Genomic DNA, 143,838 nt, shown 5'->3' with positions numbered 1-143,838 from the left:
TAAAGGGAAGGGAGGGGACATGATGTATCTCTCTTCAGGGTTTTCGTTAATCATAGAAGTCTAAAAAGTCAGCCCAAATTGCTTGGAATTTTGGGAGCATTCCCTTCCTGCTCAATGCCAGTCATTCGTTAGCTGCGAGGTCAGCTACTGAGCCAGGCACCAACATAGTGATCGACTTTTCCATTTTTGCAGGATGCATTTTTTAGTGACCCATGTGCACATGGGAACCATGCTGCCTTGTTACCAGGTAATCTTCAGCTATCAGGAATATATCTGTAGGGCACTGCGGAAGACTGTGTAACGGCCTAGCTAGGGTATTTCCGCTTTCTCGGCGGCCGGTCACTGAAGGACACAGCACACCAGTTATAACCTGCTCTTAACTGGTTAGGACCAGTTTGCATGGCCCTTAGCCAAAGGGCATACACCGTCTGTGGAAAGTTCCTGGCCCTTGGCCAAGGGGCAGACACAGCCTGTGGAAAGTCCCTATTTGCTTATGTATGAGCTGTGTTTGTGTCCTGTATATATAGCTGCATGCTTTTGGTCCCGCCTTTGGACTCCATACCAGGCCGAGCTTCAGTGCGCTGGGTTCCTCGCCTCCGTGACAGCAACGCCAGGAGTCCCCGTTGCAGATGTGTCACTTTACCTTCATTAAAGCCAATAACTCACAGTGTGTGTGGGCCTCGTTCTTGCAGAGCACTCTGGGTAGCCTCCCAAGAACCTTACAATATCCAAGAATGAAGCTTAAGAGAGAGGGTCCAAGTTGGCAACCATTATTAAATTGGTTCTTTGATCCACCTTGTAATAGTGGTGTGGTCATCCCTCCCCCTCCGAGACGGAGGGAGGCCTCACTATGTCACCGGGATCACAGCCTAGTGTCAGGGAAACCAGCAGAGTAGGCGTTATTTTCCTGGCCTTTATAACAGGGTGGAACCCCAAACTGTCAATAGGCCCTCAGGCAGGGTTGAGCTAATGAGCAGTTTGTAGGCTCAGGCCTGTAATCAGGCAGTGCAGTAAAGCAGTCTACAGGCTCCAGCCCTGAGGCAAGGGAGAGCTAACAAGCAGGCTGTCATCCTGGCTCTGGTGGGCAACAGACAAATGCAGGCTTTGTGGCCTATGATGGGAAGGCTGCCACCCCAGGTGTGGAGTGCCAGTGGTAAGGGGACACAAGTCCACCCAACTCCACTACATCCCAGCCCAGGGCCCTAACAGTGGTGGGGTGTCCCACCACTTGGTCAGTGGGGATCCTCCAACAACACACTGACTGGCTGTAAAACCACAACACAACCAAACTGAAGCCTGGTTTCCCTGGGCTACTTCCTACGAGAGTTTCAGATTGGGCTCCGTGGTCACAGGATCCTCTGCTTCATAGGGGTTCTCAGCAGTCCCCCCCGTTCCTCCCCAGCCTCAGTTCTCTCCAAGTCCAGGGCACCACCTGGCTTGTCAGCAGGCTATAGCAAGCAAGATACATCTGTCTCCTTCCCTGGCTCTGCTCCAACTGAGCTAGGGGCTCCACCTTTTGTACTTCCTGCCCTGGCTTTCAACTTCCAGTAGGAGGGCTGAGCCTGGCCTGACCCCACCCACCCGGGCAGAGAGAGTGGTTCCTCCCCCTCTGGCTCAGAAGGAGGCCACACCACCTCGCTAAACACCTCATACCAGAAATTCTTTATACATAGACAATCCAAAAACATATGAGCTAATGAAGCATAAAGGGAGTTACATTTCCAACAGCAGTCAGCATTTATAAAGTCCATGACCATTAGCCTATGTGGGAACCAGTATACTCAAAAATATGTCTTTTGGTGAATAAGCCATAGTCGGGTCTATAGCTGCTTTTTTAACATTAGATACAATTGTATTCCACTGGGTCAGAGATAGTTGTGTATCCAAATCACCATTCCAAGCAACTCTCAAATTACACTGTGTGATGCAGTAGGGACTGTCTGTGTGGGGAGTGGGAGAGCAGGGGAGGACTTTAGGGGATGGACGATGCCAGGGCCTGTAACCTGAGCTAGGTAAGGGAGGGGAAAGGTCAAACACCTTTGCCCGGGAAGGGGAACAAAGGAAGGGAGTGGCAGGAGGGAAGCAGTTTGAGTTTGGGCTTGGGGCTGTGTGGGCGGAATTCAGGGTATCCTAGCTAGGATCCAAGCACCCTGAAAGCCCAGAAGGACTCGGTGGAGGGGTCCTGACTGTGCCTGCAAGCTCTGCTGTAACCTGTGTTCCTGTTGTCCAATAAACCTTCTGTTTTACTGGCTGGCTAAGAGTCACTGTGGGTCCCAGGAAGAGGGGTGCAGGGCCGGACTCCCCCACACTCCGTGACACACTGCTCTACAGCCAAAATGCTTCTGAAATAAATGTAGTTCAACTTTACTAATTCTGGGTCACTGAGAATGAAAATGATGCTTAAAATTGTTGATTGGCTCTAGTGTTCAAGATATGCTATTGGGTCAGTATATACGACCCTTGACTTGGGAATGGCGGAGGATAAGTGAGTTATAAAGGGAAGGGATCTCAATTTAAACCAGAAATGACTAAAATACATCTTTGACTGGATCTATGAATAAATTTATGACTGGGTTTGGACAGTACTTGCTTTTTAGGCAAAACAATGAATGATGCAATCTGAAGCTGGTATTGCATCATACATGATATGAATTGCATCATGTTATTCCTAGAAGTCATGGATGATGCAATCATAACGAAGCTTACATCACTCTGCTGAGCAAATTGCCCTATATCAGCTCTAGAAATCATAAAGTGTCGTGCTCTCTTATTTGTCAGTGTTTGATTTTGCAAAGGGACACATTTCTGTTTAGCCAAAGTGAGCAGAGATGCCTCGTACTTGTGTGAACAGTGCAGATAACTTCTGCTATGTTTGTGGTGAAGTGACTTTTGCATCACAAAAGCGCAGTATAACCACTATGGTTAAGAAAGCCTATCACCTTTATTTTGGCTGCAAAATTGGAGATCAGGACAAGAGGTGGGCCCCACACATAAGCTGCAACACTTGTGCAACAAATCTTGGCCAGTGGTTGAACAGGAAAAGGAAATCTATGCCTTTTGCAGTGCCAATGATTTGGAGAGAGCCAACAGATCATACCAGCAATTGTTACTTCTGCATGGTGCCTCCAGTTGGGAAAGGTGTGTCAAAGAAGAAAAAGTGGACTGTGCGTTATCCAAACATTCCATCAGCTATACGCCCAGTACCCCACGGAGAAGGACTGCCAGTTCCTGATGCACCAGAATCATTCTCACTTGAGTCAGATGAGGAAGAGGAAGAGGATGAAACTTCTGGTCCTGAACCATCAATGTCACAGGACCCACATTTTCTCCCATCCTCCTCCTCTTAACCACACCTCATAACACAAGGTGAACTGAATGACCTTGTCAGGGATTTGGAACTACCCAAGAGTAAGGCAGAGCTGTTGGGCTCCAGACTACAGCAGTGGAATCTCCTGGCAGGCTATCAGGGCAAATGGAGCCCATGAATGCTTGCAGACTATTGCTGGACAGTGACAAGAGATGCTCCATTGAATGAATACAAGAGACAAGCCAAGAAGCGCCGAGTAGACACTGAATAGGACTAAACTATGTACAGAATAGTTTTTTGCCTTTTGTTTCATAATACATTTTATTTATAGAACCCTTTTGCTGATTTTTAAAGTGTTACATAAACAGGACAGGTGAAATATTATCATGTAAAGCAACCATAAACACATGAAAAGACCTAGGTTTACAATTTATGATTAAAACTCTACTATCTACACAATATACACAGACATAAAATGTAAAAACTTAAATATCTTAGAAACAGTAGCCAATCAGTTGTTTTAATTGTCATATTTGAATTCAGCACATCAAAATACATAATAAATATCACATTTTATCTCTGAAGCAGACGACTTCTCAAAAATTGTAGACCAGTGTTATCAATCTTTGGCAGAGTTTTTTGAGCCAGAAAATCACAAAAGGATACTGCTCGCTTGAGTAAATCCAGGCAGTTTCCTCCAAAATAATTAAAGTTCTGGAGATTCTGGAGTTACCAGTGCATGCAGTACTAATACATTTGTAAGTAAATGCTTTAACTTTCTGGAGATACTTCCATGCTCCAGAGAACAGCAAGCCAATTTTTTCCTGAAGAGCTACAAATGGTTTAAATGTATCGTTTCAAACACCTGCAACACAGTTATAATTCACCTGTCCATCCAATCCCTCCACATCAAGGTTTTGCCACCACTTTTAAGGATAAGCTTGCTCTGTAGCTCTGCCTCTACATGGAAGAATGGATGGAAGCAGAACTTTCTAGCCACGTTTGACCAAGCTTGCTTCACAGCCATTATTGTAGGAGCTCTGAAGCCATCAAATCTATGATTTGATCTTACAATGCCTGAAAGGGGGAGCTGGTCTAGGTTTCTTACCAGTACCAAGAAGGAATGTTCTGAAAATATTATTAAATAATCTTAAACTAAGTGTGAGGAACAGATATAGGGAGACCTCCTCAGGATATACAAAATTCTGGGAAGGACATTAATTTTCAGTATATTAATTTACCCCACAAACTGGGGGTTAACAAACTCCATCTCCCCAAATCATTAGCCACTTTGGCAATAATTGGTTCTATATTTATCTTAGGGATAAATATAGAACCAATATATTGGTTCTATACTTTTGGGAATCAGTATTCCTAAATATTTCTTATCAGAGGATTGCCATTGAAGGTTCCAATTTGTACTCCTGAAGGCATTCTGTGCCAAAAAATAAAAAATTCTTTGCATTATACTTTAAAATTCTGCAGGTTTCTTTTGTCAATAAATAAATGCAGAGGCTCCAGCATGGCAGTGGGAGCACAGGTTGCACGAAGATGGGAGATCACTCTGCAACCCCTCCACCCCAGGGACATGGACTCAGCAGTGAGGCTGCATGTTACCCTGACACAGCATAAGGCCTGGGCCTCTCCCAGAAACACCTGGGAGCAGGCCCCTCTGTGCCAGGTGCACTAGGTGTGGGGCAGGTAGGCTCAACCAGGCAGGATCCAAGTGTGAAGGGGCTCAGTGGGGGTGGGGGGTATCCAGGTGTGGGGTGAGAGGATTCTGTGTGGGACAATCTGTGTGCAGGAAGTTCAGCAGGGGGTCTAGTTGTGGGGGGATCTGGATGCAGAGAGACTCATTGGGGGGGTTCCAGGTGCAGGGGCAATGGGACTCTGCAGGGGTTTCCAAGTGAAAGTGGTTGGGGCTCAGCGGAGGGGTCTGGGTGTGGGGGGTCTCAGTGGGGGTGTCTGGATGCTGGAGGAGTGGGGCTTGGTGGGGTGGGGGTTTGGGTGCAGCTAGTTGGGTGTCAGTGGTGTGAGGATCTGGATGTGAGGGCTTGGTGGTACAGGGGATGGGGCATCAGGGTGCGCGTTTGAGTGCAAGGAGCTCAGTGGGGGATGGTCTGGGTGCAAGGAGCTCAGTGGGGGTCTGGAGACAAAGGGTCTGGATGCAGGGGGGCTCCAGATGCAGGGGTTGAGGTTCAGTGGCGTGGGGTTCAGGTATGAAGGGCTACGGGGCTTCTGGATGTACCGAGTGAGGCTTGGCAAGGGTGTCTGGGTATGGGAGGTCTGGATGCATGAGTATTGGGTGGATGGGGAAGCAGGCCCCGTACAGTGACCCCTCCCCCACAGCTGAGGAGTGGTGGAGGTAGGAAGCTGGGGAGGATGCTGAACTTCCTGCAGCTGGGAGAGGTTTCTGGAGGTGGGTCTGACACAAACCCAGCCACTCCTTGCAGGGGAAGAGGAAATCCCATCCTCTCCTGCCTCCAGCCCAGCTGGGACTAGCAACTGATCCTGGTTCAGGATAGGAGCCACTGGCTGAGGCGTCCCCAGCCCCTCAGGGATTTACCTCTCCACAGGCTGCACTGGGTGCCTGAAACAATGTATCTGTGCTGCTGGGGAGTGGTGTGTGACTGCTCTTACAGCTTCCCTGTCAGAAAGTTATTTTTCTGCAGGGAAGCGAAGAAATCTGTGGGGGGCATGAATTCTGTGCATGCACAGTGGTGCAGAATTCCCACAGGAGTAAATTTGAGAAAAGTTCTTTGTGAGCATTGTGACACTCTGTACCTCAAAGCAGCACCGCATATTCACCACTATCATATAACTATGATCTGTTTTGTACAAAGTATGCATTGTTGAGGTATCATTTTAAAAGTCTTGATCTGTTGAACATTAATATTCTGTTGGATTTTATGTGCTATAATTTTTATATGTGAGGTTATGAAGTATTGCAATATGTGTTACTGAAATATGTTGTGAGGTTGGGAACACCCATAACCAACATTTCAGGTACAACAATGGAATAGCCAGATGTGCTGATGGCCCATTAAATGAACCCACTCACCCAAGGGACATCCCAGACAGCATGTAAACAATGGAGATTGCTTGACCAATGGGGGTGGACCCCCACGTCACAGCATAGATCTTTCCAGCAACCTTGAAGAAACTATAAAAGAACAGAAGTGACAACATCACTTGGCCTGACCCCCCCAGAACTCAACACCTGTAAACACATCTAGAGGACAAAGACTTTGTATTGGGGGAGAGTGGTCCCAGGCTGGAAAAGAGTCTCAGATTGTCTATTGAGGATCTATAATCTATTTCTACCATCTGTCAGGGTAAACCACTGCTTGATTCAAATCCTGTTTAGTTTGTAGAACTTATTTTTATTTCTTAGGTAACCAACTTTGATCTCTATTCTTTCCTCTTATAAACACTTAAAATCTTGCTTTCTGTAGTTTATAAACCTGTTTTATATTTTAACTAAAACAGTGTGTTTTGGGTGAAGTACTTGGGAAATCTCAGCTCAGTTTGCAAAGGCTAGTGTGTGTCTTCTTCAAATTGAGGAAGGGGCAGACTGGGTAATGAACTTAACATTGACCAGGCTTCTGATCAGTGCAAGATGATATAGTTCTGGGGTGCAAGACTGGGGAGCTGAGGCATAGACATCAACTTCCCCTCTTTCCTGTGCATTCTCGACCCCTTCTCTGCCCCGCAGCCCTGCCCCCCCTTCACCCCTTCCATGAGGCCCCACTCCTGCCCCCACCCTTTCCCTGCCCCCATTCCAACCCTTTCCCCAAAATCCCAACCCCAACTCCGCCCCCTCCCTGCCCCTATTCCAACCCCTAACCCAAATCCCCGCCCCAGCCCCGACTCCTCCCCTGAGCACACCACATTACTGCTAGTCCCCCCACCTCCCAGAGAGTGCTAATACTGCCAAATAGCTGTTTGGTAATGGCAGGTTGGGAAGTGCTGGGAGGTAGGTGGAGGAGCAGGGAGGCAGAGCACTCAGGAGAGGAGGAGGAGGAGATGGGGTAGGGGTGAGGGGTGCGTGGGGCCAGTGGGTGCAGAACACCCACTAATTTTTCCCTGTGGGTTCTCCAACCCTTTTATGAAGGAAGCTTGCTTGATTTATATGTATAATGTGTGACACAGCCCAGTCACATAGCAAGAGTTTTAGCTAAAATCTTAGCATCACTATTAAGTAAAGAAATTGGCCTGTAATTACTGCAGATTCCAAGATCTTTTCCAGGTTTAGAAATAATTGAAATTTCTGCTTCTCTTACAGTAGGGGGAGAGTTTCTTCATTCTTGACCTCATTGAACATATTCAGTAATCTAGGTGTTAAAGTTTCAGAGAACTTTTTGTAAAATTCGCCTGGGAATCTGTCTGCACCAGGAGTCTTTCCAACCTTCATTTCTTTTATAGCCTGCATCAGTTTCGCAATATCTAGAGGGGCATCTAAAAGTTCCTTCTGAGAGTCATAGATCTGTGGCAGAGACAATCCTCTAAAACAGTTACCTAGGGCATTTTTACTGATTCCCTCTTCAGCTAAATATAGTTTTGAATAAAACTGTTCAAACTGTTTATTAATATCTGACTGGGTTGTGTATATTTTATTGCTACTATTGCAAATAGCAGCAATATAATTTTGTTAGTCTTTTGTTTAAGTCTGTATGCCAACAGCTTGCCGGCTCTTTTTCCAGATTCCCTGTAGTTTTGCTCCAACCAGAATAAAGCAAACTCAGCTTTATGGAACAGAAGTTTGTTGATTTCATATCTAAGACTGATGAGGGTTCTGAATTTCTCTGGAGAAGCGGTAGAAGTACTGTATAGTCTACATCCAAAGCCTTAATTTCCTTCACAAGGGTATCAATTATTTGTTGTCTCCATTTCTTTTTGAAGATACCAAAAGAAATTATACGGCCTCTGATGAAGGCTTTTAAGACTTCCCAAAGTGTGGGATGAAGTGTGCTGATGAAGCAGTGGGCGCATTTGTTTTAAAAAATAAAGTTCTAACTCCTGCTGGATAGAGTTAACAAATGATCTATCAACCAGCAGAGAGACCTAAAAGACATAGGTATAGGATCATGGTCACATATAACAATAGAGCCAATGCCACAGTCAGTGACAGAATTGATCAAGTCTTGTAACACTAAGAAATAGTCCAATCTTGAATATGTTGAATGTGCTGCAGAAAAAAAATATAGCCTCTGGCTGTAGGATTACGCAATGTCTACACATCGTAAGCCTATATCAGCCATGTATATATGACGTACCTGGTAAGTATTTGTGTTTTTACAGGGAGAGGGAGAAGATTTTTCAAAGACTGGGTCTAGAGTTTAGTGAAAGTCTCCAGCTATAATAGGATGGTGGCCCAAGTCATTTATACTCATCAAAAAATTATGATCATCTTGATTTGGCCCATAGAGTAGGGTGACCAGACAGCAAGTGTGAAAAATCGGGACAGGGTGTGGGGGGTAATAGGAGCCTATATAAGAAAAAGCTCCAAATATTGGGACTGTCCCTATAAAATCAGGACATCTGGTCACCCTACCATAGAGATTGGTAAAAATGATTATAGAATTGCCACTTTCAGGCCTGAGGACAGTAAACCTGCCCTCACTGTCAGACCTTATGCTCAGAATATTAACATTCAACTTTTGTGTGTATTAGTATAGCAACACCCCTTGCTTTAGAATTAAAGCACCTAGAAATTGAGAGGACTAACCAGTCTCTATTCTCTAACTTCAAGTTGTGCCAGATGTGTCTCCTTGAGCATGGCAATGAAATGTCAACGTTCTCTTTTTTAAGCACTGAGTATATTTTTTTCTTTTAATAGGGTTATTAAAACCCTTTATATTCTAGGAGACACATTTAATTATCAGAGTCATCATTGTTAAAATATACCAGATAAAATATAAAGTCGCTTTGTGAATAAATGAGAAATTGCAAATTTTCCCGAGCAACATACAGTTCTTGCATATCTAAGCAGCATGAGTTATATAAAACAGGAGCAGGGTGTCACTTCCCAGGTTGGGCAGGTAACAGGAGGGGGCAGAAAGAGGAATTATATTAGTGGAAAAACAAAAGAGAAGAGATAGTGGAGAGAGAAATACACATTAATACCATACAATCAAAAAGACGAATATGTTTAAATAGTTCAAAAATACACACTTGACATCCAGATAGTTTGACCGAATCAGATGAAACTTGGAGATCTTCATAGCCCCTGGAACCTCAAACATTATAAGTATAGTAATTACCTATTACCAGGAGATAATTAGGCCATAAGGAAGCACCATCTAATAAAGATATATATTTGATTATATATATATAATTACTAATCAAATGATACATTTTACATTGATGCTCCTTTCCTGTGAGTTAAGACAATAGGAAGTAAATTGATAATAAACCTTTAACCCTTCAACCCCAATGAGAGAGGGGGTAAAAAGAAAAGGAACTAAAATATCAGTATCGACTAGCATCCATCAGCTGGTTTAGAGCAGCCATACCAGATCTCAGAGAGCAATACATAAATTCCATGCAGCTGAATTATTCCATAGATGTCTCCCATTGCGAGGGAGGAGTTTGCAGATTTTTTAGGTATTTTTCTGCTTCCTGAGGAGAATTGAATCATACTATCTTCTTGCCATTCTTAATATGGAGAGTTGCCAGGTATTTAATAAAATTCCTCAAGTCCATTATTCTGGCCAATTGTTTTTCTTGGTTAAAAGCTCCCCTCATTGCAACCATATCAACGGCATAATCTTGAAAGAGCAATCTTTTAATTGCTGGTTCTCCCATAACAGCTCCTTTTTATTCTGGATTCCTGCAGCATAAGCTCCTTGGTGGTAAAGTTCAGGAATTTCACAATCAATGCTCTAGGTCAACCTTCTGGAGCTGGCTTCACCCATCTGTCCGGACAGCACTTGTAGCACCCTCTCAATCTCGGACATGGTGGTCTGCAGGGTGCAGACCCTAGGTTTAATTTCAACAGTCTCTGCAGCTACCTGTTGTAGTATAGCCATCAGATCTCCTCTGTGTTTTTGGTGCTTTCAGATTTGGAAAGGAACATGAAGACCTAGAGGGTACCTTGGGAGTTTCAGTAGTTAGGCACAATATTTAGATTTCAAGATCAGAAGGGACCATGGTGATCATGTAACCTGATCCCCTGCACAGGCCACAGAACCTCACCCAGCCACTCCTGTAATAGACCCCTAACCTCTGGCTGAGTTACTGAAGTCCTCACATCATGGTTTAGAGACTTCAAGTTACAAAGAATCCACCATTGACTCTAGTTCAGACCTGCAAGTGACCCATGCCCATACTGCAGAGGAAGCTGAAATCCAACCTGGGTGTCTGCCAGTCTAACCTGGGGAAAAATTCCTTACCAACCATATGCGCTGACTCCATGGGTGCTCTGGGGCCGGGAACCCACGGAAAACAATAGTGAGTGCTGAGCACTCACCGGCAGGTCCCCCAAGCATCGATCAGCTCATCCCCATCCCCCGCAGTGCCTCCTGCCGGCTGCCATCAGCTGTTTGGTGACATGCTTGGGAAGAAAGGAGGAGCTGGCCTAGGAGACGCATGGCCCAGATGTGGGAGTGGAAGGGGTAGGACCCACCCCTTCCAGCCACTAAGATGCTGCTCTGCAGCCCTGCGTGGCGCTTGCCTGAGAGAGTCTGGCTGGGGAGGTGACTCCTACTGTCTTCCCGGGCTCAGGTCCTGGGGTCCCCAGTAGCTGAGCCAGGTGGGGAGCAGAAGCCACCTTCTTCCCAGCCAGGCTCTCACAGGCAGCTGCCAGGCAGGGCTGCACAGCAGTGACTGGGAGGGGCCAGCATTAAAAGTGGCTCCCTCTTGCTCCCCACCTGGGCTCCTGGGAGCAGGGAAAGCAGCAGAATGTGCCAGGAGGGCAGGCGCAGTGGGAAGACAAAGTGCCCTCCTCTGCAGGTAACATGGGGTGGGGAGAGTACGGTGGCCCTGGGGCTGGGCACAGGGAGACACACACGTGACCTGCTCTTTTGTTTGTGCCCCCCCACTATGGGGAGACACCAGTTGAATATGGGGCACCCTTGGGGGAGGCGCAGGGGCAGGAAGAGGTGGGGTGGGGCATTGGGGAAGGGGTAGAGTGGGGGCAGCTCTAGGATGGAGCAGGAGGTCGAGCACCCTCAGGAAATCTAGAAGTTGGCGCCTATGTTACCAACCCCAAATATGGCAATCGGTTAGACTTGAGCATGAGGGCAAGACTCACCAGTCAGATTCCTGGCAAAGAATTCTCTGTAGTAACTCAGAGCCCTCCTCATCTAGTGTCCAATCACCAGTTGTTGGAGATATTTGCTGCTAGCAATCGCAGATTGGCTACATGCCACTGTAGGCAGTCTCATCATACCATCCCCTCCATAAACTTATCAAGTTCAGTCTTGAAGCCAGTTATGCTTTTTACCCCCACTGCTCCCCGTGGAAGGCTGTTCCAGAATTTCTCTCCTCTGATGGTTAGAAACCTTTGTCTAATTTCGAGCCTAAACTTGTTGATGGACAGTTTATATCCATTTGTTTTTGTGTCCACACTGGCATTTAACTTAAATAACTCCTCTCCATTCCTGGTATTTATCCCTTTGATGTATTTATAGAGAGCAATCATATCTCTCCTCATCCTTCATTTGCCAAGCTCTTTGAGTCGCCTCTTGTAAGGTTGGTTTTTCATTCCTCCGATCATCCTAGTAGCCCTTCTTTGCACCTGTTCCAGCTTTAATTTATCTTTCTTAAACATGGGAGACCAGAATTGCACACATTATTCCAGATAAGGTCTCACCAGTCCCTTTTATAATGGTGCTAACACTTCCGTGTCTGTACTGGAAATACCTTGCCTAATGCATCCTAGGACTTCATTAACCTTTTCACGGCCACATCACATTGGCAGCTCATAATCATCCTGTGATCAGCTAATACACTCAGGGCTTTCTCCTCCTCTGTCAAGCAAAAATTCTTGTTGTTATCCCTAAATGCATGACCTTGCACTTTGCATTATTAAATTTCATCCCATGTCTATTCCTCCAGTTTACAAGGTCATGCAGATCTTCTTGTATGATATTACAGTTCTCCTCCGTATTGGCAATACCACTCTACTTTGTGTAATCTGCAAATATTATTAGCACACTTCCACTTTTTGTGCCAAGGTCACTAATAAAAATGTTAAATAAGATTGGTCACAAGTCCAATCCTTGAGGAACTCCACTAGTAATTTCCCTCCAGCCTGACAGTTAACCTTTCAGCATGACCTGTTGCAGTCTCCCTTTTAACCAGTTTCCTTATCCACCTTTCAGTCCTCATATTAATCCACATCTTCTCCAATTTAATTAACAATTTCCCATGAGGAACTGTATCAAATGCCTTCCTGAAATCCAGGTAGATTATATCTACTCCATTTCCTTTGTTTAAAAAATCAGTTATCTTCTCAAAGAAGATCGGATTGGTCTAGTACAATCTACCTTTTGTTAAAACTATGTTGTATTTTATCCCAATTACCATTCATCTCTATGTCCTTAACTACTTTCTCTCTCAAAATTTGTTCCAAGACCTTGCATACAATTCAAGTCAAACTAACACACCTGTAGTTTCACAGATCACTTTTTTCCCTTTCTTAAAAATAAGAACTATATTAGCAATTCTCAGATCATAGGTTACAACCCCTGAGTTTCTAGATTCATTAAAAATCCTTGCTATTGTATTCGCAATTTCATGTGCCAGTTCCATTAATATCCTTGGATGGAGATTATCCAGGCCCCAGTTTAGGCCCACTAAACTGGTTGAGTTTGACTTGCACCTCGGATGTGGTAATTTCTACCTCCATATCCTTGTTGCCATTAGCCAAAGTGATTTTGGCCCAACCAGACTCTGTCTTATCCATTCCATCACTTCTAATTTCTTTACAGTCTACTTCATCATTAATATACAATGATAACCCCACCACCTTTGCCTTTAATTCTGTCTTACTTGAACAGCACATACTCTTCAATCCCTGTACTCCAGTCATTACCACTATTGCACCATCTTTCTGTTATGCCTATAATCAGGTGCGGCTCTAGACATTTCGCCTCCCCAAGCACGGCGGCATGCCATGGGGGGCGCTCTGCCGGTCGCCGGTCCCGCAGCTCCGGTGGACCTCCCACAGGCGTCCACTAAAGCCGCGGGACCAGTGGACCCTCCGCAGGCGTGCCTGTGGGAGGTCCACCGGAGAACTGCCTGCCGCCCTCCTGGTGACCGGCAGAGCGACCCCCACGGCATGCTACCCCAAGCACGCGTTTGGCGTACTGGGGCCTGGAGCCGCCCTTGCCTATAATATCTGATTTCACTTCCTGTATCAGTAGTTCTAGCTCCTCCATTTTGTTACCCAGGCTCCTTGGATTGCTGTACAAACATCTTAGTTGTTGCTGCTTGTCTTGGCCCACATCTCTCACCCCAGTGGGTACAGTCATTCTACTGCCACTATCACCTACCTGAATGATATCAACACTGTTCTTCCTCTTAATGTCCATTCTCCTACCCACTGCTGTTCCTTTCTCCATTGCTGTACCCTTCCTTACTTGATTTTCTTCCCTCTCAATGTTAGAATCAGGCGTGGAGATTACATGAGCATCTCCCAATTGTCTCCCCCGAGTTCCTAGTTTAAGGCTCTTTTAATGAGTTGTGCCAACCTCCAACCCAGAGTTCTATTTCTCTCCCCGCTCAGGTGGAGTCCATCCCATGAGAACAATCCTCTGTCCGTGAATGATGGAAAGGGGCGTAACTAGGAGTAATGGGATGAAGTCAAGAAGCGGCATGTTAACCTCAGTATCAGGAAAACTACCTAATCGTGACGTACATCAGGCTGTGGAACAGTCTCCTCTGGGAAGAAATGGAAGCCCCATGGCCTGGGACACTTAGCCCTTTAGAACTCCCACAACAGCTCAGTGATACCCTTTTCACATCTTTAACCCTTCTCAGGTTCCACCCCACCACATCGTTCGACAGCTCCCCTGTGGCTTTAAGTGAGTGGGGAGCCTCCTGCGCTGGTTATACATAACCTCAGCTCCTGGCTTCCCCTTCAGCACTCTGGGCTCTGTAACACAAAGTCCCCACCAAAGCTTATTGTTGCCAGGCAAAGAGAGACATACTCTTCTGGGCCCTGGCATGAGGCACAGGGCAGGCCTGACCTATCTAGGAGTTCTGACATAATTGCTCTTCCCTGAGGCATGGACAAAACCAAACTAAGAGTGGGGGTGGGAGAGGTATGATGAAGTCCTCTGATGCCACAGTGACCCCCCCCCACACCCAGAATACAAAGGAGCAGGAGAGAGAGGGCTGCCACAGCACAAATCCAAAAGGGTGTATGGAGGATACAGTGTATGGTTAAACTCCACAATGTCTTTTCAAAGCTTCTGTGATAGGGTGTCCACCCCACACAAGACCTGAAAGGGATAAGCTGGCCAGGTAGGCCAATTAACTCCCCAGGCTGCACCTGGAGGAGGAGCCAGTGAGCAGGAACTGATTAAATGAGGCTCAGCTGGGTAGGAACAGTAGGGGCTTGTATAAAGCCCAGGAGCTGAGAGCAGGAGGGGCACCAGCAGGGCAAGTAGTCTGCAGTCACTTCCTGGGAGAAGTGAGGTGTGTTTGGAGTAAGAGAGAATCATAGCAGTGTAGGGCTGGAAGAGACCTTGAGAGGTCATCTAGTTCAATCCCCTGGACTCAAGGCAGGGTTAAGTATTATCTAGACCATCCCTGACAGGTGTTTGTCCAACCTGCTCTTAAAAATCTCCAATGATGGAGATTCCACAACCTCCTAGGCAATTTATTCCAGTGCTTAACAACCCTGGGAGTTAAGAAGTTTTTCCTAATGTCCAACCTAAACCTCCCTTGCTGCAATTTAAACCTATTGCTTCTTGTCCTAGCCTCAGAGGTTAAGGAGAATAATTTAGCTTCTTCCTCCTTGTAACAACCCCTTATGGAATTGAAAACTGTTATGTTCCCCCTCAGTCTTCTCTTCTCCAGACTAAACAAACCCAAGTTTTTCCTTCATAAGTAATATTTTCTAGACCTTTAATCATTTTTGTTGCTCTTCTCTGGACCTTCTCCAATTTGTCCAAATCTTTCCTGAAATGTGGCACCCAGAACTGGACACAATACTCCAGTTGAGGCCTAATCAGCACGGAGTAGAGCGGAAGAATTACTTCTTGTGTTTTGCTTACAACATTCCTGCTAATACATCCCTAAATGATGTTCCCTTTTTTTGCAACAGTGTCACACTGTTGACTCATATTTAGCTTGTTATCCACTATGACCCCCAGATCCCTTTCTGCAGTACTCTTTCCTAGGCAGTCATTTCCCATTTTGTATGTGTGCAGCTGATGGTTCCTTCCTAAGTGGCGTACTTTGTTTACTTTTTGGAGTACTTATTGAATTTCATCCTATTTACTTCAGAGCATTTCTCCAGTTTGTCCAGATCATATTGAATTTTAATTCTATCCTTCAAAGCACTTGCAACTCCTCCCAGCTTGGTATCATCCGCAAACTTTATAGGTGTACTCTCTATGCTATTATATAAATTATTGATGAAGCTATTGAACAGAACCAGACCCAGAACTGATCCCTGTGGGATCCCACTCAATGCGCCTTTCCAGCTTGACTGTGAATCACTGATAAATACTTTCTGGGAATGGTTTTCCAACCAATTGCGCACCCACCTTATAGTAGCTCCATCTAGGTTGTATTTCCCTAGTTTGTTTATGAGAAGTCATGCAAACCATTATCAAAAGCCTTACTAAAGTCAAGATATACCACATCTCCTGCTTTCCCCCATCCACAAAGCTTGCTACTCTGTCAAAGAAAGTTATTAGGTTGGTTTGACATGATTTGTTCTTGACAAATGCATGCTGACTATTGCTTATCACCTTATTATCTTTTAGGTGTTTGCAAATTGATTGCTTATTTGCTCCATCATCTTTTCCAATATTGAAGTTGAGATGACTAGTCTGTAATTCCCCAGGTTGTCCTTATTCCCCTTTTTATAGATGGGCACAATGTGACAGGTTGGACCCCTTGGGATGCCACCTGGTATGCTGAGATACCACTGAGTCTACGTGGTCTGCCAGCATGGGCTCCCTTTAACCTGTCTGACTGAGCCAGGCTATTAAAGCCTCCCCTAACACACACACTGGCAGAGCCATACCCAGCTGCAGTTCAGCTATAGGAAGGCTCAGCTTAAGGGACTTGCTTCAGCTGTCAGGTGTCCACCTCCCTTGGAGTGCAGACCCAAAGGTATATTATGAAATCTGCCTCCTCCCTCAATGTGGAGGAAAGTATGCACACCTCCTCACCCCACCCCACCCCAACCGACCCCACCCCAGTTAGAAATTACAGAAACTGGGTTATATTATAAACAAAACAAATTTTGTTAACTACAAAAGGCAGATTTTAAGTTGTTCAGGGGGCAGCAAACAGAACAAAGCAGATTACCTTCGTAAATAAACAAAAGCCGCAGACTGACCTTACCACACTAGATAGGTAAGATACAAATTAGCAAAATCTCACCCTGAGTCATAAACCGGCTGGCAGATTCTTAAGGCACAAGTTGCCTTGGCTTTACCAAGTTTTCATACACAGGCTAAAGATCTTAGCCTGGGACCATCACTTCTCACAGTTCAGCCTTCGTTCCTCCAGTGTTTTCAGGTGAGATGCTATGGGGAGAGTGAGGACCACTCATAGACTTTAAGGTCAGAAGGGACCATTATGATCATCTAGTATGACCTCCTGCACAATGCAGACCACAGAATCTCACCCATCCACTTCTATAACAACCCCCTAACCTATGTCTGAGTTATTGAAGTCCTCAGATCGTAGTTTAAAGACCCGCCAAGGTGCAGAGAATCCTCCAGGAAGTGACCCATGCCCCATGCTGCAGAGGAAGACGAAAAACCTCCAGGGCATCTGCCAATCTGCCCTGGAGGAAAATTCCTTCCCGACCCCAAATATCGCGATCAGTTAAACCCTGAGCATGTGGGCAAGACTCACCAGCCAGCACCCAGGAAAGAATTCTCTATAGTAACTCAGATTCCACTCCATCTAACATCCTTTCACAGACCACTGGGCATATTTACTTGCTAATAATCAAAGATCAATTAATTGCCAAAATTAGGCTATCCCATCATACCATCCCCTCATATCAAGCTTAGTCTTGTTGTCATGTCCCTCTTTTATATCTTCCCCCCCCACCTTGCTGGAAAGCTTTTTTTGCTGTGATCTGAGTCAAACAGTTCCCATTGTGTAATGCTATCTCTGAGAGTTTTCTGTTGCACACAGTTCCTGGGGTAATCCTTGTCCTTGTGTGCATTTCTTCATCAAGCCACTGACATTGTTTGGCCTCATCCCACATAGCACATTTGAAACACAGAGACATGATCAATATTCCCAGCTTCAGATACAAAAATGATACATGCATGCAAACTAGATAAACACATTCCATAAATTATAACCTTTCCAATGATATCTTACAAGACCCATCTTGCATGAAGTATATCTTAGTTATACCATATTCATAACATAACCATATTTCCATAAAGAATATGGGGTGTAACATCACACACAATATTTGCACTTTTCCAGTCCTCTGGAATCTCTCCCGTCTTCCATGACTTTTCAAAGATAATCGCTAATGGCTCAGAAATCTCCTCAGTCAGTTCCTTGACTATTCTAGGATGTATTTCATCAGGCCCTGGTGACTAGAAGACATCTAACTTCTCTAAGTAATTTTTAACTTGTTCTTTCCTTTTTTTAGCCTCTGATCCAACCTCATTTGCACTGGCATTCATTAAGCTAGATGTTCAATTGCGACTAAACTTTTTGATGAAAACTGAAACAAAAATGTCATTTAGCACTTCTGTCATTGCCACATTTTCTGTCATTTTCTTTCTCCACTCATTGAGTAACGGGCCACCCTGTCCTTGGTCTTCCTCTTGCTTCTAATGTATTTGTAGAATGTTTTCTTGTTACCCTCTATATCTCTAGCTAGTTTGATCTAGTCTTGTGCCTTGGCCTTTCTATTTTTAACTCTGCATACATGTGTTATTTGTTTACATTCATCCTTTGTAATTTGACCTAGTTTGCACTTTTTGTAGGACTCTCTTTTTTGAGTTTCAAATCATTGAAGAGCTCCTGGTTAAGCCAAGGTGGTCTCTTGCCATACTTCCTATCTTTCCTACACAGTGAAAAGTAGATAGGTAGCCTAAAGTCACCCACTGGGACGAGGGAGTTTGGGCCAGCAAATCCAGAGAAGGGGGAGGACCAAAAAGGGGAAAAGAGGAAAAGCAACAAGGTATGGAGTAGGGCAGACCAGCCTTGGCTACTGATGGGATTGCCCCAGCACTGGAATCCAGAATAAAGGAAAGGCCCAGGTACCCCTACCAGTCACTGGGGAAGTGGCACAGACTATACAGAGACTGCAGACTGCCTGGGACAATTCACCTTGAAATACTTTAATACCCCAGAAAGGGAGGACCATAGTGACCTGGCTGGAGGGCCAAGTCACAAACAGGAAGCTGCAGCTCCTTGGGTGAGAGGGTGAGAGAAGAAGATGGATGTAGAGAAACTTCCAGAAAAGGGGCAGCACCTGGAAAGAGCTAAACCCCAGAGCAACCAGTAGGAGGCACCATTATCAGTGAGTAGGCCCGGTGGCAGCATCTCTTGAGGTTTGGGGGAATGTTCCCTGAAGTTGTGGCCCATTGTAGCGGGGTGGTTACCCGCTCCTGTCCTTCGGGGCAGAAAAGAGCCCAGGAGAGGGCTGGAGCTGGGGCAAGAAGTCTGGGCTGATGAGGGAAGGTATAAGAGGCAGTGAGCCAGGAGCCCAGTCAGTCTCTTTCTGCCTGTAGAGGGAGAAGGGCCTGGCTGCAAGGTGCTAAGTAAGAAACCTAGATTGGAGTGGGGTGGGGAAGGGCCAGAGGAGCTGGGATCTCCGGCCTAGGAAAGCCCCAGGCTGCAGGCCTGGTAAGGCCTATTAGGTACTGGGTTGCAGGGGTAGGCAGAGGCAGCAGGTCCAAAACCCCACTTGCCTATGATGAGTGGCATACACTGCAGTCTGCCACAGTGAGCGGGGGCTAGATGGGACTGGCAGTAGCCTAAGACTGAGGTGAAGTGGGGATAGTAGGTGGGGGTTCCCCTGGGAGGGGGAGACCCCGGGACTGAGGTAGTTCTGCAAGGGGGGCCGAAACCCAGTGAAGGTCCTGGGAGGGACACGGGGGCCAGAGTGAGGTAAGGCAGATCACCAGCCTGCAGAGGATGCTCCAGAGCTGAGACGAGATAATTCCTGAGGACGACCAGCAGGAGGCACCGCAGGAGTGAGTCCACACCCTTACACTCATCTTTCTCTTCCAAAGGACTACTTTATTTTTCCAACTGTGTTGTTTCCCATCTAATTCCTCCCCGTCACCAGACCTTTCACCACTTTCTGATGCGCCTGCCTGGGACTGAGAGAAGGTGCCATCTTTTTTAATGAGGGTGACTCATTTGCAAGGTACTTGAAATCCAACCCAGCAGTGTAGATTGCAAATAGTGCCCATCTCTATGACTGAACAGGGCCGTCCTTAGCCATAGGCAGAACAGGCAGCTGCCTAGGGCACCACTCTGCCGGGAGCCCGGACAGAAGGGAAGCAGTGGAGCATGTTACAGCAGGGCTGCTGGGTCCTAGAGAGAGCTGAATGCAGCACAGTCTGAGGGAGGGGATTGGCAGCTGGGGTCTCTGGGAAGGAACTCACCTGTGAGTGTGACTCTTTCCCCTGGCATGAGGTGAGGCAGGCACGCCGGCTCTGGCAGTATCCTTTGTTGTTCCCCATAACATCCATTCTTCTCCCCCCTGCCCTGCAGAGTACCCCATTTTCTCCCTTCCCCTCATGGAGTACCCCACTCTTCCCCCTCCCCTCTGTCAGGGCTGGGTTGGGTGAGGTGCTGCGGGGGGAGAGGAGTCTAGCTGCCTGCTGAGGAATGAAAGTGAAAGTAACTCACTTCCTCGCAGCTAGCCAGAATTGGAAGGGTCGCACAGGACTGGGCTGGGGATAGCCAGATAGCATGTGTGAAAAATCAGGACAGGGGGTTGGGGTAGGGTGAGCAGATATCCCACTTTTATAGGGACAGTCCCAATTTTTGGATCTTTTTCTTATTTAGGCTCCTATTCCCCCCACCTCCCGTCCTGATTTTTCATACTTGCTGTCTGGTCACCCTAGGTGAGGGTAATTGGTGCTTATATAAGACAAAGCCCCAAATATCAGGACTGGCCCTATAAAATCAGGACATCTGGATCTGATCACCCTAGCAGGGGAGCGCATCTCTCCTCTGGGCTGGCAGTGATCCATCTCATCCAGGGGGAGCTGCACAAGGCAGGATGAGCTGCTGTGGCTCCATGGGTGCCCCAGCCCTGAAATCAGATGCTGTGCTAACTTCACCATGATCCATTGGGCTGGCAGTGGTGCCAACTGGGGTGTGATAGGACCTGAGGGTTTGCTGCTGCTGTTGTCACTCTGCACCCAAAGAGGTGGATTTTGGGGTCCTGCAGTTTTCCACCTATCTCCTCCTCTACTGCAGCTCTTGGACCAGCAGGCTGGGGGGTGAGCCAAGAGTGAAAGCAGTACTGTGTTGCCATTTAGATTGTCATTTAACAAATTAATTCGCCAAAAATGCTTGCTAACAATCCTGAATTCAATTTCAATATTTTTTTTTAAAAATCAATATCTTCGCCAAAAACAGAAAATTAAGTTGTTGACAATTATTTGTGACAAGTTTGGTATGGGGAAGGGAGTGGGCCACTTTTCATCAGAGAAACAGAAAATGTTGACTGACTTTCCTATAGCTCTGTTACTGCTAAATAGAGCCCTCCAACAACTGTAATATGCTCATCTCCTTATTAGTGTATAGAGCAGGGGTCGGCAAACTACTGTACATGTGCCAAAGGTGGAAAGTGCGCTGATTTTTGATGGTACGCAGTGGCAGCCTGAACGGCTCAGCCCACCGCTGCTCTGCGGTTCCGGCTGCTACCCCATTGCCACCCGGGGTCCCGGTGGCCAGCCCCACTCAGCACCCACTGCTGGTCTGGGGATCCCCAAGGAACCCTAGGCTGGCAGCGGGCTGAGCAGGCCGGCGGCTGATACCCTGACTGAGCCACTCAACCCGCTGTCGGCCTGGGGTTCCAGTCACTCAGCTGGTAGCGGGCTGAGCAGGACTAAATTCAATGAAATAGGAAAACAAGAGCAACTAATGACAAAGTGCAAGAACCTAGAGCAGTAGTCCCCCAGGTGCCAGAAAAAGGACCATGGCAGCAGAGGAGCATCTGCCGAAATGCTGCTGAAATTCAGCAGTGACACCTCTGGATGACACTGCTTGTCGGCGGCAAGCAGCGTCATCCAGAGGCGTCACTGCCAAAATGCCGCCGAATTTCAGTGGCATTTTGGCGGATGCTCATCCGCTGGCCAGTACGCAGGCGTACTGAGAGGCCCCTGCAGGCGCCATGGCATCCACGGGCACTGCATTGGGGACCCCTGACCTAGAGAGCCTCCTGAAGCACGGCAATTGTTTTGATTTAAATGGACTTGAACTGTATGAAGAATTGAGTACACTGTCATCAATGTTGCCACATGCAAAATCAGTGATGGACTTTGTACAGTTTATTCATATCAGCAAACTTGTTGACATATATCCTAATGTGTACATTGCTGCTCATATTCTACTGACAATTCCTGTAACAGTAGCATCAGGAGAACGGAGTTTCTCAAAATTAAGGCTCATTAAAAACTCCGCTCTACAAGGAGTCAGGAACACTTGACTGGTCTTGCTATTCTTGCAGTCAAACAAGATATCACTTTGTCTTTGTCATACGATGACATTATTACTGATTTTGCAGCCAAAAGAGCAAGAAAGACTGTTTTTAATTAAAAAGAAATCCTTGTTTCAATACCTCTTCATATAAATTTCCAATAAAATGTTGAGAAATTAAAAACATTATATTATTTGCATCATTCTGTCAAATCAGAATTTTTTCTATAGTGCTACTTCTTTAGTGCTAGTCCATCAGTATTACAGTGTGCTTAATTAAGTTAAATTGGTTTTAATAACATGCACGTGGCAAGTTTTCCAATAGTGTAAGCGTATGTTTGTGTTGCTAAGAGCAAGACAGGCACAGGGGCACCAGTTTAATAATCCCGCCTAGGGCACCATAAATCCTAAGGACGGCCCTGTGACTGAACCAAATGGATCCAACTCCCTCAAATTTGGATGGGCCTTTGAAAATGTGACTAGAATCCAGCAGGATGAAGGTGCAGTAGAGATGCAAAATAGGGGAGAAAGAGGCGTATTGGAGCTTTTGTTTCTTTCCTGCAGAAGGAATCTAGTTTATCATGAGTTTGGGCGAAAGTTTGTGGGTCCTGAACACTAAGCCTGAACCAAAACCTTGGATCTGAACATCTGGAACTTTGTGAGGAGTCAGAATCCAGATCAGGATCCAAACTTGGTGGCTCAGGATGCTCTCTGGGTCTTAGTTTAAGAGAACTGGCTTGCTCAGCCCTAGTTAAAATGGCAGCACATAGGCACTGCTGCTAATATCTACAACAGGCTGGCTTCCCCCAGGCAATGTCAGTTGATCCATTCAATTCATTTAAGTGAAGCCCCATCCAGCCAGATGAATGAGGGGACATGAAAATTATTTTGGTAAAGGAGGCTTCAGACACATGTATTTTTAATGTATATGGGGTAAATCCTATCCCTCCACCTTTACAGTCCATGGGACTCAATCACCAGTGGAACTGGTGCAGTTCTACCATGTGTCACGCTGTCTGAGTGGCTCACAACCGTGAATGCCAACCTTAAGGCAGACTGTCAAGAAGCAAGGCAGAGATCCTAAACTAACTGCAAATTCTATAATTAGGTTTCACCAACCCAATAACAAATGTGAATTCCTAAAGCACTATAACAGTCCTACCATGGAGTCACAGACAGTCCCCTGGGTCATTCCAGTTTATCATTTCACCCAGGTAAAATGGACTACATAATAGGTGGTTGCTATACTCCAAAGATCACAAAATATTCAGGTTGCTCCCAGTCCTAATGGACCAGTCGCTTACCTCAGGTCACTTGCACTTTAGATCCTACACCAAAGACAACATTTGTAGCCAATCCTGTAATAAATTAACTAAGGATTTATTGGTTAAGAAAATAAATGAGTTATTTACAAGGTTAAGACAGGTAATATATATAAACACAAATGAGTTACAGCCTATAGTTCCCAAAAGATGACAGAGTTGTAGTAATCTGTCAGGTCTGAATATCTTTTAGGGCCAAGTCAGGGATCTCTGCTTCTGTTTCATAGCTCCAGCCCTGTGAGAGTCCAAACAAAAGAGGGATGAAGAATTTTCTTGTCAACTGTTTTTATTTCCCTCTTCCAGAATTAAGGCGGATCATGGGATGAGCGCTTTTGCACGTAGCCTCTTCGTGCGTGTGAAGGCGCAATTAACAAAGTATTTTTATTGTGATGTTCCACAATGGCTTGTTTAGTTTTGATAGACTTCTTGCTGACCAGGTGAGATCTCTCCTGCTAGGTTTACAGTTTCAGAGCAAACGTTTTTACAGATGTAAAGCAAAGCTTAAATATAACCTCATAGTGCGTGATACAGATATTACCAGTGAGATTACAGCATGCGGCAACTTCACAAGCGTCTCATAAAGTCTAAACACAGTGTTATAAATCCAGTACTCATCTTAACCACACTAACATGCAGGTGAAAGAGACTGGTTTCCTGCAATGAATTTGTCAGTGCTTGGCTGAGGCCTAAAGCCTTGGCAAGAGCGGACACTTGATTTGTCCGCGTCACAGGGGGCATAATGAGAAGGGGCAGCACAGAAGTGCCTAGGCCCTGTAAGTGTGGAGTTCACCCATAGGGGGCTCACACACAAAACAGCAGGGGCAGAACTAGGGAAAAACAAGGTACAGTTGGGGGTGAGGCTGGATGATACACTGGTATATAGATGCTACCATCTTTCTCCATGCCTCTTGGAGGGAAGATTAGCCCATCACCCACGCATCTCCAAAGCACCCAGCTCAATACTCAAGTGGGACACTGAGACTGAGGAATAGGCTCTCAGGCCCAGATTCTCACATGTATTTAGGTACCCAACTCTCACTAAAATCAGTCAGGTGCCTAAATACCTTTGACAGTCTGGGCCTTAATACACCCCCTTCATTCTAGACAAGTGAATTTTGTGGCTAATTGCCGCGTGGGTAATTGAAGTTCCACTGGCTTTAGTTAAGGCAGACCAAGGGATCCCTCATCACCCACAGCCAGATCACTGCCTGAGTGTTCTAGTTGTACAGGGCAACGGCACAGAATACTGGCACTGTGTTCTACTGGTGCTGATTTTAGTTGCTATCTCACTCCTGAGGGAACAGAGGAAGAGAGTGTGATGGGTTAGATCACAGAAACCCCCTGGGAGCTGCCACCTGATGTGCCAAGACTACTTCTACCCCTGCCTTCCGTGCCAGCTCAGGACTCCAGCACCCTATCTTGCTCAGCCAGACACACCTGTCTGCTCCAACAAAGACCTAGAGTTTGAATTACTTGCCCCAAAGCTGCAGGCTTCACTGAAAGCAGCTAACAGAAGTGTTCTTGTCTTTAACACTCAGATGTCCAACTCCCAATGGGGTCTAAACCCATATAAATCTGTTTTACCCTGTAGACAGCTTATGCAGGGTAAACTCATAAATTGTTCGCCCTCTATAACACTGATAGAGAGATATGCACAGTTGTTTGCTCCCCCAGGTATTAACACATACTCTGAGTTAATTCATACATAAAAAGTGATTTTATTAAATACAGAAAGTAGGATTTTAGTGGTTCCAAGTAGTAGAAGATGGAACAAAGTAAGTCACTACGCAAAATGAAATAAAATGCGCAAATCTATGTCTAATCAAACTGAATACAGATAATCTCACCCTCAGAGATGCTTCAGTAAGTTTTTTCCTCAGACTGGACACCTTCCAGGCCTGGGCACAATTCTTTCCCCTGGTACAGCTCTTGTTCCAGCTCAGTGGTAGCTAGGGGATTCTTCATGATGGCTCCTCTCCTCACTTTGTTCTGTTCCACTCCTTTTATATATCTTTTGCATAAGGCGGGAATCCTTTGTCCCTCTCTGGGTTCCCACCCCTCCTTCTCAATGGAAAGACACCAGGTTAAAGATGGATTCCAGTTCAGGTGACATGATCACATGTCACTGCAAGACTTCATTGCCCACTTGCCAGCACACACCTATACAGGAAGACTTACAGGTAAAACATACCCATCTACAGACAATTGTCCTGGTTAATGGGAGTCATCAAGATTCCAAACCACCATTAATGGCCCACACTTTGCATTATTACAATAGACCCTCAGAGTTATATTTCACGTTTCTAGTTTCAGATACAAAGTGTTACCTTTATACAAATAGGATGATCACACTCAGTAGATTATAAGCTTTGTACCTTACAAGAGACCTTTTGCATGAAGCATATTCCAGTTACATTATATTCACTCATTAGCATATTTTTATAAAATTATATAGACTGTAACATCACAGAGAGCACAGCTGCTGCTGGTCTCCCAATGCCGTCCTGGTGTGTACTACAAAGGTGCCTGTGGGAGTGATCACTGAGCAGCATGGGAAAGTGTCCTACCGTGGTGGAAGAAATAAGGCAGCCCTCCACAGAAGGCCTCTGCAGAGGATTGCAGAGTACCTCCATGAAAGTTGCATGGAGATCTCTGCGGAGGATTTACGGGACATCCCCGTGGACATAAATAAACTGCTCTGTGTTGCCTCCTCTGCCTAACTCTACAGAGGAATGAGAAGCAGATAGCAATTCTATTTCTATTCATTGTTCTACTACCTCTTCTAGCACAAGTAAAAAAATAGGCAAATCAAAAGATCTGTCCCGCTACTTTGGGATGCCATTCCTGTAATTTCAAAGGACACAGCACACTGTGCATTGATGCAGGCGCTCCTGGTGAGGATGCGCACTGCCAACACAAGGAGCCAAGTGTGAACACACACAAGTGATTTAATAACTGTGGTGGCTGTATGTTGACATAAATTAGATTGACATCATTTTGTAGTGTAGACATGGCCTAATTGTCACGATTAATCTGACATCCCACTGGCACATTAATGAGTGTGAAAGGTGCATCCATGTAATTTTCTAAAGGGGTTTGGCTGGCTGGAATTCAGCCTAGGGGTCAGGCTGGGGAAAGGGACAGTTCTTGGTGCTGACAGAGCAAAGCGCATAATCATTACCAAGTGTTCAGTAGCTGTCAAAAGGGAGTGAAGGATATTCCCCTCCAGGAGACTCAGCACTCAGGCAGTGATCCGGCTGTGGGTGATGAGGGATCCCTTGCTCTGCCTTAACTAAAGCCAGTGGAACTTCAATTACCCACGCGGCAATTAGCCACAAAATTCACTTGTCTAGAATGAGGGGGGTGTATTAAGGCCCAGACTGTCAAAGGTATTTAGGCACCTGACTGATTTTAGTGAGAGTTGGGTACCTAAATACATGTGAGGATCTGGACCTGAGAGCCTATTCCTCGGCCTCAATGTCCCACTTGAGTATTGAGCTGGGTGCTTTGGAGATGCGTGGGTGATGGGCTAATCTTCCCTGCAAGGGGCATGGAGAAAGATGGTAGCATCTATATACCAGTGTATCATCCAGCCTCACCCCCAACTGTACCTTGTTTTTCCCTAGTTCTGCCCCTGCTGTTTTGTGTGTGAGCCCCCTATGGGTGAACTCCACACTTACAGGGCCTAGGCACTTCTGTGCTGCCCCTTCTCATTATGCCCCCTGTGACGCAGACTAATCAGGTGTTAGCTCTTGCCAAGGCTTTAGGCCTCAGCCAAGCACTGACAAATTCATTGCAGGAAACCAGTCTCTTTCACCTGCATGTTAGTGTGGTTAAGATGAGTACTGGATTTATAACACTGTGTTTAGACTTTATAAAACTCTTGTAAAGTTGCCGCATGCTGTAATCTCACTGGTAATATCTGTATCACGCGCTATGAGGTTATATTTAAGCTTTGCTTTACATCTGTAAAAATGTTTGCTCTGAAACTGTAAACCTAGCAGGAGAGATCTCACCTGGTCAGCAAGAAGTCTATCAAAACTAAACAAGCCATTGTGGAACATCGCAATAAAAATACTTTGTTAATTGCGCCTTCACACGCACGAAGAGGCTACGTGCAAAAGGGCTCATCCCATGATCCGCCTTAATTCTGGAAGAGGTAAATAAAAACAGTTGACAAGAAAATTCTTCATCCCTCTTTTGTTTGGACTCTCACAGGGCTGGAGCTATGAAACAGAAGCAGAGATCCCTGACTTAGCCCTAAAAGTTATTCAGACCTGACAGATTACTACAACTCTGTCACCTTTTGGGAACCATAGGCTGTAACTCATTTGTGTTTATATATATTACCTGTCTTAACTTTGTAAATAACTCATTTATTTTCTTAACCAATAAATCCTTAGTTAATTTATTACAGGATTGGCTACAAACGTTGTCTTTGGTGTAGGATCTAAAGTGCAAGTGACCTGAGGTAAGCGACTGGTCCATTAGGACTGGGAGCAACCTGAATATTTTGTGATCTTTGGAGTATAGCAACCACCTATTATGTAGTCCATTTTACCTGGGTGAAATGATAAACTGCAATGCCCCAGGGGACTGTCTATGACTCCATGGTAAGATTGTTATAGTGCTTTAGGAATTCACATTTGTTATTGGGTTGGTGAAACCTAATTATAGAATTTACAGTGAGTTTAGGATCTCTGCCTTGCTTCTTGACAGTCTGCCTTAAGGTTGGCATTCACGGTTGTGAGCCACTCAGACAGCGTGACACATGGTAGAACTGCACCAGTTCCACTGGTGATTGAGTCCCATGGACTGTACAGATGGAGGGATAGGATTTACCCCATATACATTAAAAATGCATGTGTCTGAAGCCTCCTTTACCAAAATATTTTTCATGTCTGTAAGGTTCTTGGGAGGGTACAGGGCTACCCACGGTGCTCTGCAAGAACGAGGCCCACACACACTCTGAGTTATTGGCTTTAATGAAGGTAAAGTGACACACCCGCAACGGGGACTCCTTGCGTTGCTGTCACGGAGGCGGGGAACCCAGCGCACCGAAGCTCGGCCTGGTATGGAGTCCAAAGGCGGGACCGGGATCATGCAGCTATATATGCAAGACACCAATATAACTCATACATAAGCAAATAGGGGTTTTCCACAGGCTGTGTCCGCCCCTTGGCCAAAGGCCAGGGACTTTCCACAGGCGGTGTACGCCCTTTGGCTAAAGGCCATACAAACTGGTTCTAACCAGTTACAAGCAGGTTATAACTGGCGTGCCATGTCCTACAGTGACCGACCGCCGAGAAGGCGGAAATACCCTAGCTAGGCCGTTACACAGTCTTCCACGGTTCCCTACAATGTCCCTTCGTTCATCTGGCTGGATGGGGCTTCACTTAAATGAACTGAATGGATCAATTGACATTGCCTAGGGAAGCCAGCCTGTTGTAGATATTAGCAGCAGTGCCTATGTGCTGCCATTTTAACTAGGGCTGAGCAAGCCAGTTCTCTTAAACTAAGACCCAGAGAGCATCCTGAGCCACCAAGTTTGGATCCTGATCTGGATTCTGACTCCTCACAAAGTTCCAGATGTTCAGATCCAAGGTTTTGGTTCAGGCTTAGTGTTCAGGACCCACAAACTTTCGCCCAAACTCATGATAAACTAGATTCCTTCTGCAGGAAAGAAACAAAAGCTCCAATACGCCTCTTTCTCCCCTATTTTGCATCTCTACTGCACCTTCATCCTGCTGGATTCTAGTCACATTTTCAAAGGCCCATCCAAATTTGAGGGAGTTGGTTCCATTTGGTTCAGTCAGTCATAGAGATGGGCACTATTTGCAATCTACGCTTCTGGGTTGGATTTCAAGTACCTTGCAAATGAGTCACCCTCATTAAAAAAGATGGCACCTTCTCTCAGTCCCAGGCAGGCGCATCAGAAAGTGGTGAAAGGTCTGGTGACGGGGCCAGTCCTGATATTTGGGGCTTTGTCTTATATAAGCACCAATTACCCTCACCTAGGGTGACCAGACAGCAAGTATGAAAAATCAGGATGGGAGGTGGGGGGAATAGGAGCCTAAATAAGGAAAAGATCCAAAAATTGGGACTGTCCCTATAAAAGTGGGATATCTACTCACCCTACCCCAACCCCCTGTCCTGATTTTTCACACATGCTATCTGGCTATCCCCAGCCCAGTCCTGTGCGACCCTTCCAATTCTGGCTAGCTGCGAGGTAGTGAGTTACATTCACTTTCATTTCTTAGCAGACAGCTAGACTCCTCTCCCCCCGCAGCACCTCACCCAACCCAGCCCTGACAGAGGGGAGGGGGAAGAGTGGGGTACTCCATGAGCGGAAGGGAGAAAATGGGGTACTCTGCAGGGCAGGGGGGAGAAGAATGGATGTTATGGGGAACAACAAAAGATACTGCCAGAGCCGGCGTGCCTGCCTCACCTCATGCCAGGGGAAAGAGTCACACTCACAGGTGAGTTCCTTCCCAGAGACCCCAGCTGCCAATCCCCTCCCTCAGACTGTGCTGCATTCAGCTCTCTCTAGGACCCAGCAGCCCTGCTGTAACATGCTCCACTGCTTCCCTTCTGTCCGGGCTCCCGGCAGAGTGGTGCCCTAGGCAGCTGCCTGTTCTGCCTATGGCTAAGGACGGCCCTGTTCAGTCATAGAGATGGGCACTATTTGCAATCTACGCTGCTGGGTTGGATTTCAAGTACCTTGCAAATGACTCACCCTCATTAAAAAAGATGGCACCTTCTCTCAGTCCCAGGCAGGCGCATCAGAAAGTGGTGAAAGGTCTGGTGACGGGGAGGAATTAGATGGGAAACAACACAGTTGGAAAAATAAAGTAGTCCTTTGGAAGAGAAAGATGAGTGTAAGGGTGTGGACTCACTCCTGCGGTGCCTCCTGCTGGTCGTCCTCAGGAATTATCTCGTCTCAGCTCTGGAGCATCCTCTGCAGGCTGGTGATCTGCCTTACCTCACTCTGGCCCCCGTGTCCCTCCCAGGACCTTCACTGGGTTTCGGCCCCCCTTGCAGAACTACCTCAGTCCCGGGGTCTCCCCCTCCCAGGGGAACCCCCACCTACTATCCCCACTTCACCTCAGTCTTAGGCTACTGCCAGTCCCATCTAGCCCCCGCTCACTGTGGCAGACTGCAGTGTATGCCACTCATCATAGGCAAGTGGGGTTTTGGACCTGCTGCCTCTGCCTACCCCTGCAACCCAGTACCTAATAGGCCTTACCAGGCCTGCAGCCTGGGGCATTCCTAGGCCAGAGATCCCAGCTCCTCTGGCCCTTCCCCACCCCACTCCAATCTAGGTTTCTTACTTAGGACCTTGCAGCCAGGCCCTTCTCCCTCTACAGGCAGAAAGAGACTGACTGGGCTCCTGGCTCACTGCCTCTTATACCTTCCCTCATCAGCCCAGACTTCTTGCCCCAGCTCCAGCCCTCTCCTGGGCTCTTTTCTGCCCCGAAGGACAGGAGCGGGTAACCACCCCGCTACAATGGGCCACAACTTCAGGGAACATTCCCCCAAACCTCAAGAGATGCTGCCACTGGGTCTACTCACTGATAATGGTGCCTCCTACTGGTTGCTCTGGGGTTTAGCTCTTTCCAGGTGCTGCCCCTTTTCTGGAAGTTTCTCTACATCCATCTTCTTCTCTCACCCTCTCACCCCAGGAGCTGCAGCTTCCTGTTTGTGACTTGGCCCTCCAGCCAGGTCACTATGGTCCTCCCTTTCTGAGGTATCAAAGTATTTCAAAGTGAATTGTCCCAGGCAGTCTGCAGTCTCTGTATAGTCTGTGCCACTTCCCCAGTGACTGGTAGGGGTACCTGGGCCTTTCCTCTATTCTGGGTTCCAATGCTGGGGCAATCCCATCAGTAGCCAAGGTTGGTCTGCCCTACTCCATACCTTGTTGCTTTTCCTCTTTTCCCCTTTGTGGTCCTCCCCCTTCTCTGGGTTTGCTGGCCCAAACTCCCTTGTCCCAGTGGGTGACTTTAGGCTACCTATCTACTTTTCACTGTGTAGGAAAGATAGGAAGTATGGCAAGAGACCACCTTGGCTTAACCAGGAGCTCTTCAATGATTTGAAACTCAAAAAAGAGAGTCCTACAAAAAGTGCAAACTAGGTCAAATTACAAAGGATGAATGTAAACAAATAACACATGTATGCAGAGTTAAAAATAGAAAGGCCAAGGCACAAGACTAGATCAAACTAGCTAGAGATATAGAGGGTAACAAGAAAACATTCTACAAATACATTAGAAGCAAGAGGAAGACCAAGGACAGGGTGGCCCGTTACTCAATGAGTGGGGAAAGAAAATAACAGAAAATGTGGCAATGACAGAAGTGCTAAATGACATTTTTGTTTCAGTTTTCATCAAAAAGTTTAGTCGCAATTGAACATCTAACTTAATGAATGCCAGTGCAAATGAGGTTGGATCAGAGGCTAAAAAAAGGAAAGAACAAGTTAAAAATTACTTAGAGAAGTTAGATGTCTTCTAGTCACCAGGGCCTGATGAAATACATCCTAGAATAGTCAAGGAACTGACTGAGGAGATTTCTGAGCCATTAGCAATTATCTTTGAAAAGTCATGGAAGACGGGAGAGTTTCCAGAGGACTGGAAAAGGGCAAATATTGTGTGTGATGTTACACCCCATATTCTTTATGGAAATATGATTATGTTATGAATATGGTATAAAGAAGATATACTTTATGCAAGATGGGTCTTGTAAGATATCATTGGAAAGGTTATAATTTATGGAATGTGATTATCCAGTTTGCATGCATGTATCATTTTTGTATCTGAAGCTGGGAATATTGACCATGTCTCTGTGTTTCAAATGTGCTATGTGGGTTGAGGCCAAACAATGTCAGTGGCTCGTTGAAGAAATGCACACAAGGACAAGGATTACCCCAGGAACTGTGTGCAACAAAAACCTCTCAGAGATAGCACTACACAATGGGAACTGTTTGACTCAGATCACAGCAAAAAAAGCTTTCCAGAAAGGTGGGGGGGGAGATATAAAAGAGGGACATGACAACAAGACTAAGCTTGATATGAGGGGATGGTATGATGGGATAGCCTAATTTTGGCAATTAATTGATCTTTGATTATTAGCAAGTAAATATGCCCAGTGGTCTGTGAAAGGATGTTAGATGGAGTGGAATCTGAGTTACTATAGAGAATTCTTTCCTGAGTGCTGGCTGGTGAGTCTTGTCCACATGCTCAGGGTTTAACTGATCGCCATATTTGAGGTCGGGAAGGAATTTTCCTCCAGGGAAGATTGGCAGATGCCCTGGAGCTTTTTCGCCTTCCTCTGCAGCATGGGGCATGGGTAACTTCCTGGAGGATTCTCTGCACCTTGCGGTCTTTAAACCACGATCTGAGGACTTCAATAACTCAGACATAGGTTAGGGGGTTGTTATAGAAGTGGGTGGCTGAGATTCTGTGCTCTGCATTGTGCAGGAGGTCATACTAGATGATCATAATGGTCCCTTCTGACCTTAGAGTCTATGAGGGGTCCACACTCTCCCCATAACATCTCACCTGAAAACACTGGAGGAACGAAGATTGAACTGTGAGAAGTGATGGTCCCAGGCTAAGATCTTTAGCCTGTGTATGAAAACTTGGTAAAGCCAAGGCAACTTGTGCCTTAAGAATCTGCCAGCCTGTTTATGACTCAGAGTGAGACTTTGCTAATTTGTATCTTACCTATCTAGTGTGGTAAGGTCAGTCTGCGGCTTTTGTTTATTTACAAAGGTAATCTGCTTTGTTCTGTTTGCTACCCCCTGAACAACTTAAAATCTGCCTTTTGTAGTTAACAAAATTTGTTTTGTTTATAATATAACCCAGTTTCTGTAATTTCTAACTGGGGCGGGGTGGGATGAGGTGGGGTGAGGAGGTGTGCATACTTTCCTCCACATTGAGGGAGGAGGCAGATTTCATAATATACCTTTGGGTCTGCACTCCAAGGGAGGTGGACACCTGAGAGTTGAAGCAAGTCCCTTAAGCTGAGTCTTCCCATAGCTGAACTGCAGCTGGGTGTGGCTCTGCCAGTGTGTGTGTTAGAGGAGGCTTTAATAGCCTGGCTCAGCAAGACAGGTTAAAGGGAGCCCATGCTGGCAGACCACGTAGACTCAGTGGTATCTCAGCATACCAGGTGGCCTCCCAAGGGGTCCAACCTGTCACATTGTGCCCATCTATAAAAAGGGGAATAAGGACAACCTGGGGAATTACAGACTAGTCATCTCAACTTCAATATTGGAAAAGATGATGGAGCAAATAAGCAATCAATTTGCAAACACCTAAAAGATAATAAGGTGATAAGCAATAGTCAGCATGCATTTGTCAAGAACAAATCATGTTAAACCAATCTAATAACTGTCTTTGACAAGGTAGCAAGCTTTGTGGATGGGGGAAAGCAGGAGACGTGGTATATCTTGACTTTAGTAAGGCTTTTGATAATGGTTCGCATGACTTCTCATAAACAAACTAGGGAAATACAACCTAGATGGAGCTACTATAAGGTGGGTGCGTAACTGGTTGGAAAACCATTCCCAGAAAGTATTTATCAGTGATTCACAGTCAAGCTGGAAAGGCACATCGAGTGGGATCCCACAGGGATCAGTTCTGGGTCTGGTTCTGTTCAATAGCTTCATCAATAATTTATATAATAGCATAGAGAGTACACCTATAAAGTTTGCGGATGATACCAAGCTGGGAGGAGTTGCAAGTGCTTTGAAGGATAGAATTAAAATTCAATATGATCTGGACAAACTGGAGAAATGCTCTGAAGTAAATAGGATGAAATTCAATAAGTACTCCAAAAAGTAAACAAAGTACGCCACTTAGGAAGGAACCATCAGCTGCACACATACAAAATGGGAAATGACTGCCTAGGAAAGAGTACTGCAGAAAGGGATCTGGGGGTCATAGTGGATAACAAGCTAAATATGAGTCAACAGTGTGACACTGTTGCAAAAAAAGAGAACATCATTTAGGGATGTATTAGCAGGAATGTTGTAAGCAAAACACAAGAAGTAATTCTTCCGCTCTACTCCGTGCTGATTAGGCCTCAACTGGAGTATTGTGTCCAGTTCTTGGTGCCACATTTCAGGAAAGATGTGGACAAATTGGAGAAGGTCCAGAGAAGAGCAACAAAAATGATTAAAGGTCTAGAAAATATTACTTATGAAGGAAAAACTTGGGTTTGTTTAGTCTGGAGAAGAGAAGGCTGAGGGGGAATATAACAGTTTTCAAGTACATAAGGAGTTGTTACAAGGAGGAAGAAGCTAAATTATTCTCCTTAACCTCTGAGGCTAGGACAAGAAGCAATAGGTTTAAATTGCAGCAAGGGAGGTTTAGGTTGGACATTAGGAAAAACTTCTTAACTCCCAGGGTTGCTAAGCAGTGGAATAAATTGCCTAGGGAGGTTGTGGAATCTCCATCATTGGAGATTTTTAAGAGCAGGTTGGACAAACACCTGTCAGGGATGGTCTAGATAATACTTAACCCTGCCTTGAGTCCAGGGGATTGAACTAGATGACCTCTCAAGGTCTCTTCCAGCCCTACACTGCTATGATTCTCTCTTACTCCAAACACACCTCACTTCTCCCAGGAAGTGACTGCAGACTACTTGCCCCACTGGTGCCCCTTCCTGCTCTCAGCTCCTGGGCTTTATACAAGCCCCTACTGTTCCTACCCAGCTGAGCCTCATTTAATCAGTCCCTGCTCACTGGCTCCTCCTCCAGGTGCAGCCTGGGGAGTTAATTGGCCTACCTGGCCAGCTTAACCCTTTCAAGTCTTGTGTGGGGTGGATGCCCTATCACAGAAGCTTTGAAAAGGCATTGTGGAGTTTAACCATACACTGTATCCTCCATACACCCTTTTGGATTTGTGCTGTGGCAGCCCCCTCTCTCCTGCTCCTTTGTATTCTGGGCGGGGGGGGGGTCACTGTGGCATCAGAGGACTTCATCATACCCCTCCCACCTCCACTCTTACAGTTTGGTTTTGTCCATGCCTCAGGGAAGAGCAATTATGTCAGAACTCCTAGGCAGGTCAGGCCTGCCCTGTGCCTCATGCCAGGGCCCAGAAGAGTATGTCTCTCTTTGCCTGGCAACAATAAGCTTTGGTGGGGACTTTGTGTTACAGAGCCCAGAGTGCTGAAGGGGAAGCCAGGAGCTGAGGTTATGTATAACCAGCGCAGGAGGCTCCCCACTCACTTAAAGCCACAGGGGAGCTGTCGAACGATGTGGTGGGGTGGAACCTGAGAAGGGTTAAAGAGGTGAAAAGGGTATCACTGAGCTGTTGTGGGAGTTCTAAAGGGCTAAGTGTCCCAGGCCATGGGGCTTCCATTTCTTCCCAGAGGAGACTGTTGCACAGCCTCCTTGTGTTGGCAGTGCGCATCCTCACCAGGAGCACCTGTATCAATGCAGAGTGCAGCACACCATGGGTAGGTATCCCACTGTGCAGCTTGCCACCATCTAGCCCAGGGTGTTCTGGGAAGTTTTTGCAATGTCTGATGGGTCCAAAACGAGTGGCACAGGGTGACTGGGAGCATGGGGTTATCTTCCCATAATACTGTTCTCTATCCTATAATTTCATCTGCATCCCATAATATTTCACACCCTTCTTTTCAAAATTCCCACACACCTGCACATCCCTCCTCGCTGTCTGCCATCTGTGACAGAAGCATGGAGCTTGCACTGCTCTGCACTGCTGTTGTGAGCATTACAAGCACATGGTACATGATCCTGCAGTATCTGCAGAGGCACAAGAGAAGCCACGGGGAACATGATAATTCCATGGGGGCTAGATTGCTGTGGGACGTAGAGAGAAACAGTTCAGTCATTGGCAGTGTTCACAGAGCAGCTGGAAATGGTGGAGTGCTGTTTATGGGCCCAAGAAACAAGCACTGAGTGGTGGGAACACATCGTAATGCAGGTTTGGGATGAGGAGCAGCGGCTGCAGAACTTTTGGATGCACAAGGCCACATTCCTCAATCTGTGTGCAGAGCTTGTCCCTGCTCTCCAGCATAGGGACACCAAAATGAGAGCTTCACTGACAGTGGAGAAGCCAGTGGTGATCGCTCTGTGGAAGTTTGCAACACCAGATTGCTACCAGTCAGCCAGGAATCAGGTTGGAGTTGGGAAATCATCACAGTGGCCATTGTCACACAAGTGTGCAGGGCCATTAATCGCCTCCTGCTACACAGGACTGTGACTCTGTGCAAAGTGCAGGACATAGTGGATAGTTTTGCAGAAATGGGGTTCCTGAACTGCAGTGGGCCAATAGATGGGACTCACATCCCTATTTTAGCACCAGACCACCTTGTCACAGAGTCCATCAACAGAAAGGGCTACTTTTCTATGGTAATGTAAGCACTGGTGGATCATGGGGGATGCTTTACTGACATCAGTGTGGGCTGGTCAGGGAAGGTGCATGATGCACACATCTTTAAGAACACAGGATTGTTCAGAAAGCTGCAAGCAGGGACTTTCTTTCCCAGCCAGCAGATTACCATTGGGAATGTTGAAATGCAGATAGTGATCCTAGGCGACCCAGCCTATCCCTTGCTCCCTTGGCTGATGAAGCTGTACACCGGCCACCTGGACAGCACCAAGGAGAGATTCCACTACAGGCTCAGGAGATGCAGGATGACTGTTGAATGTACCTTTGGTCGTTTAAAGGGTCACTTGCGATGTTTACTTACAAGATTGGATTTCAGTAAGAAAAATAGTATCCCAATGGTGATAGCTGCCTGCTGCGTCCTGCCTAATCTCTCTGATGTAAAGGGGGAAAAGTTTCTGCCAAGGGGGAGGTGGAATGGCTGGCTGCTGAATTTGAACAGCCAGATACAAGGGCTATCGGGAGAGCTCAACACAGAGCTATATGGCTCAGGGAGGCTTTTAAAGATGCTTTTAGTAGCAAGACAGTGTTAGCGTGTGTTGCTGTAGTGCGCTCTACCTGGCCTGTCTCTTCTGTGGCCCGGAATGAATTTTGTAGTGAGTGCTGTGTATGTAGGAATATTACAATATCAGTGCAGCTATTGATATTGTTTGTGAATGATGTTATGGGTTCTGTGACACAGTGTAGTAACAGGAAATTGATCACTTTCAGAACTGCTCAGATCCAGCCAGTAAATGTTGTGAACTAGTAAAGATGAATTATGTTCCAAAAGTAGAATTTTATTCCGTGACATGAACCAGGCAAATAAAAAAAAACATTTAGAAGTTAATAAAACTTAATAAAAATTAAGGGAACATAACAGAACTTATGAAGGGGCAAGAACAGACATTTCCATTTTGGGTACACATACACCAACCCTGTCTTTCACAGATCAGTGTATGTGAAGCAGTTGTTTTCTTTAATGTCCTCCTGGGTGGAGTGGTAAGGGTAGTGCACCTACCCCTGATGCCACAGGGAATGTTATGGGCGGGATGTAAGGAGATCACGATATAGAGATCTCTATGGGCTGCATAGGAAGGCAAGCATGGGATTGTTGAACCTGCAGGACCACCAGAGTCTGCAACACCTGTTTGCAGTCTGAGAAGCATAAACCTCTCCCCGCTGCATGTCTCTCTCCTTTTCCTGCACTTTTCTCCTTCCCACTCTATCCCTGTCCATGCTGTCTGCATGGGTCATCCTCCAGGCCCTCTGCTCATTCTCTGATGCAGCAGTGGCTTGCAGGAACATAGAGGGAATGAAATTTAATAGTGCAAAATGAAAGGTCATGCATTTAGGGACTAACAACAAGAATTTTTGCTATAAGCTGGGACTTCTCAGTTGGGAGCGACAGGAGGAGAAAGATCTGGATGTATTACTTGATCACAGGATGATTATGAGCCTCCAATGTGATGCAGCCGTGAAAAAGACTAATGCAGTCTTAGGATGCATCAGGTGAGGTATTTCCAGTAGAGACAGGGAAGTGTTAATACCATTATTCAAGGCACTGGTGAGACCTCAACTGAAATACTGTGTGCAGTTCTGGTCTCGCATGTTTAAGAAAGATGAATTCAAACAGGAACAGGTGTAGGGAAAGGCTATTAGGATGATCTGAGGACTGGAAAATCTGCCTTGTGCGAGGCAACTCAAAGAGTTTGGCTTGTTTAGCCTAACTAAAAGAAAGCTGAGGGAGATATGATTGGTCTCTATAAATACCAGGGAGGGAGAGGAGTTATTTGAGTTAAGCACGAATGCTAACGCAAGAACAAATGGCTATAAACTGGTCATCAACAAGTTTAGGCTTGAAATTGGAAGGTTTCTAACTATCAGAGGAGTGAGGCTCTGGAACAGTCCTCTGACGGGAACAGTGGGGGCAAGAAACCTAACTGGCTTCAAGACTGAGCTTGATAAGTTTATGGAGTGGCTGGTATGATGAGACTGCCTACAATGGCATATAGCTGATATGTGACTGCTAGCAGCAAATATCCCCAACAATCGGTGATGAGACACTAATGGGGAGGGCTCTGAGTTACTACAGAGAATTCTTTGCCAGGTGTCTGGCTGGTGGGTCTTGCCCACATGCTCAGGTCTAACCGACCACCATATTTGGAGTCAGGAGAGAATTTCCCCTCATGTCAGATTGGCAGAAACCCTGGGGGTTTTCACCTTCCTCTGCAGCATGGGGCAAGGGTCACTTGCAGGTTTAAACTAGAGTAAATGGTGGATTCTCTGTAACTTGAATTCTTTAAATCATGATTTGAGGACTTCAGGAACTTGGCCAGAGGTTAGAGATCTACTACAGGAGTGGGTGAGTGAGGTTCTGTGGCCTGTGATGTGCAGGAGGTCAGACTAGATGGTCATGATGGTCCCTTCTGACTGTAAAGTCTGAGTCTGCCATCTGAGTCCTCTTCTTTCTCCTCTTTGTCTGGCTCAGGTGTTCTGTGGGTGTGGAGGGGGAGATCCTGAAGGCGATAATGGTAGCACTGCAGATACAACACCCAGAGGTACCATTCTCAGTATATTCATGATAGAAATCAAAACCAAAGACACTGACCTCGCTCCTCTTGCTCTCGAAAAGTTGTAAGCACAGCATTCTCACTTCCGCTTGAGATTGATAGAGCTCAGCTCCAGTCACAGCACCAGCCATGGTGAGTAGGGCCCTCTGGGGGTTTGGGACAGGACGAGGAAATAGATCCCTTGTAAGATTCTAGTTGTACAGGGCAACGGCACAGAATACTGGCACTGTGTTCTACTGGTGCTGATTTTAGTTGCTATCTCACTCCTGAGGGAACAGAGGAAGAGAGTGTGATGGGTTAGATCACAGAAACCCCCTGGGAGCTGCCACCTGATGTGCCAAGACTACTTCTGCCCCTGCCTTCCGTGCCAGCTCAGGACTCCAGCACCCTGTCTTGCTCAGCCAGACACACCTGTCTGCTCCAACAAAGACCTAGGGTTTGAATTACTTGCCCCAAAGCTGCAGGCTTCACTGAAAGCAGCTAACAGAAGTGTTCTTGTCTTTAACACTCAGATGCCCAACTCCCAATGGGGTCTAAACCCATATAAATCTGTTTTACCCTGTAGACAGCTTATGCAGGGTAAACTCATAAATTGTTCGCCCTCTATAACACTGATAGAGAGATATGCATGGTTGTTTGCTCCCCCAGGCATTAACACATACTCTGAGTTAATTCATACATAAAAAGTGATTTTATTAAATACAGAAAGTAGGATTTTAGTGGTTCCAAGTAGTAGAAGATGGAACAAAGTAAGTCACTACGCAGAATGAAATAAAATGCGCAAATCTATGTCTAATCAAACTGAATACAGATAATCTCACCCTCAGAGATGCTTCAGTAAGTTTTTTCCTCAGACTGGACACCTTCCAGGCCTGGGCACAATTCCTTCCCCTGGTATAGCTCTTGTTCCAGCTCAGTGGTAGCTAGGGGATTCTTCATGAGGCTCCTCTCCTCACTTTGTTCTGTTCCACCCCTTTATATATCTTTTGCATAAGGCAGGAATCCTTTGTCCCTCTCTGGGTTCCCATCCCTCCTTCTCAATGCAAAGACACCAGGTTAAAGATGTATTCCAGTTCAGGTGACATGATCACATGTCACTGCAAGACTTCATTGCCCATTTGCCAGCACACACGTATACAGGAAGACTCACAGGTAAAACACACCCATCTACAGACAATTGTCCTGGTTAATGGGAGTCATCAAGATTCCAAACCACCATTAATGGCCCACACTTTGCATAATTACAATAGACCCGCAGAGTTGTATTTCATATTTCTAGTTGCAGATACAAGAGTGTTACCTTTATACAAATAGGATGATCACACTCAGTAGATTATAAGCTTTGTAATGATACCTTACAAGAGACCTTTTGCATGAAGCATATTTCAGTTACATTATATTCACTCATTAGCATATTTTTATAAAATTATATAGACTGTAATATCACAGAGAGCACAGCTGCTGCTGGCCTCCCAATGCCGCAGTGGTGTGTACTACAAAGGTGCCTGCGGAAATGATCAATGAGCAGCATGGGAAAGTGTCCTACCGTGGTGGAAGAAATAAGGCAGCCCTCCACAGAAGGCCTCAGCAGAGGATTGCAGAGTACCTCCATGAAAACTGCATGGAGATCTCTGCGGAGGATTTACGGGACATCCCCGTGGACATAAATAAACTGCTCCGTGTTGCCTCCGCTGCCTAACTTTACAGGAGAATGAGAAGCAGATAGCAATTCTACCTCTATTCATTGTTCTACTTCTTCTTCTAGCACAAGTAAAAAATAAGCAAATCAAAAGATCTGTCCCGCTACTTTGGGGTGCCATTCCTGTAATTTCAAAGGACACAGCACACTTACCAGAGGTTCCTTCCCCTGCATTAGGCTCAGTCATGCTCAGCTGTCGGGACTGGCTGGACTATGGCGGAGTCAAAAACAGGTCCTGGCTCAATGTACAGCTGGATTCCCCGGTAGCCTATCCCTCATACTTCTCTTCCTCTTCCTCATCCATCTCCTCCTCCTCGCTGTTCACAGCCAGGGCCTGCGACTCAGCCAGGGCCTGCCTTGTAAGTATCCACAGGGCTTTTGCAGGTGCTGCTGGGGTCTCCACCGAGAATAGCATGTAGCTCTTTGTAAAAGCAGCAGGTCTGCGGCTCAGCGATTGTTAGCCTCCTTGGCTTTTGCCTACTGCAGCTCCTTGGCTTTCCTGTGGTACTGCTGCTAATCCCTGTAGTAGCCCTTCTCCTGCATCCACCTGAGCGATCTGCTCATAGATGTCCACATGTCTGTGGCTGGTCCATAGCTGTGCTTGCACAGCCTCTTCTCCCCACAGGCCCCGGAGAACCAATACCTCCTTTCTACTCCAGGCAGGAGTGCGTCTGCAGCGTGTAGCCAGCATGGGCAGCTGGGCAGTTAAACTCACCGATGGAGAGTTGCTAGGTGTACTTGCCAAGCCAGGCAACCAGGGAAAGGAATTTCAAAAATTCACGGGGCTTTAAAGGGGAAGGGGGGGCTTCCTGTCTACCTGGCCCCTGGACGGCGGATTTCACACTGGTGACCATAGCTCCTAAAGGCCAGTAACAGTCAGTGTAAGTAACTGAGTTATGACGACTGTGTTTCTCCACTGCTTGGAGAGGTGGTGTTACTAAATCGGTGTTGAGAGGCACTTACGTCAGCAGGAGCCAAATATAAGGGAAGACACTTCCACAGCTAGGTCGATGTAAGCTGTCTTATGCTGACCTAACCAAGTAGTGTAGACCAGGCCTTAGTTGAGGGCAGGAGCATTCGCTCCAAGACTCCAAACAAAGAGGCAGAAGTCACTAAGACAAGCATGAAGTGTGGTGGGAACTGCTGATGGGCTACAGAGCCTTTCTCTTCAAGGTCACCAGCCACAATACAGCACAGGATACTAGCGCATTCAAGATGCTGCAGAGTAGGAGTGGAATGGGAATAACAAGGGGTTCTGTAGTGTGGGTCTACGGAGTGTTACGGAACCATGCAGAGATCCAGGACTGGAATAGCAGTGGGGCTGCAGGGCAGAAGTGAGGGGCATTGGCAGAGTCGTATGGGGAGCCTGGGACTGGAATAGCAGAGGGATGCTGCAGCTCAGAAGTGCCGTGCTGTAGCAGAATTACACAGAGGGTGCTGCAGGACTGAAATAATAGGAGGACCTTCATGGTCAGAAATGTGGCATTGCTATGTGGAGAAGAGGATTATCGACTACCTGACCTGCACTTATACTTGGACAGTGAACTTCTGCTCCAAAAATGTTGGCAAACTCAGGGCATGTCTAACTGGGGAAATTGACTGGCATTGCTATAGTTAGGGCCCTAACAAATTCAGGGTCCAGTCTGGTCAAATTCAGCACCTGAGCTTCCTGCAGCAGCGGGAGACACTCAGAGATGGGTCTGAGAGCAGCCATGCAGAGGAAGGACAAGTCCTGTCCCTCCCCAGCCTGGCTGGGACTCGCAGTAGGACCCCCAGCTGGCATGATCCCAGCAGCATAGGGGAGATCAGATTTCACGAAGAAGGGCTTTTTTCACAGCTCATTACATGTTTTTCATGGCAGTGGAATTGGTAGAGCCCAAGCTATAGCAGAATAACTACACCCCGACAGTTATGCCAGTATAACTCCCTGTCAAAGAGTAGACTCACCACTAGGCATGCCCCCTCGTGGCAGTGTGTGACATAGCAGCTTTTCCTCCCTAGCTTCCCCTGCCAACAGTCACTCCAGGCCTGCAGTGGTCTACTTCATTCTCATGATACAACCTTCTGGGCGAGTCACATATGGTCCCACCACTTAGGGTATAAACAGAGTTCTATATGTCTGCCACCCAACAGCTTCATGCTACGTCTTCAGCCCAACTACAGATTTACATCTCTTCCTGCCCTTATCTCCAGGGCCTCCACAACACCTTTGTCATTAGACTGGTAGGGGAACCCAGGCCCTCCCTCTACTCTGGGTTCCAGTCCAGGGACCTTGTAATAAATAGCTTTGGTCTGCCTAGTCAGACCTGCTTCTTCTTCTTGGGCTGCTTCCTTCCACGGCCAGCCTCTAGGCCTTTCCACCAGCCCCTTCCTGGTGCACTCCTTCACAGTTCCTGAAAGCAAACCCCCCAATAGTCCTGTGGAACAAAATCCATGTAAGAGTCCTGTGCCAGGCCTATCCACCCCTAGGGAGGTTCCAGTGTCTAACAGTGTCTGGTCATCTTTTGATCCCAGCCAGTCCTTCCTTCAGGCAGTCCAGGGATAGGTCCTGGACTCACCCAGGTCTTCTTTCTAGGGACTCTCTCATCCTCTTGGTCAGCCCCCACTGAGCTGTGCTTTCTCCCTTTTTACCACCAGGCTTGGCACCTCTCCTAGGTGAAGCAGGGCAGGGCTAACTGAGCCCACAGGCTCTCATTAACCCCCTCCCACCAAGTGTGTGATTTGTTCACCTCATCACACTCCAAGTGTGGACATTGTCTTCCACAATAAAAGTGACTTTATTGTGGAATAATTACTCCACTGCTTCTGGAATAAAGTCACCGTTATTTTGGAACACAGTGACCATGTGGGGAGTGGTAGCATAGCTATAGAGCTATAATGATGCCAGTCAAGTTCCTTGTGCAGACAAGTCCTAAAGGGTAAAAGCAAATAGCCTGTTTTTTTGCTGTTGGGTTTTAGCTGCCCTCATGTCACCATTACATGTGTGATAAATGTCCTCCCGCCAAGACTAGGCCCTCTGACAAAAGCAGTGGTGCAGAGGGAGAGGAAGGACAGATCTCGAGGTGTACGGGTAGCTAACAGCTACTTGCAGCTTCACAATGCTGTAACGTCACAGTTCTGGGTCTCCTCCAATTCGTGGTGGTGGAGGGCATAGCAGGTGCAGTACCAGCAGGGTGGCCTTTCACAGCGGACTCCATGGAGCAGACTGGAAAATGTGGGGGCTGGGATTGATGTGTGATGTCAGCATATCACATCCACCCTCCCCGCGCTGCTCCCTGAAAGTAGCTGCTAAGCCAGCACAATGACAACCATTGCCTGGGTCGGTGTGCAGGAGGGCCCTGGCGCCGAACAAAGCCAAAGACTGAACTGCTGTTTCAGTCGCCTCTACAGAGTGGCCTCTTGAGGCCTAGGAAGAAGTTACTGGTGGGGCAGCAGAAGTGGCGGAAGGGAGCTCACCAACTAACTGTAATGAATTCATGCTGGTCCTTGGCAAAGAAAGCTTGTTCAGGTGTGTTACCCAGTTCAGCGTGTACTGAACTGTCTCGATTTTCAGTGCGCAACATCAGCATCACCCCCAGCACAATCAGCTTGGAGGCTATTCCAGGGTCCTCCGAACTTTCAGAACTCACCTGCTGTCGTCCCACCACATGACATCCCAGTGTTGCCTTCTGACGCTGCAGCTCAACATGCAGACACAATGTTGCAGTGCAGAGACTGGACACATATGTTGGCCGTGCAGGACAAGTGCTTACACAGGAACGTAGGACCAAAAGGGACCTCATGGGTCATCCACTCTAGTCCCCTGCTGTCACAGGCAACCCCCTCACATAATCCCATTCATAAATGTATCAAGCTCCGTCTTAAACCCAGTTAGGTTGCTTGCCCCCACTTAATGCTTCATGAGGGCAGCTTTAAGCTTGAGATACTTTTACTAATAATCACTTAATCTGTGTATCCTTCCATCGATTGCTCCGTCTGTAGAGTACCCATCAACCTTAGCACTTATAAAGCACTTTACACCTCACTGATCCCCATGTGCTAGCAGTCTCCTCGCCTGCACTACATAAGGACACGTTAACTTCTGCACTGCAAACCAACCTATTAATAACAGAACTCGGCATCAGGCTCTTTCTCTTGTGCCCCCAACCCATAGCAGTGACCATCTTGGCCTGAGCAAAGGCCAGGAGCTCTCCAGAAAGTCAGTGCATAGAGTAAATAAACTGAAAGAACACTTCCCAGGCTGCCTTGCTAGGTAGGAATCTGAGCCTACCTGAACCAGACAGGTAATAGCTGCCAAGCCTGACCCAGACATCATAGGGTCAGTTTGGCAGACAACATCATCACACAAATAGCACCACTGCCTGCTGACTCTGGCCCAGCTGCCTCTAGAGTTGGGCCTGCCCACCCTGCCAGGTTTGGCCCAGCTGCCTCTAGGACTGGCCCCATGCACCTCTGGGCATCACCCAGGCTCCTCTGGGGCTGGCCTGCCCAGGCTCAGCCACCTGCCCTGCAAATGCTCTACCAGCATGAGCATCTGATACTGAGAGGAATCTCTGGAGCTGTAGCAAATGGCTGCATGCAAACAACCAGTACAATTGCCTAGCTCCTTAGATGTTTCTGCAACTCCATGTTAGAGAGAAGATTGTTGTAACAATGCATGTTTAAAAGCATCCAGCACATGCATGTAAGATTTTTTCACATGCTTATGCTGTGTCAGTCATGGGGTCAGTAAAATCCACACGGATTAATGGTGATCATTCCAGATTAGGTCGGCAGATCAGAACTAGATCTATTACCCAAACCCTAACCCTGGTTCTGAACACAGCCAGGCTTGGAGACGGTCCAGATCCAGACCCAAATATGGTGGTTTGGTTGCACCGCTGTAATGGGAAGAACCAAAACCATGGATCCAAACACCACTCAAACTTCAGGAAAGTTTAAGTCCAAATCAAAATCCAAACTTGGTGACCCGGGCCTATCTCTAACTCAAGCAAAGAAAAACTCAGCTCAGCCATCAGAAGACTCCTGGCTGGTGCTGGAAGGTAGTATTTGCTTTGCCACCCAGGGCCGGCTCTAGGCATCAGTGCTCCAAGTATGTGCTTGGGGCGGCACTTTCCAAGGTGCGGCACTCTGGCTCCTTTTATTTTATTTTTTTTTGCTTGAGGTGCAAAAAGCCGGGAGCTGGTCCTGAGTGGAGGTGAGCTCCGCTTCTCTCCCCTCCCTCCCAGGTTTGCAGCGCGAATCAGCTGTTTTGTGGCAAGCCTGGGAAGGAGAGGGGAGAAGCAGAGCAGGGGTGGCGCGCTCAGGAGAGCAGGCGGTGCAGAGGTGAGCTGCGGCAGTGGGGGACACAGGGAGGGCTGCAGGATGTAACCATGGAGAGGGCAGAGGAACTGCTCCCCCCCAGCTCACCTCTGCCTCCTCCCTCGAGCACGCCGCTGCTCCGCTTCTCCCTTCTCCCTCCCAGGCTTGTCTGGGAGGGAGGAGTAGAAAGGGAAATGCGGTGCACCCGGGGGAGGAGGCGGGGCCAGGAATTTGGGGAAGGGGTTGGAATGGGGTGAGGAAGGGGCAGAGTTGGGGCGGGGCCAGGGGGGGCACGGGAAAATTTTTTTGCTTGAGGCGGCAAAAAACTTGGAGCCAGCCCTGTTGCCACCTTTACAGCTGCCTGTTCGCCCTCCCGGGCCTGTGGACTCTGCCCCCATGTGTGAGGAGAGGAGTGAGATCTTTGAGCACGTGTATGACTGACAATCATTGTGCTTCCAGAACAAGCCAGTGCTGTGTGAGGCAAGTTTCAGCCTTTGCATGCAGCACTATTTGACCCTTACTCAGTCCATTCATTCCTTCTGTATAAAAGCAAGTCTTAGTTAATTCCATTTTGATGAAAGATGCAGAGCACAGAGAAGCTGAGAAACAGAAGTTACTTTCTCATATCAGAGGGTAGCTGTGTGACAGCTGCCTTCTCTTCTCTTTCCCCTCCCTCCGCCTGAAAAAACAGGCAGAGGATGCACCGTTGCCTGAACTGGGGTGAAAGCAGAATTTGCCATCTGTGTTTGTAAAGTTGTCCATAAGAAGCAGCACAGTTCACATCATTTTTATATCAGATTAATATCTCCTTAATACTGGCTGTTACAACACAGTGTATAGGCTTGCTCATAGACTCATAGACTTTAAGGTCAGAAAGGACCATTATGATCATCTAGTCTGACCTCCTGCACAATGCAGGCCACAGAATCTCACCCACCCACTCCTGTAACAAACCCCTAACCTATGTCTGAGTTATTGAAGTCCTCAAATTGTGGTTTGAAGACCTCAAGGTGCAGAGAATCCTCTAGCAAGTGACCCGTGCCCCATGCTGCAGTGGAAGGTGAAAAACCTTCAGGGCCTCTGCCAACCTGCCCTGGAGGAAAATTCCTTCCCGACACCAAATATGACGATCAGCTAAACCCTAAGCATGTGGGCAAGACTCACCAGCCAGCATCCAGGAAAGAATTCCCTGCAGTAACTCAGATCCCACCCCATCTAACATCCCATCACAAACCACTGGGCATACTTACCTGCTGATAATCAAAGATCAGTTGCCAAATTAATTGCCAAAATTAGGCTATCCCATCATACCATCCCTTTCATACACTTATCAAGCTTAGTCTTAAAGCCAGATATGTCTTTTGCCCCCACTACTCCCCTTGGAAGGCTGTTCCAGAATTTCACTCCTCTAATGGTTAGAAACCTTCGTCTAATTTCAAGTCTAAACTTTCTAGTGTCCAGTTTATATCCATTTGTTCTTGTGTCCACATTGGTATTAAGCTTAAATAATTCCTCTCCCTCCCTAATATTTATCCTTCTGATATATTTATAGAGAGCAATCATATCCCCCCTCAACCTTCTTTTGGTTAGGCTAAACAAGCAAAGCTCTTTGAGTCGCTTTTCATAAGACAGGTTTTCCATTCGTTGGATCATCCTAGTAGCCCTTCTCTGTACCTGTTCCAGTTTGAATTCATCCTTCTTAAACAGGGGAAACCAGAACTGCACACAGTATTCCAGATGAGGTCTCACAGTGCCTTGTATAACGGTACTAACACCTTGCTCTGGCCAGTCAGTTACTAAGTGTTTGCAGGCTTTCTAGTAAAGTGGTAGATAAAGGGCCTGATTGTCTACTCTCTCATGCCACTTTTTACACCATAGAGGTCAGTGGAGTTATACCGACGTAAAACTGGTGTCATGGAGTTGAGAAGCTGACCTGTATTCTTGACTGATGGCTCATTTAGGTAGTCACTTTATAAAGGCACAGTACTAATAGCTTTCTGTCTGGACAGGAATTAATAGGGATGATGCTGATGTAGAAACTATTATTTAAACGTACAGAATTTAACAGCGAATGATTTCCTTTCTGTGGAGCTTTTCTTTTAGCTGTCCTATTGAATTCTATAGCAGGGATATAACTCTCTAGTCAATTTTACAGGATGGCTCAGAAATCTATACAAAGATCAATACATATTTTCTTACTGTAGGTTTTTTCCTTAAGGTTAGAATATGACAGTGATAATCCACATACTGCCACCCCCTGACTGGGCACGGAGTTCACTGCTGTGCCACGTACTAGGTATGGGGAACCTGAGGCTGTCCAGCATAGCACCCTGGGATTCTGGTGGTGAACAGTGCTCATTTTTCACATGCTACCTGGACTAGGAAAATTCAGGCTGCAATCATTCAGCCTGGGATTTTCTTGAACCTCGCCATCAGTATAACTGGGTTCACTCCCTCCCTCTTGTGGGATGAGCAGAAGTCAATCTCTAGCTACCTCTAGTGCTGGGTTTCCCCGTACATTCCCCCAAAGAACCTCAAGTCTTAGAGTGACAGTTTTTCCCTCCCTATCTGAGAACAGAAGGGTTTACTGAGCCTCTGTGTTCATTCAGTGCCAAACGCCCCCTCTCTTCATCAATGGACCCGAGCTGAAAGCTAGATACACGTATGGGGTCCTATGTGTATGCACATGTGAAAATGTGGGCACTTCTGTGTGCACATGTCCTGGAGACCTATGTACACATGCACACACAGGGGCCAGCATGCACACACCTACACATGCAGGTTGCTATGTGCACCCCCCACACACAGACACCTACTTGCACTCATATATAGACAGGAACCATAAGTGAACTGATGCTTTGGTGGTACTCTCGGATTCCCTCTGCAGTAGCTGTGTCCCATGGGGGGCTAGGAACTGCAGAACACTGGGAATACAGGGCATAACTCTGTAACTGAATCTCCCAAGCAAACCAGTCCTTCGCCTGTGTGATGAAGAAAAGCTCCCTTCAAGCTCAAGAATAACAGATGCATTTACCACACAACAATCTGTCTGTCTAGCTAGGTACTTACATGGCCCCTATTATTACAGTATCTGAGGGCCTTCCAAGCATTTAAAAATAGAACTAACGCTCATCTCGCTTTCTTCCTCCCCAGCCTGTAGCAGAAATAGTTTGATGAGTATGTAGTTCTATTGCAGCTAGGAGGAGAGAAATGAAACTGCAAAGCTGGCAGTGCAGCTTTCCAGCTTTCTTCAGGCTGCAACCGCTGGCTGCTTCACTGATGCCTTCCCGAAGACCATGCTGTTCAAAGGATGGCAGGTTTAGATCAAGGACCAGTTGTTCGAACATGCATTTTCTGAGCCTGATTCACAATAAGGAGAGTGATGCTGACACAGCTGAAACCTTGGGAGATAAACACCTGACACCCCCCACCCCTAGTCATTTGTTCACCAAGCCCTAAAGGCAGGAAGCCTGGGAAGAACTGAAGCAGTTAGGAAATGTCTCTCTATACAGAAGGCAATGGGAAGGGATGGTTCAACAGGCTATTTTGTTCCTGGAAGGAGGAGAATTGTCTGGTGGTTAAAGCAAGGCACAGGTAGTTGGGAGGCTTGCGTTATAGTCTTACCTCTGACACTAATTCACTGTGTGACCTTGAGAAAGCCACTTCCCTGCTCTGTGCTTCGGTTTCCCCATCTGTACATTAGGGACCATAATGCCAGCTATCAGAGGGGTAGCCCTGTTAGTCTGTATCCATAAAAACAACAAGGAGTCCAATGGCACCTTAAAGACTAACAGATTTATTTGGGCATAAGTTTTTGTGGGTAAAAAGCCCACTTCTTCTTTTGGGCATCTGAAGAAGTGGGTTTTTTACTCACAAAAGCTTATGCCCAAATAAATCTGTTAGTCTTTAAGGTGCCACCGTACTTCTCATTGTTTTTAGGGATCATAATATTTCCCTGCCTCCAAAGTGAAGTTTAATTCACTATTTGTAAGGAAATTTTATAAATCCCTGCATAAAAGAGGCTACAGAGGGGCCATGGGATGTTCTCAGTAATACTATTAATTAGTAATGCTTAATGACCCTAGCCCATGTAGGTACTGTCTGTAAGTTAGTAACATCTGACAGCTCTTCAGTGGCCTAAATGGATTGAGCTGATGAGTTCTTAGTCTAGCTGCTAGTGACGAGGTGACCACAGCATAGAATCACCCCTCACCTGGGTCCTTCGTTGACAATCTTAGGGGAAGTCAAGTACTAAATGGGCCCTGGAGATTGAACTGAGATTGAATTACATTAGTGGGCAGGTAGGGGCAATCTTGCCCTGCAGCTGCCTATGCTGGTCCTGTCCTGTGGACAAGCAGAGGATCCAGTCTCTGAGGAGCTCCTTCTGGAAGTTTGCCTGGGTTCTCCACTGGCCTTCCATCACATTGGTGGGCTCTACACAGGGCCGGCTCCAGGCACCTGCTTAGCAAGCAGGTGCTTGGGGCGGCCACTCCGGAGAGGGGCAGCAGATCCAGCTATTGGGTGGCAATTCAGCGGAGGGTCCTTCACTCCAGGTCGGAGCAAAGAACCTCCCGCTGAATTGCCGCAGATCGCAATCACGGCTTTTTTTTTTTTGTGGTCCTTGGGGCGGCAAAACCCCTGGAGCCGGCCCTAGCTCTACTCACCATCCCAAGATTTCAATGGGCTGGCACAAGTGATGCTCAGCTTGCACTGTCCCTCCAACACCCTGCTGTCTAGGTGTCTCCCGCAATGGCCTGGCCGAGGAAGGGGCATGACAGGGAATGGGTAAGCTACCCCTAGCCCTAAAGAATGCCTCAAATGTGCCATGTGCAGTGTGCAGCAGCAGCCTGCAGAAGCCAGGACAGACGGCAGCAGCTGCAGCAGCATAGCCCAGATGCATCAAGACTCCAGAGGCTCAGAAATGATGCGCAGCTCGTTCCGTTAAAGCACAGTCAGTAAACATTTCCCATCACTTCGGCTTCGTGATTTACCATTTCAGGCATCAATTATGTGTCCATGAATCTGCCCTGACTCTGGCACCATGCCAAGTACAGCAAGGCATGCTGATGAAAAATAAACTGAATAACAATAACTCACAGAAATAAAACACATACAAACACGTGGAGGATAGATTCATCCATGGCTATTAACCAAGATGGTCAGGGATACAACTCCATGCTCTGGGTGCCTCTAGGCCTCTGACTGACATATGCTGGGACTGGATGATGGGATGGCTCACTTGATAAATACCCTGTTCTGTTCATTTCTTCTGAAGAACCTGGCATTGGCCACTATTGGAAGACAGGCTATTCAGCTAGAAGGACCATTGGTCTAGCCCAGTATGGCCATTCTCATGTTCTTAAAAGATACTGAATGCTAATGGGAAGAGAGCAGGTTTAGAAAATAAAATAAAAAAAGAATAAGTTAAAAATCACTTAGAAAAGTTAGATGCCTGCAAGTCACCAGGGCCTGATGAAGTGCATCCTAGAATGCTCAAGGAGCTAATAGAGGAGGTATCTCAGCCTCTAGCTATTATCTTTGGAAAATCATGGGAGACAGAGAGATTCCAGAAGACTGGAAAAGGGCAAATATAGTGCCCATCTATAAAAAGGGAAATAAAAACAACCCAGCAAACTACAGACCAGTTAGTTTAACTTCTGTGCCAGGGAAGATAATGGAGCAAGTAATTAAGGAAATCATCTGCAAACATTTGGAAGGTGGTAAGGTGATGGGGAATAGCCAGCATGGATTTGTAAAGAACAAATCATGTCAAACCAATCTGATAGCTTTCTTTGATAGGATAACAAGTCTTGTGGATAAGGGAGAAGCGGTGGATGTGGTATACCTAGACTTTAGTGAGGCATTTGATATGGTGTCGCATGATATTCTTATCAATAAACTAGGCAAATACAACTTAGATGGGGCTACTATAAGGTGGGTGCATAACTGGCTGGATAACCATACTCAGAGAGTAGTTATTAATGGTTCCCAATCCTGCTGGAAAGGTATAACAAGCGGAGTTCTGCAGAGGTCTGTTTTGGGACGGGCTCTGTTCAATATCTTCATCAACGATTTAGATATTGGCATAGAAAGTACACTTATTAAGTTTGCAGATGATACCAAACTAGGAGGGCTTGCAACTGCTTTGGAGGATAGGGTCATAATTCAAAATGATCTGGATAAATTGGAGAAATGGTCTGAGGTAAACAGGATGAAGTTTAATAAAGACAAATGCATAGTGCTCCACCTAGGAAGGAACAATCAGTTTCACACATACAGAATGGGAAGAGACTGTCTCGGAAGGAGTACGGCAGAAAGGGATCTAGCAGTTATAGTGGACCACAAGCTAAATATGAGTCAACTGTGTGATGCTGTTGCAAAAAAAGCAAACGTGATTCTGGGATGCATTAACAGGTGTGTTGTGAGCAAGACACAAGAAGTCATTCTTCCACTCTACTCTGCGCTGGTTAGGCCTCAACTGGAGTATTGTGTCCAGTTCTGGGCACCGCATTTCAAGAAAGATGTGGAGAAACTGGAGAGGGTCCAGAGAAGAGCAACAAGAATAATTAAAGGTCTTGAGAACATGACTGTGAAGGAAGACTGAAAGAATTGGGTTTGTTTAGTTTGGAAAAGAGAAGACTGAGAGGGGACATGCTAGCAGTTTTCAGGTATCTAAAAGGGTGTCATCAGGAGGAGGGAGAAAACTTGTTCACCTTAGCCTCCAATGATAGAACAAGAAGCAATGGGCTTAAACTGCAGCAAGGGAGGTTTAGGTTGGACATTAGGAAAAAATTCCTAGCTGTCAGGGTGGTTAAACATTGGGATAAATTGCCTGGGGAGGTTGTGGAATCTCCATCTCTGGAGATATTTAAGAGTAGGTTAGATAAATGCCTATCCAGGATGGTCTAGAAAGTATTGGTCCTACCATGAGGGCAGGGCACTGGATTTGATGACCTCTTGAGGTCTCTTCCAGTTCTAGAATCTATGAATCTATGAAATAATTCACCCATTTTTAGCACCTGTCACCTGAGGACCTCAAAACTCTTTACATACATCAGTGGGTTTACCCTCACAATACCCCTGTGAGCTAGGTCAGAATTTTCATCCCTATTTCACAGATGAGGAAACTGAGGCACTGCACAGTAACAGCAAATCAGTGGGAGAGCCATGAACACAACCCAGGAGCACTAACTGCCAGTCCTGTGCTCTAACAACTAGAAATACTACCTGCCCCCCACCTTCCCCAATGACAAACTAGAGTCAAGAGTCATGACTCACATGCCTCCTGCTCTAACCCATAGACAACACTCCCTTCCCCAAGCAAGAAATACAACTTCTGAGTATTGACTCCACAGCCTTCTGCTCTAACCTCTAGACACACAGCTTAAACATGTTTTGTGTGTGACAAAGGGATATTCAGGTCAGAGGTAAAGAACATCCCTCATAAAAAGGGAGAGTTCAGAGCAGAAAACCCAGAGAAGTTTGGCTTCTGACCAGACATTCCAGTAGATTTGGACCTAAATTCTTCCTCCTGTTCTCACTCCAGTAGACGGATGCTCCCAGAACATGCTTTTTAAGAGGCTTCTTCTTAGAGAAGAAGGATTGTCCAGTAGTTAGAGCACTAGCAGAAATTTTGGGAGACTTTGGTACAAGTCCCTTTTCTGCCATAGACTTCCTCTGTGATCTTGAGCAAATCACTTTAGTCTCTCAGTGCCTCCATTCCCCATCTTTAAAATAGGGACAATAGCACCGCCCTATCTCATGAGGTGTTGTGAAGATTCAGATACTAGGCTAATGGGGATCATTATAAGTACTTGAGATTGAGATTCCTTGTGCAGCTGCCTCTCTCCTGCTAATTAATTCCCAGAACACAGGGCTATTAAGGAACCAATTCAGAAAGATAAGCTTCTTCTGAGCCATCTGTTGGGGAAACATCTGGTCATTTCCTGATACCCCCACATAGGGGAAGGCACACCTGGCTCTTCTGCCCAGCAACATCACTCCTGATGATTGTATCTAGACTTGTAGTCGAAGCATCCCCAGGTCTGAATAGCCCCTAGTCTGGGGAAAGGAACTTGTGAGGTTAGGGCTGGATTGATTAAACTTGAGCGCAGTTGGTTCAACTGGGCTGAGATTTACGAGCTAAGCTGAGAGCGAAGCAAGTGCAGAGAGGCCAGGGCACCTACAGATGCTCGGTGCATCTGGTGTGCACCACAGAAAGGCCTGCAGATTAATGAATAAGCACAGTGCCAAGCACCCTTTGGGCATTTGCACTGAGCAAACGTCTGGCTGCACATACTGATCTGCCAGCTTTTAGTTCCCCTACGTGTTCTAGTTCTGTAAATGTCATTTTGGTTGTAAAATTCCATTTGATGTCTTTCTATGAAGGTGCTTTCTGTAATCCGTGTTCCCAGAACAGCGGGGATTTGAAGGCTCCCGCAGGGAGCTAGAATAACTCATTGTCCTTCTATGGCACCTTCCAGCCAAGGATCTCAAAGCTTTTTGCGCAGCTGATCTGAGGGTGATCCTGCTGCCACTGAATTCAGGGCCACCTCAGCTCATTCAACTGTTCAGCCCTGGCTGAGGGTGAGTCAGCTGCTGCTTGCTCAGGCAGCTGCTGCACCACAGGTTGTGGTCACTGAGGATGCCGAGACGTGGAAATTTCAGCAAAAGGAACTCCCATCTTGCATCCTTCATCAGAGCCTCTAGAAGCATGCGGAGGATGCACTGTACAGTCCCTGACCCTGTCCCACAGCAGCCTGTGAGGAGGAGAGAAGTTAGGGCTGAGTTGCTGCTGGACTGGATTGAGGTCCTCTAGCTATTACAGTGCATCTCTAACCCTGCTGCTACATGCAGGAAAGAACAAGCAGTTGCACACATACAAAATGGGAAATGACTGCCTAGGAAGGAGTACTGCAGAAAGGGATCTGGGGGGGTCATAGTGGATCACAAAGTAAATATGAGCCAACAATGTAACACTGTTGCAAAAAAAGTAAACATCATTCTGGGATGTATTAGCAGGAGTGTTGTAAGCCAGACACAAGAAATAATTCTTCCGCTCTACTCTGCTCTGATTAGGCCTCAGCTAGAGTATTGTATCCAGTTCTGGGCACCAAATTTCAGAAAAGATGTGGACAAATTGGAGAAAGTCCAGAGAAAAGCAACAAAAATGATTAAAGGTCTAGAAAACATGACCTATGAGGGAAGATTGAAAAACTTGGGTTTGTTTAGTCTGGAGAAGAGAAGACTGAGAGAGTACATGATAACTGGTTTCAAGCAGGAAGGAGTTTTCAAGTTTTCAAGGCAGAGGGAGAAAAATTGTTCTTCTTAACCTCTGAGTATAGGACAAGAACAATGGGCTTAAATTGCAGCAAGGAAGGTTTAGGTTGGACGTTAGGAAAAACTTCCTAACTGTCAGATGGTTAAGCACTGCAATAAATTGCCTAGGGAAGTTGTGGAATCTCCATCATTGGAGACTTTTAAGAGCAGGTTGGATAAACACTTGTCAGGGATGGTCTAGATAATACTTAGTCCCGCCATGAGTGCAGGGGACTGGACTAGATGACCTCTCAAGGTCCTTTCCAGTCCCATGATTCTATGCCTGCTCAGCCCCAGCCTGGAGCTTGAACAGCTGCTAAAGGAAGAGAACTAAGCCCTGGTCTATTCTGCAAACTTATGTTGGTATAACTACGTCCACGCCCCAGAATGATGGTGTTATCCCGACATAACTCCCAGTGTAGACAGCGCTACACTGATGGGAGGGCTTCTCTTGTCAACATAGGTATGGCCTCTCGTGGAGGTGGAGTACCTACTTCCATGGGAGAAGCTCACCCGTTGGCATAGGTAGTGTCTTCACTAAGCCCTACAGTGGCACGGCGCTGTAAGTGTGGACAAGCCATAAGTCATTCTTCTACCACCTCCCTTGGGAAACTTGAAGCCCCACTTGACCCTTCTGCCCTGAAACAAACTAGCCAAGGGAGGCAGCCAGCCTGTGGAGAGGAGAGGCACCAATCACAAAAATAAAAGGAGACCCACCAATTCCTCCTTTGACCCACCACCCCTCCAATGGAGGGGATCTGTCCCCACCCAACTGACCTGCTCCCAGCTGGAAGCCAGTGCTTGCCACCACTGCTACTGGTGCTAGTTCAGAGAGCCCTGTAGTGGAACCTCTCTGAGTCTCTGAGGAAGGGAAAGAGTGCTGGGTCTAACTAATCCTCTCAAGTTCCCTGAAAAGGCAGTATTTTCACATCCTACTTTACAAGCCGGGAAACGGAGGCACAGAGAGTGCAAGGTCATGGAGTCTGAGTCCAGGAGTTTTGTGACTCCCACACTTGTGCTCAGTTGGCTAGACTATGCTCAGTGTTGACAACTCTCACAATTCTATTACATCTCTCATGATATTTGGTGTTTTTCTTAAATCCCGCCACTGCTGCAATTCAGAGTCTGCATGGGAGTCATTTTTTTAAAAGTAAGATTCTTGCCCTGGTTATTGCAGAGAAAATCTGGAAACCATGACCCAAGCTGAGCCTAGAGGTTCGGAAAGCAAATGCAACCTCCTCACACCCACTGTTTGATAGGAACAGATGGCCCAGTGGTCCTAACCTAGAATTTGAGAGCCAGAGGTTCAGATTCCCTTCTCTACTGCAGACTTTTTGTGCAAGCCCCTTACTGTTCCCTGTCTGTACAATGAGGATAATAGCACTGCCCTACATCGCAGGATTGCTGTGAGCATAATAATATCTAGCTCTAATCAAGTGCTTTTCATCAGTTGATTTTAAAGCACTTTACAAAGGAGGTTGGAATCATTAGCTTCATTTTACAGATGGAGAAACTGAGGCACAGAGAGGGGATGTGACTTGCCCCAAGTCAGCCAACCCACATAAAAGTTGTGAGATGCTCAGATACTATGGAAACAGGGCCACATAAGTAACATAGATAGACATATATTATCTCATAATTTGGGGTGGGGGCACTCCTGATTTTTGAACAGACAGGCAACTCTGCCTCTCCAATGACACATGTACCAACATAGAGGGCTTTGCAAGTGAAGTGGATAGAGGGTGATATACAGGAGAGTTACTCCTGCCCTTGGTGTGCAGAGCAGAATGAATGAAGGAGCAGATTTGGATGGGGTATAGTAAAAACTATTGCAGCTCTGAGTTCTAGAAACTGACACTTTGCTGTGTCTATGGCTATGTCTACATTCCTTGTAAACCCAAATCTGTGGTACCTGGGCTTGCAGACTTGGTGTTTCCAAGCCTGCATTTAAGCAGCCACATTGCATTGTAAACCTGCGCTTACAATTAGTGCACCTGGATCTCATAGCTGTGCTAATGTGTCCATACTGTGCTACGTATCAGAGGGGTAGCCATGTTAGTCTGGATCTGTAAAAGCAGCAAAGAATCCTGTGGCACTTTATAGACTAACAGACGTTTTGGAGCATGAGCTTTCGTGGGTGAATACCCACTTCGTCAGATGCATGTAGTGGAAATTTCCAGGGGCAGGTATATATATGCAAGCAAGCTAGAGATAACGAGGTTAGTTCAATCAGGGAGGCTGAGGCCCTGTTCTAGCAGTTGAGGTGTGAAAACCAAGGGAGGAGAAACTGGTTTTGTAGTTGGCAAGCCATTCACAGTCTTTGTTTAATCCTGAGCTGATGGTGTCAAATTTGCTGATGAACTGAAGCTCAGCAGTTTCTCTTTGAAGTCTGGTCCTGAAGTTTTTTTGCTGCAGGATGGCCACCTTTAGGTCTGCTATAGTGTGGCCAGGGAGATTGAAGTGTTCTCCTACAGGTTTTTGTATATTGCCGTTCCTAATATCTGATTTGTGTCCATTTATCCTTTTCCGTAGAGACTGTCCAGTTTGGCCGATGTACATAGCAGAGGGGTATTGCTGCCAAATGATGGCGTATATTACATTGGTGGACGTGCAGGTGAATGAACCGGTGATGGTGTGGCTGATCTGGTTAGGTCCTGTGATGGTATTGCTGGTGTAGATATGTGGGCAGAGTTGGCATTGAAGTTTGTTGCATGGATTGGTTCCTGAGCTAGAGTTACTATGGTGCAGTGTGCAGTTACTGGTGAGAATATGTTTTAGGTTGGCAGGTTGTCTGTGGGCAAGGACTGGCCTGCCACCCAAGGCCTGTGAAAGTGTGGGATCATTGTCCAGGATGGGTTGTAGATCTCTGATGATGCGTTGGAGGGGTTTTAGCTGGAGACTGTATGTGATGGCCATTGGAGTCCTGCTGGTTTCTTTCTTAGGTTTGTCTTGCAGTAGGAGGCTTCTAGGTACATGTCTGGTTCTGTTGATCTGTTTCCTTATTTCCTCATGCGAGTATTGTAGTTTTGAAAATGCTTGGTGGAGATTTTGTAGGTGTTGGTCTCTGTCTGAGGGGTTAGAGCAGATGCGGTTGTACCTCAGTGCTTGGCTGTAGACAATGGATCATGTGATGTGCCCGGGATGGAAGCTGGAGGCATGAAGGTAGGCACAGCGGTCAGTAGGTTTTCGGTATAGGGTGGTGGTAATGTGACCATCACTTATTTGTACCGTGGTGTCAAGGAAGTGGACCTCCCGTGTAGATTGGTCCAGGCTGAGGTTGATGGTGGAGTGGAAGCTGTTGAAATCATGGTGGAATTTTTCCAGAGTCTCCTTCCCATGGGTCCAGATGATGAAGATGTCATCAATGTAGTGTAGGTAGAGAAGGGGCGTGAGTGGACGAGAGCTGAGGAAGCGTTGTTCCAGGTCAGCCATAAAAATATTGGCATATTGTGGGGCCATGCGGGTGCCCATAGCGGTGCCACTGATCTGGAGATATATATTGTCATCAAATTTGAAATAGTTGTGTGTGAGGATGAAGGCACAGAGCTCAGCAGCCAGTTGTGCTGTGGTATCATCAGGGATACTGTTCCTGACAGCTTGTATTCCATCTATGTGTGGGATGTTTGTGTAGAGAGCCTCTACATCCATGGTGGCTAGGATGGTGCTTTCTGGAAGGTCACCAATGCATTGTAGTTTCCTCAGGAAATCAGTGGTGTCACGGAGATAGCTGGGAGTGCTGGTGGCATAGGGTGTGAGTAGAGAGTCCACATATCCAGACAGTCCTTCAGTGAGAGTGCCAATGCCCGAGATGATAGGGCGTCCAGGATTTCTGGGTTTGTGGATCTTGGGTAGTGGATAGAATAATCCTGGTCGGGGCTCTGAGGGTATGTTGATTTGTTCCGGTGTTAGTGTAGGGAGTGTCCTGAGTAGATGGTGCAGTTTCTTAGTGTATTCCTCAGTGGGATCTGAGGGAAGTGGCCTGTAGAATTTCCCTGGCCACACTACAGCAGACCTTAAGGTGGGCATTCTGCAGCAAAAAAACTTCAGGACCAGACTTCAAAGAGAAACTGCTGAGCTTCAGTTCATCAGCAAATTTGACACCATCAGCTCAGGATTAAACAAAGACTGTGAATGGCTTGCCAACTACAAAACCAGTTTCTCCTCCCTTGGTTTTCACACCTCAACTGCTAGAACAGGGCCTCATCCTGCCTGATTGAACTAATCTCGTTATCTCTAGCTTGCTTGCATATATATACCTGCCCCTGGAAATTTCCACTACATGCATCTGACAAAGTGGGTATTCACCCACGAAAGTTCATGCTCCAAAACGTCTGTTAGTCTATAAGGTGCCACAGGATTCTTTGCTGCCTATACTGTGCTATGCAGACCTTCTGACTCAGGTTTGTGGCTTGAGCCATGTCCACACTGCAAAATGGCAGGGCTTGGACCCAAGCCACAGTTGGATCTGACCCCCCACACTAGCAGGGTCTCTAGGACCCAGGCTCTGAGTGCTTACTCACCAGAGCCAGACTGATTTGTGTGGGGAGGGTAGAGAGGATTGGGCTCAAACCTGAGTCAGAGGCCTGGCCTAGTGTGTGGTGTTGGCAGACCCCATGCAGCTCTGTACCCCGAGTAGGGGGGTACATATGGGACAGTGATCAGTGGAGTTACTCCCTTCCGTAGTGGGGGAGGGATGCGATTGGCTCGGCTGGGGCTGGGGGCTAGGACGGCTGCTCCTGCCCAGCGATCCCAGCCTAGAGCTCAGCAGGGAGCCGGACACGCAGCTCGCTCCCAGCAGTGACCTGCGGCCGGAGCAGGCACAGGGGAGCGCCCAGCGGTCACAGTCCTGGCCCCGCCAGGCGAGGGAGGCAGAGGGGCAGCGGCAGCATTAGCCAGCCCCCCTCCCCGCTCCCGCGCTGGGCGCCCAGTGTCACTCGCTGCACAGGGGCGCGCGGCGGCTCCGCACTCCGGGGCAGGGGCGCGCGCCGCATTTCGCTCCGGTACCCTCCGCGCCTCTCGTCTTCCCCCCTCGCACCCCTTCCCCGGCTCCCTGCTTAAGGTGGCCCAGCGGGATGCCCGTCGGTGCATCCCCACTCTGCAGACCGCCCTCCGGCAGGGTTGCCTTAAGGAGGCTCCTTCGCACAGCCACGAGCGGAGCTGCATTCCCGGCGCTGCCTATAAAAGGGCTCGATCCAGCCAGTGGGCGGCTGAGCAGGGTCCACCCTGGAGCCGGGTGAACGTCTGGTGAGCTCCTGCCCATCAGGGCACCTGCTGGCGCGCTCCGGAGAGGGAGCTAGCGAGCTTGTAGCCGGGTCGGACCCATTTCCTCCCTGCGGTGGGAGCTGCTGGCGAACCACCCCAGCTGATACGTTCAGGTGCAGAATCCCTCTGGATTCCCAACGAGCCTCATGGTGACCCCTCCAGCCAGCGCATCTCGCCAGGTAAGAGCGAGACCTCGGTTCCTTTCCTGCGCGAGGCTTGGGATGAGGGGGGTTAGGGGAGCAGAGATGACCTTGCCATCTCTGCGCTGCACAAGCACTTCTTTTAATAACATAATTTTTGGAGTAGAAGTGGGCTGACTCAGAACCCCGCATCCAGGCATCCCAAACTTTAGCGGTGCTCAGAATCCAAATCTGTGTCTGAGTTTTGTGAGCAAACTCATCTTTGTAATGGGTCAAACTAAAACTGCAGATCAGAACACCCGCAACATATGGGCTGTTCAAAATCCAGATTGGAATTTTCCAGTTTGGGGTCCATATCTTCCATCTATCTATCTCTGTAGCATCTAAGTAACTGTGATAGGATCTCAAATCATGTTACCAAAATTCACTAACTCACCTTTACAGTGGGGCTGTGAAGCTATTATTCCTGTTTTACAGACAGAGAAACCAAGGTGAAATGACTTGCCCAATGATGCACAGTGAATTGTTGGCAGAGCTGGAGACAGGACCCAGATGCCCTAGCTTCCAGTCTTCTGTTTAAACTGCTAGGCAACACTCCTTCTCCTGCTCAGTTTGAGAGAGGCTATAGCTCCCTGACGAAAATGGTCTGATGACACAGAGGGTATGTCTACACTGCAAAGAAAAATCTGCAGTACTGAGTCTCAGACCCCAAGTCTATTGACTCACTGGGCTTGAGTTACAGGGCCAAAAAAATCAGTGTAGATGTTTGGGCTCAGGCTGGAGCCTGGCCTCTGAGACCCTCCCTCTGGCCAGGTTTCAATCTACCCTATAGTTCTTACCCGTGTCACCCAAGCCCCGTGAGCCCAAAACAATTAACCCAGGGTCTGAAACTCGGTGCTGTGAGTCTTTGGTTTGTTTGTTTGTGGGTTGTTGTATTTGTGGGGTTTTTTGCAGCGTAGATATACCCAGAGAAACCCAAGACACCACAAATGCCCGATGTCGAATTCCTGTGTAGTGAGTCCAAATCCTTATTTGAACAGGCCATGAAGAGACAGCAAGTGGGCCTTCAAGGTGGGAGGAAGGGGGTAGGGAGGTGTTAAGGGGAAGAAAAGCATCTAGCCCTTTTCACCTCTGCTCTTAAATAGGTGTTTTCTCACAAATTCGCTGGTTTCTTAGGAGAATTTTGTTTGGCATGGAGCTTCCCAAGAGAGGATGGAAAGCGCTTGGCTCTCCCACCTAGCCTTGCCAATCACTCCATCTAACCAGGAGCAGGGGGAGGCGGGAAAGCTATGTTAGCAGCAAAGGTATAAGAGTTGAGGGAAGGAAGCCTCAAGATGTTGCAAGTGTGGGAAGCTGCAGCTGTTTCCTGAGTAACTCCCTGGAAGGGGCTAGTCTCTGAGTGCAGGAGGAGGCAGGGGTAGATCCACTGAGCAGTGGGGTCAGCAGGACAGAACCAAGCATGTATGCTGCCCAGCAGTAGTGACGGGGGATAAATGTACAGCTGGTGGCAACATGCAACTTCTGCAGGCTCTTTCTGCCCTGTGGCAGGACAATGGTAGGAAAGAGGCCCGTGTATGAGTGAAGGAGTACAGCTGCTTTCTGCTGTAGCCTAGTTCCACATCCACTTGGGTTCAAATCTTGTTTGGTTTTAATGTGCAGAACAGCTTTGGAGACCTCTGCCTCATTTCTGCTGGTCGCCAAGCAGCAGTTTGTCTGCGAGAGGCCCTAGGACAGGTGGGCATTACAAATCAGGAGATGGGTGCATTGAGAGAACAGCATGGCATTCCAGGAGAGGAGAGGCCATTGTAATTCAGGAGATACGTGCACTGACAAGGGGTTGCGGAATAGAGGCCTGCAGTCGTAGAGAAGATTACAAAGCAGGAGAGAGGCGCACTGGCAGAGAGATCTGTGGAGTCCAGAAGTGGAAGAGCTGGGCTGGGGGAAACAACTGCAGGGCAGGAGTGAGGGGCGTTGGCAGGGCTGTGTGGGGAGCCCAGGACTATAACTGCAGGTCAGGAGTGAGGGGCATTAGAAAAGCTGAACCTGTTTCTAGCCCCATGCTGCGTATCTTCTCTACTCCAAGCCTAGTAGAGAGCTACTGTATTAAGGCAGCTTTTTGTTTTGTTATCTGTGAATTACAGGGAAACAGTTGTTAATGTCACACATGTGACACACACACTACCTAAGTGCCATTCACAGAGTAGCTGCTGTACATGCCCTGTGAGGGGTAAAGATGCACAACCAGTCTCCTGGGAACAGCAGCAGCCACTTTCAATGCACTTAACTCTGCACTGAATAAAGGCTCCACAGAACAGTTAGTCTGTACGGTGGGTATGTATAGCAGCAAAAGCACTCAATATTGTGGTGGGTTGTTTTTTTTCAGAAATCAATTGATATTGAATTAAAGCACAGTAGCTACATTCAAAATGGCAAAGGAGCCAAGTAATAATAACAATTAATGAATTATTTACACTCGTATATGAGGACTGTGGGCCCCAGAGCACTACACAAGCCACTTATGCAGAGCATCATTGCAAGGGTGGCTGCTGTCCTTCACTCTAGAGGTGGCTGTATTTCAACACACTGCATGGCAATGGGGCAGGAGGTAAAGAATTTGGGCCAAGGACACTGGGGCAAATGCCTACTCTTATGAAAAGGGACAGGAGATTTTTAAGGTGCAAATAGTACACATGGACCTTTTGGTTTTTAAGGTATTTGAAAGATCCAGTGAGGTGTGTGGGCCTCGAAGTAGTATTGCTCCTTAAAAGACCTAGAGAAACACCTCCACTGTACATGGCCCTGGGGCCCCTACATTCCATCCTGTTTCCGGACTCAGGGTTATTTAGCAGCAATTGTCCTGTAGGGCCGGGGGAGTTTTAAGGACTGTGTCGAAGCAAATAGCAAATGATTAAAATGATGTTTGTTTTATTATTTAACAAAATCTATCTACTCTGCACACACATTAAAACTTCTTGCTGCTGGCCCCTGTTGCATTCATACCTGGGGCAATTTTGAAAGGACACTCCCTTCTAGGCTGGCCAGACAGCAAGTCTGAAAAATTGGGACAGGGGGTGGGGGGTAATAGGAGCCCATACAAGGAAAAGACCCCAAATTTGGGACTGACCCTATGAAATCAGGACATCTGGTCACTCTACTCCCTTCATTTCAACAACATGTCAGCATGGGCCAGGAATTCCCGGCATCAAAGGCATACCCAGTATGTTGCCTCTTGGGGTACGTCAACACCACAGTCGGAGGTGTGATTATAGCTGGGGTAGGCACATCTGTGCTAGCTTCAATCTAGCTAGCATACTACAAATAACAGTGAAGATGCAGCAGCACAGGCCCTGGGGGGGCAGGCTGGCAACACAAGCTGTGTACCCGGGGTTCCAGGTGGCTCGTACAACCCATACGACGCTCATGCTGCTGCATCCCTCTTCGTTGCTATATTTTTTTAGCTGTTACCTAGATTAAAGTTAGGGTGGGTATGCCTGCCCCAGCTGCAGTCACACACCTGCTTGCAGTGTAGATGTATCCGTGGTGGGAGTGAAATGTGGCTTAATACCAGCAGTGCTTCCTGCAAGGCTTCCATTCCCTACTGACCACAGCACCCCCAGGCTCCTACATCCAGCAGCATCCCCAGCCTCTCCTATGTTCATGAGCACTTGGTGCACCCCCTACTTCATATTTCATATCAGCTGCTGCAGGCTGATTCCACCATCCACTTCAACCCTGCTTCCAGCAACACCCAAAACACTCTTACCAGGATCGAGTCTGAGCCTGCTTTAAGGCCCCCCTGCATGCCTATAGCCAGCACTCAGAACTACTTCTAATCTCGCTGTGCCTCCTGGGGCCAGTGTCCAGAGCACCCCTGGTTCTAACTTCCCTACAACCCATACCAGCGTCCACAGGGCCACTGCTTCCAGCCCCACTTCACCGCTATCATCAGCACCTGCACCATGGCTACTTCCAGACCCTCTGGCTCATGACCCTACCTCTCCACAGCAGCTTCTCTTTTGTTTCTCAGCTCAGGCTTTCTGCCCCAAGGGCCTGTGTCTATGGGGAGGTAGGAGAAATCCTTACCTGCAATGAAAGCCACTAATGCTTGTGAGAAATCTTCTACACTCTCACCTTCCCTTACATGGGGCATCCAGAATTGGGCAGAGAAAGCTCTGGAGTCAGTCTTGCAAGTGTACCCAGGGAAAATCACACATGTCCCTGTCCCCATTGTGATCATTGGTCATGTTATGATGACAGGGGAATCCCAATGTATGTCGAGACAGACCTGACCCAATATCAGGCTCCCGACACACATACACACCCCTCCACTGAACCATGAGAGTATTAAAACCCAAGTCTGCCCTTTGGGACTGGCATCTAGGTCTAATAATAATAATACTTCGCCTGTCTCTATTGCCTCCCATCAGGATCAGAGTGCTTCACACACATTACAGAGTTAACCCTTGCAAGCTCTCACTCCTCATGAAGTTCTGCAGGTCAGTATGACTATCCCCACTTTATACATGGGACAAATCTGCACTGCAGTGTCTCCAAGTCCTACAGTGACCGAGCTGGGAAAACAACCCAGATCTTCAGACTCCCAGCCCCGGTACAAGGCTGGAAAGTAGCAAAAGGCCACTGAGCTCATCGTGACTTTAACAAAATGATCAGTTTAAAAATTGCTGGGAGCATCTGATTCAATGGAAGAATAGTCAATACAAGGCACAGGTGAGCCCCAGAACTGGTCTGTGACTAGGGTCTCTAATCACTACGGTACTACAAATACATACTCTGTTGTTGTTCATATTAACCCTGCTCTCAGCCGTAGGTGTGTGATTGTGTAAACCTCATTCTTGTCTGGGAGGTAAACTGGGCAAACCCCACTATCCCCCATGTAGAGGATTCAGTCCACCGCTGATAAATGCCTCCAGTTGTGGCTGAATTGCTTTTAATGAACTCGATCCTTTATCTTTCTAAGGCGTGGTCTACACTACCAACTTATATCGGTATAACTGTCTCGCAGGAACGTGGAAAATCCACACCCCTGTGCAATGTATTTATACCGACCTAACCGCAGGTGTAGACAGTGCTCTGCCCACTGGAGGATTTCTCCCATTGACATAGCTACCACTGCTTAGGGAGGTGGAGTACTTGCACCCATGGGAGAAGCTCTCCCGTCAGCATAAGTGTCTTCTCCAGGGGCTCTCAAACTGGTGGTCATGACCTCTGAGGGGGTTGCAAAGTTATTACCTGGGGTTCGCAAGCTGTCAGCCTCCACCCCCAAACTCCGCTTCACATTCAGCATTTATAATAGTGTTAAATATAAAAAAAAGTGTTTTTAATTTATACTGGGGGGTCGCTGGCTGTGTGAAAGGGGTCACCAATGCAAAAGTTTGAGAAGCAGTGGTTTTCTCTAAGCACTAGAATGGCGTAGCTGTTCTGATGCAGCTGCCACGCTGTAATTATAAACAAGCTCTAAGTTAAATCAGATGAGATCCATGCAATTTAATGTATGTGAGTCTTTTAGACCAAAATCTCATCTTCTCGGCAGGGACATTAAGGCTCCCTCATCCTTTTCTTAAGAGCTGGAATTTGTCCCACTCTTCTTGGCAAAGATTTCCCCACCCCACTGTTACTGAACATGTTGTACTGTGTAGTTGCCTTCCTCCCCACCACCACACCCTGAGCAACTGCATCTTAGTGGTGCTGTCTGCAGGGCCAGCTCTAGCCTTTTTGCTGCCCCAAGCACGGTGGCATGCCGCGTGCCTGCGGAAGCTTCACCGGAGCTGTGGGACCAGCGGACCCACCGGAGCCGCCTGCCGCCCTCCCGGCAACGCGCCCCCCGCAGCATGCCGCCCCAAGCATGCACTTGGCGCGCTGGGGCCTAGAGCCAGCCCTGGCTGTCTGTGTCTAGTTTGTGAAGTGCTTGGGGAGCCTTCGGGAGGAAATAAAAATGGCACGATATAAACTTTTTGGGTGTGCAAGTTAGTGTTAAAAATGTCTTGAGTAGAGATACAGAGTTTGGATTCAGATCCTTGATTATTTTTTTTTTTGATTTTTTTTTTGCTTGAGGTCCAGCTCTTATGAGAACAGGCTGGCTTGCAAGATTGGGACATTGCCTCGTACATTTGGGGAGATTGAAAAGATTGGGGGTATTTAGTTCAGAGAGAAGAATGTAAGAGGACATGATAATATATGGAAATCAATGGCACAGAGTAGGTAGACTAGCACTTCAATTCACCCTTTCTCATAGTAAAAGAGTAAGGGGAAATTTGATTAAATTGAAAGGCAGCGATTGTCATGTTAAGAGGAAATACTCTTACACAATTGAACCAGTAGAACTCACTGCCATGAGATACCAGTGGATATGTCTGTGCAGCAGCTAGACACCTACAGCTGGCCTGTGCCAGCCAACTCGGGCTCACGGGGCTCGGGCTGCTTCACTGCTGTGTAGACTTCCAGGCTCAGGCTGGAGCTGGGGCTCTAGGACTCAGCGAGGTGGGAGGATCCCAGAGCTCAGTCCTGCCCGAGCCTGGAAACCTACATAGCAGTAAAGCAGCCCAAGTCCCGTGGCACAAGCCAGCCTCAGGTTTTCTTTGCTGTGCTGCAGGGATACCCATGAAGCTAAGAGCTTGGCAGGATTCTGAAAAGCATGAGCCATTTAGATGCCTAATGAAACATCCACTGTTATGTTAAATAGATTCCCAAATGTAGAATGGCTATAAATCCTCATGCTTCACTACCTGCCTAAGGTTAAGAAGAAGCTTCCATAATTGTCCCTTGTAGGACTTCTTGCTCCTTCCTTGGAGCATCTGGTCAGAAGGAAGGATACTAGCCTAGATGGACCTCAAAAGGACTGATCCAGTCTGGCAATTCCTGGGTTCACTTGAATGTGGAAAATAATTCAGTTCAACCTCATTCTCAAATCTCAGAACAGGTTCACTTTGGCTTCAGTTCATGCTTCTGGAGAAGGATCAAGCTGGTTCTGGTTTAATCCCAACTGCTTCAGTGCTGCAACTGCCGTTGCTTGTGTTTACTCGAAACAGCTATCATCTGCCTTGAAGCATTTTGTGGTGCAGGTTTATGAATGATACAAAGCCAAACTGTATTGTCTTGGTATTTTTCTGTTATCCCCCAGCGCTGAGGTCCTGGCAGCTATTTCAGCTACTCCCTGCCCTGTGACTAAGCCAAGTAATGAGATCGGGTGCGGGAGGAGGATAGTTAACATTCAAACAATTTAAACTCCTGTTAAAATATAATTAAAAAATTAATGTCTGTCTGAAAGCTTATGTTGGGTATGGAGAGCAATTGGTTGTGGGGGTACTTGTGTATGAGTTTAGCATGTCAGGCAGTGCTATGTGTGTCCCTTTTGCAAGCTAAGTAGGGTTGATCCTGGCCAATATATGTATAGGAGACTGCAAAAGAAAACTCGAGTGCCAGTGGTTTTGCAGGCTTGCTTTCCTCTGCATCGATGCAGAACCCACCCTCGGTTTGGCATTAAGGGGCAGTGCACTGCTGTCTTCAGAGCACTGTGCAGTGGGGTCCTTTTAACCCCTCATATTTATTAGAAATCCTATGACACCTCCTTGTTGGGGCCATGCTGGGTTCTATACCAGCACCTGCCTAAGGGGGTAGCTTTGGACAAGTCACTTCACTAATCCTCAGTGTCCCCATCTGTAAAATAAACATGGATAATACTAACCTACCTCTGGGGCTTTGTAAGATGTAATTGCTATTCACAGAGTGCTCTAAGATCCTCAGGTGGAAGGGGCTATAGATTAGTAACCAGCCAAAGCTTAAGATGATGGTTCCTTTATTGGCCCATAGATTTAGTGAATTTATCTGACTTTCCTTGTATCTGGCTAATGGTAGGTCACAAAAGTGGGCTGTATGGGATAGGTGCTTCAGGGCTACCAAAATGCAACTGTGGTTGCAAGGAGTGCTGTGCATGGGTGTGGCAGAGTAATTCCAGCCAAAATATTGTGCTCTGGGGGACAAACTGAGCCATCACAAGGAGAAGCAAGGGAACCAGCCATCTCATGCAACCAACCTCACTGAGATGGCTCCCTCAGCGGTGCAGCCAGGCCCAAGGTGGCTGCTCTCTCATTCTGAAGCCCATACTGATTGATTCTGCTGGTGATCTTGTTTTTCCTCTCTCTCCTGATACATCATGGTTTGTTGCCTTTCATCTCAGTGGGTTTTCTTTCCAATCCACACAAAGGTGAAAAGGAGGAGGCACTGATGACTTTCCTGTATCTGCTGGCTTCTCTCTCCAGCTCTGACATGAATAAAGCCCTTCATGTGCTCCTCTTGAGCAAACACAGATGCTTTTGTTCTGTGGGCTGGTGGGATGGGATGGAATTAATAAATCAGAGAGCTGATGTGCTGCCACATTCCTGCAATTTTAAGGCGAGATCAGGAAAGAAAGAGGGCAAGTTAACTCCTCTCTTCTTTAGAGAGAGCTCAGATGCCAACTCCTGCGTCTTCCTCTCTCTCACTCCTCTGCTTTCCTTCCCATTTAATCTCTTGCTCTTTTTCCCTTCATTTATTCCTCCTTATTTTTTCCCCACTTGTTCACCCCCATTCACTTCAATGCATCCCCCTCACTCAGACTCCTCTCTGTTATATTCTCCTGTCTCTCCCATCCCTCCATATTTCTGTCCTTTCCCCCATCTCATCCCTGTGCATAAAAGAAGCACACAAACCCCAGGGAGAGGGGTTGTCCAGTGGTCTGAATATAGGGCCGGGAGCCAGGAATTCCTAGGGGCTATTCTTGATTCTGTCGGTGACTCCCTCTATAACTTTAGGCAAATCAGTCCCCTTCTCTGTGCCTCAGTTTCCCCTTTCCTAAAATGGGAATAATGATGCTCCCATCCCAGATGGGGCAGAGAGCACCTCAAGGGGCCAGGGGTGTTAATGAATGCCTTTTGAAGATGAAAAGCACCAAGCGGTGTTGTTCTCATGCCACAGATATGACATTTATCTGTGCCTGTGAGCTGAATAAGATCCTGCCGCCCACAGCCCCAGAACTGGCAAGGCCTTCTCTTCCTTGAAGTCTGACCAAAAAACCTTGTCAGGCTTTGCTTAAAATTAAGTGAATGATTCTGATTAAACTGAAGAGTCCTTAACATCTCTGCATCCCTGCTGTTTGGAAGTAAGGGGCTATTACAAAAGATTATTCCCCAATCTGACTGCACATTGATCTTCATGGATGAAACCTATACCCTTCACATAGCTTAAGGTTATTGTCAAGGTGTGAAGATGATGCTCTTTGGTCCTTGTGTATTTTTTAGTAATAACACTAGTGTTTTACAGCATTAGTTCTCAAAAATCATTTCACAAAGGTGCATAAGCACTATTATTTTCATTGTAGAGCAGGAGAAACTGAGGCACAGAGGGACGAGAAGTGATTTGCTCAAAGTTGCAGAAGAAATCGCAGCTGAAAAGAGAATCTAGGAATCCTGACGCCCAGTGGTGGCCTTTCTAATGGCCCCAGAGAGGAAGGAATAAACAATAATTACCTCTCTGGTTTTTAGATTAGTGGATATACTCAGGCCTGACCTACACTAAAAAGTTAGGTCAACTCAGCTACATTGCTATGAGGTAATAAAAATCCTCACCCCCTGAGAGACAGCATTTAGTTGACCTAACCCTAGGTGTAGACAGTGCTAGGTCAACAGAAGAATTCTTCCATTGACCTAATTACTGCCTCTCAAGGAGGTTGATTACCTATGCAAATGGGAGGTAGTGTCTACACTGAAGCATTACAGCAGCGTATCTGTTGACAAGCCCTCCGCAGTGGGGGACTTTGGGACAAGGGTTTCCTTCTGCACTCCTTTGATATGTCCTAGCAGTTTCTTATTTCTGGGCTTCTTCTTCTGATCAGTTATTGATTGTACATCATCTCTCTGCTAAATCTTTCAGTGGGTTTTTTGTTGTATTTTAAATCAACCGGTTGTACCACTGGCTTTCCCCTGAGATCTCTTCTACTCGGTTCTTCAAGAACTCAGTTTGACTCCAGTTCTGTCACTCAGGTTCCTTTATTTGGCATACAGCAAGGCTACGCTGAGTTGATCAGACTTAAGCATCAGGGGCAGGTATAGAGTGTACCACACATCCAAAGTTACATAGAAAATCTCTTCCTTGATGTACATTTACACACTGCATCACATGCTTTGGGATTAGCTTTGTCACTTTGTAGGAACAAATCCCTGTACAGCATGCCCTTACTCTTTACTTCATCTTACATTTCAGGCTTCTCTTGTCCATTGTCAGTGGTTCCCTTGGTGTTCCCCATAGTCTTAGCTAACACAGACATTCTTTTTCCAGACTCCTCATCCATTGACCTCCCTAATCCTGTCTCCCAAGAAATGAGACCTCACCTATGTCCACTTACTCATGTCAAAACAGGCCTACATATAAAATCCTCATACACCTAGATCTCCCAGTTCGGGCTCAAGTGACCAATACCAGAGCCTCAAGCAAATAGAAACGAAATCCTGATTATCCCTGAGCATCTTCTATGCAGCCCACAGGGAGCAGCTGCCACAGTAAAGCATGAGCCCATTCTGAGCTGTGACTGACAATTTCTAAAGGTACAGTTGAGTCAGCCAGGAGTTCCCCTCCTTTGTTAGCTGTGGCCTACAGCTCCCTGTCACCCTAGGTCATCAGGAAGAGGGGGTCACAACTGACCCACTGCAGCTAGTAAAAACATCCTCCGGTGGAGTATGGAACAGGGGGAAGTGTTTGTGGCACAGCTGGTGCTACCTAATGCCAGATGGACCTCAGCAAAATCAGAGTTCACTCCCCTTTCTCCAGTCACTCCACTTCCAACAAGCCCTCACTGCCTCCATCTGGTAAGCAGGTGAGTGCTTACCCTCCACTTGCCATTAACAGCATGATGACCCATCCCATAACACCTCTGGATGGCCTATCTCCTCTGCACCAGTGGAGAGCCTGCCCCTCTTCTGTTGCAGCAGCTAGGAGCCTACCAGACTCTCAGTTCCTCTGATAGTCCCCACTGTGTTACCAGCTCTAGTGATATTTGGTGTTTTTTCTGAAGGCTCCAGCTCTGGAGTCCTGTTATTACATGAGAATCACTTCGGTTTTATTTAAAAAAAAAAATCTAGCCCTCATGATTGTGGAAAAAAACTTGAAAACTTGAAGTGAGAGCACGCTCAAGGCAAATACAAAGAACCCAAAACGTATTCTTTTAAAACAGGCTCCTGATTTTCAAACCAATTTTGTGATTTTTTGTGCGGGAGGGGGACCTGACTCATACTTTTTGAATGTTTGGAGTCACCAACACTGTATTGCTTTTGAAGGTTTAGTGGCACACTGGGGCCCCTGAGTAATTAGGCACATGAGAGCCTTCTCTTTCAACTTATGAAACCCATTAGCTAAGCAGGTGCAGTAGGAGAGAGGCCTCTCTCTCATGCTGTGCAATTCTGTGGTGCACCTGGGACATAAATTACAACAGTATTGCCAACCCCAAGTATTAAAAATCATGCAATTGGCTTCAAATCATGAGAGTTTGTAAACTAATCTGTTCTAGTTCTTTTTATTTGTCTGCTGATTTTTTTGTTGTTGAGCCTTTAGGTTTCACATTTCCAGGCTTTGCTCTGCAACCATGAGAGCTTAAATTTTACTTTTTTTTTTTTATTAAAGTTGGGATTCTCATGTAATGACATGACTCCAGGAGCTGAAACATTAGCAATCTTCCAGTATTTTGTAACTACCCTAATGTTGTGTCAATATTTAAAAAGGGTAAATGAACTGACCCGGGTAATTACAGGACTAGTCAGTCTGACATTGATCCCAGGCAAGATAATAGAGCAGCTGATACTGGACTCAATTAATGAAGAATTAAAGGGTAACATAATTAATGCCAATCAATATGCGTTTATGGAAAATAGATCCCGTCGAACTAACTTGATATCTTTTTGGATTACAAGTTTGGTTGATAAAGGTAATAGTGTTGATGTTTTATACTTAGACTACTGAAAAGCATGAGACTTGGTGCCACATGACATTTTGATTTAAAAAAAAAACAAAACCTAGAAAGATCACATTAACATGGTAGGTCTCAAACTGCAGTTGTAAACAGGGAATCCTCATCCATTCTTTCTAGTGTGGTCCTGCATAGATCGGTTCTTGGCCCTGTGCTATTTAACATTTTTATCAATGAGCTGGAAGAAAACCTAAAATCATCACTGATAAAGTTTGCAGATGACCCAAACTAGGACAGTGATAAATAATAAAGAGGACATGTCAGTGATTCAGAGCCATCTGGATTGCTTAGTAAGCTGGATGCAAACAAAATGCATTTTAATATGGCTAAATATCAATGTATCCTTCTAGGAACAAAGAATGTAGCCATGCTTACAGGATGGGGAACTGTATCCTGGGAAGCAGGGACTCTGAAAAAGATTCGGGGATAGTGATGGCTAATCAGCTGAACATGAGCTCCCTTTATGATACTGAGGCCAAAAGAGCTAAAGCTATCTATCCTCGGATGCATAAACAGAGGAATCCAGAGTTAGAGTAAAGAGGTTATTTTACCTCTGTATTTGGCACTTGTACAACCACTGCTGGAATACTGTGTCCAGTTCTGGTGTCAACACTTCAAGAAGGATGTTAATAAAATTTGAGGGCTCAGAGAAGAGACACAAGAAAGATTAAAGGCTTAGAAAACCTGCCTCAGGGCCGGCTCCAGGCACCAGCACAGCAAGCAGGTGCCTGGGGCAACCAATGAAGAGAGGCAACATGTTCAGCTCTCTGGTGGCAATTCAGTGGCAGGTTCCTCCCTCTGAGAGGGACTGAGGGACTTGCCACTGAAGAATGAAGCAGTGCGGTAGAGCTGCCACTGAAGTGCTGCCGATCGCAATCATGGCCTCCCCCCACCACCGCTTGGGGCGGAAATAACCCTGGAGCCGGCCCTTACCTGCCTTATAGTGATTGAGCTCCTTGATTCTATCTATTTAATTTAACAAAGAGTAGGTTACAGGGTGACTTGCTTACACTCTATAAATACTTACCTGGGAACAAATATTTAATAATGGGCTCTTCAATCTAGCAGAGAAAGGTATAACATGATCCAATGGCTGGAAGCTGACCTGGATGAATTCAGACTGGAAATAAGGCGTATCTTTTTTTTTTTTTCAACAATGTGGGTAATTAACCATTGGAATCATTTACTGAGGGTCATGGTGGATTCTCCATCACTGACAATTTTTAATTCAAGATTGAATGTTTTTCTAAAAGATCTGCTCTGAGAACTATTTTGGGGAAGTTTTATGGCCCATATTATACAGGAGATCAGACTACATGATCGTAATGGTCCCTTCTGGCCATGGATTCTGAGTCTATGATAAACACTAAATACTGCTTTCTCCCCTTAGACTTCCCACACAGCCCAAGACCCATCACTGGAAATGACTGATGGATCTTAGTGTGAGCATCCAGTCCCTCTCATACCCTCATTCTGCTAAACTAAATCCTATGCACCAGAACCACACTACAGAGAGGTGCCCTTCCCTCTGATATCCAGAGTCCCTGCAACAAGGCCCATGATGTCACTGCTCCCTTTCAGCATCACCATGCTAGCAGTACTCCATGCATGGCACACATTTCGTACACATACATGCAACATCCTAATGCACACTCTCTGTAGGTGCTGCATATGGACCTAGCTGTTCACACACAAACACACACACACACAAAACAGGACCGTATTCACCACTGGCATTCAATACAACTCAGTTGAATTTGGTGCATAGATTTTTCTCCATGATTCTAATGGGCCAGATTGATCTCAGACCTCCATAGAGTCAAACACAGATTACATGCCAGAATGTGGGGAACGTTGCACAGTCCATTTTGGCCAATTTCATACTCGTAGGGTTTTAAAAATCTTAAATTTCATGATGGTGTGATGAGGTGGGGGGACCTGACCCAAAAAGGAGTCTGGGGGGAGTCACAAGGCTATTATGGGGGGGTCACAGTATTGCCACCATTACTTCTGCACTGCTGCTGGCAGTAGTGGCCAGAGAGCAGCAGCTGCTGGCCAGGCAACCAGCTCTGAAGGCAGCGCTGCTGCCAGCAGTGCAGAAGTAAAACTGGCAATATCATGACCCCTACTACAATAGCCAGCTCTCACGGGAGAGACCAGATTTCATGGCTGTGAGTTTGGTAGGCCCCTAGTTATAGCCAAGACTCTGACAGAGGTAGGGGCTAGAGGGTGTCTGTAAGGCACAGCCCTGTTGTAGTTGGGTGCAGAGGTGCAGTAGTCCCTCCTGGCCCTGAATGGGAGTCAGATGAGCACCAATATCCCGAGGCCAGATTTCCCCCCCAAGAGCTGTGCAATCCACTTCCTCCTGGCATTCAGCTGTACTTCTGGGGAGATTGCATAGAAGGGGGTCTCATTTGACTTACTGACTCGTACATTTCCACATGAGCAGCTGCTTCTGCCCTAGTCCTGCCTTTGCTTGGCGATGGGAGACATCTGTCACACATAGTGAAGCACAGCATGCGAAGCACCACAGTCACAGCTGCAGAGTGAGAGTGTGTGTGTAAGTGGAAAACAACCTCTAAGTCATTCTGATGTTGCACATTAGATCACCAACTGTCCCACTGCAGGGAGAGACATAATAAGATGAAGAGTACCCAGGAGGGATGCTTTACTGCAGACAAAACCGTTCACCAGTCAACAGAACTGCAGACTCTGAGAGCCTATCCTAAAAGAGGAATATGAGGGGCCCTTCATTGCTTCTCTGTATCTGCGGCACTGTCTGCTTACTTATCCAGATGGTCTAACCTCCAGACGTGCCAGTCTGTCTTACATTCCTCACCCAGAACTGCATGCTTGCTCAAGGGGAAAGTGGACATGACCTTCTGAAACCAGAAATCTACTCCAGGAAAAGTGAGACTCAGAAATTAGTGTTATGCCAAGGTTGGACTGGCACATCAGGAGAAAGCTCCAGGGAAATCAGCCAACCTGCCCCAGAGGGCAATGTGAAAAGAAGGGGCGGTGAGTGAGGAGAAGCAGGAGGTAGGCCAACAGTGGGAATAAGACAGAGCTAAAGAGAATGTGCTGCCGTGTGCTTGCAGGAGAGGGGATCTCAGGAGGAGACAAGGGTTCCTGAGTTTCGGTTTTCATTTAGAGATGGGTTGCCAAAGTCAAAACCCTGCCTTTAAACACCCTCAATCCTCAGTGAGGTTCTGGTCCAGAATGGATTTGGGCCAAACCAAAACCCAGATCTAGGCACCCCTTAGCTTTGGGAGATTTGAGATCCAGATTCTAATTTAGTGTTTCTAAGCAGTCAATGGTGTTTCTAACCAGCACATTTTTAAGAGCAGGCTGGACAAATACTTGTCAGGGATGGTGTGACGTGGTCTGCTTACCCCGCACTAGCCCAGACAGGGTTAAGCCCCAGGTATTGACAGCGGAAGTCCTACCCCCCTGGCAAAACTGGGCATGCGCCAAGTGATCTAGTAGTATAAAGGGAAGGAGACCAGCTCATTGTAGGCTGGAGGCTGCAGGGGAAGCACTGTCTGGGAAGCTCCTGTAGAGGGACAGCCACAGACTGCGTTGGGAATCAAAGCCATCCACAGCCCGCCTGCACCCCAGCAACTGGAGGAATCCCTGGAGACGGACCAGCTCAGCCAAACACAGAGGACCCGACATCTCATGAGAAACTCCAACACAGACTCTGGTAGGAAGTGACCCAGGAAGGGTGATGGAGTGGTACCTCCCGCCCGAGGAAGCTCAGTGTGTTCTGGTAGGACCCCCCGCTGAGTCAGCGGCAAGCCGCTACAGCACTGTTAGAGCCCTGGATTTGGGCCCAGTGGAGTTGAGTGGGCCTGGGCCCCCCTCCCAGGGCTGCCACACCCCAACGCTAGAGACTCTGGCCACTAGGCCACGCTACCCTACACCAAAGGGTTGCTTTATGGACTTCGGCCATCAGGCCCCACTGCCCTGTAGCAAAGGGTGGCACTATAGACTCTAGCCGCTGGGCCATGCTGCCCGGCACTGAAGAGTGGTACTATAAACTCTGGCCACAAGGCCACGCTGCCCTAAAGAATGGTTTTACGGACTGTGACCGATAGCCCACGCCGCCCTGACCCTAGGGACGTGGATGTCACAGATGGTCTAGACAATACTTAGTCCTGCTTGGAGTGCAGAGAACTGGACTAGAGGACCTCTCAAGGTCCCTTCCAGTTCTGATTCTATGAAATCAAAAGCTGATTGGCATTTAAGTAATTCCACTCTCTGACACAGACAGATGCACAAACTAGACAGAACATGGGGGAAGTTCAAATCCAGATCTGAGTTTTGCAACGCTGACCCATCTCTCATTTCTGTAGAAGGTTGCTGTTTATCTTTCCTCAGATATAAGACCCAACTGATCTTTAAGTCCTCTGAAAAAGGACTCCAAGTATAGTCAGAGATTCCAGGAAAGACTTGTTCATCTCTCACCTCTGGCTGGAGAGTCCCTGTTGCCTAGTAATTCTGCCCAAGATCAGCTCTCCACTTGCAGTTTGGTAGCATCTGAGGACAGGGGCCAGGGCTGTGTCTGACAAGGAGTACCAAGGAATGTGTGTTCCATCTTGCTGGGTGAGGTTACTAGTGGTTCTATAAATAGAAAGCAGAGAGGAGAGCTGCAAAAGTGAGGGGGAGAAGAATCTTTTGGTAGTTTCCTACCATCAGTCTATTGTATACAGTGTACTGTGATGGCTGTTCTGTGCAAAGATAATTCTGTAGGCTTAATGGGTGGAAGGAACATAGAAATTGCCATCTTGGAGTATCTCTCTGGGCACCTGGCATTGACCACTGTCAGAAGACAGGATACTGGGCTAGATGGGCCTTTGGTCTAACCTAGTATGGCCATTTTTATGTGGCCCAGCACTGGCCAATGCCTCAGGCTACAGAGGAAGGTTTTGGAAAAAAAAGTAATGTACCTAGTCCATTTTTTCCATGCTGTGTATGGATGGAGCCTGATAGAAATTCCTTCCTGCCCCCAACTTGTGAGCTCACGGAAGCATGAAGTTGGGCAAATGTTCTTCTGGGCATAGTATAGCTCTGACTTCCCAAGGAAATTATGTTCTCTATGTACAAAGAGCAAAACAGGCACTTTCAATCTGGATTACATGTATTTGCAATTAAAGGAAAATAGAGAATGAAAGAATTATAAATTCTCCATGAGAAAAAGCAGAGTCTGTCTCACTCTGAAATCTTCCATCTTGAATCTGCTTATGACCCTGTCCTCCCAACAGACAGGCACATAGTTACCCTCTCTTGAAATGTTTTTGTTTACTACTTCTACAAAGTAGACCATTTTCCTTCCTGGAAATGACATGATCAGTAGTTTCCTTTTCAGAATCCCTTTCTTTTACCTCTGCTGGGTATACCACTGGTTCCACTACTTTCCTGTCAATTCCTTTCCCCTACTTCCTCCTTCCCCTTTAATTTCACATCCTCGGGGGCAAATACTGTACATGGTTTATGCTGTTTTTTCTATCCTAGTCTCTTGGTTAAACCTGATCTAAGTAGCTCAACTCTATAAACTGATGTTAAAGATTTAATTCTTCTGGAGTTTCCTGAGTAGTGGACTGGCATACAGCTGTAACAGAAAATTTGCCATATACACCACATTTTTTCCACCAGATATATTTTTAGGTGTCAGCATATGTTGATGCTAGACAATAAGCAGCAGATCTAATGTGCTTTAATGAATTTATCCCAAGGAAGATTTGAGAACCAGCTGTTCGGGTGACCTGTATGCCACAAGTCCACTTCACAAGGCCTTGCTATTCTCCACAGAAGAAATATTCCTCAGGTATATTATTCCTTGCCTTCTGGAATAAATGTGTAGCCTTTGCAAAGGCCTAGTGGTCACTCCTATAGTTAACAGAGACCATTTCTGACCTGTTTTGCTGGCTACTACAGAATTAGTATTAGCTATTTTCCCTCGTCTTTGTCATATTCCAGGTCTGGGCACAAAAAACTTCAAGGCAAACTTTTTAAATTTTCATTATGCTTTATTGATCATAGTTCAACCATCATTCTCCAGTGAAAGCAGCAGGGTATTACTACCCCATGCCACATGGCAAAATCATTCTCTATGAACAATTCAATTTTTCTAGTAGACTCAGACCCTGATTCAGCAGGTTACTAAAACACTTGTGTATCTAGTATCAGAGGGTAGCCGTGTTAGTCTGGATCTGTAAAAGCAGCAAAGAATCCTGTGGCACCTTATAGACTAACAGACGTTTTGGAGCATGAGCTTTCGTGGGTGAATACCCACTTCGTCAGATGCATGTAATGGAAATATCCAGGGGCAGGTATATATATGTGTGCTAGCAAGCAAGCTAGAGATAACGAGGTCAGTTCAATCAGGGAGGATGAGGCCCTGTTCTAGCAGTTGAGGTGTGAAAACCAAGAGAGGAGAAACTGGTTCTGTAATTGGCAAGCCATTCACAGTCTTTGTTCAATCCTGAGCTGATGGTGTCAAATTTGCAGATGAACTGAAGCTCAGCAGTTTCTCTTTGAAGTCTGGTCCTGAAGTTTTTTTGCTGCAGGATGGCCACCTTAAGGTCTGCTATAGTGTGGCCAGGGAGGTTGAAGTGCTCTCCTACAGGTTTTTGTATATTGCCATTCCTAATGTCTGATTTGTGTCCATTTATCCTTTTCCGTAGAGACTGTCCAGTTTGGCCGATGTACATAGCAGAGGGGCATTGCTGGCATATATTGCATTGGTGGATGTGCAGGTGAATGAACCAGTGATGGTGTGGCTGATCTGGTTAGGTCCTGTGATGGTGTCGCTGGTGTAGATATGTGGGCAGAGTTGGCATCGAGGTTTGTTGCATGGATTGGTTCCTGAGCTAGAGTTATTATGGTGTGGTGTGCAGTTACTGGTGAGAATATGTTTCAGGTTGGCAGGTTGTCTGTGGGCAAGGATTGGCCTGCCACCCAAGGCCTGTGAAAGTGTGGGATCATTGTCCAGGATGGGTTGTAGATCCTTGATGATGCGTTGGAGGGGTTTTAGCTGGGGGCTGTATGTGATGGCCAGTGGAGTCCTGTTGGTTTCTCTCTTAGGTTTGTCTTGCAGTAGGAGGCTTCTGGGTACACGTCTGGCTCTGTTGATCTGTTTCCTTATTTCCTCGTGTGGGTATTGTAGTTTTGAGAATGCTTGGTGGAGATTTTGTAGGTGTTGGTCTCTGTCTGAGGGGTCAGAGCAGATGCGGTTGTACCTCAGTGCTTGGCTGTAGACAATGGATCGTGTGATGTGCCCGGGATGGAAGCTGGAGGCATGAAGGTAGGCATAGCGGTCGGTGGGTTTTCGATATAGGGTGGTGTTAATGTGACCATCACTTATTTGCACCGTGGTGTCAAGAAAGTGGACCTCCCGTGTAGATTGATCCAGGCTGAGGTTGATGGTGGGGTGGAAGCTGTTGAAATCATGGTGGAATTTTTCCAGAGTCTCCTTCCCATGGGTCCAGATGATGAAGACGTCATCAATGTAGCGTAAATAGAGAAGGGGCGTGAGTGGACGAGAGCTGAGGAAGCGTTGTTCCAGGTCGGCCATGAAGATATTGGCATATTGTGGGGCCATGCGGGTGCCCATAGCAGTGCCACTGATCTGGAGATATATATTGTCATCAAATTTGAAATAGTTGTGTGTAAGTATAAAGGCACAGAGCTCAGCAGCCAGTTGTGCTGTGGCATCATCAGGGATAGTGTTCCTGACAGCTTGTATTCCATCTGTATGTGGGATGTTTGTGTAGAGAGCCTCTACATCCATGGTGGCTAGGATGGTGTTTTCTGGGAGGTCACCAATGCATTGTAGTTTCCTCAGGAAATCAGTGGTGTCGCGGAGATAGCTGGGAGTGCTGGTGGCATAGGGTCTGAGTAGAGAGTCCATATATCCAGACAGTCCTTCAGTGAGAGTGCCAATGCCCGAGATGATGGGGCGTCCAGGATTGCCGGATTTGTGGATCTTGGGTAGTAGATAGAATAACCCTGGTCGGGGCTCTAGGGGTATGTTGATTTCTTCTGGTGTTAGTGTAGGGAGTGTCCTGAGTCGATGCTGTAGTTTCTTAGTGTATTCCTCAGTGGGATCTGAGGGAAGTGGCCTGTAGAATTTGGTATTGGAGAGTTGTCTGGCTGCCTCCTTTTGATAGTCAGACCTGTTCATGATGACAACGGCACCTCCTTTATCAGCCTCTTTGATGATAATGTCAGGGTGGTTTCTGAGGCTGTGGATGGCATTGCGTTCTGCACGACTTAGGTTGTGAGGCAAGCGATGTTGTTGTTCCACGATTTCTGCCTGTGCACGCCGGCGGAAGCATTCAATGTATAGGTCCAGGCTGTCATTTCGACCCTCAGGAGGAGTCCATGTGGAGTTCTTTTTCTTGTGCTGTTGGTGGGAGGGCACCCGTGTATCAGTGCACTGTTCAGTGTTGTCCTGGAAGTATTCTTTGAGTCGGAGACGGCGAAAGTAGGCTTCCAGATCGCCACAGAACTGTATCATGTTGGTGGGGGTGGCAGGGCAGAAAGAGAGTCCCCGAGATAGGACAGACTTTTCTTCTGGGCTGAGTGTGTAGTTGTGTATCTGTGGGCCTGTGAGCACCCCTATTGACTTCAGTGAGATGGCTGACATGCTAAAAGTATGCATGTTCTTCAGTACCTTGCTGAATCAGCACCAATGGCTTTTGTCTGCTATGTTATTTTGCCATCCAGAAGGAGGGTATTGCATTACTTTAACCAAAGCAGGGTGTCTCTCCATTTCCTTGGCACTTGCTGGGGTTGATGGGAAGGCTCACTAGGTAAGAGAGTTTGTACACTGGCTCTGAAAGTAGGGAAAATGAGCAGAATAATCAATCAGAGTAGTGCATTAGTGATAGCAATGTCCTCTGGCGCTTTGATCTTAGCTGTATCAGATGCAAGCCTCATCTCTGCATCCTGGCTGTTGCTAGACGTGCAGTGTCAGCCTCTGGACCCAGTATCTTAACAAGGAGCTTGTGATCAAGGGCACTCGTGATATTTAATTATCCCCCAAACAATGCCTAATGTCTCTTTCTCTGAGCATAATTCCTCTCAGCCTTTGATAATGTTCTGGAAGCAAATGTCGTGGGGTTTGCCTTTCCCTCTTTACAACCCACATGTGCAATGATAGCTACCACTCCTGCTGAACAGGCATCATGTGCGAACATAGTCAGGAAAGCTCTGGGTGAAATGCACCAGTACACTGAAACTATTCAATTTTGCTTCCTTAAAAGACCTGGTCTGCCTCTCAAACAAAACCCATTTCCTATCTTAATAATGCATCTGTTGGGGCTGCTTAATGCCGATACATCTGGAATGAATACTCCATAATAGTCACTGTTGCCTAAAAAGGATCTCCACTCTGCAAGTGTTTGATAGCAGAAGGGGCAAATCTTGGTTTAGATAAGCACCCAAAAATGCATTTCCTCTGGGGTTAGACAGTTCCGAAGCGTTTGCAGCACTGAGTTAGGACTCTCAGGAGAGGTGGCTCCCATGAGACTTCTAGTCTCTCCCGCGTCTGTTTGATTTTATCTGTCACTTTTTCCCCCAGCGTTTCTGTTCATGATTAACAAGCACAGATGCATGCAAATTAAAACTAGGCCCAAAGCTGCAATGTTCTGAACCAGACCCAAATGTTCCCAAAGTGCCAGGGGTTCTGATTAGGCCCATTGCAGAGATAGGGGCCAGTTGTGCAAATTGGCTTTAGGGAGGTTTGGGTCTGACTCTAATATTCAGATCAGGGTTTGGATTGAGCCTCTCTAAAAATGAAACTTAACAGAATTTTCTATTCTCAGGAAGGTTCTGGGGGAGTCTGGGACAAGAGTTCAGTTCAGCACTTACCTGAACCAGTTGTGTTCATCCCTGCACATAGCCAACATAACCCCTGGCTGTTCCTTTCTGCCTAAGATGGCAGGTGTTAGCACAAAAGCATTGGACCCCAGAGGAACTAGCCTGCAGACTTCATTAGCACTGCCTCCACATTTTTTGTGAATAGAATCCAGTGTAAAGGAATGCCTAGAGATGATCAGCACGTGAGGTACACGTCTCCTTTCAGGAAAGGAGCCATGCAGAGCTGCTAACAAATCTGATGGGCAGGGTCTGGAGGCCATCAGTGGGGTGAGGGGCATGACACTAAGTGAGTTCCCAAAATAAAAGCCAGTTTTCTGGGCTGATGACACTGCAGATCCATAGGGTTAAAAAGAAATTAACGAAGCAGGCAGGGAAAGGATGGATGAAGCTGTGGGGGAGGGAGAAGAAAGAGGGAGCAGGTAGTGTAGGGTTTTCCTCCCAGGGAGGGGTTCCCCACCCCAAGGGTGCACACACTGAAAGCTGCAGCTTAGATGTGAGCATCCAGTCCCCATAAGTAGTGTTAGTTCTAGATCCAGCCACTATTGTCAACTCCTCCCCCATATTATTTACTGCTTTGTCATTTTCTAGCACTGCATCCATCCAAGGATCTCCAAGCTCTTCAGTGAAGTCAGCCTCATCCCTTTCCCTTGGATCAAGATCATTTATCTCCCCCTACAGATGAGAGAAGTGACTTGCAGAGTAAGGACTAAAACCCAAAGCACCTTCCTCCATCACAAGAGCATCCCTTTTCCTTAGGGGTGCGGTGCAATGCAGGAACCCTTCCCATGCTGGGAAGGGTTAGGGTACACTCAGGATTTCATTAGAAAAAGTGGTCAGGGACTATCTCCTGGCATGCAGCATCCTTCTCTGCCATTGGCTTCTCGGATAGCCAGATCCAGCAGAGTGCAGGGAAGAAAATGCTGCCACTCAGCTGAAGAGCCAAATCTCTCCTCACATTTCCTGTCCCACCACAGGCTGTGGCGTCCTGTCCTGGAAATGAACCTTTAGTGCTTGCTTTAGAGCTAACCCAACATTTCAGTTTACAATGGTCCCCATTCATTCAGCACTGAGTCAGGGAGAGGATTGTCCCACTGGGGAGAAGGAAGCCTCTATAAGTGGGCCTCATTACCAAGGTCATAGACATTAAGTTCTGCAGCTTTCTTGCAGAGCAAGCCCGTGTCATCCACTTACATGCTTCCTCGTTCCTGTTTTATTTGTGCATCTGAAACAGGCAGGAGATGGTCTAGGCAAGGGAGATACCGCAGCTCCTCAGCTGTAACCAGTATTAAACAGCACACGTTGACACTTCGGCTGCTGAGGCTGTGGGATGAGATGCAAAAGAACAGCTTAGAGGGGACAAACTTCCTGTCGATTTCAGTAAGCAGAGACAAAGCTGTTGCTGAGCACCACAAATACAAGCGTTGCCATGAATTATGCATTCCTTATTTGAAGGGAGGTTGGCCTCATCAATAATAAAGGCTCACTGCTCTGCCTGCAGCATTGCATCCCCAGTGCCAGCAGTTGGGGAATTCATGAAATCTGCATGGATGTCCTCAAGGTGCTCAAGAGGCAGGCTGCGGAACACAGGCTAACACACAATACTGCAGAAAGTTCCTGTGCATACAAAAGGTGAACCTGCTCAGCCCTCGTGCTGCCCTGCCAACAGCTCTGCTTAGTGCTCACCGCAGACAAACACATGGTACAAACATGCAGCCAAAAATGAAGGCACCCAAAATTACTGGGAATTTTTGGTTTAATTAGCTGAGATTGACTGGGGACACTTGCATTAACAGACCCTAGATTTATACATCAGGTAGCTGGATATTACAGGTAAATGGCCCTTGTCCTTGAAACCCACTCCCCCTTCACAGTGACAGTCTGTGCCCTTGTCTACAGTACACAATTAAATCAACATATATTAGGTCAAGTACAGCCACCCCATTAATGGCTGCAGTTTTTCATGTCCACACTACCCTCCTTCTGCCGGTGGCACATCGCCTCCCCAGAAGCGTTTACGTTGACTTAAGTAGGCCAGTGTTGGGGGCTGAGAGCCTGGGTCTAAATTTACTGAGCTCCAGGGCAGACTGCAAAGCCCACATAGTTCCTCAGCTCTTTTCAAGTCACTATTTCCTTTCTGATGTGGTTCTCTCCTTTGCTCCATTCCCTTCTCTGTCCCAGTTTGTCTCCACTATTATGTCTGCCTGCCTTTCATTCTTATCCCCTAGGTACTTCTCTCTTCTCCATGTCTTCCCCAGCCCCTTGCTGCTCCTGGGAGAGGGCTGGAGAATGGATCCTGCTCCAACACAACACAAGTGATAAGAGTGTTTCAGAGACTGAGCAGGTGATCTGCATGAACTGGGGAGTGTCACCCTCCAAATGCAGGTGAACACAATCCTGCACTGCAGCCCCACTCTGTAGAATGGAGGGAATGACATGAAACTCCTAGGAGCTGGAGGGTTAATTAAGGCCAGGAAAGTGCTAGGAATGTGCTCTGTATTATTATTATTCATTAGTATGATCCCACTTTTCCTTTGTTGTGCTGCCTCCACATTCTCTTTTTCCGGCCTGCAACCTTGCCTGCCAACCCAGCCTCTGCCCTGCACTGATTATTGTGAGTTTAGAGTCATTAGAAAGGAGGAGGATTAGGAAGATTAACAAAAGGCTCTCCCAGACCTGGATCTCCTAAACACTGCTCCTGAAAGCATGCAGCTGCCTCGCAAACCCCAGGCCACTGAGGCCTCTCCCTAACACAGCCCTCTCAAATATCACTCCCCAGCCCGGCTCTCCCTAGCCTTAGCCATCCGAGTATGCTTTCAAGCCATCTTTATGGCCACCTCTTAGTGGGGGTCCCTCCAAGGCTGCCACCTAATCCAGTTCTCCTGAGGACTATCCCAGCCTCCACTGAGATGCCTACCATTGTACATCATTTCAGAAAGCAATGAGGCTGTCTGTGCTGCACACTTGTTTTGGCAGCATGGGGAGTACATACACTGCAAGCCCCCCCAGCACAAGTCTAAACAGCAATGTAGACAGGGAGGCCCAGCTCAGGCAAGTAGAGTTAAGACATGCCTGTGGGTGTGTACCTGGCCATGTACACTACAGGCTCTCTACTCGCCCAAGCAGTGCCTCCCCCATTTATACTGCTGTTTTTAGCAGTGTAGTGTCCCTTCCCTGCTGCTGGAGTCTTTCCCCACCTCAAGGAAAGAGTTCAGTAGTGGGGAGACTCTGGCAGTAAGGAGGCATCAGGGAAAGGTCCCAGCAGCTTGCCGTTGCTAGAGCCTTTTCTGCTGCAGGGGCCTTTCCCTGCTGTCTCCCCCCTGCCAGAGCCTTTCACCAATGTGTGTAGATACACACCAGTGTGGACTGCAAGTGGGGTGCAGTGTAGACATGACCAAGGTTACTTTCCAGCCTGGGATGCCTTAAGCTGCTCCCAGAATCTGAGTTGCCCCCTGTTAATATTGCATTTTAGTAGCAAAACATTTTCTGGGAGTTAAACAGGCTGGTGATGGTCAACAGTGGTGGAGCCGATCACACCAGATGCTTTGAGCTACAGCCAGATGCTTCTTACTGCTCCAGTCACACATAATACAAGAAACAGTCAAACCTAGCCCCAGAGGGCATGGGTGTGTACATGCGCACGCACAAAACAGAAGATTGATGGATGAAATTAAGCAGAGAGATGTGTAATTGGAAAACAGTTCAAGAAGATTACAAGCAGCATATTGAAAGCATCCATCAGCCATCTAGCTAATGTTGTTAGGGGTGCATAATACAAACAGGGAGTGCAGCAGGCACTAGAAAGAGATGGGGAGAGAGGGTAGTCAGAAAGGAAAAAATAAGGAAGAGAGAAACAGAGAGACCATTAATAATAATAAATACAATTTATATTACAGCAGTATCCTGAGGTCCCTCAAGACAAGAGCTGGGCACACATAGCAGGAGGTAGTCCTCTCCCTGTAGAGCTTACAGCCAGGAACTGCTGGGTGAAGTGTGTAATGCAGAAGATCAGAGTAGATGATCATCATGATCCTGTCTGGCCTTGTGATCCATATATTTCATTTAAGAAAATACACTATGAATGGGTGTAGCAATGAAAAAGGTGGGAATGGAGACAGGAGGAGGAAGGTAACAATGCTGGGAACACACAGTCACACAGACTAGCTGTGTGCACAAACTGATGACGCTGAGCCAATTAAAGTTTATTTTTAATTAAAGATGTAAATAAATACATCAAATAGATCTCAGTAGGTCCCAATGACCCTTGGTTTGGCCATTAGCAATCTCCCATAGGCAACATGGTATAAGTGGGTCACAATGAGGTATCTAGAGGGGGACAGGTTGGTGGTTTCATTGGAGGGAATTCCATGCAAAAGGGGCAGTGCAGAAGAAACTGCACGAGTACTTGTGGGAGAAGTGGACAATCAGGTGTTCAAGCTACAATGATTGGCAGTGTGGAGCTGGCAGAGAACAACTCTAGTCCTAAGAAACATGCAGACTGGAGACAGGGGAGTGTAATGGTGCCAACTCACCACTGCAGCACCTCCTGCTGGTTGTGCTGGGAAATAGCTCCCTTGGACCACCAAGGTGCCATTTACTAGTGGTGTCTCATTCGCCATTACTTCACCTCCTCCACTGTTTCCACCATCTGGACCCACATTGCTCCCAGACCACAGTGTCCTCTTCAGGACACAGCCCTCCAGCAGTACCCCAGCCTACTGTCTCCTCCTTTCAGGGGACAGGCAGCCCTCAGTCCTTCTACTTGCCTCAGCAGCCAACCACAATCTCTAGTTTAGCCCCTGGCTTCAGGGGCAAACTGCAGTTTGGATTTAGGCCACTCTCCTCATTGGCAAGTAGGGGTAAAGGAGGGACCAAGGCTTGCCTACTACTCTGGGTCCTGGCCTAGGGACCCTATAATTGGCAGCCACTTATTGCCCCGCCTCCTAATCCCACTGCCTACTTTCCCTAGGCCACTTCCCCCTTAGCCCTAGCACCTTCCCTGCCCTTGGTTCAGGGCCTCAGTCTAACCATGGTCAGCCAAGAGCTCCCCTATTGCTCTGCTACCTTGCCCAACACTGCAGTATCTCCAGTATTCTTTGCCCTTCAGGGCAGGATTACTCTTGTGCTGCTGAGCAGCCCTTTATATACGGGCTGCTCCAACAAGCCTTCTCTTAATTGGCTCTCCCGATGAGCCCTTTCTGATTGGCTGGGATTTGCGCAGTCTCTCCAAGGCTACCTTAGCCCTTTTCCTGCCTGTGTGGGGCAGCCGCCCCACCACAGGGGGTGAATGAAACAAAGAGAGATGGAGAAAAATGAAGGAGAGGGAAAACTGTGAGAGAGGAAATGATCTGTAATGCAGGTCAGGCTTGTTAGAACCCAGCACGGGTGAAGAGCAGATTCCTTTGTGAAACTCACTGGGGATCTGACTGTGCTGGTCTCATGCAGTGCTTAGGTTTTGCAGTACTGGGCACTCAAGAAAACCAATACAAAGAGAATGAGCATGTAGAAGTAAAAGAACAAAGAAAACCTGGAGAGCTGTGCACACAGACCCTGGCTCAATATATTTGCAGCGTTTGGGGAGCAGGCTGTGAAGATGTGGAACTAGAAGCAGAATTTGTGTGCTCTCCTAACTTTGATCTGCTCACCTCTTTGCTCTTAGTAACAAAGCTGCATCCTTCTCCTGTCTTCTCTTTGCCTCCAGAATCAATCTGAGTTTGTGATAGTCATGGAGTTGCCTTGTGGAAACACACAGTCACTGTATAATAAAGGCCAGGTCTTTCTTTTATGTAAGGGGAAAATACAGACTGCTTGAGAAGACCTCAGTGCAGAGACCCTTGTAATGGCAGGTAGCTCAAGCAGGGAGATGAGATGTTACCACCCGAGCAGGGCTGGCTTTAGGCCGATTCCCCTGAATTGGGCCCCATGCCTAAGAGGGCCCTGCGCCCAGCCAGAGCGTGGCAAGCCCGCGGCTCTGCTCCCCGGGCCAGAGTGCCGGGTGTAGTGCTGCAAGCCCCCAGCCTCCCTCCCCCGGCCAGAGTGCGGCAATCCGAAGTGCCGCAGTGCCGCCAAAGACTCGGAGTGCCGCCCAGTGAGTACAAGCCCCACAAATCGGGCCCCGCACTTGCTAGAGCCGGCCCTGCACCCGAGAACAGACGAAGGGAGAGCCAGATGCCTATAGGTGTAACGAGAACTCAGAGCCCTTGTTCCGTTTTAGGGCTTGAATTTCTTTTGTGACTGCCTCTATTTTCATGGTTCCTAGTGTCAGGGAAGCTGCTCCATGCTGCTAATGTGATAAGCCTGTGACAGATTCCAAGAACCTAGGGGCAGGGATCATTGTGAAAAATTTACATATATACAGGTACGTTGAACATCAGCCAGACTGACCCCAGGCTGTGTCCAAGTTTGACCTTCCTCCACAGACACGTAGAACTCTGCCATTTGAGTGAAGAGAGAAGTGTCTTGGCTGGCACTTCCGTTAGGTCCCTTATCCTTGCTTAGGACCCAGCTACTAGAAGGCAGCCTGGCCACATATACTGAGCCAGTAAGTTACACTGTCTTCCTTTATAGCCACACAATGCTGCACTTGCTATCAGTGCTCCACAAAACACAAAGGGGCTAGCCATGGATGTAGCAGTGTGCCTGTTAGGTTGGGCCCTGAGCTCCTGCCCCACGCATCTGAGACCACCTACTTCATAATGTGAGGAAGGGAAACAACTCCCATCTCACCTCTATTATTAGTAATAATAACAATAATATAAAAGTAATAAAAAGGTTAAAGACTTGGTCCCAGGAGAACTCAAACCTAAACCACTTACTGTCATGCCCCCTGCTATCTATCTCTGGTGCTTACATGGACCCCGTTACTGTAGTATCACAGTGCCTTGCAGCCTGTAATATATTTATCCTCACACCATCCATGTGAGCTAGGGAAGAGCCATTATCCCCATTTCAGATATGGGGAACTGAGGCACAGAGAGAGTGAGTGACTTGCCCAGGGTCACACAAGAAATCTGTGGTAGAGAAGGGACTTGCACTCGGGTCACTCTGCTAATGTGCTAAGCTCCCTCTTCCATCATACTGGTATCAGGGCACTGCCCCTCCACAGGCTCTTTACCTGGAAGAGCAGAAAGCGGGGCTAGGGGTGTTAGGAGTTCAGGAGTCACGCTGATAGCAGTAGCTCTATGGTTCTCAGGAAGCATGGTCACAGTCGCTGCTTTTATTGCACAGGGGAAACCTCAGTCTTTGTGGCTAATGAAAATTTTATTCCCGTAGGCCTCCAGGGGGAGCACTGGTGCAGCCACTGTCTGGTAGATAGGCATGAGGGAAGCGGCCCGCTGGGAAGGGCTCAATACATGCACTCAGCACCTGAGAAGAATCCCTGAGGAACCAGCCCCAGGAGGGCAAGGGGAGCAAAGTCTGGCACACATTGGTCTCAAAACTGGTCAACAGTGAGACACTTTGCTGACAGCGACAGTGGTGAGTCCTCAGCTGACAACAAGCAGCACTGCTGCTGTACAACTCCGTGTGCACACATGGATTGCTGTGCTGCAGAAGGATTAAATCTCCATTACTATGCTTGGCTTTTGCTGCCTGTGGCATGGCACAGGCAGCTCATTTAATAATGGGAATGGGAGCTTCTGGATCCATAGAATGAAAGGAGATGCTGGAAGTTGTGTGGTGAATGAGGCTGGGGACTTTTTGAAGAAAAAGGATGATCTTTGGTTATGACCCAAAATTGGCATCTGAATTGTGTCCTTGTTTCCACCATGGATCTTCTGTGTGATGGCGAGCAAGTCACTTCCATCAATGTTTTCAGAAGTGGCCACTAATTTTGGATACTTTGTTGAGTGGCTGCCCAACCTGAGAACCCTACGACCTGATTTTCAGAAGTGTGGATCACTCGCAATCCATATTGAAGTCAACAGCAGCTGTAGCTGCCAGGGGTGCTGGAACAATTTATAAAGTCAGGATGCTGAGAGCCATCGAACCAAACTATAAACCCTGTATATAATGGAAACCGCTTCCAGTCAGGGGGTGTGGCAGCATGCCCCACACCCCAGTTCCAGCACCTTTGGTAGGTGCTCAGCAACTGTGAAAATTCAGGCCCAAGATGTCTCAAGTTGGACACCCAGTGAATGAAGCACCCCAAATTAGTGGCCCCTCCTGAAAATGTGAGCTTTAATGACTCTGTGCCTCAGTTCCCCTCCTTTCATAGGGATATTTTAAAGGTAAATTAATTAATACCTGTGAAGCACTCAGTTTCTATGGTGATGAAAGCCATAGAAAAGCCCACAAGGAGATTAATAATTCCATATGTAGTGCATGGTTTGGATGATGTGTCATATGTAATGCAGGGGCCAGATAATGATTGAGGGGGATAAAAAGAGATATTGATTAACTACCCAAGCAGTGAACACCATCTTTGCTGTGCATTGAATGAAGCAGGGGACCTGTGCAAAAAGCAGGATGTGACTGTAAAGACTGTATCAGAATTAATACGTATAAAGGATCTGAATTAAAATTAAATTAGAGAAAAGAATAGTAGGCATCTTTCAGCCCATTGCTGTATCCATTTGCTCTGCAGTTATTCAGGTCTTACGCACAACTGCAGTAATGCTACAAATTCGGTACCTCAAGAATCAAATTTTCAACTAGTGTCACTGAAACTAGTGTCACTTGTAATGTCACTACAAGCAGAGCCGGCTCCAGGCCCCAGCGCGCCAAGCGCGTGCTTGGGGCGGCATGCCGCGGGGGGGTGCTCTGCTGGCTGCCAGGAGGGCGGCAGGCGGCTCCGGTGGACCTCCTGCAGGCGTGCCTGTGGAGGGTCCGCTGGTCCCGCGGCTCCAGTAGAGCGTCCGCAGGCACACCTGTGGGAGGTCCACCGGAGCCGCAGGACCGGCGAGCGGCAGAGTGCCCCCTGCGGCGTGCCGCCGTGCTTGGGGCGGCGAAATGGCTAGAGCTGGCCCTGACTACAAAGCTTAGAAGTTACCCCCTTGGGATGAATGGGTTCATTAACGGCTCTCTTCGGGCTGTTGTTTCAGATTGCAGGAAGGCAAACAACTATGCATTGGGTACCCTAAATTCACATTTGGGAGGTATTCTTCACAACCATCAGGCTAGAAACTTGTCCTTTAAAAAAATTACATGGAAGCTTGCACTCTGTAGTGTCTGAACCAGTTGTGGCAGGCAGATAAAATACCTTAATGGCTCAGTTCTGGAGAGTGATGGGACTAGTCACGTGCTTAAATTTAAATATGGACTTAAATGCTTTGCTGGATCGAGGCCAGAGTGCTCAGCACCATTCAGGATCCAGTTCTAGATGAGCTGGACCTAGTCTGTTAGCTGTGTAACTGATAGAACTGAGCTAGGCTTTGCTGGTGTCTGTCACTCTCCGTACAAACACCAGGTAGCTTACTCCATACTCTGTTCTGAAAGGTAGGGAGATGCCTGGGCGTTGGAAGCTCTTTGCAGCATGCTAAGGAGACGTAACCTTCTGACCACACTCCTGATCGTTTTGCCATGGGCTCTTCTTCTAACCTTGTGGCATCAGTACCCAGCCACCCGCTACCTCATCCTGCTGAGAAGTAAGTGTAAGCGACTCTGCTCTTCACACGGTTACGGTTTGATCATAACAGTGTTACGGCCAGGGTGTTCCTGAAATGCGTGCAAGGAATTATTGATGTGAACGCTTGCAAATACAGGGAGCAGGCAGGACTCAGGATCAGCCTGCAGGCTGAAGGTAGGGCTATGGGTAAGGGGCTATGGGTAAGAGAGACAGCTGCTTTCTGGTTGTGGAACAGGACATAGTGTTGACTTGGCTGGTTTCTGCAAATGGAGTTGCTTGTGTGCAGTTTGCTGTTGTTTTTGCCATCTCTGTTCAAAGTAAACAGGACTGGGGGCCATTTTGTGAATAAAGATAGACTAACAGGTAATACCTGGAGTCTGTGTCCCAGAATTCCTCTTCCAAACAGAAGATGGCCCACTGCAAAGCGTGCTACCACTCAGTACAGAGGTAACAACCACAGTGGAGCTCCAGTTCCTCACATCACTCTGCAATGCATGGGTGGGCCACAGAGCTTTTCCACCTAGGCCACAGGGCTGATTCAGTCACAGCAGTGACATGTCAGCCATCAACCAATAACATTAAGTAACCTCCACCTGTAACATCAGCATCCCTGGGTGGGTCATCGGCAGCAGGGATTGAATTTGGGACCTCTGGATCTTAGTGCATGAACCTCTGCTGCTTGGGCTAAGAGAGCCTGCTCTGTTAGTCAATGCTCCAGCAGATTCCTTAATTGCTAGGTGGCTTAGCCATCACTAGAGGGGGACAGAGCACCACACTGAGAGGGCATAGATTACAGTGACTTGTGGATCCTATCTAAATTTTTCAACCACCACATTTTTTAACAAAACACGGCCTTTTTTCTAATTTGGAAATTTGAATTAATTTTTTGGAAAATGAACTTTTTGGTTGTTTTTCTGTTTAATGTGTTTTTTTTTCCTCCCCCCCTTTTGTCCTTCCCCCCCTCTTTTTTTTCAAAAGTAAAATGTCAGGAGTTGGGAGGGGAGAAAGGGAGAAAAATGAAAAACAAAAAAATGCATTTTAATGAAAATTTTCCAATAAACATTGTGACCCTCTGTACCTCAAAATAGCACCACAGTTCCAGATTGTACCCCGGGCGTATGGCACAAACATTTATCATCTTTCCCTTTCGAAAACTGTGGAAGGAAATGACTTGGAATTTTTTTTTAATCGCACAAAAATAATTTTCCATTTTTCAGCCTGCTGCAGTGACTTCCTCCACTGGTGTACCCTGCCTAAGACATTTAGAGTTTCCACTTTCCAAAGACCTAATTAATTTTAAATCAGGGTGGGGAAACAAAGAGCACAGTTACAAAACAGGGTGATACATTCATCACATTAAAGCTGTTTATTTCCATGTAGTCTCTTCACTAGAGCGGATGCAGGGTTTTCAAGTAACCAAGCAATATGGTTGCTGTAGTTTCAGAGGTTGGGAGGGGAGGCACGGCTGGGAATCTCTCCATCAGAAGAAGGGATGCGCAATATGATAAAGCTGCAGAAACTCTGCTTTATAGCACATTTCCCTGAACCTCAGGGATGTTCAGACCCAAGAGTTTGGTTCACGACCCAGCCCCTATACAAATTATTTCAGCTTTAGGAATGTAAGTTTAGCACAGTTCTGACATATCTAACATGCTTTGTGTTTGTTGGCTGTAGCTTGCCTGTAAAGAGATTACACTTACCTTGTACCATCAGCACCACAAATGAAGTCTAGGCAAAATTTCCTTTCCTCTGACATTTGGCACATCTTCCAGCTCTGAACAAGCTTGGTCAGGAGGAGGTCACATCCTACCGTTCACACACTCAAAAAGGTCCCACCTGAGTAGTTCTCAATCTGTTCTCCATGGACCACAAGTAATCTGCAGGGTGAAACCTCTTAAGAACCAAGCAGTAGGGGAGGGGAGAAATGGGCCTATGAAAGGATTGTTCTCTTATGAAGTGGTTTGCAGAATGAAAATGTTGTAGACCTAGGGCCCTTGCCCCAGATAGATCATAGATAGTTATCAAATGTCACCTAATATAGCAGTGATCAGGCTGTGCTTTAGTCCCTAACTTCCATCTCCTTCTTTTTGCCTCAGAAGAGACAGAAGAAAATGCAACAGCTAAAGCTCGCTTCAATGGTACATCCCCATTGCGGGAAGAAGGGCTGCCGTCATGCAGCTGGCAGCAAGCCTCGGTGGTGGCTCCAAAAGTCATCCAGAACTATGTGTATTCCCGGCCTCCTCCCTGGTCGGACACTCTCCCGACCATCTTTGTAATCACGCCCACCTACACCCGGCCGGTGCAGAAGGCTGAGCTGACCCGACTAGCCAACACCTTCCTACATGTGCAGAACCTGCACTGGGTGGTGGTGGAGGACTCACCCCGGAGGACCAACCTGGTGTCCAACCTGCTGGAGAAGGCGGGGCTCAATTTCACCCACCTGAATGTGGAGAGCCCGCAGAGTCTGAAGATGAATGGATCCAGGATCCCATCCCACAAGCCACGGGGGACACTGCAGAGGAACCTGGGTCTGCACTGGCTAAGAGACAGCTTCAACAAAACACAGCCACCAGAAGGTGTTGTGTACTTTGCTGATGATGATAACACCTACAGCCTGGAGCTCTTCGAGGAGGTAGGAGCCATTGCGCTTCATGAAAGAGGAGAACAAAATGTAGCTGTCGCCCATAAAGACTAGATCCTGCCATGTGTTCTGCAGTTACAAAGACCCCCAACCCAGAGGTACTAGCGTAGTTCTCCTGCACCAAGAGGGAGGAGGATTTGGTAGCTCCAGTCAAGGGCTCCACATCAGTGTGTGTCATGGAGCTCTGCTCCACAGGGGCTCCCTCTGCCTTCACATGCAAGGTGGTGGGGTGCAGGGCAAGTGAGGCCAGAGAGCTGATCGCTTTGCAAATGTACCAGCCATTTTTTCCCAGTGAGGAAGGAGTGCTGCAGCCATGGGATGCAGATACAGGGCAACTCCACAGCTGCTCTGTGATCTGCATGGACAATTCCATCCCTTTTTAATCTTTGCTAAGTCACATGACCATGCTGGTGCCAGGACATGGTGCTAAGCCTTTGTGCCCATGGTGAAAGGCTCCTCTTACAAAGTCTGCTCTGGGAGGGGTTGTAGAGTGAATGCTGTAGATCAGTGAAGGGTCAGGGTGAACTGATTTGATTTAAACAAGCCCCAAACAAAAACTTCACTCAAAACTCAAACCTGCCCTTGAGCACAATATGGAGATTGGAAAAAGTTTGTTCAACTTTCCAATCGACCATTGTTTCCCTTTCCTCATTCCACTATATTCTGGGTCCCAGCTAGGAGAAGAACAAGCATGCAATGAGAAAGGGCTATCCTCATGGTATTTCCAGCCCAGCTAGAAGCAGGAAGCCAAACCAGAAATTTCATGGGAAACCCAATTGCTCTGAGTTTTCCAGTATATTGCAAACTCAAGGAGATGATCATCCAGTAAGGTTCACCAAAGCGTAGGGCACCACTTGAAACACGCATGCCATAGTTATCCTATAAACCCTGTTTCCAATCCTCAAACTTGAGGAGGACAAGAAGCCTCATCATCCTTCATTAGTTTATCCTTTTCTCCATCCCCTGTGGGCACTTTTAGGGAGCCCCACACACTTCTAGGAGGTGGCCATGGACAGCACGGGTGAGAGCACAGAGAAGGTTGCTGGGGATGAGGACAAGGGAGTATCAGAAGAGGGTGGCTGGCTATGGAGACTGCTTAAGTCAGTCATAGGGTGGAGTCAGTTGAAGTAATTAGGAGGAACCTGGAGGCCTGGTCAGGGTTAGGTGATTTAACAGCACTGGGAATTCATGTTTCTATGGAACAATCAACACAAGGCCAGTAAGAGGTTAGAGAGGATCTGAACATTCTGGGAGGAGGGTAGGACTCTGTCTTTCCCCCTCTGTCTATAGGGGACAGTAGATGGCAGATGATTGGAGGCTAAAGGGTGGTGGAACAGTCAGGTGTTGAGCGGAGGAGAATGATTGGAAGAAAGAGGAGGAGAGGGAGGTAAAAGTGACCTCAGACCTCCAGGTCATTGCAATATCACCTCCCTGGCCAATAGTGTTGGTGGACAGAGTATCCTGCCAAGAGCCATTTGGTTGCATAGGAAGGCATAAGTGGTGGGCACCAAGTGTCCGTAAAACGAAAGAAGGTGAGATTGCTGCTGTGGTTGTGAATAAGAAGAGATTTACCTCTTAGTGATGGGATGATGAATGGGAGTGAGGGTGAGTGGGTGCGATGGGAAGGCAGGGTGATGAGAACAGGTTTGCTTTGATTTCAGCGTTGTTAAGAAGGGGCTGGGGGATGGGCAGGTGGGCAGGTGAGCATCAGAGCAGGGTGTTGAGAAGGTACAAGTATAAAGTCAACAAAGCACTTTAGTGGGCAGGAGGAGTGGGGGTGATCATAAGGGTGAGGTGGAGAGGAAAGGATGGGGGAAAGCCTGGGGCAGTCTGGAGGGTGGAAGTGAGAAGAGAGGAGGCAAAGAATGGAAAGGAGAAGAATGCAAGGAGTTACAGCAGGATGGTTCGCACAGGTGATGCTGGGGGAAAGGAGTCAAAGGGGGATAGAGCAGTAGGGGCATGGTACACATAGGGAGGTGGGGTTGAAATGACAGCATTGAACCTTTCACTGCACTGCTTCTCTCTGGCACACAGATGCGCTATACGAGGAGGGTATCCGTATGGCCAGTGGCCTTCGCTGGGGGTCTGAGGTACGAGTCTCCCATAGTGAGCCCAGCGGGGAAAGTGGTGGGCTGGAAGGTGGTTTTTGACCCTAACCGGCCCTTTGCTATTGACATGGCTGGATTTGCAGTCAGCATCAGACTGATCTTGGAGAGGCCTCAAGCCACTTTCAAGCTGGAAGGAATTAAAGGAGGCTACCAGGAAAGCAGCTTGCTGAAGGATTTGGTGACTATGGATGGACTGGAGCCCAAAGCAGCCAACTGCACAAAGGTCAGCATGACAAGGGATTTCAAAGCACAGCTCCCCCTTCTGGGGTCTACATTAAATCTCCAATATACTCTCTCTCTCCACCCCAGCATTTCAGCCCCTTGCTCCCCCTATCACGATCCTTCCCATCCTCCATTGCACCTGACCTTACACCAAAGCACATTAGCACAGAACAATAATTAGGCAGATCAGTTAATGTCTGTGAAGTGCTTTGCAAATGAAAAACCGTATAAGTCCATAGAGGCATTATAGTTATTATGCATTATAATTATAGTATTAGAGGTGTGTCCCAGCTGCAGAATTCAGATCCTGATTCCCTCCCCAATTCCCGAGTTTGTGAAGGAAAGTTGATCTGGTATAAGGCTCATCTCTTCATTGTTATTGTTTGTTTCATTCATGTGAATATTAATTTGTTGGGTATAAGAGCTCTAATAAACTCTGATTCTTAACTCCAGCTCTGACTCATGTCGCTTTCACCCAGACACCTAACATATTTTGGAGCCCGAATGGTTCAGGAACTAACACACTGGGATTGCTGGTCTTGATTTATCCATGGAATCCAAAGCACCTGTGAACTCCCTGTGTGTTTCTCTGTAGGTTTTGGTCTGGCACACCAGGACCGAGAGGCCAATGCTAGGTAATGAAGGCAAACATGGATTTTCAGACCTAAGGATGGAGGTATAAATGGAGAGAGAGCCCTAGGCTGTGAGTATCCCTGTGCCTTTGACCTTTGTACTGCTCTGGTTAATATCTCTCAGTAAACATCTAAATTCAGCCTAGTCCACAGACACACCTGCCCCAGACTGTTCTCTTATTTGATCTATTGAGAATGGTTCTATCGACAATGACTGAATGACCTTAGTGGCTTGCTCTTGCTGCTGAACGTAGTTCCAGTGGTTATTGGAAGGGACTAATGTGACAAAAACACCACATTTCCCAACACACTTTGGATTTCAGGTGGCCTGGGGTTTGAATTCATGGATCAATATCTGTCCCTGAGGTTTTGGTTCCATGTCAAAACCAAATCCAGAAGGGTTTTTCTGGTTCTAATTCTGATGTGACCCAAATCTTATGACATGTCTGAGCTGGCAAGATTTCCACCATTACAGCAGAAAAAACCTTCAAATCCAGCTGATCTTGTGAGATTTCCATCAATCGCAGGGTCCAGTGGCCAATGTCCTGCCAATGCAAGGAGTGACACGGCAACTGTGGGGGGTTACTAGAACCCAAGGACGACAGTAGCAGTCACAGGAGGGCTACATAACCTCACTGCAGCCTACAGGAGGGGATTTTCTCCCCCCTGATCACTGCAGAGCCCTCTTCTGTAAAGCTGCTTTATACGATACCGCACTTTCTGCCATGGCACACATCTGTTGCAAGGAGCAGTATGCTGAGGGACTTGAGACTGTGTGCATGTGCTCCCTTTGTCAGCAGTGTTGTTCCCTAGTTTTTGTCTAGTGGCTGCTTTGTCAAAAATTACCCCCACCCCCACCCCCCAGTTCGGCTGTACTAGTGGTAACAATAATAGCAGCGCTAGCATAGGCAAAAAGTTGGAAGCTGCCGGTGTCTTAATCACTCTGTCATCTAGACCTGCTTTGAACTGGTGCTGATAATGCAAGGCCCTGTCCACACCATCACTCCCACCATTGCTGAACCGGTGGAAAATAAAGAGTAATAACTCAGCTTTTGCGCGCAGCAGCAGCGTACACCAGGGTTGTGCATCTGTAACCCAGCGGTGGTCAGTGTGTTACACATCCTTCTCTGGGCCCGAGACATAGAGAACTGGGGCTGCTTCAGCCTGGCTCTAACTCAAGCTGTAGAGACTGTTGTATTTAGTTGTAGGGGTCCCTAGTTCAGTCCCTGGTATATCAGCTGAGATGGTGCTTGTCACTTACTTGTCATGGAAGACACTCAGATCTCATAGTCATGGGCAGCCATATAACATCCTCTCCCCTACATAAAAAGACTGATAGGTACTGTTCTGGCTACATATTAAGAACATAAGAATGGCCGTACTGGGTCAGACCAATGGTCCATCTAGCCCAGTATCCTGTCTACTGACAGTGGCCAATGCCAGGTCTCCCAGAGGGAGTGAACCTAACAGGTAATGATCAAGTGATCTCTCTCCTGCCATCCATCTCCATCCTCTGACAAACAGAGGCTAGGGACACCATTCCTTACCCATCCTGGCTAATAGCCATTAATGGACATAACCTCCATGAATTTATCCAGTTCTCTTTTAAACGCTGTTATAGTCCTAGCCTTCACAACCTTCTCAGGCAAAGAGTTCCACAGGTTGACTGTGCGCAGTGTGAAGAAGAGCTTCTTTTTATTTGTTTTAAACCTGCTGCCCATTAATTTCATTTGGTGGCCCCTAGTTCTTGTATAATGAGAATAAGTAAATAACCTTTCCTTATCTACTTTCTCCACATCATTCATGATTTTATATACCTGTATCATATCCCCCCTTAGTCTCCTCTTTTCCAAGCTGAAGAGTCCTACCCTCTTTAATCTCTCCTCATATGGGACCTGTTCCAACCCCCTAATCATTTTAGTTGCCTTTCTCTGAACTGTTTCTAGTGCCAGTATATCTTTTTTGAGATGAGCAGACCACATCTGTACGCAGTATTCAAGATGTGGGCGTACCATCGATTTACATAAGGGCAATAAGATATTCTACATCTTATTCTCTATCCCCTTTTTAATGATTCCTAACATCCTTTTTTGCTTTTTTGACTGCCTCTGCACATTGCACGGACGTCTTCAGAGAACTGACCACAATGACTCCAAGATCTTTTTCCTGATTAGTTGTAGCTAAATTAGCCCCCATCATATTGTATGTATAGTTGGGGTTATTTTTTCCAATGCGCATTTCTTTACATTTATCCACATTACATTTCATTTGCCATTTTGTTGCCCAATCACTTAGTTTTGTGAGTTTTTTTCAAGTTCTTCACAGTCTGCTTTGGTCTTAACTATCTTGAGCAGTTTAGTATCATGTGCAAACTTTGCCACCTCACTTTTTACCCCTTTCTCCAGATTATTTATGAATAAGTTGAATAGGATTGGTCCTAGCACAAACCCTTGGGGAACATCACTAGTTACCTCTCTCCATTCGGAGAATTTACCATTAATTCCTACCCTTTGTTCCCTGTGTTTTAACCAGTTCTCAATGCATGAAAGGACCTTCCCTTTTATCCCATGACAACTTAACTTAATATTCTGTTGTGCAGCATACTCCATTATGGATGGAGGTCGTGTTGGTTATGCCTTTCCCCACTACTGTGCACCAAAAGGGACACTCTTTCTCTTCTGTATGCTGCTCTCTCCCTCTCATTTTTCCCCTGGCCAGGCACTGAGTCATCCTCTGTAACAAATGCCATGCCCGTGCCACATACTATCTGAGGGATGGTTTCCTGCAGATTATTTGTTATAAGAAATGATCTGAAACCCAGACAGGGCTGAGATATTCATGCATCACCAGTGGCTTTGCTACTAGAAAGAGTTTTGTCCCTTTCTGTGACTGTCCTATCTAGCTCATGTAGGCCAGATTCTCAGCTGGTGCCAGCGGGGGCAGTTCTGTTGACTTCTGTGCCCACTTGCACCAGCAGTGAAATTGACTCAACATCTTCAGGGTCCATTCAAGGGCAACTGCTCCAATATTCCAGGCTGTGTGTAACCCCCACCCATTCCAGTGGGGATCTCCAAAGCAGCAGATATTTGGAATGAAGACACTTCATTGAAAAGCCCAGCAGCCTCAGGCAAGGGAGACTGTATTGGGGAGTGCATCGAGAGCCAGGCCACACGGCAGTGCCCCCACTTAAAATTTTAACCCAGCACCACTAGTGGTGACGGTGCTAAACATCTGAGATCCCCATTTGCGTTTTTTGCCACTGTCCCTGATATCAGACCTGTTGTGTTTCAGAGCATACCTAGACTCAGGTTTGTAGAATCTGGTGTGGAGAAGACAAAGGTAAAATATTTCTCCCTGATTTGATTCAGGCTTCTGCAGCTACAGTACTAGGCAGATTTCTGTCTCTTAGTAAACATGTGGTGCCTCTCGCCTGGGGATTTGTCCCTGGTATGGGTTAGATCTGTCCAGCAGAGTCCAGTGCCTCTCGGAAGTTTCCCTCCCCTTCACTGTGATAACTTAGATCCTGGGAATAAGGACCCAGGCAGACACTGCTTGCTGCTGGATTCAATGCTTGATTAGCTCCCCGTTAGACTACTTGCAAGGCTGCAGTGGGGTGCACTTCTCTTGGATACCACAGGCACAGTGTAAGGTGACATACAAGTCATGTAGACCTCACTCCAGCGGATACAACCATGAATACCATCTACTTCCTCCTTATCATATGCCCCCTTACCACTGATAGTGCCTTGCCAAATGAGTGCAGTGTGGTGTGAGTCTGTGAGAGAACACCATATTATCCATGTTAAAAGGGACAAAAAAAGGGCAAAACAATTATACCCATGTCTTTTTCTTCCTTGTTTATGAGGGATAAAAAAAAGGCCTGGAAGTTTAAAAAGTTTCTGCTGGTTTCTGCACTAGAAAGTCTGGTTTTGTTCACTGTGGTGTACTCTATGCAGGACTGAAGAACTGGTAGGATTAAGGACCATTGGTGAGGTCCTCAGCCCCCACTTCAACCCCTTTATGCTAGGTAAAAGGACAGGAATGACATAAAGGGCTCTAAAAAACCCATATCTGGCCAGTGAAGGATTCTCTCAGTACAGGCACTGCAGAAGACAGCTATAAGGCTGTTCTGTGTAGACCACCTGCAAACCTTGGCACTGGGGGCATGCTGGGGAGGGCTGGGGGTAGGAGGTGTGAGTCAGGGATGGAAGAGATTCCTAGAGTTATCTAAATTAGGGACCCCAGAGCAGCTGTAGATAAGGAACACTCAGAGATGGCTTAATGCCACCATGGCACCTCCTCCTCCTAGGCGACAAAGTCTGGACTGGACCTCTAAGAGGGAAAATGCCGAATCTCACCCTGTGTGATTAGCTGAGAGGAGAAGCGGTTATCATTCAGCCTCCTTAAAAGGCTTTTTGAAAAATTGTGTTGGTTAATGCTTTGAGATCTAGTGATGAAAATCCGCATATGAGCGAGGTGTATATTATATGATTATTAATAAATACCTATTTACAAACACACTTCAGAGAAAAACACACACTGTTAAACATACACCTCCCACTGCCCTGTGAATTAAGAACTTAAGAAAGCTCACAAGCCACATTTCTGAGACCCCCAATAAGTCCTCCAGAAAAAAACAGGGATGCTGTCCTTCTATTATGAAAAAAAAACAAAAAACAAAAAAACCAGGGAAGGGGGAAAACATTATTCTGTTTTACAAAACCCAGTAGGCCCCGTTCTTGCATCATAAAGGAGCAAAAAAGAGGACAAATCTCTGCTTTTTTTCTTTGCCGCAGGCATGTGTGTGAGAACTGCCCAGGTGTTCTGTCTAATCTACCATTACATTTTGATATCATCCGTCTCCCTTCTGGGCCTGTGTATTGATTAGAGTCAACAGTTCACATGCTATATAAAATAACCATCCTTAAGTACAGTGTTACACGGTATCTTTGTTATACAATAGCTTCTTTTTGCCTGTGTGGACAGGAAAAAAATGATAGTGCTGCGTTAGAGAACTGAGGTTTAACCCTGGCTAACGCCCATCCACGCTTGAGTTACAGCCATGTCAAAGAATCCAGTGACTTTGTAGCATAGAGGGTACCCAACCATTCTTCAGCCATGCCCTCCAACCCTGGGACCTGTCCCAGGCTAGAGCATGTTTAAAGAATACAACCACTGTCCCTTTTGCTATCCCATGAAATAGAACAGTGTTGAACAGAGCTGAGGGAACACCCTGGGTCTCCTGATACAGTGTGTGGGATGCAGTCTCGAGGCATTTTGTCTGCATCCACACCTTTCTTACTCCATTTTTTGTTTGGTTCTGCAGGGGTACAGGGGAGAGTTTACTCCCAAGATGTGTCAACAGCAGCCTCCCACCTCACCAGCTCTGCTCAGCACTTTGTTGAAGCCTTGGAGGAAGGCCCGGGTTGTTGCCATGTCTACCAACACCCCCACTACTCCAAAGTCAGTAAAAACTAGGGTCAGGGCTCATGCAGTGCCGCATGACCATACAGAATTTCACCTTTGACTTTATGCACTTGCCACCAATCTCTCTCTGTGAGAACTCTCCTGGGTCCTGTGTTTTCAACCACTTGTTGGAAGGTGACTTCATCAGAAACAATCTAAAATCCCCGGACAGCATCCGGGCTGTCCAGTGGACAGAACACTCAGTGTGCATCCTGGGTCCCCCAGTGAGGACATGAAATTTGAGCTTCCACAAGACTGTGAGGGTTCGGAGGAGGGAGATCTCATGAAAACACAAGAGAAAATCCACCAGCATAAGACAGGGTTGTTTTCAAAACTGTGTGAAAGCAAATCCAACCTGAGGGGGTGTCGCTGTGAAGACGCAATGCTTGGCAGGGCTGCCTCTGTCTGAGACACTCTTGTCCATTACACACACTGGGGCAGGGGTCTAAGTGAGAGCACTTAATTCTACATTTCAGAGCTCAAGGAGGCACTTAGGCATCGCCTCTAAGGAATTGGGTGCCTAGGTGATGATTGAGAATCTCAACAGAGAACTGGGCTCCATGTTTGCAAACTGGGGCCACACGGTGTCAAATCTTCATGTGCTGAGTTCTTTGGATAAACACCTTCTCCCATGCCAGGGAGAGGTAGGACCACACAGCGCCTGTGCCTCATAGGCTGTCTTGCTGTGTGTTCTCTCTGACACTGGAAAGCAGGGGACAGTGCCTGGATGGACTTTAAAGCCCGGTCCTCAGCACTGGAATCCTTGTTGCACTAGCATGAAGCATTTGAGTTGATAAAAAGTCTTGGATTGTATATGTGGAATTCTTCCCTAAACTCCAGTCTAGAACCAGATCTCTAAGGAGTGGAGGGGAATGGACAGTGAAGAACCATAAGTCTCTGATCACCCTCTGTGAGGAAGGTCAGTGGGACAGAGAACACAACCATCAAGAAACAAACCTTGAGGAACTGGAAGTGAGGAGACAGTAAATGGCAACTAAACAGCAGTGAAAGTGATGAGGACTAAACTTTGAGAAGAATGTTTGGTGGCGTGAACAGAGAAGGGATTGTGTCCAGTCCGGAGCAAGCCTCATTCCCCTGGTGGGGCAGGACACAGGCAGCCTGCACAGAATTTAAGGAAAGAGAAAGCAATAGGAACTGAGGCTGAACAGGATTTAAAGCATAAGTGTTTGTACAGTGCGTGTGTGTGGGAGGGGGGGTTGTTACTCAGATTTCTACAGCAAGAGTTCTTGAACAATCCTAAAAATGCCCTTTCATCACACCTTGAAAACAATTTTCCCTCATGCCATAAAAAAACAAAGGCCCAGGCTTTCAAAATGCATTGAAGCTTTTCATGGCTGGGGGAATTGGAACAGGACATGTTATGAGTAACTGAGCCACCGCCAAAAAATTTGGGCAGGTAGGCGATTTATATATTTGTTGGCTTATTTAAATTATCGTCCTTTTCTGCCTATTTCCTGGTTTTTAACCTAGATCATCTAACATGTTTATGAAGGAGATTTTTTTCCTCCCCTGTTATCCCACACTCTTTTAGATCTCACTGAGGAATGGCAGATCTTGTATTCACTGCTGAAATGTCATGTTTCTTGTTCCCTGTCGTTTTTTTTTAACTGAGGTCTTTAATCAGCAAAATAATCAGAAGCACAGTAACGAGGTGAGTAAATTATAAGGGAAAGAAAGATGCTTTATGTGAGAGGGACAGGCGGCATTAAGAGTGTGTCAAGTTTTCCCACTCTTCCAGCAGTTGCAGCCTGGGCCAAATGTGTGCAAGTGATTCCCCAGTCAGAACATGCCCACCATAGAATTCTGGGAAGCTCCTGAGAAAAGGACCACTAAAAACATCTGAGAAGTAGAGATGGGCCTTGTCCCACTCTCATGGAAGTCAGTAGCAAAAGTTCCACTGCCCACTTCGATGGGAGCAAGTGTAAAAGTGAAAGCGGAAGAGAGATGAAATGTATCTGAACAGAAGACACGAGAGATAATGCAATGGGTGGCAAATAGAGAAACAGAGAGAGGCCTCAGTTTGAGTTTGGAGGGTCTCAGGCCAGTGCCCAAATGGGTCGGTGTCCACATCACTAACTGGCCACCATTTTAGCTATCTCAGTTTTGAGGCGAAGAAGTGAATAGGCCCTGGAGATTGAACTCTGCACTTGCTCCTAGAAAGAGCCCTTCCAGGGCAGGGGTGTTGCACATTGGCAGGGGGATCATGAAGGAACCTTTCTCTGCCATTGCCCATGCTGTACCTTTCCTGGATTCAGAGGTGGTCAGTCTCTAGGATTGTCCATTGTCTGAGCTCTGCGGTCTTTCCCTCACCTTTCATTCTGGTGGGCCCAACCCACCAATCCCAGTCATCACATAGGCTAGCTCCTTTCACCAGCACTAGACTGACACCAGCATTAAAAAGAGAAAGTGACATTTTTGCCTCCTTTGTTTTGGTATAAATGAACAAGCAAGAGAAAAGAAATAAAGGGGCTGATTTAAGATCTTTCATTTTCCCATGGGGCCAGGTTGCCCCTCCACTAGGAGGGCAGGGTCATTGCCAAGAGGAAGAGGAAGTGACATTGTTCAGTAAAACCTGTTAACTAAGGAGAATTGTAAAATCTGGCTCAAGCCTTGCTTAGGCCCTAAGTAAAACAACGGAGTTGCTCTGAGTGTAGTACCTAGTGAATGTAAGAACCTAGGTTCTTACATGGCACTCATCACCATAGTAACTGAGCATCTCCCAGGCACTGGTGGATTTTTTTATTCTCACAGAAACCCTACAAGAAAGCAGAGTATTATTTTCCCCATTTTACATATGGGGAACTGAGACACAGAGAGACGGAGGCCAAATCTACGCTATAGATTTCTTTCTGGCATAGCTGTGTTGGTCAGGGGTGTGATCTCTGACTGACAGAGCTGTGCCGGCCAAAGCCCATAGGGAGATGCAGTTATACCAGCAAAACTGTGCTTTGTCTGGTATAGCTTAGTTCATTCGGGAGGCAGAAGTAAGCTATACCAGTAAAAGTACAGTTTTGTCAGTATAAGCTGTGTCTACATTAGAATCACTTTGCCGGTATAGTATACAAATGTAGCTATACCAGCAAGGTATTCCTCGTGTAGACTTGGCCTGAGGACTTGTCTACACTTGAAAGATTTGCTGTTATACCTATACCAGTTTAGCTATGCTGACACATCCTTGTAGTGTAGACACAGCTTTGGCCATGTCTACGCTACAAGGACTATAATGGCATAGCTACTGTGCCAGCGTAACGCTGTTGGGTAGATGCAGCCTACAGCAAAGGAAGGGGGTTTTCTGTTGCTATAGAAACAACACCTCCCTGAGTGTTGGAGCCAGGTTGACAGAAGCATTCTTCATAGAATCATAAACTCATGGAAATATAGGGCTAGAAGGGACCTCAGGAGGTCAAGTCCAGCCCCCTGCACTGAGGCAGCACCAAGTAAACTTCCAAGTAAATTTTTCCATTGACCTAGCTGCATCTACACTGAGGGTAAGCTGGCATATCTACGGCATTCAGGGTTGTGGATTTTTCAGACCCCTGAGTTCCATAGCTATGTTGGTCTAAATTGTAAGTGTAGACTGGCCTTCTATGGCAAAAAAATCATCCTTTTGCAGGGATAGCCTATACCAGTCTCCCAAGCACAATAAGCTACACTAGCAAAAGAACTTTTGCCAAAACAGCTATGTTGGCAAAAATCACATCCCTAACCAACATGGGTAGGTCTCAGTGGTATAGCCAGTAATTGCATCAGGCTACAGTCCAGTCTGGGGGGTCCATAATCACAAGACCATTCTATCAGTCTGCACAACTGGTTGTTTCTTCATAGAAGAGACTAAGGGTAGCAGAGAGTGCTAGTAGGAATTCAGGAGCATTTGCAGAGCTATGAGGAGGTCAAGAACTGGAAGAGCAAGAGATGCCACATGTTAGGATGGTAGCTTTTCAGAAAGGTCCCAAGAGTGGGACAGCAGTGAGTGCTACAGGTTAGATCTGAGATGCATAGTTGGAGTTGGGAAGCATGGATACAGGACTGGAATAACGGGAAACTGTGGGTCTGACTTGCTGTCCTTAACAGTATGGGGAAAGCCTCACGGCCCCTGGATTTAAGCAGAATATTAATGTCTGATATTCATATTCTCTGCAATGCATTGGAGTCACCAAACAATGAATATTATTAACCTTTCCTGTTGTAATAGCAAAAAATAATGTTGAGAGAGAGAACGGCCAGGAAGTCATCTGCAATGGTCATTTGTTTATAATGAATGGTACTGGGGCATTATTAAACATGCTGTGAAACGGTCAGTATAGAACTGTGGTCTTGCTTACAGTGCAAGCAGCTGCTTCCTTCCAAGAAAAAGGCAGTGACTTTATAATAGAGAATATACTGTGGAGGGAGCCTCTGTTCTAAGTCAGAAGGTTTCCAAGTGCTTTCTCTTGAGTATAGTCTTCATCTGATGCTAGAGCCATGAGGGAGGAAAGATAGTATACAGTTTCCTTCCTCCAGGGCTGTGGAGGCTGCAGATGTGATGGGAGTGAGGGATAAGATGGAGGGGAAGATGGTTTCATTGTCTAAATTCCTCAGATCATGGCTTCTGCACTCCAGCCTGATCTTAAGGTGGCATGGTCCTTAAGACTGGGGACATGAAAACTAAAGTGACCCATAAAAGAGCCACTCAGAGATGCAAATCAGAGTTGGCGCCGCTTACCCCTAAGAAGCCATCACTGTTGAGTTGCCTGTTTGTCTTCACTCAGGTAGGGGGCAATACAATTAAGGAAGTGGATGAGTGGGATATGGATATGTAAGGACAGTCAGCTCCGAATCGCAAAGTGGAACAGGGACCAGGAAAGGATTCAAAAAGCTGAAAACCTGGTTCTTCTCCATCTGAAATCTTTCTCCCTTCAGTTCTTCTGCACACTGCATTTTGTATATGTTTTGGTTTACTATTCTAGGAGGAAGGCCAATCTCAGGCCCTACGGGACTGGCACAGAAAAGCTAAGGCAGTAAATCCCAAACTGTGTACCACAGAGCACTTGGTCTGTAGTGAGCTGGCTTCTTCCATGGTTCTAATACTCCTCAGTGTTTCCACCTGCTAAATCAGATTAAAATAAATTAAAAATACATTAACTGCTTTCCTAATATTACTTTTCCATGCAAGCAATTGCTGTGATTTCCACAGGAGTGTTCCACAGCTGTGAATCAGAGGATTGGATCAAGGCAACTGCAAATGGGAGAGGAGGCCTGGCATGTACAGTTGTGAACAATACCAGGTTTATGGCACTATGGCGCTGGGCCCAGAGTCAGAAGGGGCCTGGCCAACCCGATCCCACGGCCAGCTGAACTGGCCAGGAAAGCTGCCCCCGCCCCTGCTCCGCTCCTGCCCCACCTCTTCCCACCCCAGCTCCGACCCCACTCCACCCCTTACCCCCAAACATCCTCCCCTGAGCTACGTGTCCTGGGGGACTGCAGCAGGGGTCGGGCACACCCTGCACTCACTAGGTGGCGCCATGGCGGGAAGTAGAGCGACCCGGCCCCAGCACACTCCGCTCCACTGGCTCCCAGCCACGCTGCCAGTGAGTGCTGGGGGGCAGTTCCCCTGTCTCCCCAGTCCAGGAGCCAGGGGAGAAGAATGGAGCGGGCTGGGTCTGGGTCATTCAACTTCCTGCCACCCCGTGAGCGTGGGGTCGTGCCTGCCCTGCAATGACTGGGTGGCAGGAAGTGGATCAACCCAGCCCCAATCTGCTCCACTCCACCAGCTCATGCTGGCAGTTTCCCTGCTATCCCCCAAGCCTGGGGAAGAGATGGAGCGGTGGGGAAGGGGCATGGGCTGGGGAAGAGAAGGGGATGGGGGAAGCGGAGGCAGGGGAGAAGCTGGAGCCCAGCATGCGTCATCCCACTGGCAGAAGCTGGGGCTCCCCTGTTAAGCAGGCCCATCGAACCCTCACCCTGACAAGCCCCACCCCCCCTGCATTTGTACCACCCCAATGAGCCCCCCTCAAATACCCTCCCCACTGAGCCCCAACCACCTGCACCTATATCCTCACCAAAATGAACCCCACCCCCCGAGCCCCAGACAGCTTCACCTGTGGGAAGTAGGGGCTGTATGATCAGGAATGGGTGGGGAGATACGGGTTGAGTGATGGTGAATGGGACAGCAGATGAGTCCCCCTGATGATAAATAGGAGATGCTCCACACAATCACAGGTGGTTGGGGGCATAGTCACATAGACAAGCTCTATATTAATACGTGGCATGTGGGCTCTACTTTAACAGAAAGGTGAGGGCTTCTTGAACCAATGGTATCATCACTGATAACAGTGTTGCCCACTCATAAGAATTCATCAGGAGTAACACGATTTTGGCCACTGCTGCAGCTAGTCTCAGGATGAATCCAGAGGTGCCTGCCACTATGGGAGAACTTCAGCCCTGCCTGGGAGGGTGGGATCAGAAGTCCCCTCTGATTGGCTGCCTTCCCCACTGCCCTGCCTCCTGGAGAAGAGCAGCCAATCAGGGCTGCTGCAGGAGGCAGGCAATGTTCTCACCCCTACCCTCAGGAGCCAAGAGGAGTTTTGAGGAGCAGAGGCACCATTCTCACAGGATTGGAGAAGAGGGAGCAGAAGGAGCCCAGCAACTCAGGGGGGCTCCACTTTCCTCTTCCCTTCTCCATCCCTGCAATGCCAAGCCTGGAAGGGAGAGGGGTAGTGAAGAATCTGTGAAGTTAGAGGCCTGGGAGCTGGAGCTGCCCCCCAGGCAAAGGCCCATTTAGTTATGCCACATGTTCACATCTGCAGACAGGTCACATAAGAAGCAACATAGGACTTGCTAGGTATGACTATAGCACCAGGATGGCCAAATTTACTGATACTCTGAGCAGCATACAACAATCTTCAGAAGTTCGAGAGCCAGGTGCACCTGCCAGGGCTCAGGACTTCAGCCCCGCTCCTGCTGAAGCCCCAAGTCCCGGCAAGTGCCTCCCATGAGGCTGAAGCCCTGAGACCCCCCTCCCTGCAGGGCAGAAGCTATTAGCGCCACCACCCTGCCACAGGGCAGAAGTCCTGAGCTCCCCCCACCCCAGTCTGGTCAATGAAGAATAGAGTGAGGACGTAGGGGGCTCTGTGAGCCACACTTTAATTATAAAAGAGTTACATGCAGCTCACGCGCCGCAGTTTGGCCACCCCTGCTCTAGGGTTTGTATTGCCAGAAGCCAGCAAACACCCTGGTGAAGTGGAAAATCCTCCCCAAAAGGAGATTGCAGCAGTGTAAGGCAGCCAAAACTTCCTTCGCACTGTGGAGCATGCGACCCACAAACAAGATCCCCAAAGGAGGATTGCACCGCATGGGTCAGGCCACTGAGGGCTTTTACAGTGAAGGGATTAAAGCTGCCCTTCACTCTCCCTGACACTATCCCTATAGGGGAGCATCAACTGCCCATCCTGCCTGAGGCCAGCTGCCCTCACTGGCAGTGCCGTTTGCACCTCGCTACACCAATGGTCCTCCTATGCTTTCCCAACAGAACTCAGCATTCACTGCTAAGACCGCCTGTGTGGATCAGCAAACCAAAGCAGACACAGGCAATCCTCCTAGGGGTAGTTTTTTTTGAAGTCCTCAAGTACATAACTCACTCATAAAAGCCAATAGACAGAACCCCCTTCTCATCACAGCATGGCAACAAGGACCATCCCCTGAGAACACACCTCTAATGGAGATAGTTACCACCTCACCTCTAACTAAGGAGCCAGACCTGGGCGCTGTATTAATTAGGCACCCCTGGGATTAAGGCAGACAATCACTGTGCTGCTCTTCACAGGGAACAAGGCCTGGTATAGGTCCCATGGGGGAGAAAGAAAGAGAAAGTGAAAAGGAATGAATTTCATTAATTGGTGTGAGGTACTTTTCTCATTCTCATGTCAAGTTTGAGGTGAAATTACACTTGGAGGGAGAAGGACGATGAAGCCCCCCTGGGACTTCCACAGTCCCTTGTACAAACTTAATTTCAGGCTCTGCTGGAGCTCTGCATTTTATAGATAGATAGACACACACAGGCATTTAATTTCTCAGGCAGCTGCATGAAAATGAGAAAGACAGACCTTTGGCTGTGCAGATAGCCTTGTGCCTGGTGCTTAAATAGCCACTCTAGCATTGTTTCTCTCCCTCTTCCCTCCCCCCATGCCACTGCAGCTGAGTTGAGGGGCTTTTTAAATGCCTGCCATCTCCCAAGCACACTTCAGTGGAGCCAGTTAATTTTTTTTTTAAGCAGTCGAGTTAACTTTTCTTTCCAGACATCACAGGTTTCTAAAGCAGCATTCACAGTGGGAAATGGTGACCGGCTCAGCGGTTTGGTCTGGGGTGGAGCCATGAAGTTCTGACCCAGCTGCAGCTCCCAAATCCAAACTTCCTCACTATTTGGGGGATATGTGGAGAGGAATTCTGGTTCAGTCATTAAAGCGAAAATGGCTGGGGAAAAATGGATCTTGCTTCTGGTTTAATGGGAGCTTGGGGCAAAGGGTCCAGGTGACTCAAACACCCTGATAGTACAGTGTTACAGTGTTACCCCTTTTTGACCCAAGCAGTTAGCCAGTTTTGGGGGTCCTGTGGGGTACAATTAGGAGCGGAAATGGATGATGAGTCTGGTATTTCTCTGATGTTTATTTACAAAGAATGTACAAAAGCCTGTTTTGGTTGGGGTTTGTTTTGTTTTGTGTTTAAACACAAGGACTCAAATAACAGGAGACAGTTTCTTAGCTCACAGTTCCAAGTAGGGTGACCAGATGTCCCAAGTTTATAGGGGCAGCCCCGATTTTTGGGTCTTTTTTTTATATAGGCTCCTATTACCCCCCACCCCCATCCTGATTTTTCACATTTGCTGTCTGGTCACCCTAGTTCCAAGCCCCTTTCTAGCTAGCGCTTAGCCCAAAAGCACTCTCTCAACCTTTTTTCAGGGTCATGTTACCAGTTCTCCTGTGACTGTATCCTTAGCTTTATGATGCTTCTTTCTCAGCTTCTCACTTGTGTTTCTCACTGCTGCTCTCACACATAGACTCACAAGCTCCATCAGTCAATGCTCCAGCCCCTGCATTTACTCTGTCAGTCCCCAGGAAAACCACCTGGTCCACGGTTCACCTTCTACTCAGAAGCTACATGTGGCTAAAGTCAAGTTTGAGTGGTGTTCCCATTGTTTCAGCGAGGTACTGCCATAAAGGTGCTCAGTTGCTTATCTTAAATGAGAGGGAGTTGTACACCTACATGGGAGGAAGCTGTTAGAGCAGGGGTGGGTAAACTTTTTGGTCTGAAGGCCACATTGGGATTGCAAAACTGTATGGAGGGTCGGGTAGGGAAGGCTGTGCCTCCCCAAACAGCCTGGCCCCCACCCTCATCCAACCCCCTGTGCCCAGTCCCCTGACTGCCCCCCTGACCCGTATCCACATCCCCACTCCCTGACAAGCCCCCCAGGACCCCATGCCTATCCACCACCCCCCGTTCCCCATCCACACACCCCACCCTCTGACAGGCCCCTCCAGGACTCCCATGCTTATCCAACCCCCGCCCCCAACCTCTACCCTTTTCCAATCCCCTGGCCCTAGCCACCTTACCATGCCTCTCAGAGCAGTATGTCTGGCTGCAGGAGGTCACAACCCCGCTGCCCAGAGCACTGCTCGCACGGCAGCATGGCTGCAGAGCAGGGGAAACAGAGGGGCAGGGGCCAGGGGCCAGCCTCCCCAGCCGGGAGCTCAGGGGCCAGGCAGGACGGTCCCACGGGCCTGTAGTTTGCCCACTCTGTGTTAGAGCTTCAACAAACTCTAACACAACCCATATAATATGCATAGGAGTGTAAGCAGGGTCTGAATGAGCTCTCCCCTGACATCTAGTGATGAGCTGGGGGAAAAGACTTCAGGAACAGATCATATTTGCATAAACACACCTACTCTGCCTCAGTATTCAGCAGAGGGAGCTGCTTTGCCAAAGTGATCAATTTTGGATGGTGTTGGATTACAAATCACTTTAGTGTTGTTATCCTGATTGTATGAGCGAAGGACAGCAGAACAGTCCTTAGCCAATCTGAACCTCCCTTGCTACGCAGGGTGTACGGATACCAAATCCCAGTGAAAGTGGGAGGGGAGAGAGAGATGTTCCTACTTGGTGGTGTGGATTTGCCTAAGGAGTCCTAGGCAGAATTTGACCCTTCTCTTTCCACCATTTAGACTGATTAGGCTCAATTGAGCATCATCCTTTCATTCAGTGATCAGGAGAGCTGAAATCACTGATTAGCCAGCCGCTGAGCCTTAGATCTGCTGTGGGGCGGTGTTGCAGCGTAAGAGACGGCACCATCTGCACTAACCGTTAGTTTCCCCACTACTCTCTGACATCACGGAGAGCTGGGTTAAGTGGTGGAACCTCAGGACTTGATGTTGCAGCAGAGAGACAATCATAGCAGAGCGCGGCGGCAGCGGGACACAACAATGGGACGGCAGCATTTGAGTGAACGACGGCGCAGAGACTGATGGCACAGCGGCGGCAGAGCGAATGGTGGCAGCAGCAAAGGCGGAGAGAACAACAGCCCGTTACAGTGGCAGTGCAGCGGCTGAAGCACTGCTCGATGTTTTTCCTCCCGGGGCAGGAGGTGAACTCATGTGAATGCACCTCTGAACTCTAGGTCTTCGCTGACCAAGGACAGCAACTGTGAGTGGGGGGCAGTGGAGGGAGAGGGGAGTGGCATATTAAAGGAACATTTGTTGTCGGACTGTCACACCACAAAGTGAGAAACTGAGGCATAGGACACTGCCCAGTGTACTCTGGGTCGGGTGTTTGCTCATGGTCATATGCTTTCGAAATGTGGCTTTGGTGTTTTCCCAAATTAATGCTGGGTTCCTTTCCCCTTTTTATTAAACCTCTTCTTTGCTATACACAGAAAAGTATTGCCTCTTAGAGGCACCATGGGCTAGTGTTTAATTTCCCCAAGTCACTGGGTGGGGGCTTGACCTGGTTCTATTTTTTATTGTTAAGAGGAATCCCTAGATATTGAACCTGGCTCTTGTTGCTGCTGACTCCACCTGGCAGAAGGGTTACAGGAGTAAGCATGTGCTAGCTGGTTGCTTGGCATGGTATTAATCTGGCCACTAATGCATTAATTTCCTCACAGTGCATACACAGGGACTGAAGTGGAGGCCAGGTGGGCTGCTGTCTTCCCCATTGGCTGGTAGTGCTTGGGAACAGATCAAGGATGATTATCACTGCAACTGCTGAATGTGTGATGGCTGAGTCTGATCCTTGTAAGCCTGCCCAAAACTAAAGGCCCTCCCCATCAATTGACGGAGAGGAACCACTGACCCAGGCCTCACTTGAATATGGGGGACAACAAATGAAAGAAACGGGAGCAGGAGTGAGGCCAGAGGTAAGGAATCAGGGATCCAATGCGGGATATCGAGCAAAGAACCCCCAACATCACCCACTGCTCCTCAAAGGCATCCAGGGAGTCAGTGGACACTGTCCAGAGGAACTCTGCCTGGACATATAACTGGACAAGGGAGCAGAAGTAGGACCCACAGTTGCAGAGCACCAACCCCTAATCCAGCTTCCTCCTCCCGTTGTGATGAATAGCCATCTTGGCCAGTGCCAGGAGGAGGTTGATAAGGAAGTCTTGCAAATTGGTGGGGCCATGGATGGAGTGTGAGTGGATCAGGAGGTACAGGGAGAAGTGCAGCCAGACCCTCAATAAGAGATTCTGGAGGAGCCAAAATGTGCACCAGGGTCTCCTATGCATCTCAAAAGGGACTGGTGTAAGAGGAATTCATGAACCAGAGCAGGTACTTGTCTATGCTCACAGCTCCATGAAGGAGCCACCAGTTAATATCCCTAGCAGGCCGTGGGACCAGAGTGGATTACAGACTGGTCCACCAGGGTTCCTTCCAAGGCGCTGTGTGGAGGAAAGAGAGGGCATGGCCAGGATGTTCCTCTGCCCTAGCTATTCTACAGTGACCCAACAGCATGAGGCCCTTTGCAGCTAAAACATAAGTTTGGACAGTCCTCAAGTCTGCTCTAATCTGCCCCCCAGGTCCTGATCCAGTTGTCGCCTGCAGTCCCGGGACAGAGGAGGCATAGGCCACCAGGCATAGTATCTGTGCTGGGTTCAGGACTGGTGCAGAGAGGAATTCCTTTCAGACTCCACAACAGGGAGAATCAGGAAATAGGAATTATAATTATCTGGGGTTTCAAGAGAACAGTGAATGTCTCTTTGTTTTACTGACCACAAAACAAGATGTAATGCTGGAAAGTGAAAGTTATTAGCAGGGGGAGAGAAATTCGCAGGCAGGAAAAATCCAATTCTGCTTGTTTCGGCCTCCTTGAGGATTCCCTGCAGAGGGTGTCATTTCCTACAGATCCTCAGCTTTCATTGAAAGTAAATTTATAGCCCTTGTTGTAAAGAAACTATTCATTCTGTAATCACAGCAGTGTTACAGTTATATATCATATCATAAGATATTATTGCCCAGATCAGAGGGATTAAGTAACATGGCATTTGTGATACTGTGTTTGAAAGAGATGTCTACATTCAACTCACCCTTTGGTGTCAAGCAAGAGTAATTCTACTTGCTGCGCTGGTATAAAACTGGCAAGATATGGAAATGAGGTCTCAGATGTATAAAACTAGGTAAATACATGCCTGCACTCCTCAATGAAAATGTCGTCAGGTTGTGGTGATAATCGGATACACTGGAATTCCTCTTGATATGGGTATATATATAATAATAGGAGATATACCAATCTCCTAGAACTGGAAGGGACCTCAAAAGGTCATTGAGTCCAGCCCACTGCCTTCACTAGCAGGACCAAGTACTAATTTTTGCTCCAGATCCCAAAGTGGCCCCCTCAGGGATTGAACTCACAACCCTGGGTTTGGGGGGGGGGGGGAGAATGCTCAAATCACTGAGCTATCCCTCCACCTTGGATCAGTCTTATTATTCCCCATTTACAGATGGGAACACTGATGCCACAGACAATGAAAATGATTTGGCTCAGGGTCACACACAATGAGTCAGCAGCAGAATCAGAAAGAGAACTCAATAGTCCTGTTCAATGCGAATATACAATACCCTAGACCACATTATATCTCTTGCTGTAGAATCGTGCTCTGGGCCCTAAGCTTTCATTTAAAAACTATTATGCTTGTAGCCATTATGACTGTGGAGAAAAACCTTGAAAGCATGACCTGAATTAACAAAAACTGTGATGTCTGCATGAACTTGCAATCAGTCTGAAACAAGAGCGCTGATAGAAGAGAACTTTCCTGTTCACCTCAACCTAAAGATGATAGTTTTTAATGTCAATATTGTTAACTGTTTCCCTGCTAATCATTGTAGAACAATTTTCCGGCAAAACCTTATCCTCCTTCAAATCCCCTCCTTAAGACTCACCTCTGCCATGATCTAGATGATGACATAAATCTTTGCTGGTAAAGTTTGCAGATGACACCAAGTTTGGGGTGACAGTAAATAATGAGGAGGACAGGAGACTGTTAGAGGGCTAAATGGTCACAATCCAACAAAATGCATCTTAATACTTCAAAATGCAAGGTAATACCTCTGGGAACCAAGAACACAGGTGATACCTACAGGATGGGAGCCTCTGTGGTGGAAAGCAGTGACTCAGATTAAGATTTAGGGGTCATTGCAGAGCCATCAGTGCAATACTGAGGCAAAAAGGGCTAATGCGATCAATCCTTGGGTATGTGAAAAGGGGACTATCAAGTAGAAGTAGTGATCTTGTCTCTGTACATGGCATGGGTAAGACTGCTACTAGAATACTTTGTCCAATTCTGGAGTCTGCGCTTCAAGAAGAAGGTGGAAATACTGCAGAGCGTTCAAGGAAGGGACACAAGAATGATCCAGGGCCTGAAAAACATGCCTTATGAAGTGCAGCTTAAGGTGCTCAACTTATTTAGCTTATCAAAGAGAAGGTTGGGAGGTGTCTTGATTACTGTGTATAGACCAGGCCATGCGGCCCCTGGGGGCTCACTGTGTGGCCCACGGGGGGTAAGTAGGTGGGCTCACTGTGCGGCCAGTGGGGGGTGAGTAGGCAAGCGGTGAGTGAGGGAGGGGGGCTGAAGAGGCAGATGAGCAGTGGCAGGGGGTGAGGAGGCAAGCCGGGAAGGTGGGGGGCTGAGACGGCAAGCGAGAGGGCAGTGGGGGCAAGTGAAACGGTGGTGGGGGAGGGGGGGCTGAGGAGGCGAGCAGGTGGGCAGGCAGTGGCGGTGGCTGAGTAGGCAAGCTGGGGGAATGGGGGGGCTGAGGAGGCAAGCGAGGAGTCAGTGGCTGACCTGTTCTACTGATCTGGTCTGGCTCCCATCCCCTCTCCAAGGGTTGCAGCTGTCTGGAGGTGCTGGCCTTCCACGCCTTCCTCGGTCACACCTCATTCATTCAACAGGGCAATTGATTACAAAGTTGGGGGAAGAGCTTATTCTACTTCTAGCAAAAAGACATTTTTCTTTTACCTTAATTATACTACCTCAGGGGCCCACTATAACATATTACCAATGTTCAATACCGCTGTTTCGGTGGGGCAGCGCTGAAGAAGGAGGGTTTGTTTCCGTGGGGCGGGCGGTGCTGGGGAGGGAGTATTTCAGGGGGGCTGGGCGGCACTGGGGGTGAGTGTTTCAGGGGAGCTGGGTGGTGCTGGGGGGGTGTTTCGAGTGGGCTTGGCAGCACTGGGGGGGGTCAGTGAGGCCAGGGGCTTCGGCCCTCAGCTGTTTTCTTTGGAGTAATATGGCCCTCACCGCTTTACGAGTTGTGCAGGCCTGGCATAGACCGTTACACATGAAGAAGATATCTGAGAGTGCAGGCTTCTCAACCCTTCTGACAAAAGCATAACAAGATCTAATGGCTGGAAGTTGAAGTTAGGTAAATTCAACCTTGAAATAAGATTCAATATCCTAGTTGTGAAGGTAATTAAACAGTGGAACATTTTAGCAAGGGAGGTGGTGAATTCACCATTGCCTGGAGTCTTCGAGACAAGATTAGATCACTTTTTAAAAGGCTTTGTTCCAGCTTCTGGGAGAAATTCTGCAGCCTGTTGGGGTGCTGGATTTGGGCTAGATGGTCGTGGTGGTCCCTTCTGGCCTTTGAATCTTTGGACTATGAATTCCTCTGTTCACTCTCCTTCTTCACTGGCCATGGTGAATACAGGACTACCCATAGGCACTGACTTGCTCTTTTTTCGGGGAATGCTCTACCTTCTCCCTCCCCTGCTGCCCCAGGCCCTGCTGCCGCTCCACCTCTTCCTGCCCTGTTCTGCCCCCACCCGGACCTTCATCCCCACCCACAGCGCCTCCTGCACACCTCTGAACAGCTGAACGCGGTGGGTGAGAGGTACAGGGAGGGATGAGGAGGAGCTGATCGGCGGGGCTGCCAGCAGGCAGAAGAGCTGCGGGAGAGGGAGATGCGCTGATCCACAAGGCTGACACTGGGTGCTGAGCACCCACTATTTTTTCCCTGTGGGTGCTCCATCCCTGGTGTCCCTTCAATAGATATGCAGACAGAGTTGGCAGGGATTGGTTCCTCGATTAGTGTTTTTGTTGGGTCTGGTTGCTGGTGAGTATTTGCTTCAGGTTGGGGGGCTGTCTGTTCAAGGGACACCATCATAGGACCTAACCACATCAGCCACACCATAACGGCTTCTTCACCGGCACATCTACCAATGTGATATATGCCATCATGTGCCAGCAATGCCCATCTGCCATGTACATTGGCCAAACCGGACAGTCTCTATGCAAACAAATAAATGGACACAAATCACACATCAAGAATAGTAACATTCGAAAACCAGTAGGAGAGCGCTTTAATCTCCCTGGACACTCAATAAAAGACTTAAAAGTGGCCATTCTTCAACAAAAAAACCTTCATGTTAAAATGTTTATAAAATAGGAAAGATGTGTCACAATTGGTTGAACCACAGTCAGAGGTTGCATGTTCCCTAGAGGGAGTATTATTGAGGGGAGAAAATGGAATGCTGGGGACTTAGGCTGCAAACAATTTAGCCATATAAACAGAGCAGTCCAAAAGGTTAAATAACCTTTCAGCTTAACCTGCATTCAGCATGTCTTTGAGAATGAAACAGGAGCTGAGAATCTTGATCTGGTAGTTTTACATCTACTGTGCATTCACTTTACACAACTGTTAGGAATGCAAGGTGCAAGTCAGTGGAGAATCCAGCTCATGATCACTAAGACCCAGATTCTGGTCACAGATACACACATGTAAATCTGTCTCACCTGTTGACTTTGATGCAAGTACTCTCAATAAATGAGATCAGAATCCAGCCCAAAGGGATTAAATAATTAGACTGGAAATATCTGTAACGCCCCTTTCTTGCATCACATGCTTTAGTGTTCTTATGACACTAAAGTGATCCTAGAGAAAATGATAAAAAAAAACCCCATAATTTAGTGGGAGCGGTATTGCCAACTCATGATTTTATCACGAGTTTTGAGATATTTGGTGTTTTTCTTAAAACTCCAGCTGTCGGAATGATGTGATTACATGAGCTTCTCAGCTTTCTTTCTTTTTTTTTCCTCCAGGAAGGTTTTGGCCCTCATGGGCACAGAGATAAGCTTGAAAACATGAAGTTAGTACACACTTAAACCCAGGGTTGTGAGTTCAATCCTTGAGGGGGCCATTTAGGGAACTGGGGTAAAAACCTGACAGGGGGTTGGACTAGATGACCTTCTGAGGTCCCTTCCAACCTTGATATTCTATGAAATATATACTAAATGCTCCAAAACCAGAAGGGAAATGAAATCTTATTTTATGTTCAGCCCGGTGGTGCTGAAACTAGGAGTGCGGGGGTGCTGTCACACACCTGCTGGCTTGAAGTACTAATAACAAACATCAAATACATGATTTCCATGGTAGCCACTATAAAAATTGTTTCAGCACCCTTGTTCAATTGGGCTCATGATTTTTGGAGGCCTGACTTTTCATTTTGAATGCTCAGGATTGGCATTCCTGTGATGGCTCAGATGTTGTTATACCACCTGTTCGCAGCAGGATTAGACCCTCCAGCCTGATGCTTATATCCCGTTGTGCCTATTCTCCACCCCAGCCCTCTCAGGGGTGGGAGGGCTTCCTGAGGGGCTCCATTGTAATAGCACACTAGCTGGCAACTCTGTATAAGTGGTTCTGGGTGCCTTTTAGCCTGGGATGGGACCGTCCCAGTGTGATGGGTTTAGTGCAGGGCGGATGGGGCCTTATATACAGAATCAGCCCACAGACCCACATCTATAACCAAGTGTGGTTCTTCTCTTTCAATCTGGAGGGTCATCCCTTAAAGGCCACAGCTCCCATCCCAGCATGCACTGCTCCACATGAGTAGAATAGGAGTGGGGGGTCTTTAGTGCATATACTGGGGAATTTTAATTTTTCCCCGCTCGCGTTGCATGCTGGGAGCTGTAGTCCCTGAAGAACCGCGTTGCAGTCTCGCACGGAGTTTGAGGGGGCGTGGATCGGGTCCATTTTATGCAAATTCCAGGAGCGAGACGCGGCGGGTGGTGGCAGTGGCGGTTTAACGGAGGCTCCTGCTGTCTCCGCAGGCAGGTGAGGGGCTTTCTGTGGCGCGCGCTCGCCCCCGCCGCTGGCCGGACTCCTGGGTTCGCTGTGGCGCGGGGGGAGACACGAGAAGGCCCTTCCCGTACCGGTCCCCGCCGCTGTGAGGGGGGCTGGTCGCTGCGGCCCCTCCCATAACCCAGCGCGGGGGGCTCGAACAGCCGCCGCCAGGGCTGCCCCAAGGCCCCGCAGGCCGCTCCTGCCCCGCTCGCTTTATCTGGAGCTGTCTCCTCACGCGGCTGCTGCCTGTGTGGACGTTTCGAGTCAGGCACCAGCGTCCCGCGTTCTCCCGCAGCGAAACCCGGCAGCGCTATGTGGGCGATCCGGGCGTCCACACAGGGAGCACCCCGGCGCGGGGACGAGCCCGAACTCCCCTCGCCTTAAGGGGCGGCTCGCTCTGGGTCTGTGCGGCCTGGCTGACGGCAACGGGGACCTCACCCCGCCTGCAGCCCTGCTGGAGCTAGTTTTCTTCAGTGGCGGGGAGCGGGATAATGAGGGGAAGGCAGACCCAGCCTGGCCCCAGTACGCCAGAACTTGACTGTCCCTGGTGATTAGTAGGCAAACGCGCTGGCATCCTGAGGTGGCGTTAGGGTGACCAGATGTCCTGATTCTATAGGGACAGCCCAGATTTTTGGGTCTTTTTCTTACATAAGCTCCTATTACCTCTCACCCCCGTCTGGATTGTTCACATTTGCTGTCTGGTCCCCCTAGGTGGAATTACTGTAACAGGGTGTCTTTTTTTTCCTCTTTAATTAGCTGCACAGCTTGAATGTTGAGGAAGAATGAAGAGCGATGCACAGAAGATGGCCAAAGTTTAGCAGTTTAGACTGCACATAACGAAACCATGCTTGAAATATGCACTGCAGTCAAAAGATATTGTTTTGCTGAGCCCTTTGAAGCGGACAGGCATGCTTACATACATGAATGTAGCCCTGAAGTTAAACTGTGAAGTTGTTCTAGAGAATTAAACTCTCAACAAGACTAGTTCCAGTGGATGGCCTAAAACCATGTCCTTGTCTCGGGTTGAAAATCCTTGTTTTCTGCTCTTCCTAGCTGTCTTTCAAGCAATATTTATCCTGATTTTGTACCGAGGTGGAGCATCGAGTGTATTTCGAGGATTTTTAGATGCTCCTCAGCCTTGGGATTACTCAAAAACACAGGATGTGTATACAAATCTCAGCTTGTTCACCCGAGCTCCTAATGAAGAAACTATGCCATATTGCACAGCCCAGTCACCAATATTTGGTATGTATAAACTGCTAGTGTCTGAACTAGTGCATCAGTGTAATAACACTTTTTTCACTTTGCAAAAGGGAAATATATTTGTCAGTAATTTACTACAATGTCTGAAGCTTCTTCTAGCATTTCCACTCTTGGGACTAGATTAATCTCTTCCTTTCATCCTAAATCTAGATACTGGAAAGTTACTCAAAAAGAACAAGAGTACTTGTGGCACCTTGGAGACTAACAAATTTATTTCAGCATGAGCTTTTGTGAGCGACAGCTCACTTCTTTGGATGCATAGAAAGTTACTCTGATAGCATGTGGTGCGGTCAAACAGTGCAGGTGGTTTTGTTCAGCGTATGCTTAGGCCCTGTTTATGCTAATCTTCACAGTGAGCTGATAACCAGTTAGAGCTGGCCATGTTGCATACACTACATACGTTTTTTGTTTGTTTTTGGTTTTTGTCAACACATCACATACTCGGTAACCATGGCAACTGAATGTTTTACATTCCTAGAGGCCTTGATTGGCCCATGTTCTTATTGCCAGTTTGTAATGCTGTTTTGCTGTTTGGATCGGATCTTTATGTACACAAGGAAATTCTGTTCCAGTTTTCCAGCAGTGATGTAGGTAGCACTGTAACTGCTGCAGTACAAACTGTAGTGTAGATTGGGTGCTATGCTATATTTACCAGTGTCCAGCTTTTCTCAGAGCTCTGCCCAATTGGACACAGGTAATTTTGCAGTCAGGCAGAGCTTTAAGAAGGGCTAGATGACACAGTGGTTTTAAAAAATAAACTGTGTTTAGTCTACATTAGAATTTTCACTTTGGTAGTACTGATTCAGCTACAACACAAAATGTTTCAATCTGGAAACCTTTTTACACTTCCTAACTGCTGTGTAACCAGTTCAGCCAGTCCTTCCTCCTCCAAGCTGTCTGTGATAGGGCACCTCACAGTCTATTGCCCCCATGCTGCAAATGCCATAATCTGTGTACGTCTTTCATGTACAGTTGCCACTGCTGAGGCACTATATGATAGCTGCCCAGATATTCTGCAATGTAGTGATGCAAATGTGATCAGGCAGCATGATAAGAGGGGATACACAACCTTGCCTCACATAATTGTGTTTGTTTAAAAAAAAAAAAAAAAAAGCTAATGTGTGGGCACAACACAGCTGTTTGGAACAGTTGCCCGCTTTAGTTGGAAAACGTGGATTTACTAATCTGAGTGGGCATTTAGACTTGATCTACAGGCTTTGTAACAATATTTGATCAACCTTTTGTTTTTTCCCTCTGTCACTGAGATTAAATGAAATAAACAAGCAGTGTGGTGGCAATATGCATGGTTTCTCATTCATGTTGTCTTGCTTGTATGCCTCAGTCACCTCTTGGAAACAGCCACTTCTTTGAGCAACGTTCCTCATGGCCAATGAAATAATAGTCAGTGAGATTATTGGCACAGATGCCAGTTATTGTTTCTTGAGGCATAGACTTAGTATAGTGCAGACTAGAGCTCACAGATTCACTTAAGAGGGCCTGGATAGATAGTGACTGAAAAGTCTTACTGTGACCCAAGTTGTAGACTAGTGAATGGGACGCTTGCACTCCCTTTCAGCAAACACTAACAAAAATGCTCCTTTCTTAAAAGGCTTCCTTTAAATAGGAGGCTTTACTTTATCTTTAACCTCCAAACAAACAAATGACGATCGCTGTACAACTTTTCACCTATCAGAGAATGTTTTATATGGCACTGCCAAAATGAGAGCAAATTAAAGATGGAGTTTAATTAGATTAAATACTCTAGAGTAATTAGCATTTATGGAAACCTCTAGAGGAAACTCGAACTGTGCATTTGAAACATTACACTGCAAAAAGCAACCTTGTGAGGAGTTGGAACACTTGCAGTGTGAGAAATAAGATTCTGCTTTAGTTTGCTAACTTTCTAACCAATAACATTTTTTTTTAGTGCATAAAAAGAAACTTTCTTCAGATACTCATGATCTATTGTGTTCAAACCTCTTTTAAATGTATGCTACTGTAAAAGGCATTTACTCTTCTCCCCAGAACTAAAATAGATATACAAATTATTTATTAATAAAAACCTTTTGAGTCCCATTGCAATTAAAATAGTCACATATGGACTAAATACCTGTCCTTCCAATTCTTATTTCATAATCTCCATTAAATAAGACTTCAAATGTAATTCTTGAAGCTCCATGTTGGAGACTGGTAATAGGTCGCTTTGGGCCTGATCCAAATCTCTTTCCTGTCAATGGAAAGACTCTCATACCCATGAGCTTCAGATTAGGCCTTCTATGAAGTGCAGCCCTTTCTCCATTTATGTGTGTGGTAAATGTTGAGTGTCTTCATTACCATACAGAACAAGTAACTTTTTTCCATCTTGAAGATTGTCTAAGCAAAAGTCATCTGCCTGCTATTTCTCTTTTTTGTCAAATACATACAGTTTGTTGTATGCTCAACTTGATCCCAGTCAAACCGAATCAATCTATTTGTCATTTAACTTCAAAGTCCTGTAGTTTTGCACTTTGGTTGTAATATCTACTGGAAGCAATGTGGTTCAGTGCATTGTCTCTTCTAGTTCATCTTTTTGCTCATGGCAGAATCTTGTTTCTGAAAGATTTTCAGCAAGGAATTTTTCAGCAATATCCACTCTGTCATTGTGTGAATGATTAGATAGGTCAAATTCCTCCCTCATGTACCTGCTGAATTAAATGGGTTTATACCAGGAGCAAACTTGGTCCAATGTCTTTGAAAATAGTCCCTCCTTTTTACTCCCATCTGGCATACCCCTCTTGGGAGCATGACCATCTGCTGTGGTACTAGTGAGTGACAAGACTGCAGGGACCAATCTGATGCTTTCCTATTAGGGATCATACTTTTGTTTGTATTTAAAAAGAATAAATAGTCAAGGGCATTTCTATGAATAGGGTTAAGCCTTTAGCTGCAGTTGAGAGGCCTGGCCTGGACACACTTTTGGATTGGACCCATCTTCCATCATTAGGATTTGGTGCTTAAGCTAATGCTCCTTTACTGCTTCTTATTTCTTGATCTAAACAATGTGGGCTTGTCTGCATAGGGAAGTGTACTAGCATAACTATACCAGAATAATTGTACAGTAACTCCTCACTTAAAGTCATCCTGGTTAACAATTGTTTCCTTGTTACATTGCTGATCAATTAGGGAGCATGGTCATTTAAAGTTGGCAACTGCCTGCTTTGTCCACTGCTTGCAGGAAGAGCAGCCAGTTGCAGCTAGCTGGTGGGGGCTTGGAACCAGGGTGGACCTGCAGCCGGGCCCCTATCAGCTCCACCTCCCTTAAGTTCCCTGTGCTGCAACTGCCCAGCAGGCTAGTAATTGGCAGTTCAGCTGCCGCTCCCCCTCACTGCCCTGTGCTGCTCCTGCCCTCTGCCTTGGAGCTGCTCCCAGAGACTCCTACTTGCTGTGCAGGGGGCAGGGGCTAATGTCAGGGTGTGTCTCTCCCCAGCTCCTGCCCCCTGCTTACCCCTTCTCCATATAGAGCAGGGAGGGGACACGGATGGAGCGAGACAGAGAGCTTGCTGCCCCAACTTCCTGATCCACTTCAAAAGACAATGCATTTAAGAGCATGGGGCACGAGTTGCTTGCTGGAGGATTATTTGCAGCTTGAGGTCTTCAAACCACAATTTGAGGACTTCAGTAACTCCAGACATAGGTTAGGGGTTTGTTTATAAAAGTGGATGGGTGAGATTCTGTGGCCTGCATTGTGCAGGAGGTCAGACTAGATGATCATAATGGTCCCTTCGGACCTCAAAGTCTATGAGTCTATAAGAGTGGGTCAGCTTACTTAAAGGGGCAATATGCATCTCTCTCTCTCTCTCTCTCTCTCCCCCACACACAAGGGGTATGTCTGTCTCCATTTGCTGTGCTGTCTCCCCTCCCTCCTGTTCCTGCTGCCTTGATGAAAGGCTACATTAACAACGTGTTAACCTTTAAGAGCTCAGCGAGTGCTAGTTCATCATTTAGAAGCAAGGCATTTCCTGGGAAATATCCCTCCCTCTTCCACCCTCTGATTTCACCCCCTCAACCAAGCTTCACAATCATAATTGCTGTGAACAGTATTAAATTGTTTTTTAAAATGTATACTGTGTGTATATCTATATAATATATAGTTTTTTGTCTGGTGAAAAAAATTTCCCTGGAACCTAATCCCTCCTGTTTACATTAATTCTTATGGGGAAATTGTATTCACTTAACATCATTTCGCTTAAAGTCGCATTTTTTTCAGGAATATAACTATGATGTTAAGCGAGGAGTTACTGTACCAGTATAGTGACATAACTGATGATGTACCAGTGCGCTAGAGTGACCACTTTTTCAAAAGGCAAAAGCGGGACACATGCAGGAGTCCCACCGGCCTCTGTAGTCTCAGGCACCCCGCCCTGGACAGGTGGAGGGTTAGTGGCTCTCCACAGCGGCCTGAGGTCCCTGAGTAGCTCTTACTATTGCCTAACTCTGGCTGCTGGGGAGTAGGGGGAAGAGAAAGGGGGTGGCTCATAGCGAGAGGGGACAAAGGCCCACTTCAGTCATCTGTCTCATCTCTTCCCCCCACCCCCCCCACACCAGGAAGAGGTTGACGCAGTCCCTGAATCTCAATCAGCCGTGGAGTGACGCTGCAAGGAATCCAGGACACATGCTGTTCTGGAGTCATTCACACCAGGACTTGAACTCTGCATTTTGGGACTGTCCCATCCGATTCAGGACTGGTGGTCACCCTACAGTACACTAATATAACTGCACATGTGGACACTTACTCTGGATTCAGGCAGTCCACACAGGAAGTTATACCAGTATAACCATAGTGGTATAATCATACTGTACTGACATAGTTCTACCAATAAATTTCCCTATGAGGACAAGCTGTTTCCATTCAGGGTAGTGCAAACACCTAATTGTATAAGTTCCCCTTTGACAAGATGAATCGTGCTGGTTGAAGTCAGTGGTGTTGCACCCACTTACATCAGATTAAATATGTACCAAGAGGACTGTTGTAAGGTCATCTCATCCAAAGTGTGCGCGCAAGAGGTCTGAAAGGTCTCACATTTCCCTTCTTGAAATGAATTGGATTCAGCCAAAACCAGCAACAACCTCTTAGTTTGAAAGCTTGCTTTACTTATTAGGTAATGCAGAGAACGTGTCCTGCAATGATGCAGATAAGCTAAAGGGATGGGTGGGGCTGTGGTTTTTATATATGCAGCTAGAAGCTTCCTGTTCTGGTTGACAATTGTATGTCTCTAAACATGGTTAAAAGATTCTTTTCCATGTAATGTTATAGATGCAGAGCAACGGCTCAGGAAGCTTTGGGGAAATTACACTGTTTTTTGATGCAGTAGTACTAACTTATGTTTTTCTGTGAATCATTTCATCAGTAATATGATTCAGGAGAGGATCTCCTACCTGAACTCCTCACTGCTTGCCTTTGTTACATGCTCTCAGCCAGTGGTGGTCAAGGGAGCACAAGTTGGAAGCAGGGTCTTTATGTAAATAGTGTCTTCTGAGAGAGAATGAACGATAGTGGCCAGGACAAGGGCGTCTTAATTCCCGCTACAGTACAAGAGTGCACTGTGCTCAGGGCCTGGTCTTCTGTGGCAGCAGAGCTTGCTATGGAATTTGTGCTTCAGAATCTGAGTATTACTAAACAATATTTTATTTTTCAATTGCACTCATGGTTGTAGAGAGAACTTTAAAAATGTACAGGCAGCACTTCATTGATTTACAAGTATTCAGAGTTGAAATAATAGCTCAGAAAGGTGTGAACTGATCCATTCATTTTAACTGTGGACTCTGAACTATGCATTTTTCAGTACTTCTGCCCTGAAATTTGCTATTTTGCTCCTGTTGGACACCGATGATTTTTCTGTCTACCTGCTCTGCAGAGATCTGTATGCAACTGCCTTTGCTTTCCCCACAAGAGGGAGTTTGTTGCATTATAGTGCTTGCTCCCTATGCTGTTCCATGGAGCCAGGAGGCGGGGTTAGGGAACCAGACCTGAAGTCCAGCTTGGAGCCAGGGAGTTTGGGGGTAGGGTGACCAGACAGCAAGTGTGAAAAATCGGGACAGGAGGTGGGGAGTAATATGAGCCTATATGAGAGACTCAAAATTGGGACTGTCCCTATAAAATCGAGGCATCTGGTCACTCTGTGTGGGGGAGCCAGAAGTCCTTGGGAATACGAGCCATAGATGCAGCTTGAAAGGAAGCTTGTTTTTCTCCCCATGTGTGGCAGGGAAAGAAGCAGGATCTGAGCTAGGTTGCTTGGACAACATCACAGGAGCTGAGGAGCCAGGTGACCAGGAGAGCATGACAGACAACTTTATCCTCTTAAAATAATCATGGTTGGGAAAACACTTCCAAAATTCATCTGTGAGCGGTGGGGGTGGGAGAACAAAAAATGTAAGAATATTGCATAGCAATAGAATAAATGAAGGTTGGGCTTTTTTTAGAAAACAAGAGTTGCTGTTGTGGAATTTACAAATTGGCGCTACTGAATTTGGTCCTGCTGTATGCAGAGCCCTGATTATACTGAAAGAAACAACACCACCTCTTTTTAAAAAACAAACAAAAAAAAACCCTCATACCCTTTGTTTTAGTGACTCCCATAAATGCAACTGAATCTGAATACAAATATATTTTGTTAGCATCTCTTAGACAAATGCCAACTGACACTGGAGCAGTAGTTAATACTTACATATGAAAACAGTTACTTTAGCTTTTTATTTTAAATATAAAAACAGTATAATAGAAATGTACAGATTAAAAACAATAATGGAATAAAGTGTTTTGTTTTTAAAGACAGAAGCGGAGAGTTCCATAGAAGCAGCTAATACAATCATAGTAATCACCTAGCCATGGTAGGTATGATCTAGAGTGGTCCCCCACCCCTCCAATAACATTGTTCCCTGAAGAACAGCCATTCTGTTTGTTGCAGTTAAGCAAACATGGGAGCAGTTGGTTAGGAAAATTCTTGGTAACAGAGTCAAAAATCATAGTTTTCTATTATAGACATCTGGTTCCTTGATTGATTGATTGATTTATTTATTTATTTATTAAATACTTAAAGCTTTGGGTTTCATCAGGAGGGGTAAAAAGTGGTACAGGAAGGGAAAGGAAACCACCAAAATAAACTGTAGGGTTACAAGGGTCTGCTTTCCTGATGCTAAGAAGGCATCAGAACCCATGTTCACAACAGAATGGATTGAGAGCTGGCTGTGAACTCTCAAAGCAGGAAATATTCTACTTACTGCTAAATAATATCAGATTGCCCTGAGAACAGAAGGGGAACTTATCTTTGGGTGGCATGGGCTGCAGTGAGAGAAAGTGCCCCTGTTCCCTTAAGTTCTGTTTTCTCCAAAATAGTTTCTTTGTAGTCACCACAATTCCTCCAGACCACTTTGTTCTTGATCACTTACCTGAAATGAGGCATTGTTACATAAATGGGAAAAGGTAGTAAAGAAGGCAGATGTGCTTGTAGAAGAATAGTTGGAGAAACAACCATCCTGCAATGATAAATATCTTGCCTTTTATCAGGACACCCTTGTGGTCTGCTTACACAATGTACTTCACAGGATTCTAGGTCTTGTCTTCTAGTTTGAGTGAGCAATAGCAAATGTCAGAAGAACAGGACTGTGGATCAGCCCACTGAAAGGCCTCCCTTGTAGATTCCAACCCATAGTGTGACAGATACCCAACAGGGAGCAGTATAGTGGGGTATAGCTCAAGTGTTTCCAGCAGTAGATATGAGTTTTTATTCTGATGGATTTGAACAGTGACGGATTTGAACAGTGACTTGGCTCAACCTCATATTCACCAGATATTCCCTTTTTCCCCCCTCCTTTCCCTTGTTCTTACAGTTGGTCCATTAACCATCACCTTTAATACATTCCCTAGTGAAAGAATGATAATAAAAAAAAATCCCTTTGTTCGGTTTGGAGGCTGCTACAGCCCTCCTCACTGCCTGGCTCGCTACAAATCAGCCATCATTGTACCACACAAGAACCAGGAGAAGCACCTGCGATACCTTCTCTATTATCTTCATCCCTTCCTACAGCGCCAACAGCTTCAATATGGCATCTACTTGATTCACCAGGTAAATCAAAACGATGTGTGTCTATCACTGCTGCTGAGATTTCCAGTTAAGGAGTGGTTTGACTGTGAATGAAAAGTGGACATACAATTCCCCCCTGAGAAATGTGGAGTTTGTGAATATGAATGTACAGTGGCACATAATTTGTATTTCTAAAGCGCTTGTCATTGTATCTTAGCACTAGATACTGTTCCATGTTTGTTTTGTTTTTTTGGAGGGACAAATTTAAACTTAAAGGGTGGTGATCTTTCCTGTGAAAGAGGACTGAATATGGGTCCTCTCAAGTTCATCGGAACTCCTTCTGAGTCAGTCAGAAGGAGGTGCCAGAGTGGAACTGGGTATCCTTACTGTTTGCCTAGAGTGAGGTACAAACTCTGATTTGATCCTGCTCTGGGTCACACTTACATAGGCCAAACAGTTGGTGTTACTGATGAGTTCTGGTGATGGTGTTTGTGAAGGATCCTCAGAGGGGGGGAACTAACTAGTGGTGAAAACTGATGGCTAGTTAGGAAGGGGAGTATCTTTTTCAATTGTATGTAACTAGGATATGTATTCTGATTTCTGGCTTCTTTCTAAAGAGAGATGAGGGCAATAATCTCTGTGTGCAGGGAAGTATAGTTGAAGGTCTACATTAGTCTGTTACAGAGATTAGAAATACCTTTTTTTCTCTTTATGCCCATGTGCAAAAGACTCAATTTCCCAAAGTTCATAGAGTTGCTAAGGCAGTAGGGTCAGATTTTCAAAAGCATCTAAGGAACTTCTGAAAACTTTTCCCAGCATCAGTTGGTTCCAGTTTCACTCAAATTTGAAATCCATGGGAGTTTTGCCATTGACTTCAGTCTGAGCAGCCTTAGACCCTTGAAGCCATTCCAGGAGTTGGTGAGTAAACTGCATGTTTTCTTTTCCAGGCTGGGAATGCTACTTTTAACCGAGCCAAGCTCCTTAATGTTGGTATCCGGGAAGCCATGAAGGATGAGGACTGGGACTGTCTGCTCCTGCATGATGTGGACCTCATTCCTGAAAATGATTATAACCTCTACGTCTGTGATGAATACTACCCCAAACATATTGCCAGTGCCATAGACAAATTCCAGTACAGGTAAAGGTCTGCATTTGGGATGGACATTTCTTTCATGATCTTATCAGCAGTCCCTTTTCATGGAACATTGAAAGATGTTACCTCAATGTATTCTTACCTGGGCAGCTGTTGCAGGAAGGGATGTGTCAGAGTAGCTAGTCAAATGATTCCTGCTGCTCTTCCCCCATGCACCCATATTGAAACTGAAAGATTTTTGTTCTCTTCTTCCCTAAGATGCAAGATGGAGAGCATTAAGCAGCACAAATGTGACATGCTTTTTGCTCATTTGCAAACTTACCACCATTAATTTGGGCTTGAATAGGGACTGGGAGTGGCTGGCTCACTACAAAAGCAATTTTCCCTCTCTTGGTATTGACACCTCCTCATCAATTATTGGGAGTGGACCACATCCACCCTGACTGAATTGGCCTGGTCAACACTGGTTCTCCACTTGTAAGGTAACTCCCTTCTCTTCATGTGCCCGTATATTTATGCCTGTATCTAATTTTCACTCCATGCATCTGAAGAAGTGGGGATATTTTTTACCCATAAAAGCTTATGCCCAAATAAATCTGTAACCCTTTAAGGTGCCACTGGACTCCTTGTTGTAAATGTGATGTGACATACTGCTGCTGAGCTGTCTTTGAGATGTTGATGAAATTGTAATCTACATCACTTTCAACAGCTATGGCTTCCCTCTTCCACAGCTATATAATTATCATGGATCATTTTATGACACACCAGGACAAACCCAGTCCTTTGAGGGCCCCTTTTTGCCTTCGGCAGCTATTCAAAGCAAACTGAAATGCATCTTCCTGTGATTGATGGCTAATTATTTTCTTTCCTGCTTCTGTGAGCAGAGTACAGTATTTCCCTCACACTGGGGGGAAAAAATGCCTGAGTTGCAGAACAGTTTATCTCTGAATTTTGCTGGTTAGAAGGAATCACAGCTGAATTTACCAGTCTGATCTTCTGCACTGAAGTACTTAATATCCCACTTATTCAGTGACGAAAACTTTCTACAGGTTCTTTTTAGTTCAATACACTTGCCACATAAATATGAAAACTATCATCCAGCTTCTTGTGAAATACAAGTACAATAAGCTGAGACTGACATGCATGTAACTTATCGCTGTATTGTAAGACAGTTTGTCAAGTGACTGATGCAAACTCTCAATTTTGACAATTTGCTCTTCTCCAGTTTGCCATATTGGTCCTTTTTTGGAGGTGTCTCTGCTTTGACTCCAGAGCATTACATGAAGATAAATGGGTTTCCAAACACCTACTGGGGCAGTCGTGGTGAAGACGATGACATTGCTGCAAGGTACTAACGGCTAGAACTGGGCCATTTTAAAATAGAACTGAATAAAGGTCTAAAGTAATAACATATTACATGGGCTCCATTAGCCCTATAAAAAAGCTAACAGGTTCTGGACAACTTTAATTTTATACAGTGCTATGATTCATAGATTTCAAGGCCAGAAGGGGCCATTATGATCCTCTTGTCTGACCTCCTACTTAATACAAGCCACAGAACTTCCCCAAAATAATTCCTAGACCAGTGGTTCTCAACCAGAAATAAATCTGAGAGCAGGGCTGGCACTAGAGTCACTGGGGCCCAGGGAAAAAAGCCGAAGCCCGAGCCCCACTGCCTGGGAATGAAGCCAGCTTAGCTTTGCGAAGTCCCCTGTGGCATGGGGCCTTGGACGGTTGCCCAGCTTATTATCCCCTAATGCTAACCCTGGCTTTTAATCTACTGGATATGCGGAAACACATTTTTTGTGGCACAGGTGGGCTGTGGAGTTTTTATAGCATGTTCTGGGGGGTGGAGGGGCTCAAAGAAAAAGGTTGAGAACACGTGTCCTAAACCAGTGCTTCTCAAAGTGGTGGTCCGCGGACTGGTGCCGGTCCGCGAGCCATCGGCTGCCAGTCTGCAGCAAGTTTCCTCATAAGAGCGTTGAATAGGATAATAATATGGCACCGGTCCCTGGCACATTGGGGGAGAAAAAAATTGCCGGTCCCTCACATCAGATAGCTTGAGAAGCACTGTCCTAGACCATATCTTTTAGAAGAAAAAAAAAATCCAATCATGATTTAAAAATTGTCAGTGATGTAGACTCCACCACAACCCTTAGTAAATTGTTCCAATGGTTAATTATTCTCACCGTTAACAATTTACACCTTATTTCTGGTCCGAATTAATCCAGTGGCTGGAAGTTGAAACTAGACCGTTATACTTTCTCTGCTAGATTGAAGAGCCTATTAAATATTTGTTCCCCATATACTTACAGACTGTAATAAAGTCACCCTTGAAAGTTAAGCTATAAATAGGTTAGATTGAGCTCTTTGAACCTATCACTGTAAGGCATGTTTTGTAATCCTTTAATGATTCTGGTGGTTCTTCTCTGAATCCTCTGCAATGTATCAGCATCCTTCCAGAGTTCAGCTCTGGAGACATTTTAAATTCAGAATTGATGGTCAGGGCATGTTAGATCTAATATTGTTTAAAGTATCACTTTTGTACAGGAGGAGGTTAGATTTCTTCAGATAGCTTGGGCTTCAGGAGCTAGATAATGTTGCATTGAATACCCTTGTGCTGTCTCTGGGGTTCTTCCAAGAGCTGTATAAACCACTAGTGACTGACAGTTGACTCTCACCGAAATTAATCATTCCATAGGAGAGAATAGTAGGCGGACAAGGTAGAAAACCTAGAAGGCAGCTAGGGCATTTTAAGGGAAGCTTTAGATTTAAAAATAGGAGGGGATTCAGGACCTGGCATTTACCACCTGAAAGACTGTTTCAGTAAGTACACAGTATTTGGGGAGCTAGGAATCTGGATTCCTTACATTACTATCTTTAAACTGTCAGACACGTAATGACGTACCATAGAGTCTTAAAGTACCATATGAGTCCATGTTGGCAAAATGTGATGTTTTGTTGCTAGGAAAGTGATGTGCTATGGGTGTGAATATAGAGTTTTTAATTACAGCTGCTGTGCCCAATGTAGCTCTGTAGAGTACAGAATAAAGACCCTTTGGCCTCATCTACCCTAAGAAGCACTGTAGCTGTAATTCACCAGTGCTCTACTAGCAGACCTTGAGGCAAACTGTTGGGGAGGTTATACTACTTAGCTAGCAGTAAAAATCGTACATTTATTTCCTGCTCTTGCACAGTGTGACAGGTTATGTAATTTTCAGTGGAAAATTCTGTTCAAGGACACTGGAAGTCTTACCAAGCATTGTGCTCCTGAGAATGGAAGGTTAGGTGTTTAACACAGTTACTTCCGTTGAGCAGAGAAATCTTAAAGTAATGAAAGTACTATTTGATTTAATGGAATATCAGGCTATAGTGCATCCTGAATTTCTAAAAACAAACAGGAGACCCATCCCAATGCTTTCTGTACTACTTCAGCTCTTAACATGGGTCTCAAGTGGGGTGCCAGTGGTGAGAAGTGCCCTACCAGAGTCCTGTGCATTAGAGTGCACTTCATATACATAATTTTTTTTAAAGGAATAAATCTGTTCCGGGGCACTGTTAGCTTGAGTAGACCCCAAACATACCTTCCTTGAAGGAAAGTAAATCCCATGCAATATCCTGTGAGAATTATGTACTACAAATAATTGATAACCACAGCCAGTTGAGGGGCACATTGCTATTTGGTGGTGGAAGCTAATAATGATTCTTTGTTTACAAAAGTTTGCAGTGATTTGGGGTGCCTCAATTTTTGAGTGACCAGCTTGAGACCCCTAAGAGCTAAGTTTTAGAAAGGACTGAGCACCTATGCCGTAGAACAGCAAAAATAAAATTGGAAATATGGCATGAACCTTTGCTGGCCTTGTCTTCTCTATAAAGCTTTATTATATTAAACACAACTGCAGAGCCAGGTTGGCCAATCAGTGCTGAGCATTGTTTTGCAGTCAGTACGGATGAAGCCAAATTGGGTTCAACAGCATCAGCTAGTTGTGTTTTTTAAACCTTAATCTCAGACATTGGTATCCTTCTTGTTCACCTCCTATGAGAAATGAGCTTCAACATCTTAACTGGAACCATTTAAGTATTAACATTAAGCACAGACCATGTTTTTGGGGGTGTTTATGCTAATTTTGTGGGTTTTTCATTATTGCATTAACATAGTAATACAACTTTAAATACAAAAAGCTAGAGTTCAAAGCAAAGTTAGCTCAGCTCTTTTGCAGTTGTGTCCATTTTTCTGTGCAGCGTAATGTTTGTTTTAGCATTTGGTAAAGTACCATTATCTCAGCCTGGGCTGTAGCAAGAGTTTGCATTCAGAAAACATACTCCCTTAATGAATTAATACCATTTCTAGGTTTCTTTTGATCATTCTAGTCTAAATTGTTGGCACTCTGGCCTTTCCCAAGGGCTTGGGAGCAGGAATGTAGCAGTGCAGCTTGCTGCTATCTATCTCTATCACTTTTATCTCTAAAATGAAACTTTTATTGAAAGAAATGGAATAAAAAGTTCCAAAGTTGTTAATTTGCCAAATTAAACTGCCTAAATCTTCAGCAAATTAAATGAACATGGTAGTAGCAATGGGTCTGCCTATGGGAGCCTCTTCTGCACTTGAGATCTATCCAGAACTGCCAGTGATTCACATCAAGTGGCAGTAGTGCTAGTAATACTTTTTTTGTATATTTCCCTAGCCTGGGCATTCAGACACAGCAGTTACGGCCTCTGAAACTCTAGCTCATCTGAATGGTAGCATAATGCTCTGCTGCTGGCCCACTCATACTTATGTACCACACTAGTTTCAGATAAAGTAAGTGTTCCCATCAGTCTCTACAAGTGATGTCAGTCAGTTTAGTGGTGCATTGTGCCATAATTCAGGAGGTACTACTGAATACCATAATCTTACTTCCTCTTCTTGAATTTGAAGTACTGTCTTTTCAGCTCTGTTGTGTGGTTTTTTTTTGTTTTTTTTTTTTTCTTTGCTTTGGTGGTGTTTCTACCAGGAAACATCTCTGTACTTTGTGTAGCCTAGAGCTGGCATTCTTGTGTATAAACCCAGATTTTGCTCTGTCTTCATTTTAAAGGATTCAGTTAGCAGGAATGAAAATAGTCAGGACCTCTATTCATCTTGGACGCTACAAAATGGTGGATCTTGAGCAACACAAAGGGAGTGAAGAGTACCCAATAAGGTAACTATTGTAGGAGGGTCCTGTCCTCGTTTGTCCTAATTCCAGTGTGGCCATCCCTGGTCTGTAGAGCCTGCTGACTGAGTGCTATCAACTTCCTTCTCATGCAGGGCAGAAAGCAGCTTCTTGGACTGTGGCTTTTCACCATCCTGCTTTTCAATGCTGCTAGTTAAATAAACTGTCTCTGGCTTTGTTCAGCACACAGTTCGGAAACATTTGCTTGATTTGTTTTGATCACAACTTAAATTCCTGCAGTCCTGCTGGCAGCCTGTGGACTCATGGACAAAAGAACATTTGTGATATCAGCAATATTGTCTGGTCAAAAGCCAATTACAACTGAACCTTACTTTTTTCAGTGGTTATATTTTTAAAGTGTAGATGCTCTTAATACTAGTTCATCACATTGTTTGAAGTCCTTATTAATAAGATCATTCTTTTGATTGGCAGTTGCTAGCAAGAGTTTTGTACAGAGCCTAGCACAGTGGGGTCCTGGCCCATGATTAGGGCTCCAGACACTATAGTAATAGTTTATTTAGAATTCATATTTTAACAGTCATGAAATTCTTCATATGAAGAACCAAGACACCTTGAGATTACTAATTTGGAAGTTATCTTGGAAATACTGAAGCGTGTTCTCTTATCTCTTCCCTCCTCTCAAGATTTCTATGTACATCTCAGACAAAATAAATGTCTTAATACTTTGTTACATACAAATCTTATGCTAGGAGTACACAGACACTAAGCTGTATGCAGACCCATTAAAAATATGAAATCAGAGCGCTGAATTCAGCAGCTGTGGGGAAGGTGGACCCTCTAATTTAAATCCCCAAGGACCTACTTACATACCAAAAGCTGGAAGAAGGTATTTATCTGGTGGGGTGAAGGCTGTCTACATTGGCATCTCAGCCCTCCCACTTGCCTTATCCTTAAGGCTGAGCTCCTTTAACAGCTTCTCTCACGTGTTCACAAGTTGACATACAGCCATCTGCATCTCCATTCTACCTCTGAAATTCTCACTGCCCCCTTTGCCTCCTCAGGCCCCACCTCTCCATGTTCCAATGTGCAGTGTGGTGCTGCCACTGCCTTTTCATAAATACAGATCAGCATTGCCACATCATCCTTGTACTCACACATGCCACTGGTCCTCCCAATTCATTTCAGGCTCCAGTTCCAATTGGTCCTTAATACCATACAATTACTCCAGTCTCTTGCACCTCACAGCATGTCTCTGTTCTTTCTGCTTGTCTAGAACAGGTTTCCTTTGTGCAAACGAACAGTCTGAGGTCTTTTTGTGGAACAGGTTTTACCTATAAAGCTGCTGCCACCTGGCACAGCTTCCCTATGTGCCTGTCTACATCTTTCTTTAAGTATTACCTGAAAGTGCCTCTCTGACTAAGCTACTTAATCATATTCACATATAGAGTGTTGTATTGTAACTGAGTGGACAAAGCTGGGAATAGTTCCTTAGTCTCCCCCTGCTGTCCTTTTATCTAACTACAGGTATTCTCCTCCCTTCAGGCCTGCTCCACTGCATAACACTAAAAAAACATGGAAGGATGATGGAATGAATTCTGTAGAGTTCAAACTCCTTTCAAGAAAGAAGCACCTTCTTTATACCAACATCACTGTGGACATTGGGAATGCTCCTATGCTGCCTCCAGAGGGTAAAAACAAAGAGAAGAGAGGTTGAGTATTGGTGCAGCACCTGAAATTGTACAACACAGGAGGTGCCAGCCTATTGTTAATCAGGAATCGGAGGTCTACAAAGATTGAGGAATTATTTCCTGCTGTGGGCGTCACCTTTCCTCCAAACATGCAAGGGTTAAAAGAGAAGTCTTCAGGAATGAGGCATGACAGCTACTAGACTGGATTCAGTTTATTGTAGAGAACCCTTTTTAAGCACTGTAAAATGTGATGCTTACTGAGCCCTTTACACACCTCCACCCACCCAGCTCTATTGCAGCTGTGATGAGTTCATCCTTATTCATGACCAGGCAAATCCATTCTAATCTGCGTACTCTTAAATCAGTTTCACCCATTAGCTGGATAGTTGGTTGAATGCCAGCTAGGTAACCTCTGCATATCCTCCTGCTTACTATTTTAAAATGGTAATTGGGTTAAAGCCACTCTGAGGAGGTGTTTCATCTTTTGTTTGAAAGAAACCTCAGTCCCATCTCACTGGTAAAGAGATTCTCTAGTTGCAGTCTTTCTTGAAATAAGTTTTCTTTGGTGTTAAATATTTCCCTTTCCAACTATTACATTTTTTTTGTAAATATTCTTCAGGAAGTTTAAATATAAGATTTTGAAAGTTAATAGCCCTCTTATGGTTCCTGTTTTATGTGACCACTTGCAATGTACATGAGCTGCTCCACAGGAAGTCTAGCGGCTTGGTATAGCAAAGTCTTGTCTAGTCATAAGTAGAGCAGGAACCTGAATATCGGCTTCCTGCATAAATTTTTGTGTGTGTGTGTGTCTGCCTGCCAGTGCTGATCTAATTTATAAATCTAGTCACTTAGAACACTACTAAAAAAACTCAGCATGGGACTGGTAGAAATAACACTCCATGTATCTATAAGAGCCAGAAAAGGGTTACTTTAAACATAAGTTACCAGTCTCCCCTCAGCTGCAGGAATTGGTAGGGCCCTACCAAATTCATGGTCTATTTTGGTCATTTTCGGAGTCATAAGATTTTTAAAACTGTAAATTTCATGATTTCAGCTATGTAAATCTGAAATTTCAGTGTTGTAATTGTAAGGATCCTGACCCCTAAAGGAGTTGTGGGGAGGTCACAAGGTTATGGAAGGGGGGGTTGCAGAACTGCCAACCTTACTTCTGCACTGCTGTTGGCAGTGACACTGCCTTGAGAGCTGGACCCTGAAGTTCTCATCCATTGAGAAGAATTCTGGAGAAATATGAATAAAAGGAGAATTCAGTCTCCACAGCCAGTTCAGTCCTTGGCCTAGCCCTGAGCCTGCAATAAAGGGGGAACCATCACTTTTGTGACACAGACACTTCTCCACTGAGTGTGTGAACTCTCAGCTAGTTCTACAACAGGTGCCAGTTCTTAATGCTTTAGTAACTAATCTTGGGCTAACACCCTAGTTAAAGGCCTGTGTCTTCCCCCTTTACCAGTCCTTTCAGCCATCCAGGGGGCCATCTCTTCAGTTTCCACAGAACATGTGAGACAGCTAGTGCATTTCACTACCTTTTCCTCTGTGTCACTGTGACCATAGAACCAGCCATTTATTCTTAGCTGACTGCAAGCAAGCTTTGTCATAAATCTAAAGAAGTCATTTTGCTCCTATTGTATTTCTAATGGGGTTACATCTTTTAAGCAGCTGAAGCTATTTAAACGGTCCCCTACTCCTTCTGTGTGTTATCTGGAGGTCACACTGCTAAATGTGTTAATCCCTTTAGGGGAAGAGGACTAATCCATTGCTAAACAGCTGTGGGGTGACCCTCAGGACTAGCCAATAATAAAGTTTAATTAGACCAGTCAGTCCCTTGGGTTGTTGAATTTTTTTAAACTTCCAGCTAAGGTAAGCCCCCTGTCTTTCATTTCACACTGCCTTCCATTCTGGATGCTTTCTGTTTTAGGATGGGGAAAGAGACATGTTAACAAGGAAAAATTACTTAGCCTTAATGGGAGTAAGAATACTGATTGTAGTACTGAGTTGTCTTCTTTCTCGTGGGGTAAAAGAGAAGCGGTTGAAGCTGGACTTTGTACCCCATCCCGACAGATTACATTAATTTCTAAAAGGCCCCCTCTCAATACAGTTGCAGTAAACCACCACTTAGTTGTCCTGTCCTACCCCACTCTGTCTAGTAGTTTCTGGATGCATTTGAGAAGTTGGTTAGTTAGTGATAAATTCTGTTTTAATAGGCATAGGACATAAACTAGAACAGCTTGGTAAGGCATAGAGAAAGAGCAAATAGAGATAGTTGGGACATTGAGGCTTTTAATCCTAATGTGTGCAGATTCAGACCCTACTAGGGGAAAGGAACTAAAAAATAGGGCCTTCCCCTGAGACTGCCAGTCCATTGATTGTCAGGACACAATACAAAGCCTGTGTGTGTGTACTTCTGCCTTGTTTAAGGGGTAGGGGGGAGCATAAGTTCTGGCATGCACAACCAGCTGAGGCTGCTGATCTCCCCTGCATGAAGCAGACACTTTTGACAGCTGCAGCTTCCTTACTAAAAGGAGCAGTTATTGCTGCAGTGTTCAGGGGGAAACAGCAGATGGCAGTATATGATGGAATTTACTTTTCAAAGTGTTCATGGTGGAGCAGTCTCAGCTTTTATAGCATTAACGATAGCAAGCATCTGTTATTTCCATTATACATCACTTCTAATTTTCACTGCCACACACTTTTAATTTTCCAAACATTGACCTTTTGTCTCAAGTTTTCAAGATGTGGTCTCTTGCTTTTTGACAGAATTGGAAAACAAAACCAAACCCCAAAACACCTTCAAGTAAAATCATGGGTTTTGAGGAGTAAGTTAGGAAAACCCTCCACACTGTCTCCATTTTAAAACCATTCTAGGCACACAATACAGTGAGAGCATGAATGACTGAAATGTAAAACTTGGCCCATTTGCTTGTGTCATAAACAGATGGTTAAGGGTTAATGTCTCTCTTACCTATAAAGGGTTAACTAGCAGTAAACCTGGAACACCTGACCAGAGGACCAATCAGGAGACAAGATACTTTCAAATCTCGGTGGAGGGAAGCCTTTGTGCTTCTTGGGTTTTTGTGTTTTTTTTCTTGAGAGGGGCCAGACATGTAAGCAGATTCCTCCAATCTTTCTGAAAAAATCTCTTCTGTTTAAATTAGTCAGTAAGTACCAGTGTGCTGGGAGGAGGACTCTCCCTAGTGTCTATAAGCTGAAAGACCCTGTAACATTTTCCAACTTGATTTTACAGAGACAATTTTTACTTCTATTAAAAGCTTTTTTTTAAAAAGACCTGATTGATTTTTTCCCCTTGTTAAGGCTCAGGGAATTGAGTCTAAACTCACCAGAGTGTGGTGGGGGGAAAGGAGGAGGGTGAAGGCAAATTTCCCTTTGTTTTAGATTCACAGAGCTTGAATCTGTCTCTCTCTCCAGGATAGCCCAGGGAGGGAAAGCCTGGGAGAGGACACAGTGGGGGAGGGGTTTATTTTCCCTTGTGTTAAGATTCAAGGAATTTGGATCTTGTTTCACCAGTGAGTTGGTGAAGCCTCTCCAGATGACCCAGGGAGGGAAAGTCTAAGAAGGGGAAAGGGGAGGGGGAGAGAGAGTTCCTCCTTGTTTTAAGATCCAGGGGGTCTTGGGGTCCCCTGGGAAGGTTTTGGGGGGATCAGAGTGTACCAGGCACTGCAAGTCCTGGTTGGTGGCAGCCCTATCAGATCTAAGCTAGTAATTAAGCTTAGAGGAATTCATGCTGGTACCCCATCTTTTGGACGCTAAGGTTCAGAGTGGGGGTTCATACCATGACATGGTGGCAGCAGCGTGTGGGAAAGATAGAATCCAAAAGCCAGTAGGATTATTATTTTTTTTTTCTCTGCTAGCTGTTTATAAGCAGGGAGAAGAGGGTTTTTAAAAGCAAAGCTGAAAGCAGGCTACAGGAGATTGCTTTTAAAAGCAAAAGTCTGCAAGTTTTTTTCCCACTCTTCTGAGTATTCTGAAGGCAGAAGCGTTAAGTTTAACAAGGGTCTTTTGTTAAATAAAGGGACTCCAGCTGTGAGTCAGCGTACACCAACAAAACACATTTGCAAATGAAAGAGTTTTTTTTTTCCTAACTCTGTTGGGTAAAGGCTAGTAGGAAAAAGTTAAAAAAGACTCTGTTGCTAAGCAATCCTAAGGAGGCAACAGAGAAGCAGCATTTCAGGCAGTAAACAGCAGAGGGCGCATCCAGCACAAGAAAGCAGGAAACGTGAGTTCCAAGGAACAGGCAAAACTGGATGCAGAGGGACAAATCAAAGAAGCAGACCACAAGTGAGACATGGAAAGAAAAGAAAAGGAGATGAGGATAAAACAACAAGAAATAGAAATAAAAGAAAAGGAGATGGAGCTACTAGAAAGGCAAGAAAAAGCCAAGGAGGCGGCCTACAAAAGAGACATGGAAAAGCAACAAAAGGCGCTAGAAATCAAGGAGAAAAAGATGCGAGAGAGAGAGAGAGAGAAAGCATGAACTGGACTTAGCAAAGAATAACCCAGATGTTCCAGCCAACCCTAACAACCCTTCGCCAGTTGTTGTCCCCCATCCCAAGACATTTCCCACCTACAAGGCAGGTGATGACACTGAGGCCTTCTTAGAAAATTCTGAAAGGACCTGCCATGGGTACAGCATCTCTGAAGACCGGTACATGATAAAGCTGAGGCCACTGCTCAGTGGACCCTTAACAAAGGTGGCGGCTGAGATGCCTAAGGAAAACATGAACGATTATAAACTTTTTCAAACCAAGGCCAGGATCAGAATGGGACTAACACCTGAGCATGCCTGTCAGCGGTTCAGAGCCCTAAGGTGGAAACCAGATGTGTCATTCACCCGACACACCTACCACATTGGAAAAAATTATGATACCTGGATATCAGGAGCCAAGGTTAAATCTCTGGATGACATGCACCTCCTAATACAATTGGAGCAGTTCTTAGAGGGTGTTCCTGAGGACATAGAAAGGTACATCCTAGATGGAAAGCCCAAAACTGTAACCGAGGCGGGGGAGATTGGAGGCAGATGGGTGGAAGTGGCAGAAAAGAAAAAAGCTATTATCAAGGGGAGAGAATATCACAGGGGTCACACCGACAATAAACCCTACCCGAGGGCAACCCAAGACCCCACCTATAACCCAAGGAAAGCTGCAGACTCCCTATTCTCCCACCTCACCAGTCTCCAGTAACCCACCTCAGCCCAGTGACCAGTCAGCTGGGTGATGCTTTAAGTGTAATGAACTGGGACATATCAAGGCCAACTGCCCCAAGAACCC

The 143,838-nt window shown here is 46.6% G+C and overlaps 2 protein-coding genes across 6 annotated transcripts; both read left to right on the top strand.

Moving 5' to 3' along the window:
* The first annotated feature begins 60,972 nt into the window (after positions 1 to 60,972).
* LOC127054303 (galactosylgalactosylxylosylprotein 3-beta-glucuronosyltransferase 1-like) lies at positions 60,973 to 108,770 on the top strand. 4 transcript variants are annotated; one of them, XM_050960404.1, is made up of 7 exons: positions 60,973 to 61,185; positions 90,311 to 90,514; positions 92,478 to 92,622; positions 94,700 to 95,235; positions 97,279 to 97,575; positions 98,170 to 98,277; positions 103,533 to 108,770. In XM_050960404.1, exons 3-6 carry the CDS (start codon positions 92,511 to 92,513, stop codon positions 98,254 to 98,256), a joined length of 1,032 nt encoding a protein of 343 aa, XP_050816361.1. In that variant the 5' UTR covers positions 60,973 to 61,185; positions 90,311 to 90,514; positions 92,478 to 92,510; the 3' UTR covers positions 98,257 to 98,277; positions 103,533 to 108,770. The 4 variants fall into 4 exon arrangements, with proteins under 4 accessions (XP_050816361.1, XP_050816352.1, XP_050816358.1 ...); XM_050960395.1 differs by lacking the exons at positions 98,170 to 98,277; positions 103,533 to 108,770 and having other exon boundaries at positions 97,279 to 97,990; XM_050960401.1 differs by lacking the exons at positions 98,170 to 98,277; positions 103,533 to 108,770 and having other exon boundaries at positions 92,474 to 92,622; positions 97,279 to 97,990.
* Positions 108,771 to 121,212: 12,442 nt separating this feature from the next.
* LOC127054506 (beta-1,4-galactosyltransferase 3-like) lies at positions 121,213 to 139,184 on the top strand. 2 transcript variants are annotated; one of them, XM_050960743.1, is made up of 7 exons: positions 121,213 to 121,269; positions 122,035 to 122,523; positions 130,408 to 130,643; positions 131,549 to 131,739; positions 132,920 to 133,042; positions 136,770 to 136,874; positions 138,390 to 139,184. In XM_050960743.1, exons 2-7 carry the CDS (start codon positions 122,286 to 122,288, stop codon positions 138,559 to 138,561), a joined length of 1,065 nt encoding a protein of 354 aa, XP_050816700.1. In that variant the 5' UTR covers positions 121,213 to 121,269; positions 122,035 to 122,285; the 3' UTR covers positions 138,562 to 139,184. The 2 variants fall into 2 exon arrangements, with proteins under 2 accessions (XP_050816700.1, XP_050816707.1); XM_050960750.1 differs by lacking the exon at positions 121,213 to 121,269 and adding an exon at positions 129,350 to 129,408 and having other exon boundaries at positions 122,428 to 122,523.
* The last annotated feature ends 4,654 nt before the right edge of the window (positions 139,185 to 143,838 follow it).

Source organism: Gopherus flavomarginatus, chromosome 1 (genome assembly GCF_025201925.1).
Source record: "Gopherus flavomarginatus isolate rGopFla2 chromosome 1, rGopFla2.mat.asm, whole genome shotgun sequence".
NCBI lineage: Eukaryota > Metazoa > Chordata > Testudines > Testudinidae > Gopherus > Gopherus flavomarginatus.
The sequence above is the reverse complement of the archived record's forward strand: the minus strand, read 5'-3'. Positions and strand labels throughout refer to the sequence as shown.

Bases quoted from the DNA above. Each gene is read 5' to 3' on its own strand.
- LOC127054303 (XM_050960403.1), top strand. From the start codon at position 92,511: ATGCTAAGGAGACGTAACCTTCTGACCACACTCCTGATCGTTTTGCCA. The intron at 92,623-94,699 runs GTAAGTGTAAGC...TTTTTGCCTCAG, and splicing joins CTACCTCATCCTGCTGAGAA to AAGAGACAGAAGAAAATGCA. The intron at 95,236-97,278 runs GTAGGAGCCATT...TCTGGCACACAG, and splicing joins GCCTGGAGCTCTTCGAGGAG to ATGCGCTATACGAGGAGGGT.
- LOC127054506 (XM_050960743.1), top strand. From the start codon at position 122,286: ATGTCCTTGTCTCGGGTTGAAAATCCTTGTTTTCTGCTCTTCCTAGCT. The intron at 130,644-131,548 runs GTAAATCAAAAC...TTTCTTTTCCAG, and splicing joins GCATCTACTTGATTCACCAG to GCTGGGAATGCTACTTTTAA. The intron at 136,875-138,389 runs GTAACTATTGTA...TCCTCCCTTCAG, and splicing joins AGTGAAGAGTACCCAATAAG to GCCTGCTCCACTGCATAACA.